The following is a 144179-nucleotide window of genomic DNA, read 5'->3' as shown; positions in this document are numbered from 1 at the left end:
CCCTCACAGTGGCGTGTGCTTTCCTAGGTCATGTTGACAATGGTTTGTCTTGTGTTTCTGGGTGGAGAACAAGGTCACTTAGGAGCTGCCAGGTGCCTAAAAGGTGCGAGAGTGCAAGGTGCAGTGCCAGGAACAGGAGATGTGTAAATAAGTCGTACAATTTTTATTTTGAGAGGAGTATATGATCCAGTGGCGAAGGCATGCACAAATGTGACTAACTAGAGTAAATGATAAAGGTGTGTACACAGGGTACAGCAGCAATATGGTTGCAGGAGTGATGATTTCTGCTCAAGGGATCAGAAAAAGCTATTAAGAGGAAGTGGCCTATGAACCGAGTCTTGTGGATTAGGCAAACCCAGCACAATACAAAGCTCAGGAAAAAAGTCCTGATGAGAGGCAGCATGAATCCACCACAATTCTATAGGTTAAAAGGACTGACAAGAACATGATTTCAAAATACATAAATCAAAATCGAATCGAATCAAAAGGAGAACTAGGCGATGCCATAGTTATTGCTGGAGATTTCAAGGCTCCCTTCTTACCGATTTCTGCCCTGGAGAAATCACTCAACCTTTTTGTGGGCTTAGTTTGTTCATCTGTGAAGTGGGGATAATGCTATTCTATGCTGACTTTTCGAGTTCCAGGAACTGTATACATGTAAGATACTGTATCACTTTCTTCCTGTTTGAAATAAAATGTTTTGTTCATCATCACATCACAAACAAGTCAATAAATTCTTGAATATTTACACTCTGTCAGGCACTAGGTTAGATGCTGAGCTCTAGAGAGAGCTCGGGCAACATTAATATCCTCAAGTAGCTCACAGCCTGGTAGACAAGGCAGATACTGGGAACCGTATGTCATAAATGTATTCATTATATGTACATATAATGCCATGTAATATATGTGTTATATGTTAATATCTATGTTTATACATGATAAGGAATAATTTCATAGAAAGACACAAAGGGCACCAGGCATCACCATCACCTAGCATTTCTTCCTTCATTCACTTATTCAACAAACCTGGGGCCACTGGGTGCCAGGCCCATTCCAGGCTGTGTACATGGTGAGCGAGGCTGGCAAGGGGCTCACGTTCTCGGGGACTGAGCGGGAAGAGTGAAGGTGGTGCTCAGATAACGAACAAGTAAGCAAGTAAGTAAACAAGACTGCGTGGGACAATGACAAGGGCTTGAAAGGAAGTAGACGGGGCAGTTCAGCAGCCCCTGGGATGCTCCGCCTCTGCAGAGTGTGGCTGGAGGGGGCCCCTCTGATAGATGCCCGCAGCGTGAATGGTGGGGAGCACGTGTGTGCAGAGAACAGGGGGGAGAACACCGGACACGGGGGACAGAACTTTGGTTATATTTATTCTTTTCTGTCCATTGGTGGTGGGTGACTGTCTTGCACAAAGCACACCGTGGACAGAGGAAAGCTGTCTCTGCAGACTTCTTAGAGGGACCCCAGAGGGCAGGGCGTTCTCTCAGTGGCCCAGGTGCACGGCCACCCTACAAAGGGGCTCGGGGGCTGACACCCTGCCTGTAGGTATCCACTGATCCCTGTGCTGAGGACTGGGAGTGGTTTTGGAAAGGGAAAGGGCTATGACCCCTCTGCTCTTCCTGAGCCTCCATCTGCTCCTTGTCTGCTCCCCCAGAACTGTGTGTGTGTGTGTGTGTGTGTCTGTGATTTTTCCATGAGGTACTTGCATTTAAGCCAAGAATTCTGGAATATTGGAAACCCTGAAAACCCCAAAGGAATTAAACTCCAATGCAGGAAAGACATTTAGGCACCCTTTGAAGTGGTGATCATGTTTTCTTTGGGGGCAGGACAGCCATGAACGCCCACGGTGCCAGCCTCAGAGCAGACTGGGAGCTCTGAAGATGGGGTCCCATCCTCCCTACAGCTCAGGGATTCAGAGGTCTCTGTTGTTCTTCCAGATTGTGGGGTGAGGAGGAAATGGGGGAGGAAATGGCTTTCGCCTTCATTCATTCCTACTGATTACAGTGGGGCTGGAGTGAGTTAGGGGTGTGTGGGGGAGGGGTGTGAGTGCTTGTGTGTAGCTCTGTGTATGGGATTCCAGTTTGGGGAATGTTTTACATAAAGTGATGTCTAGCCAAGTCCATTTCCTCTTCTGTCTACCCCTTTCTCAGAAATGCAGTGTCCATTCCCCGAGCTGGCCGGTTGCCCACCGCACCCCTCCTGGGTGGGAAGAGGGTGCGGGGAGCTGGGCAGGGAGCCGGCCTGCGGGGAGCCTTGGGGCACCCCTGGGTTTAGATGCCTTGCAGATGAGGTCACATCCTCTCCCTCCCGGCTCCTCCGTGGGTGAAATGCGAGAGGAGACTGAAATATATGCAGAGCTGGAAGGGCCAGGCTGGGCCGAGCCAGGCTGGAGTGACACCATAGTGACGTGGGGCCCGGGCCACCTTCAGCTCTCGCCTGGCAGAGAGCTAGATGACTGTCCCTCCAGGAGCCCTAAATGGGGATGCAAGGGCCAGGAGGCAGCTCAGCTGGAGGGAGGAGGGGATCCCTGGAGGGTAGGAAGGGTGGGAAGAGTGGGGAGAGCGCCCAGGGTGAGGGCCGGCTCCCTGCTCCCAGCTCCAGCGTGTGCCCTGCAAAAAAGCAGCTTCAGTCTTTAGTATCTGCCGAGGGAAATGCTGACCAAGGAGATGGCTGTGACGTGGCAGGTGAAAGCCTTCTCTAGAAAAGGGTGTGAAAGAGTTAGGAGATGGGGAAGAGAGAAACGGAGGTGAATGGGGACACTGTTCTGTCTCACACTCTGGGGACTAATGTGCGACTCAGGCCAGGCTCAGCTCAGCCACACAGAACAAAGCCCTGGGGCGGCACTGCCTGCCGGACCCAGCGTGGCCTTTGCATCCCCCACTAAGATAATTTGGAACATAATTTTGAAAATGACCCCATTAAGCGTCTTGAAGTCTCATCATGAGTTTAAAATAGTTGTAAATAGTGTAACTTTTGCCATATTGACATTTTGTTGACATTTAAAAATATACCCAGTTATATCACTTAAAGTGTATCAAATAGAATCTGGCTGCTTGACCCAGATGATCACTCATTTAAAAAATACATTTATAAGCTCTTAAGCTTTGGAAGTTTTACATGGTTCCCTTTTCACCTTGAATCCCAGAGTTTTATCTGGTCATGATTATTTCTGTGGGTGAAAATGTATTGACCACTCCCTTATGTTTCTCTGCCACAAAAGTATGTATATAAGTTGAACTGAGATTTTCTTCTTTGACTTTACACAATATTTATATTTTCATAATTATTAAATAAAGGGCAAAATTTTATTGGAAATTCATCCCCTTTTAGCCCATGTATTTTTGGATGAACATTACTTACGTGATACAACATCAATTCCATTCTGATTTTCTTATTTTTATGGACATTTTGTTCACATTAAAAGTAGATGACAAGGGACAAGTTATATTATGGCATTATTACTCAATTCTTTTAACTACATCCAAGTTATTTGCTCAAATATCACATAGTGATGTATCGTCAAAACTATTGTCGGCTGATGATTCATCAACTGATAACTTTTGTCTTCCTTCAATTTGTTGAAAAGAAAGAATTAAAACCATTTGACTTACGAGTGGATTTGTTACTCAGATAATAGTGTCATTCCTTTCAAATTCTGGGAATTCAACTAAGAAGGCTTTACCCAGCCGTATTCTATGACTATTAATTATACTTTTACTCTTTCTCTTAAAGGCAGCTTGTTAAACCAGATGGACTCAGAAAGCCTCAGGAAATAGAAATATTTGTTAATTTCAATACATCTTTGCCAAAGATCTCCGTATTAAAGTGCTTTTGTTCGGTCACTTGCTTTAAATCTCTTTTCATCAGCACCTCGGTGGCACCGATTTATCTCATTTGATGTGTGGGAGATATTTACTGGGTAACCAACCAGCCAAATTAGACGGCTTCTGTCAGAAAGAGCTTGCTTTCCTTTTTCACTTCAGAGAAGTGTGTGAATAGACATGCTCTGAACAACTCTGTCACTTCGGAATTCTAATTTTTAGTTAGACAGAGATAGGAAAAGATGAGGAGACTTGCCACGAGTTTGTCACCTGGGTGAAATATGCAGGCGGCGCAGCACCTTTCACAGTGCTGAGGCTCCCTCAGCTTCTCTCCCACAAAACTGCCCCTCAGAAGCTGGGCAGCCTTTGGCGACAGTGGGATGAAAGAGGTCATTCATTGAAAATTGCTACCATTCCAGTTCCATTCTACAATACGTCTGAATTGAGAACATCCCATCATTGGCTGAAATACCACATTTTGTAAGGCCAAGTTTTGCACATGACAAAGATATGTATAAAACGGGAAGGGGGGCCCCATCCCGGTGCCTTGATTAAAGATTTCCCTGACGCTGATTTTCAAACTGTCCTCTTCTCCTGCCCTTGAGGTTTTCAGGCACCGGGCGGCACATCACCATGAGAGTGCAGGACGGGAGAGGCAGGCCTTTGCTTGTGAAATGGGAGAAGGGCAAGGGGGAAGGAGAGGCAGGGAAAGGGACCCAGCCTGACCCTTTGATTGATGGCGCCACCATCCTCAAGGGATCCGTTTTAGAGAAGCTCACATGAGGAAGCTGAAGACCTAGAGACGGTTCCTTCCAAGTCACCCATGTGCACACACCCTGTGGAAAGCCTGTGTGGACCTTCAAGGCCCGAGGGGCTGCAGTGGTTGAATTGCACGCTGACCGCTCACCGCCTGGGCCCTGAGAGCGCGCTTGCCCTTTGCTTTCTGTGCCTGGTGCTCCTCCTGAGGAGGGGTGCGTGGGAGGCAACAGGCGGTGCTGGTCTCTCCCTGTCCCCACCCTGTTAGTCACGGAGGCCTGCTTGTTTATCTCCTCCGTGTCTCAAACCCTTCCCCTCCTCTCCATCGCCATCACCTTTGCTTTAGCCCAGAGCCTCACTACCTCTCGAGTGGGCCACGTCACAACTGTCCAGCCGAGCTCACGCCCCAGCACCCCCCCCGCCCCCACGCTTTGCTGTGGAGCTGTTTGGCTAAAAAGTATGTGACCAGGTTGTTCTCTTGGAAACAGGCCTTCATGGCCGCCTATCGCTCGTAGGATACAGCTTATATCTCATGACGGTGTGCTGGGACTTGGCGTGTCCCTCTGCTTTCCAGCCTGTGTCCCTGCGGTGGAAAGTGGGACTTCCCAGGTGACCTCCGCATCTTACAGCGAGGTCTGCACTGCTAGCCCCGGCTGGTGACATGGCAGTGTCGGTGTTCACCACACGACATTATTGGAGGGATAGGAGAAGATCCTTCTGCTCATTCTAGCTGGCTTAGACTAGCTAGACATTAAACTTTCATTCCTTTCATCTCAGGCCTTACTATCATCAGTTGCCTTCTTCTAAAATGTGCTATCCCTGAGGAAGATGCTATGTTTGTCACTAACACTCGTCTCTCAGAGGGGATTAGTTGAAATGTTGCTCAGACACATTTGGCTCAGACAATTAGCTTAGAGAAGTGGGATGCAGAAAATAGAGGAAAAAACTGTTTTCAAATATGGTGTGCTGTCTAGGATGAGTGGTCTGGGGCCCCGGGGGACATACCTGGCAGCAAGGACATGATAGATTCCCAGGAGGGGCTTTACCTGCTGTTTGTCACATCTGCTTTCTGAGTCTGGTTACTTTGATAATATTAGAAGTTGGAATTGTCACAGGTAAGCCTCCAAGACAGAAAGCTATTTCCAGCCTGTTCTCTGTCCTACAGATTGATGGTTAGATTGAATAGCCTTGAAGAGAGTATCTCTACTGGTTTCCACAGCAGAGCAAGATTGAGGGCAGGGCAGGCAAGCAGCTGGGAGGGATAACATTCTGTTAGGGGCGTTAAAACATGGATGACATATAACAAAACAGAATATTTTTTTTAGCAATAACACCTCTTACGAATAGCAATATGTATGGTTAGAATACTTTGATAGGCCACTTGTTGAATATTTGTACAGGTGAAACCCCAAGAGGCATACTCAAGTAACAACTAATAGCCCTAATACGCCGTCAAGAGGGGTGACGTTTTGAACTACTCAGCTCTTCCTTACCGGGGGTGTGCAAGTGTGGGGCCAGAGCTGAATTGCTCAGGGTGATATACAGCATACTCTCCCCCACCACCCACCCCCGCTTTATTGAGATATAATTGACACATAAATTGTGTAAGTTTCAGGTGTAAATCATGTTGATCTGATACACTTAGTTACTGCAAAATAATTACCACCATAGCATTAGTTAACATTTCTATCATGTCACGTAATTACCATTTCTGAGAACATTTAAGATTTACTCTCTTAGCAACTTTCAAGTATATAATACAGTATACATTAGATTCCCAGAACCTATTTATTCATCTTATAACTGGAAGTTTGTGTCCTTTAACCAACATCTTCCCATGTCCCCACCCACCAGTTCTTGGTAACCACCACTCTACTCTCTATTTCTATGAGTCTGGCTTTTTTAGATTCCACATATTAGTGACATCATACAGTATTTGTCTTTCTCTGACACACAGTCTTTCTGCATTCCCCCAGAAACACTTAGCATCTCTAAGCAAATGCTGCACATCTTTTGGATAAAATGTGACCTTACCTGTTCCTGGCCAAGCAGTAAGCATTTTTGAGCAGATTCTAGCCCCTGTTAAGAAGGTCTATAGGGTAAATTCAATTCTTGGGCAGTTATTAGTAGGCTAATTTGGCATGATTTAAATCAAGTCATCTGATCAACTTTTGTCAGCAATCAAGGCAGAGTTCTAATATCCAGAGTCTGATATTGATCTTTTAGTTTAGAAAAGGGAGTGCTATATATTTGGCCCCTGGGCTGTCATAACAAATTACCAAAACCTGGTTGGCTTAAAACAACAGAAATGTATTCTTTCCCAGTTCTGGAGGTCAGAGTCTGAAATCAAAGTGTTGGCAGGGCGACACTCCCTCTGGAGGCTCTAGGGGAGAATCCTCCCTCGCTTCTTCAGTTTCTCCTGGTGGCTCCTGTGTTCTTAGGTTTGTGGCAGCATCCCTCCAGCCTCTGCCGTCCTCTCCACATGGCCTTCCCTGTGTCTCTTCCCTGTGTCTGTCTCAAATCTCCCTTTCCTTTTTCTTATAAGGACACTAGTCATTGGATTTAGGGCATACTGTATATCTAGGATAATTTCATCTTGAGATCCTTAACTTAATTACATCTATGATGACTCTATTTCCAAATAAGATCACATTTATAGATTTTGGGAGTTAAGATTTAGACATATCAACTAGGGGACATTAACCCACTGTACTCCCCAAACCCTAACATCTCATTCAAGGAGCAAAGAACATTTAAAAATGGATATTGACTGTCATTAGTGGAGCACATGACATATGGGCGGAAGCTTGGGGCACGGCCGGGAGGCAGGGTGTGTCTTAAACTTTTGCAGTTGGGACACTCGGGTCTTTGACTCTGGCACTTGGCAGTGGTGCTTACACAATGTCATGTAGCTGGTTTTGACAGCTGTGCAGTTGTCTCTTTTAAAAAATTAACTTTTTATTCAAGTACACATACCGTGGCTGGACAGTTTGACTGACTTTTATAAACCGAACACTCTTTTGTAACCAGAGCTCAAATCAAGAAATAGAGCAAAACCCTGCCTGCCAGTCACTGCCTGCCAACTGCCGTCCCGATCCCCAGCATACGACGATTGTTTTGTGTGCTTTCGTACTTTATGTGATACAATCATACAAGAGGAACTTCTCTATTGTGCCTTCTTTCACTCAGCATTATAGTTATGAGACCATCCATATTATCACTTGTTGCTACCTATGATTCCTTTTCATTGATTTATAACACAATTGGCTTTTAACAGGTGTGGTCTCGGCAGGTGGCCTTAGGCTTTAATAAGCAGGAATCATGTGGGACTCTGACCTCGGTGGGTGGCTGCAGTTAAAGGCTACTTTGTCCACAAGCAAGTAGCTCTTTTACACCCGTATAAAGGCAGGCTGAACCCTAGCAAGTGGGGTGGCTTTCAGATGGACTCAGGAGGCAGGAGAAGCAAGGATTCAATTAAGAGGAGGCATTACGGGGGATTAAAAAGGAGGCAAGAATTTGATGAAAGGGAAATGAGAGCGTTTCATGAGGGCTTTCAGGTGTTAGGGACCAGGGCAATTTTACTGTGTCCCTCAGAAGGTCGTTAAGCCAGAAGGTCGGGGCTTTACACTGGGATTCTGCATATTTTGCACAATGGCAGTGAGAGTTTTGAGTTTTAGAAGGTTAGTGGCAAGGATCTTTAGGCAGTGTAAGAGAAACTACCCCAGAATTCTGTTCTTTTTTAAAATTATTATTATTACTTTAAATTGTCTTCGGGACCAAGAGAGGGAACGACAGAGCTACTAACTTTTTTTTTTTAAGATTTTAAAAATTGATTTTTAGAGAGAGAGGAGGGAGAGTGACAAACATTGATGTGAGAGTGAAACGTCAACTGGCCACCTCCTGCACCCACCCGACCGGGGCCCGAGCCTGCGGCCTGGGCACGCGCCCTGAGCCGCGCCTGGAGGACACTCAGGCAGAGTCCAGGACAGAAGCTGTGCCGCTGCTCTGCGTGTGCCTCTGAGGACACTCTCCGCAGATTTTGCAAAATGTTTAGCCCTTTGAGCATCGTTTCTTTCTGTCACACGGAGCTGGGCAGTGGTGTGACGCTGTGCCCGCGCTTGCTTTCTCTTCACTGTCCCCGCTTCTTTCAGGAATGCTCACTTGGTACCATTTAACCTGTTTTTTAAGCTGGCCCCTTTTTAAAACCAGCCCTTTCATTTGTTTCTCAATACTTGTTTTCTGAATGTCATTTTCCAATGTTTTTTCTTTTGTGATTTCCCATAATGAGAGATATAAAATTATTAATTCTGGTCCTGTTCAGGTAAATCTCGCCCACCTCCACCTTCCTGGGTTGGAAAATCCCACCCAGAGGTCTTCTCCCATCAGTCCAGCCGTCGCTCCACCTGGACTTCTGTGTTTGTCCTGCCTGGCTGCACGTTACTGTGTCTCGTCATTCCCGAACTTTCCTTTAGAGACCAGATGCCATGAATTTCCCAGGTGTGCTGTTAGGCACAGGGGTGTGGTGATAAAGTTCATGTAATGATTTTGGAGTATTTTACGCTGATCTTTCTGGCCTCTTATTGTGGGTCTGTCTGAATCTGTGTAACCACTTGGCTATCTGTTCCTTTCTCCAAGGGGCAGTTGCCAATTGTTCTGACAATGCACTCCCACTCCGCAGCCCTGCTCCCGGCGGGGCTGAGGACAGACACTTCTCAAATTTTCCTGGATCCTGGCTGCCCCGGCAAATGTCATTCCAGTCTGCTTTTTGTAAAACTGTGCTTCACATCTTCGGCTGGACTTCACTGGAATCCAAACACGGTTTCTGTTCTAAAGTATGTCTATCTTTTCCATTTCCCCCTTTAAGATCAACTAACTGTGGGTTTTCAATAATATCGATTTCTCTACCACAAACTTGGAAGGCAGCATTCTCTTTATGATAAGCATCTTGTTCTTTTTCATTTGTTTTCTTAATAAAATTTATCTTTGTAGGGAAAGCCACACTATGGGTTTCTGACGTTTAGCACCATAGTCAGGGTTTATATAAATAACAAATCTGAAACCATTTTGAAATCACAGGATGGGGGTTTCTCTTGAACTTGTGGGCAAGCCCTGGCTGGTGTGGCTCAGTGGACTGGGCATCATCCTGTGCACCAAAAGGTGCCTGTCCTCAGACCTGCGGAGAGAGGGCCGCGGAGCGGGAGTGCGCTGTACGAATAATCAGCGGCTGCCCCTTGGAGAGAGGAATAGATAGCCAAGCGGTTCCGAATGGGGATTGAAAAGAAAATCTCCCCAGGAAGCAAGTTTCACAGGTCCCAGCAACTCCACAGCAGGTGGCAACGGACACTGCTGCTGTGGGGTGCCACCGAGTGTCCACCCACGAGAGGCCGGGGAGGTGTTCATGCTCAAGGAGGCACTGGAGCCCAAAAAGTAACGGACATTAAGAGGTTTAGACTATCTAGTTGGGAAAGGAAGGTTCTTCAAGTAAGAAGACCTGGTGACTGGAGCTTCCATTATTGCAATTGCTAAACTTAGCATGGAGGCAATGAATCTCAAATGCGCCATCTCACCCCACAGGGCAAAAAGGGCCTCTCAAGGGGAGATTTGACATTATTGAGTTTAAGTGGACTGCAGACCTCAGTCTAACACTGCCTGCCTGGCATCTTAGCAGAGTGGAAATGATGTACTTGGTCCAGGTCTTCCTTCCCTCATACCCTCTGGGTCTCTCCCCTGGGCTTTGCAGCACCACCTACAGGGCCCAGGGGCTATACTTTAGCTTGTGGTGACTGCTAAGAGCCAGGGATTTGTTGAGTTTACACAGCATTAATCTATTGAGTTTAACATGTTAGCTCTTTGGATGCTTTAAAGATGAGACTTGGTCACCATCATTTCTGAGGTGCTGAAGGAACCACACTCATTCCCACTAAAGACAGCCCAGGCTGTGGCCGCTGAAGGGACCCAGCTCCACCCAGACACCCGGAACGCCTGCAGCCAAGACTGAACAGGATCAGAAATTGGGAGGGACTTCAATTTACTGGAATTTCAGTTTAACTTTAAAATTTCAGATTTTGGACTTTATTTGATTTTAGATTTTAGTGTCTTAGAACTTTCCTTATAAAAGGATTTAAATGTGGAGTTTAATGTGTCCCAGAGAAATTCACGCTGAAAATTAAATTTGGGGTGTCTCTGTGTTGGCATTGTAATGTTGGATTAGTCTTATATTGTCATTTACTCTCTTAGAAACTCTGATAAACTATATTGTGCTACATGGCTGTTCATAATTTGAGATGGCAGGTGGAATAGGGAGTTCATTTTTCAGCTTAGGCACCGAGTGGCCTTGGGGGAAATTTAACTGCCTTGTTCTGTTTTGTTTCTGACCTTCTGGCAACCAAACCTACTTTGCCCAGCTGTGGCTCTAGGAGGACACCCAAAAGAGCAGTGGCTGGTATGGCATAAATTCCTACTGATGGTGGGAGCAAGACTCCTCAGACCCGGGGGGGTGGGGGGGGGAGTGCATCCATATCTCTAACAGCCATAAATTCAATGGGTAAGTTCAGTGAGTTCAAGAAGCAGAGAGTTAGGAATGTCATCTGGAAACCCGTTTCCCCAACTCTTTGTATTTCCTTTTGGAGGGACCTGCAGAATGTAACACTCTTGTCTTTATCCATCCCTCACCCACACTCGTGAGGGACTTGGCTGGCCAGTGAAGGCACTGAGCACGGTGCTCTGCCCTCTCCTCTCTTCGGTCCTCACTTGCCTGCAGAGAATATGTATCCTGCTCTGCTGCTCCTGCTCACCTGAGCAGACCCTGCAGGGGGTGGGGGGAAAACTGAAACACTCAGTGACTGCGTATGGACAACTCAGCCAATTGAGGGGGATGTTAGCCCACTTGTACCAAGCATCTAAAGCCAGTTCTCCAAGAGCTTTACTAGGTACATGGATCTTCTGCCTGTCTTACTATTGGCACTGAACTGGGGATGAGGGGCTATAATTTATTGGGGTTCCTTAATTCCTCCTTAAGGCAATATTGATAAATAGTTTTTGAAATTGTGTAAATTGGGTGTGTGTGTCTGCGTGTGATTTTTTTTCTCCCCCAGCAAGCTGTGAAATGGGTCAGAATAGTTCTTTTTTTAAGAATTTTTTTTTTAATTGATTGATTTTAGAGAGAGGAAGGGGAAGGGAGATAAAGAGAATCATTAATTTGTTGTTTCACTTATTTATGCATTCATTGGTTGATTCTTGTATGTGCCTTGACTGAGGATTGAACCCTCAAACTTGGTGTATCAGGACGATGCTCTAACCAACTGAGGATAGAATAGTTCTCAATTCTATACCTGGCCAGGATAGAATAGTTCTTTAATTAAATTAATCCCAAAGCCATTCTGTATTAGAGGCAGAAAATCATTCTCATTTCCTTTCCCATTCTAAACTGCATTTGGAAAGTAATATATCTACCTATAGTATTGCAAAAATTCAATGTAAAATATAGGTATCCCCTGCTATTTGAAAGTTTGCATTAGGCCACTTGACTTTTATGAAGGACCTACAGTAGTACAGTAGGTCATCACTTAACCATGTGGATAGGTTCTCAGAAACTGCGACTTTAAGGGAACCTTCTAATGAAACCAATCTCACTGTTGGCTAATTGTTATGAGCAGGAGTTAAGTTCCTACATAAATTTCTGGTCACAAAACATTACCAAACTTCTAAATAAAAACCCAGAACACGTCTAATATGAAACATAAGTGTGAGCTATACAGGCATTTAAGAAAGATTAACAAAAACAAGTAAGAGAATTATTTTCCAACCTGCTTATTCCAGTTTAGGATGGTGGGTGCAGGAGCCTTTCCTGCAGCTCAGGGCACAGAGGGGACACCCCCCCCCCCGGCAGGGGCACACTTGCTCACCCACACTCATGCAACAGGGACAGTGAGACACCCAGTTCACCTCACATGCACATCTTCCAACGTGGGGGGAAACCGGGGTCCCCCGCAGAAAACCCACACAGACATGGGGAGAACACGCAAACTCCACGCAGACAGTGGCCCCAGCCGGGAACTGATTACCTTCCCATCATTGTGATGACAAACAACATTCTACAGAGTGGCATCATCCAGGGACCTGCTGTACCTGCTTTCCCTAACCAAAAGAAACCCGAGGAGGATTTTTGCTTTTCTGAGAAAAGGCAAAAGCAGAGTTCATGTGTTTTGCAGTCATTATAGAGACTGCGGTGCCCGAGCAGTGAGAAGGGCTCTGCTTTTACCGCATGTAATGTTACTTTCGGTTTTATGGGCTATTTGGTATGCTTTGGTAGATTATTTTTTGGGCCTGGGAATGCTCAAATTCTTTTCATTAATTAATTTCCATGAATTAATGGCAATTGCTTCTTTGCCTTACACCAGTTTGGCTTGCCAGTTTTCACAGCACCGGCCACCTCCGGCTAGCAGCGGAGACCTGCACTTTGTGACCGCTGTCTCGGCTCGTGGGAGAAACACGTAAACACACACGCCGATGGCGGCACCCAGTACACGGCCTTCTGCACTTGGCTCCCTTTTCCCGGACAGTTAGAACTTGGCTATGGGTTTTCCTCGGTACACGTGGAGCCACCACACACTTTCCGTGAACCGGATCATGGTTTACTACGTGAGTACATCACAGTTCATCTCACCAGTTCCTCTGGATAGACATTCAGTTTCTAACCTTTCATTTTTACTAACAACACTGCGGTGGACTATGCAAATGTTAATCTTTATATGTGTGAGTATATTTGCAGTTCACATTTCTGGAAGCTTCCCTGCTGGTCACAGAGTATCGAGCAAGTATTTGAAAGCGCTGGTTGGAGGGGCACTGCGTTGTCAGGGTTGTTAGGTGGGGCCTGCTGTCTTGGCCTGGCCGGGTCTCGGTTGAAGTCAGCCTGGAGGGAACTCCCACAGAGTGCGGCAGGTGGCATGGAGGGGACGAAGGATGCTGAGTGGGTCCCTGGGACGGGAGGGTCCTCCAAGGAAGTGACAGTTAAGGACGCAACTGAAGGCTGATCGAGAATTGTACATCCAAAAAAGGGTGGAGAAAGAATGTTCCAGGCAGAAAACTAAGCACGTGCAAAAGGCCACAGGTGAGAGAGGGCAGAGAATTTGGGAAACTGCACGTCTGACAGCAGGGTCCAGGTGAGGAGAGGGATGGAAAGAAATGAAGCTGAGCAGGCCTCAGGGCCGGGTCACAGAGGCCCCGGTGTGACAGGGTGGAAACGTGGCACTGGCAGCGGGTCACCCGGTGAGCTCTCTGCTGCAGAAGGGGCGCCCTGGCTGCGTGCAGAGGACCGGGCGCAGCGTGGAGGCGACCAGTTGGGATCCCGTTTAAGGTGCTGGATATGCATAGTGAGGAGGAAAAAATAAAGAACACAGTTCCTAAACTTCTGGCTTAGGCAGCTAGAGGAGGAATGTGGTTTCGGAGGGGAGAGAAGGTGAAATGGCGACGGGACGGCTAGCAGTCCACTCTTCGTGTCGTGTCAGCAACTACATTACGAGCAAGTGTCTCGCACCTGATTTTAGTCACCATGTCTCTACACTCAAGCTTTCATTCGTGTGCCTGGGGTCGGAGGCAGAATGGGATTACAGTCAGGGGTCGGTGGTACTAATAAGGCTACCTAGATGTTTCCCCTCCGTGTGGGGGTGGATGCTCCCCAGGCGTCTGTGGGGCATCTATAAGGATGTCCAGGAGGGAGCCGGGTGGCCCCGTGTGATGCTCAGGGGAGAGACATGCGCCCTTGATATTTATATTTGGGAATCTTCTGCAAGTGGGCAAGTGAAGCCAGGGAAGCTGCTGGCATCACCTAGCCCAGGGTGTGAGGAGGGAAGAGGAGGGAAGTGATGGAGCAGGAGCGGAGAGCCCCAGCAATGGGAGCACTTGCGGGGTGGGAAGCAGCACAGGTAACTGGGAAGAGGGGCCAAAGGGGCAGGGAAAAGGGAGGGAATCCAGCCTCAGTCTGCCTGGGAAGCGGGCGTTTTAAGAAGATGGGAGGCAGCAGTGGTGCTGAAGACGCTGGAAGCGGTGGAACAAGGGCAGGATAGGGGAGTCGTGTGGGACAGAAGGGGGCCACAGCTTCCGACGTGATGGGATGGAAGGAAGGAGCCGGTGAGGCTGCAGGGGGGTGGGGGAAGCTTGCCACCTGCGGAGGACGTGTGGGGAGGTGGGGAGATGGGTTAGAGGAGGTTTAGCAAAAGTTTGCAAAAGCTGTTGTGGAGAAAGGGGTAAAGAAAACCGAGAAATGAAAAATGATTTACCGGCAGCCACGAAGGGCCAAGCTGAGGTTGGAGACCGTGAATCTGAAATAGCACCGTTTCTGTGCCGTTGGTTTCCTTCAGCGTCGTCCAGCTGCCCGGGTGAGGGGCAGAGAAGGCTGGCAGGGCCTTGGTTCTGGGATGAGTTTGGCTGGGTGGGTGTGGGTGCAGCTGGCCTATCAATGGACCACCCAAGAGGCCTCTCAGTCTCTGCAGCTCCTACACATTAGGACAGTCACACAAACTGTCCCTTTGTGTGAAATATCTTTCTCCTCCCTTCTCTCCTGTGGTTGAGAGAATGCTCCTGTTTGCTCTTCAGGGCTTAGTTCAGCTGCCTTCTCCTCTATAAAAACTATTCTTCATCAAAGCTCCTCTGCATGGTCTATGAACTTAGCTTATAGCACTTATGCTACGACTTGCGTCCTGACTTGTGGAGTGCCTGTGACTTGTGTATCTCCAACCAGCCGGGTTGCCTGGGTCTGCCGTTTCAGCACTGAGCAGCCCTGGTGCCAGGAAGCCCGCGAGGCCTGGGCATTCTCTCCAGCATCCACTACAGCACTAGGATCCCAGGAGCTACTCAAACAATGTTTGTTAAAACACCTGAGTGTGTGTGTGTGGAGACAGATCTGCATTGTGATACTAATGCCTTTGGGGACTGAGAGTAGAGGTGGGGAAGAGGGTGGGGGAATAGGTTTATTTGCCTTTCTGGCTTCTCTCCCCCAGGGACAATTAGCGTCACCTTCTTAAACTCTCATTTCATAGATAAGGAAACTGAAATTAAGGTCTAGAAAGCTTAAGCATTACCCAGCTTCATACAACTCCGTTTCTTTTTTAATTAATAGACTGTTTTTGAGCAATTCTAGGTGTACAGAAAAATTCAGAGGGAAGTACATAATGTCCCCATATATCCCTCACCCTTGCCTCCGTGTCCCGTATTATTAACATCTTGTGGTATATTTCTTGTAATTGATAAGCCAGTATTGATACATTATTAACTAAATTCATAGTTTACATTAGGGTTCATTCTTTCTGTTGTTCATTCTGTGGGTGTTGACAAATGTATAATGGGCTGTATCTGCCGTTACAGTACCACACAGAGCAGTTTCCTGGCCCTCAGATCCCCTGAGCTCCACCTGTTCATCCCTCTCTGCCTCCCCGCTGTAGTCACTGGAAACCACTGATCTTTTAACTGTCTCCATAGTTTTGTCTTTTCCAGAATGCTATCTAGTTAGAACCATACAGATTGGCTTCCTTCACTTAGTGATATGCCTTTAAGGTTTCGCTATGTCTTTTCATGGCTTGAAAACTCATTTCTCTTTATCACTGAATAATATTCTATTTTCCAGATGTATCACAGCTTCTTGAACCCATTCACCCATTGAAGGACATCTTGGTTGCTTCCAAGTTTTGGCAATCATGAATAAATGCTATAACATTTGTGTGCAGTTTTTTTGTGGAAATAAGTTTTTAACTCCTTTGGGTAAATATCAAGGAGTGGGACTGCTGGATTGTAAGGCATGAGTATTAAGTTTGTTAGATACTGCCCACCTGTCTTCCAAAGAGGCTGCCTCGTTCTGCATTCCCAGCAGCAATAAATGAGAACTCCTGTCGCTCCACATCCTCACCAGCGTCTGACGTCGTCAGCGCTTTGGCTCTTGGCCATTCCAATAGGCGTGCGGTGGTATCTCACTGTTGTTTGAATACGCAATTCCCTGGTGACATATGATGCGAGCATCTCTTCATATGCTTATTTGTATATCTTCAGGTTCATACAAAGATATACAGATTTGTATATCTTTTTTGGTGAAGTGTCTGTCTAGATCCTTTGCCCAATTTTTAATTAAGTCGTTGGCTTATCATTGAGTTTTGAGAGTTCTTTATATATTTCTAAATAAATACCAGTCCTTTATCAGATATGTGTTTTGCAAAGATTTTCCCCCCAGATTGTGGCTTGTCTTTCCATTCTCTTAATATAACTACTTTTTGTGGATGTATAATGTATACAGAATAGTGTCCAAATCATAAGCATAGAATTTTAAATATAAATGTCCTTATAAGTATACTTAATACGTCTACATTAATATAAGTGTAGAATAAGTATACAGTTCATAAATGTGCTTAATTTTTACAAAGTGCACACCTCCAGGTAACCAGCACCCAGATCAAGGCAGAATATTGCCAGCGACCCACTAAAGTCACTTTTGGGCCCCCTTCCAATTGCTATTGGAGGCGCTAGTGACAACTAGCCATGAGGCAAATGCAGCAACATCTACCCCCAAACATCTCAATGTTTAATGGGCTCCCCGCCAGAGGTGGGGCACAAATTACTCAGTGTCTTGTCTAATGTCTCTCCTCCAGAATCCATTCGCCCCCCCAAGCTTCCTCACCTGCAGCACTGCCTTCTGTCTGCAGCTATCCTGCTCCAGACCCCCAGAAACTCTTTTGAAAGACAATCACCCTAAAAGTGCTCCAAGCTTCTCCTCCAGCCCTGCTCTGCCTGCCCAGCCTTCATTCACTTCTGTACCTCTCTTCCTCAGTAAGCTCATGTCACCCCAGTGTCTCTCTGTTCTCCCAAACCACCCCTTCCCCACAGAGCCTTCCCCTCCTCTGGCCTCAGTGACCTTCTGCTTCTTACTTGACCTGAAGGGCTGATGGCTGTGCCCAGCTAGGAGCTGGGAGGTCCTCCACCTTGGGTGATGGTGCATCTTGGCCCTCTGTGGCTGACATTTTCCCCCCAAGCCTTGACCTTTTCCCACCTCTTGCAGACTTGGCAGGAGGACAAGTCTGCAGGTGTGTGTCACAGAAGGAGAGTTCAGCCTCGACTTGGAGCCTGGAAGATCGAATCCTGTGCCCTAGGACTTTGCAGGCCCTGGCTATGCTGAGTGTACATGTGTGTGTCTGAGTGTGTGTGTGTGTGTATGTGTGTATTGTGTATGCACATGTGTGTATGCACATGTGTGTGTGTAAGTTCAAGGAGATTTCCTTTCCCCTACTGAGTGCTTTGTTTGATTATTTACAGTTGAATTAACATTATATTCCTTTTTTTCACCATTTATTACTCAACAAGGCTCCTGACACCTAGGAGATTAAGCCTAGATCTTAGGGGTACACATGAAGAACATATTTGGGAGGATAGGAAGAAACAATGTGAGTCCAGAGTAGGCATAACATAATTATCAGAACACCCCTGGCTCTTGGCAAGGATGAGGCCATGGGTGCTCCTCATCAAATAGAGTGGATGAAGGCAGAGGGTTGTGATCATTTCTTCACTTACACATTTCTTTAAGGCGATTATGAAGTGCCTACTACATGTCCAGCCTGGGGATAAAGCCTGCAGATGGGAAACAAATACGACTTTGTCTTCCAAGTACATCAAGTGTTAAAACTGAAGTTCACAGGGTGAGCTAGGGAGGGCCAAGAATAGAAACACCTGAATCAAGCTAGGGAGCCCTGATATGCTTCCTGGAGGAGGTGACATCTGAGCTGCACCTGGAAGGAAATGAGCCACTGGAATGAGCGCTTATATTTTCACCATACTTTATGGTTTACAAATTCCTTTCACAGTCATTATCTTTTATTGTTTTCTCTACAACCTTTTGAAGTTGCCCAGAGATGAAATATTATCCCAATTTTACATGTGGGAGGGGGCCCAACAGTGCCCAGGTTTAAGTGGATGGCCCAAAGTCACACACACACTCCTAGGTGGCTGGCCTTCTGTTTTCTGATTCTGGGCTCTTTCAGCTCATTACCAGGTGGCCTCCCCCCACCCCCTTGTTTTGTTGAATGCAGCTGAAGACAAGATAGCAATTTTCTAATAATCCCAGGCAGGCTTCCTGGAATCAGGTGTGGGGAACTGGGGGACAACTCAGAATAGCCCCGGGGCCTTGCCCAGGACTCCACCCCCAGGAAATCCCCCGGGGTGGCCCCTCTGAAAGACAGTTTGACCATCTGCACTGATGCTGTGATCCAGGGCCTGCGCAGGGCTACCTCCTGGGTCGGGTCTCTCAGCATGCATGCTGGATTCGAGGCAGTGGGTGGGAGTGGGGTGAAAAGTCCACTAATTGCTATGGCATTTGCTTCTGGGGAATTCCACCCTCACCCCCATGGCCCTTTACAGCCATCAAAATTACTTTCTTTAAAATTAGGAAGTAATTGACATATACCGCTCAGAGTAATCAGGGCTCTGTTCCCCTCAAGTCTTCATTTCCCCCCCTTCTCCTCCCCTCTTAAAAGCCAGGAGCCATAATGAAAATATTTCATTAAAGATTCTGTTAGTTCCCATCTCTGGATGAACAGGGAGTACTGCAATTAGTTTTATGTTTTAATTAACTGTTAAGTACACAAGCAACGCAAAAATAATTCTCCCTGTAAAATCTGACCAGGACAGATAAACTTCTATAGAACCAGACAGAGCCTGTTCTCTTTCCTGGCGCTCAGGCCTGCCTCCAACATTTGTGGGCAGGACAGGACTACCTGTGGGGGCCACTTGCTCTCCTCTTCCCAACCCTGGCTCCCTTGGGCTTAAGGGTGGACACCAAAGCAGCAAGTGTAGGGAGAATGGATTCCGAAAAGGTTCCATACAGGTCTGGAAGTGGGTTCAGGATTCTTACGAAGAGCATCCCGGGGTCCCAAGTTTCTGACTGTGGTCTAGAGGGGGAAATGGTACAACTGAGGACTCCCTGGCTGGAGGGAAGGGTCCAAAAGGGCCCCACTGGCCCGCATGTAAGGGTGATGTCGCTAGTGTGTTCCTTCCCTCTTCCTGAGACAAATGCAGTTACCAGATTTTCCTTTATCTTATCAGCATGGAATATATGTGGTTATAGGAAATAAAAAGGTGTTGTGTTGAAGGCTATCCTCCCCACCCCCATGAATAATATCACACCGTATACATGTGTCTGCAACTTGCTCTTTTTCACTTACTCCACAGTAAGATTTTCCACAGAGCTGCACGTTTTCAATTTTAACAGCCACTTAGTATCCTGTTGGGTATGGTTATGCTCTTACCATAGTTTAGTTAAAGATGAGTAGTATTTGTTCAGCACAGGTTTTGGTGCTGTCCAACGATATGGGCATTCCTGAAAAAACCTTGCATTCTGAAAAATGACACACTAAGCCCAACAGGCTAAACCCAAGAGGGCTGCGTAGACCTTCAAAATGTATGCAACTTGGTAATGGGACCCGACCAAAAGCAGAAATTGATGGCTCCAGAGAAAACCTGGGTGGTCCAGGCATGGACCTCTACATTTCGAGGTGGCCTCCAGGGATGTTAAAAGCCACACAAAACTACAGCCGAGTCGGCTGCCTGCAGGTGGGCGCGGACTCGGGGCCAGGTGGGCACAGGAGGAAGTGCAACCTGCTTCCTGGGATCAGTCTCTCTGGGGACCAGCCCAGGTGCAGGCACCCCTTACAGTCTTGCTTAAAATAGAGCTGTAAGGGCTCTTGCCTCATCAGAGGCCAAATTGAAGGCTTCCCCCTTTCTTGGTGAAGGTTATCATTCTACTCCCAGTCTTCCAGCTCTCCGTGCTGCGTAAAAATTTACATACACCAAGCCAGCTTTCGCTTTATAACCACGTAATTGCCCTCCTTATCAGGTGGGGATGAGCTCATTATAAAAACATGTGCTGTTGGCATAAAGGTGACTAGAATGTAGTACATGCTCAGTAATTTTGTAAAGGATGAGAGGAAGGGAAAGAAGGAAGGGAGGAAGGGAGGGAAAGGAAGAGAGTAAAGGAAATAACAAGAATAATGTAAGGAAACAGACAGTAAACACCATTGGCTGAGTGCCCACTTAACATGATCAGGTTCCTTAACTCCTAAATAAGGGTCTGTGATAGGCCTATGAAGGTCCTTGAAGAAGTTTTTATTTGGTCTGAGGGAAAATAAAGACTATATATGTGAGTATAAAATATATATATATCTTTATTGATTTCAGGGAGAGGAAGGGAGAGGGAGAGAGAGAGATAGAAACATCAGTGATGAGAGAGTCATTGATCGGCTGCAGCTTGCAACCCGGGCATGTGCCCTCACCAGAAATCGAACCCCAATCTCCTGGATCCCAGGTCGATGCTCAACCACTGAGCCACGCCTGGCTGGGTGAAAATATTTTTTAAAGGAGGGTCTTTATTCTGATTTTATCTTACTTTTTGTTATTAAAATATTCTTTCTTTGTGAAACAATAGTCAGAGCAAATGGTATTCCTGCATGTATATCTATATATTCTTATTTGGAAAAATACAAAGTCATCAGCTTTATATTGGTCCTCAATGTTTTGGGGGAAAGTTTTGCTCATCTATCAAGTGTGAAAGTCTGGGAACCATTGAAATTTCATCCATCCCTGACCTTTGAGTAAAATGGTTTCTAAACTATTCCTGCAGAAATGGTAGCCAGTCTTTTCCTCAAACTCTAGTCTCCTTCCAGGGTCCTAAAGGTGAATCTTGTCCATCAACCTATAAAATGTATATAATGGAGTCCCCCTAAATGTAATTCTTTCTACTCCAGGAACAAGGGTTACTTTATCTTGTTTGAATTTCATGCTCTGGAAGTTCCCTTTAAGCTTAACTTCTTATTTCTCACAATGTAAATGGGGGAAATTTGGGGCCTGGAGCCAGAACATGAAGTGAGCCCCTAGAATGCTCAGAGATCCCCTTGGTCACCCAAGGGATGACTCTCTGGACTCTCTTCTTCTCTCCAGGGACTGCATTATGGTCCCTTTACCTGCATGGAGTCAAATCCAGGGTAGAGGGAAGGGCTGGAACAGAGGCTCAGAGAACCAGTGTTTCTGAGCTTAAAATGCAGCCCCTTTGCCTAGCACCAAGGGCAGGGGACAGAGGTAGGAGGGAGACTTTTCATTACATAAACTTGTGTCGCACAAATTTTGACCTAATTAAATATTCTAAATGAACTTACAGGAACATCCTGGCTCAGTTACTAACTACTGGCTTCCGGCAAGTGATCTAAATTCCAGTTTTAGTTCCTCATCTAGAAAATGAAATAATCGTCCCGTAATGCTATGGGTGAGAATTAAATGAGAAAATGCTATATAAAAAGCCAAGCCCAATGTCTGGCATGAAATAAGGCTTGACCTAGTAGTAACTGATTACCCATCGGACATGTAGGATTTCAGCTCACATCTCGAAGGAACTCACAAAAAATTGAAACAACAATCTCGGCAAGGAGCAGTTAGCCTCTGTGCAGGGCAGGAGAGTTTACGGGGGTACCCTCCATCTCACCAGTGGGGGGCTAGGTGGTGCTGGAAACTGCAGCTGACTGGAAGGTCACATCTCGGATGGCAGGGCAGGATCTAGAACTCAGATCTTGCAACCTTCTTTCCTGACTCCTTTGGATCATGTTTCCTTTGAGTGAAGGCCATTCTGTACTGATTTGTGCAGTCAGGTTAGGAGAGAGACCTAGGATGTTCTGCTCCCCCAGTCCTGTCCCTGCACCAAGGCAGAACTTGTTGGCAGATGTCTGATTGAAGGCTGGTGGACAGAAGCCCAGGATGGGGTAGAGGAGCAGCTCTGTGAGACTCACTACTTGAAAACAACTCAGGGATGCCCTCTCTAACTTCTGGCCCACTACCATCATTTGCAATTTCTTTATTTGCCCCTCCTACCTCCTGTTTCCACTCTGGGTGGAACCATCTCTGGGAGCTATGTGGGTAGTTTTCTCAACTTTAAAGGAAGAGTGTTGAATTAGTAAGAGTGTTTGAATCCTAAGATGTTAGGCTGCAAGGATATGAAAGGTCACCTAACCATTGGTCCCCAATACCACAGAGAAGGAAATGAAGGTCTAGAGGAATGAGAGGGGTGTTATGAGGGTCATATACCACTTATTACAATGCTGAGACTCTAACCCAGGTCTTCTGATTCTCAGACAAGTGGTAATATAGATTCTCAAGCTTTTTATCTGCAGAAAATAACACCAGAATGTTTTGCGAGGACTCATTTGTGTCTCTGCATGGGTACAGTGGGGCTGGGATGAACGAACATGTGCTGGTACTAACTTGCCAGGCAAGGTGCTAAGTACAAGTCATTAAACCCCTAAGATTCATAGAGGTGAACATCACTATCCTCATCGTATAGATGAGAAAACAGGTTCAGAGAGCTTAAGCCAACTTCCCAGGACCTCACAGCTAATAAAATGTGGTCTGGGGTTCCTGGATGGATGAAAAGTGAAACGAAGAACTGGTTCTCAGAACTGAATGGAGCCAATGTGATGGATGATGCCTTAAGGACCGCTACATACTTGTCATGGCAGCTCCTTCACGGTGGCCACGCCCTGCTCTGTGAGTTCTGCTCCTCTGGTCACAGAAGACTGGCCAGCGGATTTGTGCCCAAGCCAGAGGTCTGGCTCCTTGGCCAAAGACTCTGTCCCATAGGGTCTTCTGTGTGGGATGGTGACCCAATTCGATCCTTTCTCTTGGAAAGTGTGAGTACAAGAAGTGAGGAGTGGCTGTGAGCTGTGCCCTGAGCAATGATGAGCCATGCTGTGGGTTGCCAGGAGGCCTGGGCTGCAAAGGACTATGCCCCAGAGGAACCTCTCAGCACAGTTGCTGGGTTTCTTCTATGGATTCAACTTCCTCGTAAGTCCTCACGGAACCCGAGTCCCCACATTCTTCAGCCTGTAAGAAGCACTCTTTTGCTTTTGCGTTCCAATCATACTGGCTGGTGTCTCCAATTCCCTGTGGCTGTAGGGGGTCCCAGTGTTTCTGAGAAGCATGAAGGAACATTTACACATTCCAGGCAGGTGATCTCTGACACCTCAGCCAACTGCCTTATGCTTCTCAGCTCATATCTTGCTGTGAGAAGGCAAGAGAGGGACGAGGAATTGAAGACGTATACAGGGAGTGATCATAATGATTAGCCATGGAATTTAAGATTGGCAAGGTAAGAGCAATGGTGGGAGAATCTGATGGGGTCCAGGATTATTGGAACTGAGGTTATAGAGGGAGTAAACTGGAAATATAGGAGTTAGAATTAAAGAGTGGAATGCAAAAAATTGATACTCTGGTGAGACTGAAATTGAAAATAACAGGGTCTAATGTATGAGCATGAGAGGAGGTGGCTAGGGTAGGGTAGACGACAAAATCCTTGGGAAGAGGTATTCAAGGAACCTCGTTTACTGCATACCAAAATGTCCAAGGGTAAAGAGATAGGAATAATGACTGGAGAGAGTGACAGTGAGCTAGGAGCTAAAATCATGGAGAAATGATGAAGCATGAACCATTCAGACTGGTAGGTGTAAGTACATGTCCCCAGGACAATCATCTCTTTTCTGAATTATGATTTTAAGATAGATGGTTAGAAAAGACGTGGAGTTGCTATGAGTTTAACTCCTCGGTGATACAGGTACACTCTCTTTAATTGTTCACACTGATACTCCCACCCCACTCCTCCAGCTGGGAAAGGAGAGGTGAGGCTGCTAAATAAAAATTGTCATCATCTGTGCCCCTGCTTTATAATATATCTGAATTTAATATATCCCATGACAGACCAAAGTATCCCATTTCTAACATGGAGCTTCAATCTTACAATAAACGTGTTAGACAAGAACCTGAGTAAGACACCTTCTCCTGATGCCAAGGCTTAGTTTCTTTTTTGGTGCCCCAGGGTGTTTATACCTGGGACTTAGTAAGATGCAGGATGGGGGACAGGGGCACCTTTCTTTTGTAAAGTGGGAGAAGGGCAACTGTGAAATGAGACGGCAGGCAGATCCAGATGGCAGTGAGCATCACGGGGCTGAGGATCAGGAAACTGATCCCTTTAAACGTTCCAAGCTCACATATCTCTTGGGAAATCTTCCTGAACCACAGTTAGAATGCCACTGGTCTATTTCACTCTGGTCTTCTGGGTCTCATTGTCCATATCTATAAAATTAGGAGGTGTCACTCAGTGAGCTGGAAACTAACTGGAGCTTCTTCATGGAGAAAGGATGGAGCACGAACATTCGGACTGGTAGGTGTAAGTACATGTCTCCGGGACAATCATGGTGGTCCCTAAATTCCATTCCAGTTTTAAATATTTAATTCCAACCATCAGGTCAGGTTACTGGATAGCTTGGGCACTTGCTGGTGCCGCTTCTGTCTCCTAGAGAAGTGTTAAATAGACTGGGCAATCCCCCCCACTCCAAAGTGAGCTGAAACCCAGCTGGACCACCTCCCACTCCCATAGCAGGTTGTCTCTCTCTCTCTCTCCACATCACCAAATGGCCAAATGGCTCTGCCATCCCTCCCAGCTGAATGATCTTGGACCACTACAGTCAACCCCTGGGAGGTAACAGTGTGCATTCAATAGCAATCTTGCTGCACGCAGTAACTATAATATAGCATTAAAAATTCCGGAACTCTTAAACCAGGTGGTTTTGGAGGGTGGGATTATAGGTACTGTGATGTTTGAGTTTTTGCTATGAAGAAGTATATTGCTTTTGCATACATGTTAATACATGCATTAGAATGTATCTTTATTTTTGCATTTTTAAATGTTATGTTTTCCATAATTTTGGCTTGAGTGGTACCAACTCAGTGCTGAAACAGCATAATGAGCAGTTTAGAAGCTTTGGCCATATGTATCTCTGATGAGCTTTTCAAATGGAAGAATTAGTTCTTATTTAGTAAATGATGGAGTTGAAGTATAAAAAAGAGGCAGGGTTGATAAAAAGGCTGGCTGTCACACTGCATGAAAGGGGCATCTTCTCCACCACACCCCTGCCCCTGGCTTCTGCGTGGGCAGTGGGGGAGGGGGGAACAGCCCTTGGGGCAGCACGGGCGGGAGTGTCATGGTGGAGGTACAGCGCTCAGTAGGTTCAGGGTTTGGGCCAGGAAAGAAGCAGCAGGAGCAGGCCCCGAGGACAGGAGTGACTTAGCTGAACTCAGCACTTGCTGGGGGAAGTGGGTGGTTTGAGTTTTACTTTGTTTTCACTCAAAGTCATTTTAGGATGAAACCCATTCAACGGTCAGATCTCTTGGCCAGATTTCTCAGTAAACCTGTTCTCCACCCCAGGCCAGGTTGTTTAACTTGAGCTGGAGGGCGGGCTGGGCAGGTGAGGATCAGGAGTAAGGCTTCCTACGGGGCGGTGCCGGGCTTCGAGAAGTCAGTGCCTCTGCATATCAGCAAATTCTCGTGGCTGGGGCCCTGGGTACTGGTGGCAGGTCCTTCTACCTCTCTACTCCACAAATGGGTGGTCTAGACAGGATCCCTAGGCCACCATTTACACACCTAGTGTGTACCAGGCTGGCACTGTGTCCTCCAAGAAGCTCACAGGATAGAGGGAGAGGAAGAAGGAAAGGAAAAGGTACGACGAGAGCAGCCATTTATGGTTGCCCATTCTGTGTCATGTTCTTTATCCATATTATTTTCATAGTTCTTACTATGACTGAAAGGTAATGCTTTTTAAAAGTTGAGCCATGGACCACCTATCAGAATGCAGATTACCAGGCCACCCCACCACTAGATCAGAATTTACAAGAGTTTGGTTGGGTGTCTATATTTTTGACAAACATCATGAATAACTCTCATGTACTTCAAAGACTGAGATCCCCCACCCTAAGGGTGTAGATATTTTGCCTTGTAGGTTTTACCAATAAGAAACCAAAGCTCAAAATAATTAAATTGCTCAGGGCCAGCCAAGGTACAGGTTGTAGAGATTTGATTTTTCAACCGATGGTCATTGAGACCAATTCAAAGCCAACAGGAACCCCCGATTTGGGGTGTGGCAAAGAAGGAAACTTTATTCAGTGTAAACAGCTCAGCTGTGATACAGCAGGGCTGTGGACCAGCTCCACAGTGCTACAGTTCAATTACAAACCAGCATGGCTGTGGTCTAGCACAGCTGTGAGGCAAGGCCTCTCTCCTGCTAGACAGCTCTGCTCGGCTTTGCTCTGCTCTTATCTCTTCCACTCAGGCTGGGATATCTGTCAGTGTTTCACCTTCAGCTGGGGAACGCTCTTCCCTCTTCAGTGAGAAGAGAAACTGCACATCTCCAGCTAGAAGGGAGGTTGACTTATATAGAGAGAAGGCCCCCTCCAATCCTTGATTGGTCTGTCCTCATGCAAATGAGGACTCCAAGTCTTCACAATTTAATTGGTCCAAAAAGTACTATTCTGATTGGTCAGGATTGAACCTTTCTGATTGGTGAATATGTTAATGAGGCTATATCGCTACAGGGCTCCAACTGGATGAGGAAAGTCTCAGTCTTATTGGTTGAAATACAATCCCAGGAGCTCCTTTATAAGGGTTGGCTCAGCTGGCAGGAACATAGTGCAGGCAGGCAGTTCTGTGTGGGAGGCAGGCAGCTTGGTGAAGGCTTCTCCCTGAAACACAACTTGCATGAGAGGCCCCTGTTTAGAAAAGACTGCTAGGCCATTTTAAATTTGAGCCCAGTTAGCCACAGGAGCCCTTTTTGGTAGGTATCTTCTTTCTCAGAGTTGACAGATTCAAGCCCAGAATTAGGTTGATCAGTCTCCCACTTTGCCTGGGAAAGTTCTTGTTGTCCCACATAATTAACAGCATCCCCTTTCACTCTGAAAAGCATCCTGGATTGGATAATAAATTACACGGCTACCCTACTGGGGGCCTTTAGCCATTACTGTGCATCATGCTACGGCCCCTTCAAGAAGGTCAGCTAATGTGGTTATGGGAACACACAAAATATGGAGGGGGGAGCAACCTGGCCCGAGAGGCAGAGTGAAGGTAAAGTAGGAGGCAGGTCAGGGGGACATCCCAGCTGTGATACCCAAATCCCCTCTCTGCTTTTTGAATGGCAGTATAGATAATGGATATTCTAAAGAAGGAAATCGATAAACAGCTGATTTCTATCTCCACTGAAAGCTGCAGCCATAGCAGCAATTGTAATAACATCTAACACATAGTGCTGTGTGTCCTACACTGTTCTAACCACTTTGCATATATCACGTAGAGGACAATGGAGGCTGGAGCAAGCAGGGAGAGGTGAGGCTGAGCAGCAAGAACTTTCATGCCTGGGAAACTGGAATGGCAATGCACTATTCACCAAGGGCCGGGAGTCCAGACATCCAGCTTAGTCACAGAACAATTTCTCAGGCAGCCTTTGTAAATTGTGACCTTTCTGGAAGATGTAGAAAAAGTCACCACCAAGATCCTGAGCCTAATAGTTGATGAAAAGGAGCTCATTTTTCCTTCTCCAGGGATCTTTAAGAACAGAGTTGCCTGCACATCTTGACTAGTTTAGATACAGCCCTACCCGGAAGCAAGAAGATGGAGGAGATGACCTCTGAGGTCCCTTGGAGCCTAAAGGGCCTGTGATCATTACAACCACATGTCAAGACCCGGAGACATTCTCGTTTCCTGCTCCCCCACCAGGGACCCAGGACTGCAGGGCCCCTTTGCCCATGTATTTAGTAGGTCATGCCCTTTTCCCTGGGTCTCTGGCCTCCTCTCTAGCCTTCACTACCCCCCACCAACAGGCCCCTCAGCTCTTACATTTCCTCGGATCTCCTTTGCACTCTATCCATAGAAGGAGCCTGGCTGTGGGTGCAGGACATGGGTCCTCCCTCTTTCACTCGACTTCATTTCCAACACACATCTGGATTTCCCAAACCCAGCCTGGGTCATTACTGGAACCACACTCTTTGATCGACATGGAGCAGGAGGCCCTCTCTAAAACCTACCCTTGCTAAATTGCACCCTCTCTGGGCAGCGGAACCAGTGGCCACGGTGGCTGAGGCTGTGGACAGACGTGCTCAAACTGGCCAGATGTACTGCCTCAGCCAAATGCAGATAAATCTCTGAGTGAACTTTTTAACCCAGAAGAGCAGTAAAGGGCATCCCCGGAAGACTCTAGACCAACATGTGCATTTCTTGTTTAGATCATTCAGTCCTCCTGAATCGTACAACCAGAGGGAAGGGGTCGGCCCAAGGCCCAGACAGAGGTTCTTTGGGGTCAGCTGCTTGGCTGGAGCAAGACTGACAGCTCAATAGACAGAAAGAAAGCCTACTTGGGGCTGAGGTGAGAGAGAGAAGTGGGGAGAGGCAAGGAAGGGAGGGAGAAAAGAGGAGAGGAGTGTGGAGACGATTAAGGTGGGAAAGAAAAGGGAGTGGGAGACGAGAGTGGAGCATGGGGAGCAGGAGAAAGGGGTATGTGTTGCCACCTCATCAGCTTGCAGAAACAAAGAGATTTTAGGGTAGAGGTTTGATCTGGGACCTGGGAGATTGAAAGGTTGGGGGCAGAGGTAGGGGTGGGGAGGAAGGGAGCAGTGAACTATGCTTAGGCATATTTGACTCTCACAGTAGAATCTCAACACCTCACAAACTCAGCTCTTGGGGAGACTCTAGACACAGTCTCTATGTGGGGTGAGGGGTTGCAGAAAGTGTCAGAATAACTCACAAGTGCAGCGCACTCAATTCTGCTCACACATTTTAGGCACCTATTTTTTTTTTTTTTAAATATCTTTATTGATTTCAGGGAGAGGAAAGGAGAGGGAGAGAGAGACAGACAGAAACATCAATGATGAGAGAGTCATTGGGGATCAAGCCCGCAGCCCGGGCATGTTCTCTGGCAGGGAATCGAACCTCGATCTCCTGCATTCTAGGTTGATGCTCAACCGCTGAGTCACGACCGGCTGGGCTAGGCACCTATATTTTATAGGCCAAGCTCTCTGCTAAAGCCCTGGGCTTGAGGAGTGAGTGAGATGCAACCTCTGGCAGCACTCTGGGGGAGACCTGCGGTGAGCTCAGGAAGCAGGTATAGATGCATGTGTGTGGTGGGCTGGGCATACTTCTTTCTAAAAGGAGAGGAAAATATGCATTGATTTTTATGTGTGAGCGAGGGGATCTGAGAGCTGGGAAGACCCTTGTAAATTCAGCCCCTAAAACCACCAAGACAAAGGATTCCTTTTATGCCGGCAGTTCCCTAGAAGAGCAGTGCTCTCACTGGTCCCAGGGACTGAACAGGAGAGCGGATGCTGGCTCTGCAGGTCAGACAGGGAATCCAAATAACACTGAGTTAAATAAAGGTGTTTCCCCCCGTTTTGGGGAGGGTTTTTGTCTTATTTGGGGTGCTTTGTTTGATTTTGGTTTTGCCCGTGGGATATCTGAGAGCCTTTAATATGTAAATTTCCAAGACTTGGACACTGGGAATGTTTTGAGGCTGCAGTGTATCCTGTGACTTACTTAGAGTGTTAAGAACTTTCCAATACTGAACTGGAAAGAAAGGCTGCGGATGAGGGCCCTCCTGGGAGGTCTGGGCCTCTAGTCTGCCATTCCACCTGTCCCCAAAAGCTCTTTGAAAACCCTTCAACTGGATTAAAGATTTGATTAACTCGCCTTTGTTCTCAGTGATTTGACCTTGTGTGAACTGCCCCAAGTCTTTATGGCCCTTCCATTTTCCCCTCACTGAATTCAGATAATAGGCCTCAAATCATTCCAGGGGCTATCTGTCCCCAAATCACTCTGTGTTGTACTATTAGCACCTACTTCCCTGAATTCTTCTGCGTTATTTCCTCCACAGGTTCTTTCCCACAGAAGTTCTAGGTCTCCCCAACAGTGCGACGAGATGGCATAGCCTGAGACCTCAAGTCAAGGGCCTGGATTTGCTTTCCCACTCTGCCACTTGCTCCCAGAAGCTCATCTCCTTCTTCTATTAAAAAAAAAAAAAAAAAGGGTTAACTAAACTAAGAGAAAGTGATTTATAAACTAAGTTTCCACAGACTCCTAGTTACTTTTATTAATTATTTATCCCCCATGCTGTGTTTGAGGCAATGCACAAGATGGTGAGAATCAGCGATGAGCCTTTGGTTCGCCTGTCTCATCTCATCCAGGGTGTATGTTGATAAACATGATGACCATGGCAATTCAGGCTTATAAAGCTTAGGAAAACCTCAGCATTCTGAAATGCAGGAATAATGGGTGATATTCCAAAAGCTCTGGTCCCCAAACCATCCCTTCTCCTTAGGGGCAACCATGATCTATAATAAACAGCAAGCAGCCAGGACACATTGCTTTTTATTCTAAAAGGATTTAGAAAGTGCTTTTGCACTCAGGTAAACTGGAGGCTGGGGCTGCTGGGGGGAAGGGGGACCAAGGAGGAGGGGCAAGCGCGGGATGAATGGAGGTGGGAGAGCTGGCGGCAGGGTAGACACACCCCCAACACAGACGTCCTAGGAAACAAGGGAAGGTTGTGAAGCTGTGAGCCCCTCGGCTCCATCCTGGCCCCCTTAAGGACCACCCTGGGAAGTCCTCTAGAAAACCCATCCATCATGGACAACAGTCTGCTTTCTTTCCTCCCTGGTTCAATATCCATAGCACAAAAATGTGCTTCACTAATGGAAACCTTGTGCTGGCCCCTCCGAGGACTGTGGCATGAGCGGCAGAAGAGGAAGCGGGTGTGTGGGAAAGAACACACAGAAAGAGGCCGGAGCTCCAGGTCTGCGAACACGGGCACAAGCACACTCACGCTGTGTGCACACAAGGGAGGGTCTGGAAAAGCCTCGCTGGCTCGGGTACTGTGACAGTGACAGCAAGGAGGCAGAGCTGGTGAAGGACTTGCTCTCCAGTTCCCCAAATCACCACCTTTGTCTGCATTTCTCAGTTATTCAGAGGCTGCTCAGTGTGTCTGCCTGGGGTTTTCATTGGCTCTTTCATACCCTGTTGGAGGAAGAAAAAAGAAAGAAAAGATAAAATTTCAGTTCCCCTCAATTGCCCAATTTGTGCAACCGTCGTGAGACTGTTGCCGTGAGACTGCCTCCGTCCTCTAGGGGGCCTGCACGTGGCTCAGGGTCTGCACCTAGCCCAGAGCAAATAGCAGCTCCTTTTTCCTATGGTGAAAGATTGCCCACCCATCAAATTCTTTTTTCTATCAACCTAACCTCTGGTTTAACCCATAGGGCTGTCTGAAGAAAGAGACTCAATAAATGCTTACATGTGTGTGAGTAAAAACCAGGCATGGGTACGAAATGAGCCTTGATCCGAGTTTTAGGAGACCCGAGTTCTAGTCATGGATCTGTAGTAACTGGCTGTGTGACCTTAGGTCATTGAACCTCTCTGATCCTTACAGCAACCTGTTGAAAACTGAACAGGGCAGATAGTCTGTGAGGCTCTCTGTTTCTGCCCTTCCATGGGAATCTTGTCCAGTGGTGGTTATCTGCTTGGATGAAGAGTTGCAGAGCCATGGATAATATAAAACAGTGGTGAGCTGACTTTAATTTTTTTCTATTTTACTTTCTGTTTGCCTCTGGAATGCAACTGGAGCACACATTCAGACGCAAACTTCCTCCCCATCCCTGCCCCCTCTCTTTGCTCCTCTGTTTAGCCCTCCTGGCTAGGATGGGGGTGGAAGAATGTGAGGCGGCCTGGGGTGGGGGTGGGGGTAGGATGTTGGAAGGAAGGTTTCTGGGTGGGGGAGGGCAATGATGGGGGAGGAGGGCTCCAGGCACTGGAGAATTGATCAACTCTAATGTCATTCGAATCCCTTCCCCTATCCAAAAAGGTAGAAGATTGTGAATAGAACATTCCTCACGTGAAATACCATATATACTTGCCTTGGAGAAGCAACGGTGGTGTGCGCTTAAAGGATGAATCTCAAGGAAAATAACCAGAGAGGTCCTTGTTCTCTGTGTGAGCTATATACTTTAGCCTTAGTTTCTTGCCAAGATGGGGCCCCTGCAAAACTGGGATTGCTAGGGCAATAGTTATGGAAGTGGAGACTGGAAAGCGAGATAGGACCTTACTGGGGTAATAAATGTGCTGTTGCTGCCATTTTTACTACCTCATGGCTTGGCAAATAGGACACATTTCTTTTGCATCAGAATCTTCTATGTGAGCAAATACGGTAATCTAGGCATTCCAGAGTCCAGCTGCTGGCCAATCAGGAGTTGGGACCTTTCTACGTTTTTTCTTTAAGAAAAAATTTTGGGTCCTCTAAGGAGCAGCAAATCAACTGCAGTCTACAGAGTTGTCACCCCCTCCCCCAATCTTCCACCCGCTGTCCTATTGGTGCGTGTGTGGGGGGTGGGGTGTTTGTTAAATCGATCTTGGTCCCCATCCTGGGGAGCACCCCATGGGAACACTTAGTCCCAGGTGTTGGGAATGTAGGTGCTGAGGGGTGGAGAGAGAAGCTGGCTCAGGTGGAGGTGGCTGACCGTCTGGAGCCACTGTTGGGGGTGACAGCAGCGGGAGGGGGAAAGGAGAGAATTCTGTAAATATGTGCAGCTATAGATGCTTATGTGTGTTTATGTGCATTTCACCCCCTGATGGCCTCCCTATGGGACTGAGCGAGTGGCAGGGCGGCGGGAAGTACATTCAGGAAGAGAAATGCTGCAGCTGTTTCCCCACAGGAGTCAAGGAGCAGCTTCAAGCTGGGAAGGCCCCGACGACAACAGGACTGACAGCTGCAGGGATGCACAAGGAGAGGCACACTGGGTGCCCAGTCTAACTGGGCTGTGGAGGTCAAGCTCGGAGCTGGCCAGCCTCAGACTTCCCTCTGGGTCCCCAGTCTCCTACCCCCTCTTCCTTCCTAGGCTTGACCCAGCTCGCCACTTCTGCCTGGGCCAGCTCTGTGGTTATGACCTCTGCTCAGCTTCAGGCTTGGTTCTCTATTCTCCCTCCCAGGCTGCTAATGCCAGTTTCCTACCACTTCCAGTGACGCTCCCATTTCTTCTTCACTTAGTTCTTCTTTTATTCAAGGCTGGGTAGGCCCAGAAGGAGATGGGACAATTGACTGGCAGTTTGGAAACAGGGCATCAGCCCTCTGGGCACATTTCTTGGCATTTGAAATACTTGGCTCCCTTAAGTCTTCCCTTAATACTTCCTTTAAGTGGTACACTCCTATCCAGAGGAGGAAACTGAGATTAAGGGAGGTCGAATAGGCAGCTCTGAGCTCAGGAACTGGCCAAACATTCACAGCACCTGCTGCCCACTGGGATCTGGAACTGCGAAGACAAGGGCGCTCCTGCCCTAATCGGAGCTACAGCCTGGACTCGTGCACTGCGTGTGGTCCTCCGACCAGCAGCAGTGGCAGCATTACTTAGGAACTTCTTAGAAATGCACATTTTCAGGTGCCATCCCAGATCTGCTAAATCAGCAACTCTGAGGCCTGCCCAGAGGTCTGTCCCCAGTCTCCCCCGGACAGGGTGAGCTCATGCTCACTAATATTTGAGAAATACTGCCCTAGATAACCGTCTTGCTGGATGTTCCCTTCCTGAGGACAGGGTCTGGGCCACAGAAACACTTGAGGTCAATTTTTCGGCTCCAAGGTTCCTCTTTCAATGATTTTACCACGGAAGGAAGTTGAGTATTTATCCACAGCAGGCCCGGGTGTAATCCCCATTTTTAGATGCAGTGGCCTCAGCCCTTTTGACCTTCTGCCTGGCCTTTTGAGAGTGAGACTGGTCAGGGACAGCTCGTTTTATCCCCTGTTCCTTCTTTCCCCCCATGATTTTAAGCTTTTCCTTTGATGAAAGTTTTCAGAGGTTTTTCAGAAGTGGAGGTTTTAAGGATTTCAAGTCTAGGAGGGTATATTTCATGGAAAAGTGTGTTTGTAAGACAGAATAACAGGAAATACAGCAGGAGAGATTTGGGTTAATCAGCTTAGAACCGTGGAGGTATTGATTTGGAATTTTTTTTTTTTTGATAGTCTCAATTTTAAACTCAACACTCTAAAATTTACATAGATACAGCTGTACCATGAGATGACATTTACATTTTTAAAAATTTTGATTATTAGGAAAGTTCTTACTGTATGGTTAGAAGACAAATTAATGCATAATGGAAGGAATATATCTTTAAGAACTAAGGAAGATGCACCAAGGAGATCTTGGCTGGTCTGACACCCTTTGTAATGTGGAAGCACAGACAATGTGGTGATGGGTCTCTTCGGACAAAGAGTCTAAGTATGGGACTGGAGGCTTAGGTGACTTGATGTTTTAGTTCTGATTCTTCTCACTAAGGGTAAAATGTAAGCAAGTTCCTTAATTTTTCTGTGATTCAATTTATTATTTTTAACATAGAGGTAAAAACACCTTTCCTAGGACTTCCATTTTGTTTTCTTTAGATTTTTAAAATCTCTTTATTTTGAAATTGCTAGGAGATAATTTTCCATTGGTTTCTCATGTTTCTGCACATTTTATGAAGAGACGTATGGAGAGCCTTTTGTTCTGGACTATATCTTTAAGAATATTTGCATAGGAACATCCTTGGATAATAGAGAGAATGTCTGCCTTTGAAGAAGAGGGTTAGTTCATTCGGCCACATAATGACGACGTTGTCTCTGTGCAGGGCAAAGTTTGGGTAGGTTTATATACAACCTCTTAGAAGAGATAGGATTTCTTAAGCCATGTGATACAAACTCATTGCCTGTGTAGCATGTTTCTGGCTCACCTATGTCAGCTACATAGGACTTGGGGAGACATGTGGCACCAGTGTGACCATGAAGCTCATGCTTTTCCGTGTGCCATGAATAATAAAGTCCTTTGTCCCTGACCCAAAAGAATCATGTGTTCTGCCAGCATCAATAAAACTGTAGTAAGTTAAGATGTTAGCTTACAAGCAAGGTAAAATCTTAGATCCTTCATAATTCTTGACAAATAACTTCAGACTTGCAAAAACAATACAACAGATTCCCATTTATCCTTCACTCAGCTTCCCTATGTGTTAACTTAACGACGGATCCATTATCAAAGCCAGGAGATTAACACCATATTCAATCATATTATTAACAAATATTATTAATTAATCTATAGATCTTATTTAAATTTTATCAGATGAGCTACTAATGCCCCCTTACTGGACCAGGATCCAATCCTGAATGACACAATGCATTTTGTGTGTTCTATTATCTTTTTTTAAAATATGTTTTTATTGATTTCAGAGAGGAAGGGAGAGAGAGAGATAGAAACATCAATGATGAGAGAGAGTCAATGATTGATCAGTTGCCTCCTGCACGCCCCCTACTGGGGACAGACCCCGAAACCTGGGCAAGTGCCGTTACGAGGAATGGAACCATGACCCCCTGGTTCATAGGTCAATGCTCAACCACTGAGCCATGCCGGCTGGGCAATTATCTTTTAAAATAGTTTGGTCCTTCAGTCTTTCTTTGTATTTCATGACCCTGATACTTTGAAGAGTATTGGCTATTTTTTTTGCAGAAAGACCCTCAATTTAGGTTTGACCGATATTTCCACATATTAATACATTTTGGCAGGGGGAGTGGGGAGGAGATCACAGCAGTGACATTGTGCTTTTCTCAGTGCATCACATTTAGAGGCCCATGATGTCGATATTTTCCATCAGTGGTGATGTTGACTTTGATCATGTGATTAAGGTGATGTCTTCCAGGAGTCATCTCTATAAGGTTACTAAATTTTTCTTTGTAGTGAATAAATATCTTACAGCGAGATTCTCTAAGACTATGCAAATATCATGTTTCTCATCATACTTCTGCCTACTAATTTTGGAGACAATAGTTTTAAAATGCTTTTAAAATGTACTACTTAACAGGTGGGACAACAAGGGACGACCTCAGAGACCAGATATGAGAATAACCTAGAATCCAGAAGAATGAGCAAGTATCAATACTTTTGTTTGCCATCACTGGTGATCTAGGACAGCTTTTAACTGAGAATGGCAGACAAAGCCTAGGGTCCACCAAGGTGAGAGGTCTACATCGGAGATCCACTCAGGAAGCTGGAATACTCTTTTTTTTTTTTTTTTTTAATATATCTTTATTGATTTCAGAGAGAGGAAGGGAGAGGGAGAGAGAAAGATAGAAACATCAGTGATGAGAGAGTCATTGATTGGCTGCCTCCTGTGGGCCCCCGACTGGGGATCGAGCCGGCAACCCGGGCATGTGCCCTGACCTGGAATCAAACCCAATCGCCTGGATCCTAGGTCGACGCTCAACGGCTGAGCCACGCCTGGCTGTGCTGGAATACTCTTAAAGGCTCACTTTCTGTAGACAAACCAAGAAAAAAATACTTCTCTAGAAGGAAATAGTAAGATGTCTGCCCTGGTACTGCATAAAAAAGAATAAAGGAAAAGTCTCCCCTGGTAATCTGTAATTACACGTTCATTCCCACATGAGTTTTGACCTGACATTCAAAAGTATTTCAGCTAAAATTTTTGTTGAAAGTGACTTCAGTATAACAGCTCCCTTTAGCACCCGTCAAACGCCAACAGAAACACTCTGAAGAAATAGGCTTTAAGACCTAGCCTCAAATAATTCCCTCCAAAGAATGAATATGACCTCACAATTAAAAAGGTGTTTTTAACAAAACAAGGAAATTAGAAATCCATGAACTGAAAACAAATGGCAGATTCAGATACATAAAGACTATAGATATTTTAATGATCAGATACACATGAAATATGTTACTTTGCATGCTTACAAAAATGAAGAGGATGTTTCAAATATGATTGAGAAATAATTGTCTATCAGCAATGACCAGACACATTTAAAAAAAGAACCAAATAGAAATTGTAGAAAAATGAAAAAATTATTGAAGTTAAAATTCAATGGATTGATTAAATAGTAGGTTGGACCTAACTAAAGAGAGAGTTAGTAAATTAGAAGATATATCTAAAGAAACTATATAGAATATAATAAAGAGAGACAAAGATGGAAAATATGAAGAAGGTAAAGAGACGTGAAGGCAGAGTGAAATGTTTTAATATGGTTTAATTAGAGCTATGGGTAGGAAGAAATGAAAGAGAACAAGGGGCAAAAGGTATCAGAAGAGATAATAACTGAGAGTTTTTCTAAACTGATGAATGACATGGCTCTTCAGAATTAGGAAGCCCCATAAATCCCAAGCAGGATAAGTCTTGACATATGCAGAGTAAAACTACAAAACACCAAAGACAAAGAGAAGATCTTAATAGCTAAAGAAAAAAGACTGTTTATAGACAAGAATGAGTTTTTTAGAGGCAACAAAGGAAGCTAAGAAAGCTCCTATGGACTGAGAGAAAATTGTTCTCAATCTGTCTACCCATCTGTCTGTCTATACACACCCAGCAAAACAACCTTTCAAAAATGGGCATAAAATAAAGATATTTTAAACAAAAACTATCTGAGTTTACTACAAACAGATACTCTCTAAATGAATTTATGGACTAGGAAATTTTTTAGGAAGAAGGAATAATTCCAGGAGAAAGAATTGAGTTGCAAGAAAAAATGGTCACTGAAGAAAAAGACAAAAACATGGGTAAATCTAAACATTGAACAAAGCAATAATAATAATAATGAGTAATTTGTGGAGTTTAAAAAGCAAATAGAACTAAAATAGGCCAAGAAGAACAAAAGTTGGAGCAAAGTATAACTAGAGTTAAACATGCTAAGGTCCTTGTATTGCTCAGGAGATGGGTAAAAATATTAACTTTAATTTTAAACTAAATATTTAACCACATAAATAATAGAAACTGAAGAGTGTAACTTTGAAACTAGGAAAAGAAGAGTAGAGTAAAAAATTTTTAAACAAAGAAGGCAAAAAAGAGGGAAAGAAACAAAGAACAATGTGGTAGAAATAAATCCAACTATGTCAGTAACCGCTATAAATGTTAAATGTACTAAACTCTCCCATTTAATAAGATAAAATAGTTATTAGACTAAACTCTTCCATGGAAGGAAAAATGTGGTTAGACTGGATTTATAATCCAATTTATGCTGTGTTCAAGAGACACAATTCAAACCTAGAGATACTAAAGGGGTGAAAGTAAAGCATGGGAAAATATATACTTGACAAAAAGTAATAAAAGGGGAAGCTGAATAGTTATATTAATATCAGAAAAATTACTATAAAGCAAAAAGCTTTATTAGACATAAAGGGGGACATTACATAATGATAAAAAGTTCAATTCACAAGAAAGATATAACAATCTTAAACTTGTATGCAACCAATAACATAGCTCCAAAATATATAAAACAAAAGAACCACAAAGAGAAATTGACAAATTTACATCATAATAGGAAGCTTTAATATTTTCTCTCAATGTTTGATAGCTCAAACAACAGAAAAACAAAAGAATATAAAGATTTGGGCAATGCAATTAATAAGCTTGATCTAATGGCTATATATAGAATTCTATACCTAAGAAATAGAAAAGAGTTTGTCTTTCAAGCATAGTTGGAACATTTAAAAATATTGTCTGCATGCTATGTCATAAACCAAGTCTCAAAAAGTTTCAGTATCTCATAGATTACATACTATGACTACAAAGGAATTAAGAAATTAAAAACAAAAAATGACTAAAAAAATAATCCTATGTTTGCAGATTTAAGGACATACTTCTAAATAACTCCAGAATCAAAGAAAAAAATCAGAATGAAAATTAGAAAATATTCAATATTGATTGATAAGTCTAATATTGCATATTAAAATGTAGGGAATAAGTTAAAACAGTAGTTAGAGGTAGTTAAAGATGGTTAGAGGAAAATATGTAACTTAGATGTCTATATATTAAGAAAGAAGAAAGACTGAATAGTAGAAAAGTAAATGTCCAAACTAAGAAATTAGAATAAAAGGATAATCTTTTAAAAAGTAGTAGGGATATATTAGTAAAGAGCAGAATTAATAAAACAGGAATATGAGATAAAATAGAGAGGATTAACGAAGCTGAAAGATGTTTCTTTAAAAAGGTTTCTTTAAAAAGGGCGCGGCTCTGCAGTTGAGCGCCAACCTAGGATCCAGGCGATCGGGGTTTGATTCCCAGTTAGGGCACATGCCCGGTTTGCAGGCTCAATCGGTGACTCTCTCATCATTGATGTTTCTATCCCTCTCTCTCCCTCTCCTTTCCTCTCTCTGAACTCAATAAAGATATATTTAAAAAAAAAAAAAAAAGGTTGATGAAATTGAGAACTGCCAGCAAGAACAACATTAGAAATAAGAAAGAGGATTTAACTATTTGTTATGGATTGAATTGTGTCTTCACCAAAAGATATGCTTAACCTCCAATACCTGTGAATGTAACCTCATTAGGAAGTAGGATCTTTGCAGCGTACTCACCTTACCACGGGCCATTCAGGTGGCTCTAATCCACTATGACTGCTGTCCTCATAGAAGGGAAGAGACCCAGACATAGACACGTGGAGAACAGGATGGAGAGATGAAGGTAGCGATTGGAGTGATGTGTCTACAAGCCAAGAAATGCCAAAGATTGCCAATAATCATCAGAAGCTAGGACAGAGCCCTGGGCAGTTTCTCCCTCAGAGCCTTCAGTAGGAACCAACTACCTTGACACCTTGATTTTAGATTTCTACTCTCAAGTACTGTGAGACAATAAATTTCTGTTGTTTTAAGGCACCTGGTTTCTGGTACTATTATAGCAGCCCTTGAAAGCTAATATTCTACTGATGCAGCAAGAATGAATATATGAGAGAATATTATGTCATTTATTGCCAATAAATGTGAAGACTTAAATGAAAAGGACACTAATTGCCAGCAAAATATTAATTGCCAAAATGGACTCAAAAGGAAATGGAAAACCATTAAATTTGGGTGATGAGCAGTTAACAATCTTCCTACATAAAAAATATCAATCCCAGATGATTTTAGAGGTGAGCATGCCAAACATTAAAGGAAAAGATAATTTTAATATTATTTTAATTCTTCTACAGAGTTGAAGAAAAAGAACATTTCTTAAGACATTCTATGAGGCCAATATAACCTTGATACCAAAATCAGACATAGCTGTCAGAGAGAAAAATCAGAACCATCTCACTAATGAACATAGATGCAAAAATCCTAAACACAACATTAACATATTGACACTAGCCACAGAGAAAAAAGATAATAAATTATGGCCAAGTTAAAGTCATTCCATAAATGCAAAGTTGGTTCAGCATTAGAAAATTTCTAAATGTAATTCACTACATAACATTTCATTAAAAGAAGGAAAACCATATGATTATCTCAATGGAGACAGAAAACATCTGATAGCATTCAATATTTGTTTTATGACAAAAATCCCCAGATCCTGATCAATTAGGAATGAGAAGTGACTTCCTTAACCTGATGAGGGTTTTTAGCACAGTCTTGAATTGCGTGAGCTCGGGTGCGTGCACACACAAGCACAGTTATAATAACCACATATCCCATTGTAAAATATTTAAAATTGTCTTTGGAATCAGAAACAAGCTAAGGCTGTATGTGCTCACTGTTTTTGTTCAGTGTTACTGGGAGGTCTAGCCAGTCCAGGCACACCTCCTTTCAGTGGGCTTCACTTGACTGCGCTTCACAGATACTGCACTTATTTTTTTAAATATATCTTTATTGATTTCAGAGAGAGGAGCAGGAAGAGAGTGGGGGGGAGAGAGAGAGAGAAACATCAAAGATGAGAGAGTGACTGATCAGCTGCCCCCTGTACGCCTCCGACTAGGGATGGAGCCCACAACCTGGGCATGTGCCCTGACTGGGAGTTGAACCTCGATCTCCTGGATTATACATAGGTCGATGCTCAACTGCTGAACCATGCTGGCTGGGCTGCACTTTTATTTTTAATTAAAAATTTTTTTCAATTTATTTTAGAGAGATGGGTGGGAGGGGGAGAGAGAGAGAGAGAGATCCATTTGTTGTTCCTCTTACGCATTCATTGACTGATTTTTGTATATGCCCTGACCAGGGATCGAGCCCACAACCTTGGCATATTGGGACGATGCTCTAACCAACTGAGTGATACTGTGCTTTTTTACAAATTCAAGGTCTGTGGCAATCCTGTATCCAGCAAGTCTATCGGCACCATTTTTCCAACAACGTATGTTCACATTGTGTCTTTGTGTCACATTTTGGTAATTCTCGCAATATTTCAAACTTTTTCATTGTTATATTTGTTATGGTGATCTGTGATGTCACTATTGTAATTGTTTTGGGGAAACATGCACCACTTCCATATAAGATGGTGAACTTAATAAATAAATGTGTGTGTTCTTATTGCCTCACCAACTGGCTGTTCTGGTCTCTCTCCTTCTCTTTGGGCCTCCCTCCCTATTTCCAGAGACACAACAATATTGAAATTAGGCCAGTTACTAACCCTACAATGGCCTCTAAGTGTTCAAATGAAAGGAAGAGACAATCCATATGTCAAACTTCATTGCTGTTTTATTTTAAGATATTGCCATAGCCACCCCAACTTTAGCAAACCCAACCTTGATCAGCAGCAGCCATCCACATCAAGGCAAGACCCTCCAAAAAGGTCACAACTCTCCGAAGGCTCAGATGATGATTACATTTTTTAGTAATAAAGTATTTTTAATTTAGGTGTTGTTTTTGTTAGACATAATGCTATTTCACACTTGATAGACTACATAGTAGTTTAAACATGACTTTTTTTTCAATCTTCACCTGAGGATATGTTTTTATTGATTTTTTGAGAGAGAAAGTGGGAGAGAGAGAGAGAAATATGAGAGAGAAATGTGAAAGAGAAACATCAATCGGTTGCCTTCAGTAAGTGCCCCGACCCAGGATCAAATGCAAAACCTGGGTATGTGCCCTAACCGGGAATCGAACCCTCAACCTTTGGTGTATGAAATGACACTCCAACCAACTGAGCCACCTGGCCAGGGCTAAACAGGACTTTTATATGTATTGGGAAATAAAAAAGTGCATGTGACTCACTTTATTGTGAGGCTCGATTTGTTGCAGTGATCTGGAGCCAAACCAGCAATATCTCCAAGTTTTGCCTGTACATTATCCAAGAAAAAGAAACTCAAGTTATAAAGAAAAGAAAGGAAAGAAATAAAACTATCATATTTGTAGTTCATATGATTGTTTACATAGATAATGTAAGCTGTTCTTTAGACAAATTACTAGGATAAATACCAAAGTTTATCAAAGTTGTCAGATGAAATATCACTATACAAAAGTCAATTTATGCACCATTAAAGCCAAGATAATTTAATTTTAAAAAGATAACACAAGGGCAACAAAAAATAAGATACCCAGGGATATATTTAATAGATGTGCAAAACTTTTATGAGGAAAAATATAAAATGTTATCAAACTTCCTGTGTACCTCAGTGAAATGAAGAGAGGAGCCATGAGTCTGGATAGGAAGACATAAGAGTGTAACAGTATAGATTCTCCTCAATTTGATTTGTTTTATATTCCATGAAATTACAATAAAAATCCCAACAGGTAGAACTTTTTTCTTCTTGGTCAGCTACAGTAACCTGATTCAGAAGTTTACCTGAGGCACAAAAGACCAAGAGTAGTTGAGAAACTCCTGAAGAAGTAAAAGTAAGGAGCTTACCCTGCTAGACAGCAAGACTTAGAAAAATCGATGCTCATCAGATAATTGGTGCTGACAAAGGGGCAAACAAATAGATCCAAGATAAAGTCTTGGAACAAGATGAAGTACGGAAACTATGTCATAAATTTTTAGAAACTTGCCATATGACAGAACTGCCATTGAAAATCAGTGGGGAAAGTACAGATGAGCCAATAAATGGTGTTGGGGTCATTGGTTATCCACATGAAATTGTATCTGCACCTGACACCATATACACACCTGCATTTCAGATAACTTAAAATATGAAAGTCAAAATGTTAAATCTTTTAAGAAAATATTAGCAAATGTCTTAATGGATGGGTAATTTTGGCTATGATAAAATAAAAATTTCTGGTAATCAAAAATCACTATTAAGAGAGAAAAAGGTGCATATACAGTGTGGGGAATGACACCCATACAACCAAAAAGGATTAGGATTCAGAAAACATAAAGAATTCATTGAATTATTAAGAAAAACACAACTTAATAGAAAAATGAGTGGACGACACAAACAGTATTTTCTTAGAAAGGAAAGCTGAATAGCCAAAGAGCATAAGAAGGTCCAACTTCTCTAATACTCAGGGATGTGCAAAATAAAACTATAAGTACAATTTTAAGTTAAAAAGTTTGACATTCCCATGTGTTGTAGGTAATGTGAAACAATTCTCTAGTACACTGCTGCTGAGGGTGACAATTGATCCCATCACTTAAGACCTTATTTAGTAAAAATGAGGATTCATATGCCCAGGGACTCAGCAATTCCATATATAGGTTCAAATCCTGGAGAAACTCTTACACAGGTACATGATTAAACATGTACAGGAATATTCATAGCAACAGACTTTTGAGGTAGTTGAAACCTATAAACAATCTATGTGTTAATCAAGAGTGGAATGAGCCCGGCCGGGTGTCCCTCAGCGGCTGAGTGTCAACCTAGGATCCAGGCGATCGGGGTTCGATTCCTGGTCAGGGCAAATGCGAGGGTTGCGGGCTAGATCAATGACTCTCTCATCATTGATGTTTCTATCTCTCTCTCTCTCTCCCTCTCCTTTCCTCTCTCTGAGATCAATAAAGATAGATATAGATATATAAAAAGAGTGGAATGATAAAAAGCTGTGGTATAGACATACAAAGGATATACATACTATACACACATACTACACAGTAGTGAAAATGAAGGGGCTAGAGGTATATACATCAATATCAATGGAGCCAAAATTATTGTAGTAAAACAAGTAAATGAAGAATACATACAGTACGAATCCATTTATAGAAATATGAAAAAAGAAACAATACCCTAATTTCAATGCTTATCATAAAGTTACAACACTCAAGACATTGTGGTTTTGGCCTAGGACAGAATATAGAGACATGGCTCTATGAAGTGGAATACGAAATCCAGAAATAAACCCACATATTATGTGGTCAATTCATTATTGACAAAAGTACCAAGGCAAGTCAGTGAGAAATATAGACTTTTCAATAAATGATGTAGGAACATTTGGGTGTGGTTATGAAAAAAGAACAAACCTTGATTCATACCCTACACCATAAATAGAAACTATCTTGAAATGGATCACCAACCTACACATAAAACCTAAAACTTTTAGAAGAAAAGAGAAAATCTTTGTGATTTTAGGTTAGACAAATATTTTTCTAAGACACAAAAAGCATTAACCATAAAAGAAAAAATTGACAAAATGGACTTTATAAAAACTAAAAACTTATTTTCTTTGAAAGATACCGTTAGGAGAGTAAAAAGATAAGCCACAAACTGAGAGAAAATATTTGTGAAATGTTTATTTGATAAAGTATTGGTATCCAAAATAGAGAAAAATGCTCACAAGACAATAATAAGAAAACAAACAACCTAACAAAAAGTTGGCACAAAAGCCCTGGCCGGGTGGGTGGTTCACTTGGTTGGAGCTTTGTCCCGTACACCAAAAGGTGTACCTGACTGGGTTCGATTCCCAGCCAGGGCACATACCTAGGTTGCAGGTTCAGTCCCTAGTTGGGGCGAGGACAGGAGGCAAACAATCCATGTTTCTCTCTCACATCGATGTCTCTCTCTAAAATCAATATAAGCATATCCTCGGGTGACGATAAAAATATATATTAAGTTGGCACAAAAGAATCCAACAAATGCTTCCCCAAAGAAGAGATAGAAATTGCAAAAGAAGCACATGAAAAGATCAGTAGTCATTAGGAATATGCAAATTCAACCACAAGATGCCCTACATACCTATTAGAGTGGTTAAAATAAAGACCGACAATAGGAAATGTTGGAAAGGACACAGAGCAACTAGAACTCTTACACGTTGTCGGTAGGAATGCAAAGTGGGTACAGCAATTTTAGGAAATAGTTTGGCCATTTCTTACAAAATTAAACATATATTTGCAGTCTGACCCAGCAATCCCACCCAAGAGAAATGAAAAGATATGTTCACACAAAAACTTGTGCACAGGTGTCATAGTAGCTTTACTTATAATTTTCAAAAATTGGAAACAACCCAATGATCATTGGTGAATGGATAAACAAACTGATACACTGGAGTAGGACTCAACAATAAAAAGGAATGAACTATTGATAGGCATAGCGACAGGAATGAATTTCAAAAGCATTATGTTATGCCCAGCAAAAGAAGTCAGGCTGAAAGGCTGCATCCAGTATGATTCTATTTCTCTGACATTCTGGAAAAGGCAACATTATAGGGCTGGGAAACAAATCAGCAGTTTCCAAGACCTAGGTGGTGGGGAGGGAACTACCCACAAAAGGGCACAGGAACTTCTGGGGTGAGGAAAAGGTTTTGCGTCTGGACTGTGCTGGTGGACACACAATCGGGTTTGTAAAAATTCGTAGACACTAAACTAGAAAGGCTGACTTTTACTGCATATAAATTCTACCTCATCTATTCTGATTTTTAAAGAAAAGAATGCTCTATTACTTAGAGACACATCCGTGAATGGCAAAGCTGTTTTTGAAAACCAGTTACTTTTGAGAGTGAGCGAGTTGAGGATTTGGGAAAGGCACGTAGGTGGGCTGCAAGGTTGGTGGGGGTTCTGCGTCTTACGGTGGAAATGGAATGGAAAGGAATTTTTGAAACAAGATTATATTGTTTGGGATGAGAGGATGAAAAGCTTGCCCTGATCTCTTGGCTGGGAGTCATTCACCCAGCCCGAGGGACCAAAGGTGTGGAATTGTGAGCATAAAAGGGGCTGACTTTGTTCACTGTCTTCCAAGCACCAGTCTCGTCGTCCTTGCCGAGCAGTTGCAGAAGCAGCTGGAGATGTACACGCCCCTCAGCGCCTTCCCCACCCTGCCCCTGGCCGTCAGGGAGGAAACAAGCCGCAGGGGGAGCCTCAGGCAGGTGACCATTCTGATCTCTCCCCACCTCACCCACCAAACACAATTTCTTACCTAAGTGAGTGCTAGAGAGGAAAGTCCTTGGAGGCAGGCATGACATGAAGTGATGGAAAGGACATGAACTTTGGAGTCCGAACAAGTTTGGAGCCCGGGCTGGTTTACCGAGGGGAGCGCCCTTGGGCAAGTGAATGCACCCTTTGGAGCCTCTGTTTCCTTGCTTATAAACATGGGCATATAATCATACCTACCCAACGGGCAGGGCATTGATGTATTCTGATGTGTTTGAAACAGAGAAGTAGAGTTTGAAAACCCAGAGTGAAGGAGAGGGAAGGGGGCGCTTCCTGGGAAGACCAGCTGATGGTGACGTGATGCTGGTCAGAACCTGGGCCTCCGCCCTGCTGCTCCAACGCGGGGGCTCGGCGGGGTCCCAGGGTGGACAGGGCTGAGTCGCTCTAACGGAGGCGGCTGTGGACATCGGAATGGAACTGCTTGGGGGCTAATATCCATTTTCTCTTTGAGGATAGAGAATCAGGGAAATCGGGGTACAGTCATGTGGCTGTGCGGCTGGAACAGAATGAAAAGCCAGAAGATAGTTACAAAATGAAAATGTGTCATGTTACCATGTGATGATAATTCGATGTGTCCATCTCCACACGAAAGGCACGGCTGCCTTTAGGATGCAGCCTCTCCAAGCCAGGGCTCTTGGCTTTCTCTAGGACTGCTTATTCTGCGTTTCAGTGGCTGACCTATCTCCTCCCTGTGACTGACCACCTTTTCTGTAGATGCCCTTTAAATAAGTTCCATTGGAGGCTGGATGCCTCGAAAATCATTCTTTCTTTAAGGTAACTGCAAGTTCTGCTCTCACACATTGTGGGTTTATTTCATGGTCTTACTCTCCGAGAGAAGTTTAATTTTCCTCATTTCCACATTCCTGGGAGCAAAATAGATGGGAAAAGGGTACAACTCAATGTTCAACGTATTTTACCATGTACCCATAGTATGTTCTTGATAAATGCTCTTTGCATATGTGAGGGATTCATTCATTCCTCGCGTAAGTTATTTATTGAGGCTCTCTGTGTTGGTCTGTGTGACCAGCATTCTGCAGGGTCTTAGCACAATGCTGGTTATCGATTATGCTGCTGGAGGGTTTGCCGTTGGTGGAAAAAAAAACACCTTATGTTCAATATTGCTGAACATGGAGACATTTTCCCAGGAGTTCTTTTAATGGAGAGAGAGCATTTAAGGACACCATCACCTTTTCACACTTTCTCACTAAATAATAAACTGGGACAGCCACCCATATACCAGACAGAAGGGAACAAATAGTTGGCAATCTGAGGGTGTTTGCTTATACCAGGCACTGTGAAATTTTTCACACACGTATTTCATTGATTCTATGACAACACCGTGGGGTAGGTATTACTGTGCTCATGTTATAGATGAGAGCCAAGGCTCAGAGGGGCTAAAAAACCCTGCTTTAGGCTCATACTGTTAGTAGCAGTGAATGTGGGGTTCAAACTCAGGTCGGCCCAACCCCGAAGCCTTCCTCACTGCTCTCCATCCCACCTGAAACAGTGGCACCAGCAGCCTCAGGAATGCTGTAGCCACAAGACAGCCCCTAAGCACACTCCCCGTCCACTTTTTCAAATATGACCTCATGACATTCAGTGTGAATCGTGACCTCTCATGGCCTACAGCAGTAAGGCTCTCTGTCACCAGCCACTCAGGGCCTTCCCCAACGAGGCCCCAACATCCCTTGGTAATCGCCTCTCTGCCTGTAAACCACAGCTTCTGTTGCTCATGGTCTGCCTTTCTCAGTGTCTCAGATTTACTGTCCCCTTAACTGGCACCAAATACTTGCTCCTATTTTTCTTTTGGCACAAGATGGTCACCAGCCACCATTCAAGGGCCTGCCAGAGTCCCATACTACAGGGCCACACCTCAGCAAGCAGCCCCTGGGACCTGGTCTTTCTCTGAACAGTCACCATGTCATACCACTCCCCCTGGTTCTTACTATTTATTTTTCAAAGCCAGAGAAAAAGAACTGGGAGGCAGAGAGGTGAGAATAGCCTGAGCGGACCAGATGCTCTTTCCTTCTCTAAGTTCTGGCAACACTGACTCTGTGCCACTCCACTAATCATGCTTCCTAATGACCACATACCTGTCGGATGTTTGGAATGGTGTTTAAAGTATTTTGTTCTTCCTCGGTAGCTCTGTGTCATCTGTACCACTTGGAGGAGGTTGTTGGTGGTGGGGTCCTTGCTGACCACATGGTGGATATTGAGTCTGAGAATGAGTGAATGATTGAAATGAACAAAGAATTCCTGACAGAGGACAGCTGATTAATGCCAGTTGTTATAAAATAGTGGTTGGTGCCTGAATGGCGGGTCTAGTGAGAGAAAAAAAGAGGACTCAGAGTTTGGTGAAGGTGCTAAAAACAACTTTTGGAGTCTGATAGGGTTTAAATCTGAGCTCTGCTTCTTTATAGTTGTGTGACCTTGGTCAAGTTACTTAACCTCTCTGTGCTTTTACTCTATTATCTGTAAGAAGGGGGTGAATACCTGCCTTAAAGGGACATTATGATGATTAGATAAAACAGTTTGTGTAAGTGCCTGCTCAAGTGAGTATTCCATAAAAGACATTTTATTATGATTAGAGGAGAGGGAAAGGAAGAGGTTTGGAGAAGAGACCACATTTAGGAAGCTTAGAAATGTGTCTAGTGCCATCCTACCCTGGCCTGTGACAATCAGTATTTTCATTGTCTTGGCAGAGACATCCTGGAGCCCCAACTTTGGTCATGGATCCCTTTAGTTTCTGGAAGTGGCAGCAACAGCTGTCTGCTAAGTGGTGGCAGGGGTGGAGGTTGGTGGTGGTTGGGGGGCTCTTCCTGGGAGGGCGGATAATATTCAAGTCCGGGGAGGAAAGGATAGTGGGTGGTGGAGAATTGCAGCCGAACCGTTGGTTTATTTCAAGGTTGCAAGACCTCCAACCATCTCTTCCTATAAACCCCCCTGACACCAAGAGCAGAGGAGCTGAACCCCGACCAGATGTTTCCTCTCTTTCACTATCAATGGATGGCCTGGGGACACGGGGGGAAGTGATGAAGGCAGTGGGAGACATGCCTTGGTGGGGGCCCGCATTCTTCTTTGCCTGGGGTCTGCAGGCTTGGAGTATATGCTCCCTAAAGCTCTGGGAAGCCCCAGTGAATGTCACCTGCATGGCCAAACCTTGGGTCAAATCAAACCCAGGGCAGGGGGCGGGTGGCCCATTTCCTGGGGGAGCCCCTTGGGAGGGAACTTGGAGGGTGGTTAGAAGCGTCTGCCTAACTCAGTGAAGAATGACGGGAAGGGGAGGACAATGTCTCCTTAATCTTCATATATATTATCATAGCCCTTTGTGTCATTTGTACCACTTGGAGAAATAACCTAAGGGGCACAAATAGCAGCTTGGAGAATTCCAGCAGCTTCAAACTCCACCAGATCTCTCTGGGCATCCGTTTTTCATCTGTAAAGTGTGGAGAATACTAGTACTTGTCCAGATGACTTGCTCCCTCCCTGGGAGGACTTCATCAATAACTGTAATGAAGGTGCTTTACACGCGTGCAGGATCAGCGTGAGACTTCGCGGGGCGTCGGCGGGCCCGGTGACGCTGTGTACAGGTGGGAAAGTACCTAAGTGCTCTCCCACCTGCTGTACCCTCGGAGGGGCCTCAGCTGTGGGGACAGGTGCGCCTCCTCCCAGAGTACTCCGAAATCATTGTGGGTGCCCAGTAAGCACTTCTGGGCTAGAGTCTGAGAGCAACAACCGAAAGCTGTTTTGGGCTTAAAATCTCCTGCACCAATGAATCATTTCGGAGACTTTGGTTTAATCCCCTTCCCTGAGATACATCTTTTTTTCTCACGCAAGTGGCTATGAGGCCCCAGTGGATCAGAGTGGGTCAAGCTGTGCTGGGCTCATATTTTTTTCTTGGTAGTCATCCAGTTTCTATTTATGAAGGCAAAGGAGGTGCCTTCATCCCTCCTGAGACTCAAGAAGCCCAGCAGAATGGATGGTGTCTTCACAGTGCTGCAGAAAAGGGGACAGATTGCCTCCAGATATAGTGAGTTCCCTGTCTCCGAGGTGTTCAACAGCAAAACTTTGTGCTAAGTGAGCCCTTTGTATACGTTATCTTAATCTTTGCAACCGCCCTCCGAGAAGGGGACTCTTATTATCACCCCTACTTTACAGATAAGAAGACTGAGGCTACGGGAGGTTAAGTGGCCTCCGGTTTCCCAGCTAAATAGCTTCTAAAAGCTTGGGAGTAATGCCACTGGTGACAGGCATGGGCCGTAAGAGGTGAAGCCTAACTGAACAGCAGCGAATTTTCCGCCAAAGAGAAAGCCTTGAGCTAAATCTCAGAGAAGCTCCCCTTGGGTCAGCCTTGACCGTCCTTCCCCACCGACAGCCGAGCTCATCTCCCCTTCGGGGCTGACTGTGCCCTCTCAAGCCAGAGGGATTCAGGGAGAGGACAGCTGGGGGGGGGGGGGGGGGTGCAGCGTGACCTGGGAGCCAGAGGGAAGACTGGAAATCATACTTTTATCTTTTCATAATTGAAATACTGAATGCTCTGTGTGTGTGTGTGTGTGTGTGAGAGAGAGAGAGAGAGAGAGAGAAGGAGAGGGGGGGAAGAATTTTCAGGGAGGTAGAGTACTGCCTTTGTATGAATTTTTTTTTTTCTTCCTTTTTTCAGCAAACCACAGACTAGCTACACATTCTTTGGCTGTTTCCTGACTTTAGATTTTGTGGAGAGAGGGGAGAAAAAAAAGAAAGAAAAGAGTAAGGGTTGGGGAAGAAGTGAGACAGAAAGCAAAACACACACACACACACACACACACACACACACACACACACACACACACCCCTCCACACAGGACTCCTGGCAATAAGGAAGTGAGACAGATCTTTTTCATGAATGGGCTTAACTCAGCCTTGCTGAACTTCCGCTCTCCATTCACCAGCATTCAAATTTCACCTTCTGACCATCCAAGGCAGCTGGCTGCTGGCCCAGGAACTAGCAGTTTGAGATCATCCCCCTGACCACAGGCAACTGTGTGCTTACAAGAATCTTCTTTTCTGAGCTGGTAAATCCAAAATAATCAGGGTGTTTACAAGATCCCAGGTTTGAGGAGCACGAACCCTTGGACCCCACCCTTTGCAGCTCCTCCCAGGGCTATTGCTGGGGGGGGGGGTTCGGGGGGGGCGGGGGGGGACACACGGACTCAGAAATTATGCAGGCAGTTCGTGCAGAGGAAATCCTCCCACGTGGGAGCTGCACTCTGGGAAGCACAGTGCCTGCCTTAAGATTAGAGGACACTTTAGAGCTCTTCCTGTGAGGGCTCCATTGTTTCATTCTGGATGGAGGAACAGGGAGCAATGGAAGCTGCTGTCCCTAGAATATTAGCCCGGAAGTCCCCGAGGGCTTGTCCAGGCAGTGGGAGGACTGGCTGCAGGGTCTTGAACAAGTCCTGTAATTTTGCTGTGTCTCAGTCTCCTCTTTGGGGTAACAACACCTCTCAGCACGGTGGTGGGGACAACTAAATGAGCTAAGGCAAAAGATGGTCCCAGGACAGGGCACCTGGTCCCAAGGGGCTCTCAGGAAATGCCTGCTGCCACAAGTCGGAGAGAACAAGGAATAGCTGCAGCTCTGAGCCCCCAGACATGGTGGCTGCCACAGACTCTGGGTTAGTGGCTTAGAGGAAGAGAGACACTAGGATAGCCTGGCCTGGACACCGAAGGAGGAGAGAATGGTGGGGTGGGGTGCTGAGCTGTTCTCTCTCTATTCCCCCCCTCCTCCTGCAGCCCCTTCTAGTGGAAGATCAAAAAGATAAAGGGACATCATTTTCCTGTTCCCACCCTGGCTCCCCTGGTCCCCACACTTGGGTGGGTTATAAGGGGCCCTCAAACACCCATGTCTTAAAATATTTGGGCCCAGAAGCAGGGGCATGGTGAGATGACCTTCAGAGGGCCTCCCCACTCTGGGCCTTGATTCTTTCCCGAAGGCTCAATCGAGGACACAGTGCTGGGAGCTGCACTCCATTCCTTGCAGCTGCTGTGCTGCTGGACCCAGCTCTGGGCACTGGGAATGGACGCGGAAATACCAGTGGGCTTTGTCGGGGCTGATTACTCACAGCAAAGGAATGACATCCATTTCACTGGACTTTCTAGGAACTCGCTTGCAGCTGGAGTGTCCGTGTCCTAGGTCCCTCTCCAGCACAGAAAGCGCGCTGAGCAGAGGCCTTGTGCCAAAGAGGAAAAGGGCAGCATCTGGGGAACGAGGCCAGGGGACCCCAGGAAGGCTCAGTGTGCTTCTCCTTTTATTAAGTTGGGCCCTGGGTCCTCCTCTCCTGTGATCACCGGAGGCAGCTTCCTCTAGCAGTTTTCCATGCTCTTCTCTCCCTCCTCTGCTTGCCCACCTCTCACAGGAAAGGAGGGCAAAATCCCAGATAACGGCACAACCAGAGGAATGTGACTTAGGGCGGGAGCTGCGGCGGTGATGGAGAAAATGCCACTGACTGCGGGGTAATAAAGGAGGCTCCTGGTCTTCACGGCCCGCCCCGCACCCAGGTGCTACCATGGTGCCCTTTTTACAGACGAGATGAGGAGCCCTAGTGAGATAAAGAAGTTCTTCCCAGATCACACAGCAGATAGAAGAGCTAGGAATGAAGTCCATTCTGCTCATTTACAGAGCATGTGGCTTTAGCTACTAGACTCTTTCATGTGTTCTTTACTGGCCCAACTTTTACGTGAATGAGATATTAAGCGCTCCCCGAGGGAAAGGCCATGTTTTATTTTTTTTTTCTACTTATCTCTACAAGATACCTGGAACTTGTTTAAAAAATCAGCTGCCAGAAATGTGCTAAGATCGTGGGGCCACAGCCACCTGTGGAGGGTCTGGAGGCCACAGCGCTGAAGGGACTAGCGCAACCCTGGGACTTGTCGCTTCTCTAGGGGCCCCTCCTCCGTGTCTGCGGACTCGCCTCTCTAGCTGCTGCTCACTGCTGCTTGGCTTCCTTCCTTTCCCATCTTCCTCACGGTCTCTGTATTTGTTGCTTTTCCTGCCTTGTGGTCTTGATTACTGCTTTCTCTCTGTGAAGGCCTCTGTAACCCTTGAACTATGTATCTTTAGTGCTGCTACCAGATGACCAATATTCGTCCCTCTCTTCCCGCCTGTGCCACGGTGTTTCTGTGTATGAATGGCTCCTGTGGCTCCTTCTCTCTGCCTCTAAGCTCTGGATGCTCGCGCTCTGTCCTCTCAAAGTACCTCATATATTCAAATGCCCTGCTGGAGGCTCCGATGGGTTAGTCACTACTTAATCAGGAGGTTCCCGTGGCCATTCTCACCAGGCTAACTTTCAGGTGGCTGGCATTCTACAGAGGATCGCATGGGCCATGTTGGGCCCAAGTTATTGTGGCCAGGGTGGCAGAGTAACACGACACACAGCATATAGATTAGTTGTGTTAACCCCGACTTAAAGATAAGGAACCATAAATTCATAGAGGTTAAGCAACTTGCCTGCGGTCACACATTTAGAAGACAGTGGAATCTAGAATCTAGATTAGAACACAAGCAGTATGTTTCCAAAGCCTAAGGATTTTCTACTGAATGCACTACCTCCCAAGAAAAACTTAACCGTGTGTAATTTGTCTTTTTGTGCTGAGAGTAATAAATTACATCTTAAATCATAGAAAAATTTTAATTTCTACTCTCAGTAGATATTCCTTTCAACCTGGAACTTCCATCATTCTGAATAAATAAAAACATTATTATAAGAGTGTTAATGTGAAATAAAACCCTTAGCCCTAAGCCTGACATAGAATTGTTTGATGGATGATAATATCATTCATAACAGTACTGTTAATTAATAACATACTACTTACTGCTGTTTTTAAAAAGATGAAAACAATAGAACTGTTAATAATAATGCAGCAAACACCTGTTTAGAACAAAAGTGATACAAGTGCACTGGCCATGCGGTTAAGAGACTCTAGCCACCATCAGCTAGCTGTGTGGCCTAGGGCAAGACGCTCAGTGTCCCTCTGGGCTCCATCAAATAAAGGGCTCATCCCTTGAATGAGGGGCTCGATCTAACTAATCTCTATGGTTCTTTTCAGCTCCAATACTTATAAATCTAGGAATTGGGCTTTGTAGCCTCGAAAGGGGCTGAGGAAAGTGAGGGAAATGGGGGCTATGGTGAAGCCATGACAAGAGACAACCTTCAGCCCAGCATTTGGCATGGCCCTCATTGTACCTGGCTGTGGGGACAGCCCAGAGAGGCTCTTGCTACAATACTTGGAAGGCTTCCCATCTAGCTGGTTGCACTTTGGGGATTAAAAAACTTCCTCCATGGTAGGGCTGACACACACAGGTCATACCAGTGGCCACGTTCACTCCCTCTGATCTCATCTGCTCGACTCTACAGGCAGCAGGATTTCTATCTGCTCAAACAGCTGCTGGTAGCTGCAGGTCTGGGGTGGTCTCCGTTAACTCACCAGCTGCTTAAACAGCTTCCTCTGGCTTCCTCTGGCCGGCAGCTGTTTGGAGCATCCCTGGAACAATGGTTGACTTCCATGACAAGTATGTGTCAAAACTGATTTTTTTTTAATGCAGAAAATTATTTCAGGTTGAACTACAAGCTAGTTCAAATATATTCTCTGGAATATAAAACACGGTCATAAAGTGCCAATAATAATGCCTCACATTAGCCAGAACTCAGTAAATATTAGCTCATTATTATTAATATCAGATCTCATGGAATAAGGAGATTAAAATAATGGTGATAGCCAAACTCTACTAATCCTCCCAAGACCAGCTCAGAATTCCTCCAGGAATTCTTCCCGAACTTGTCAGACTATATTCATCTCATCTCATTCATTCATTCATTCATTCATTCATTCATTCATTCATTCAGCAAATGCTTTTCCGGTGCTTGGGGTTCTAGGTGTTGAGGATGTCCTGGTGAAAGAGTCCAGGTAGCTGCCTGTATGGATTCTGCAGTTTGGTGGGTGGAGACAGATTATAGACAGTTTACAAATTACACCTACTAGGTGCCAGACACAGTTTTAGGTACTGGAGATTACACTGTTGAAAACGACAAACTCAGTCTCTCAGCTTAAAGAGCTTTCCTTTTTAGTGGAGAGACAGACAGTGAACAAATGGGTAAAAAAGTTTAGACGTGGTAAGTGTCTAAAGAAAATGAAATGGGCATGTGCTCATGGCTAAGGTGAACTGGAGAGGGTGCTGTTTTAACCAAGGGGGTCAGGTTTCAATAATTTCTAGAGAATGCAAATTGCAAGCCGGGCCGGATGTGGCTTGGTGGTTGAGCATCGACCTAGGATCCAGGAGATCTTGGTTCGATTCCCGGCCAGGCCTATGCCCTGGTTGCGGGCTCGATCCCCCGTCGGGGGCTTGCAGGAGGCAGCTGATCAATGACTCTCATCTATATTTCTATCTCTCTCTCCCTCTCCTTTCCTCTCTCTGAAATCAATAAAGATGTATTTTTTAAAAGTTGCAAAAAAATCTTCTGCATTCACTGTCCTCATTCATTTTCCTATTTTTTTGGTAATGACTTCGCCTGTTTAAACATGGCTCAAAGGCTGGCTTAAATATAGAAGCCACCCCCTGTGTTTGAGGGACTTATTAACTGACTTGAGCAGAGAATGGGGAAAACTACTTTTGAACTTGATTGAAGATGCTTCTGCAGTGTCTCCATTACAAAGGTCTTAGGAATCTGGGGCTGTGGGAGCAGGGGCGGGTGAGGGATGAGTGGCGGAAAAGTGTTTGGGGGGGAAACTGCTGGGTGACACTCTGACTTGCTAGAACTCGAAGGCTGATTTCCAACGAGAAGCACCACATGACGTTATGGACAGCTGCAGGCAAAGCCTGGCTCCTTCTCAACCCTGCCATCAGATAATCAGTCCTCACAATACCACTGTCTCACTTCTGTATCAAGCTTTTAACTGCCAGAACACTTTTCTTTTGAGATTGAAGTTTACAGCATCCTTGCAAGATAAAAGTGACAAGTACGATTATCTTGCTGGAGAGCGAGGAAGCAGGGAGAAAGGTCAAAAGTCTTATCCAAGGCCACCCAGTAAGCTGGGGGAGAAACCGGGAACAGGCGAGCTCTCCTTCAGTCCTTTGTTCTTTCCACCACGTGGCTCACCGGTACCATAATTTGCCAGATCTACATGAAATTTGCATCCATTCTTAACTCTTTTGTGCATTCAGAATAATTATCTGACAGGAGTTTTCTTCGAAGAATGATCTTTCCTTCTCCGACTCCCTAGCTGCTGCCTAGCATTCCCCGTCTTCAGCTCTGGCTTCCCACACCTTCCTCTTGGGTGGCGGGGCAGGAACCAATAGCGCGGCCGTGCGGGAGGTGGGCGCTTGGGCTGCGGCTCAGCACAGCTGTCCTTGATTAGGGAGCGGTGCGTGAGGCCCGAGCACACCCTGCTCCACGCTGTGTCTGAGCTGCTGCATGTGGAGTTGAAAAGCTCAGCAAGTGTTGACAAGAAAGGACAGCCACTGGTGGGCCAGGCGGGTGGAGACATGCCCCAGGTCCCAAGCCTACCTTCTGCCTTCCCCTCCTGGGTTCCCTTCCCTTCAGGAAGGTGCACATGAGTCAGGGTGGGTGGGCGGCGCCTTGTGAACCTTTTGGAAAGAGGGCCATTTCCGATTCCTCTACCACACTGGCCTCCTGGCATCTACTCTGTATAGAGCAAGGGCCGAATAGACTTTTTGGACACCTTTTGACCAATATGGAGTCACTGCCAGCCACGACAGTTATGTCCAATAGCATGAAGCCCAGAGCGCCCAAACCACAAGTCTGGACACTCAGATAAGGACTCCATCTGGACACTGATATGAGTGGGACTGCCACCCGCTGCGGACTATAGGAACTCAGCTCAGGCCGCTCGATGCTTGAGCCTGGCTGTACCACGGGGTGATGCCCCATGAGGCTTCCACTCTACCGGGTGCCTCCTGCCACTGCAGCCACTTGGCTCGACACCGACGCCAACCTCTCCACCTGCGGACTCTGCCAGTGACCGAGACTTTGCACGGGATGCTTGCTCTGCTTGCTTTTGTCGTGTAAGCTTCCCCTCTCTGTGTGTAACCTGTGTGTGACTCTATTGGATTATCGGAGAGGTCTGGCATTGTGGAAAGACACCCACGTGTGTGTGACTCCTTTCTGGGATGCTCCCTTGCTCACAACATACTCTTAATCCCCTTAATGCCCATGTTCATTCAGCAATCGCAGTAGTTTGAGAAAACAGGACTCCCCTGCTTGAAAGCCTTCAAACACCCCTTCTTTTTCAGAGGATAAAGTTGCCACATGGCCTGTAACTGCCTGCGTGATATGGCCCCCCCGCTTACCTGGCCAGCATCACTTCGGACCAGCCCGTTCCCCACTGACTGCAGCCACCGTGGCTGCCTCGGGGGTTCGTACACTGCTGTTCCCTGGCCTGGGACTCTCCTCTCCTTCCCCTACTGCTTTGCTTGAGTACCTCTTACTCTGCTTTCAGGTCTCAGTTTAAGTGTCACTTCCCTTGGTTCCTCAAATTACATCATAGGGGCCCCCTTATATATTTTTGTAGCACTTTTTCACTTCTTTAAGATAGTACCTATCACAATTCAGTAATTCTTTCCCCGCTCTTCCTGTTGGTAACATGACCTCTCTTGGTCCCTAGAACACTGCCGGGCACTCCATGCAAATCTGTGAAATGACTGCAAGTAACCACATGCCCCAGGGACTGGGAGGACAGTTCAGATCATTAACTCCTACCAGTCTTCCTTAGTTACAGCATTCCTGCCCCATGTCCCTACCTTCGCTTCAATGCTTCTGTGCAGGGGGACTTGGTGACCCTCTGAGCAGCCCTTTCAGTCTAAGGTGGCAGCCCCACCCCTGTGAGATGCTCGGGCTCTCCCCGAGCATGTTATTCTAGCCCTCCGTCTCTTCATCTGTAAACCGCGAGAATAATGCCCTCTTCACGCAATGCCATAATTACTAAATGAGACCAGGCACATGAAACCCTCTGCCTGACAAGTGACGGTTCAATAAGTGTGAACTGTTATTACCATAATCACGATCACAGAAGGTGAGGTTTTCCTTACGTCGCATTATGATCGACTTCTCTGTAAGTCTGGTTCTACTTTTGGGCTTGCACAGAATGTCTGACGCAGTCCACGTGACAGCCATTAGAGTCTGAAGACAGTCTCCTGTTGAACATGAGTCTTCTCATCTCCAGTTTGACAGACACTGTCCCAGTTTCAAGCTTCTCACCATCTAGGCCCCTCTCTGAATAATTCTTTTGTCTATGTCCCCTCACTTCTTAGGCCATCATAGAGATGAAGGTAGTAATCCAAACAGAACAGGGATCATGGGATTATTCCCAAGGAATTATCCAGTCTCTGGCCCCGGCCAAAGGAGTAAGGAGCTTTCTGGGCTATTCAGCAAACCTTCGGGAAAGTCCTCCAACCTGAGATGAGAGCAGAAGGAAACAATGTGAGCAGGACAGGTCTGACCTCAGGCAAAATTGATTTGTTCTCATATACCACTTCTTTCTTTTTACCCCCCTTTTTAAAATAAAGGCTATAACTCAGGTGCCCAGTGCCTACATGGTACTCCAGCTTACACATAGAATGTCCTACCTAAGCAACCACCAAAGATGTGCAGATCCTGTTTTTAGAACCTAGCAGTCTTTGGTTACATTTTTTTCAAGTTCCTTTCTCTCCTGAGTTAATATACCAAATTAGTTCTTGCTAAAGTGTTAATGGCTAACCTTAATTCCCCTTGCTGCTTGCTCTCCACACCACCACCACCACCACCACCACCCACACACAAAGGACTGAATTTGAATTTTAGACATAAATGGAAGGATCTATGAGGGAGTTAATTTTGAGCAGGTGGAGGTCTCACCTAGGGCTCTTCAATTCACACTGTACAGGTAGCTTCCTATTCTGCCTGTGTATTAAGGTAACCAACCCTACAAATAATATCTGGTAGAAAGGAGGCTGTTCCATGAGTAGTAACTATAAAGCCCGCCATCTACTGGCAGATGGTATCTATTGGCCCTATTGGTGTTCTCAATAAGTTATTGCTACTGCATGGAGTTTCCTGATTGGATTGCTTGAGTGAGGAGAACGAGTTTTCTCCTCCATTCCTTTTCTCTAATCTTCCTTTACTATTATTTTTATCTTACTTTGAGTCTTTAATGTTCACAACATTTGACAAAGCCTTAGAGCTGAAAAGGATACTTGGAGGGTAGAGCTGTTGTAAGCCATTGACACTTTAGTATAAATTAACCCATTTGACTACCACCAGTCCTGAAATTGAACTGAAATTGCAGAGATGACAAACCAGCTGTCTTTTTGCCTTGCTTCTTCCCTCCCTTCCCTTCCCTTCTATCCTTTTTGTTTTGATTTGGGTTGAAAAATAAAGACTAGGTAGGTTTTTGTTTTCAGGACAGAGAATATATCTACTCTGGATGATTCATTTTACAATTATGACGGCCTTCAATGAATAGGTTAAATTATAGATGTTATTCATAAATTAAATATATTTAATCTGTAGCTTTATAAAGTTTGATACCAATAAAAACAAAGCATATGATAATATAAAATAATTTATAACCAAGTTTTGGTGAATGTGTATTGAAATAAATGATATTTCATTTTATCTAATTCTTTCTAAGTATATTAAATTAAAAGACAATTCTAAGAAAAAGAATAGCAAGGGTAATTAACAATCATTTGATAAGTCTTGGTAAAGCATTTTAGGTGACTTCTCAGAAATAGAGAAAGTTAATGACTGGATACTAGATATTTGTAAGTCAGATGCGTTCCAATTCTCTGCTTTCAATGATATCAGAGGAGGACCTAATCGAGTTGTCAGCTGATAGATTATTAAAAATAATTCTTGGTGATAGAGCAGTATGTTATTTTTGGCATAGATCTTGGAAAGAGTTCAGAGAGTTAAATCATATTGCTATAATAAAACTCCTTCTCAACTTATTTATGTGAACAAAGTTTCCCAGCATTACTTCTATAAAAATGAAAAGCAGGATTAGAACGGATACTGCTCCCTACGTAATTCTAATAACAAGTAATATCATGCATGGGTACGTAAAGCAAAAATAAAAACCTTATGTGTTTCATTAAAAGATAATTTTCAATAAAAACTTTTAATTGAACTTTTTGAGAAAATAGATTTGCATGCAGTTGTAAGAAATAATGCACAGATATCCTGTGTCCCCTTTACCCAGGGGTAACAACTTGCAATTCTATATAGTACAATATCATAGCCAGGACATGGACACTGACACAGTCAAGAAGAATGTATCCATCGCCATGAGGACCCTTCCTGTTGCCCTAAAGTAATCGCACCTACTTCCTTTCCCTCCTGTTCCTCCTTAACCACAGTATCTTCTCCATTTCTATAATTTTGTCATTGTAAGAATGTTATAGAGCCCGGCAGTGTGGCTCGGTTGGCTGAGAGTCGTCCTATGCACCAGGAAGTAGGTGGTTCGAGTCCCAGGCCGGGCACATGCAGGAGGCGGCCGACTGATGTTCTGCTCTCACATCTATGTTTCTCTCTTTCTCTCTCTGACATCAACAAAAATGTATTTGAAAAACTATATTTAAATATAGAATGTTATAGAATAGAATAGTACACTATATAACCCTTTGCAGCTTTTTTCACAAAGCAATATTCTATGGAGAGTCATGCAGGTGTTATAAGTATCAATAGCTCGCTCCTTTTTGTTGCCGAGTGATGTTCCATGGGATGGGATGTTTCATGGTATTTCACCATTCACATAACAGAGGATACGTGGGTTGCTTACACTTGAGAACTATTACAGATTAAGCCACTCTAAACATTCCCACACAGGTTTTTGTGTGAATGTAATTTCTCATTTTTCCAGGGAAAAAGCCGAGGAGTGCAATTGCTGGGTCATTTAGTAGTTACATGTTTAATTTAAAAAATAACCTGCCAAACTGTCTTCCAAAGCGGCTGTACCATTTTACATTCCCCCCAGCAATGTAGGAGGGATCCTGTTTCTCTGCATCTTCACCAGCATTGGGTGAAATCACCTTTTTTTACACATTTTGTTAGACACTTTCAATTTTAGAATAGGTTTAGATAGAAAAGTTGCAAGAAGAGTGTAGAGAATTCTAAGAAAGAAATCAAGAAATGCCTGAGAAACTGCGTTCCTCACTCCATTGCCCCCGGCGCTAACACCTTAGTACCTTTGTCACAACTGAGGACCAGCACTGACATCGCTTTTAGCTAAACCCCGGGTTACTCAGTCTCAGCAGCTGGTCTCTGTGCGAGGAGCTCACCCAGGGCACTGTGCTGCCTTTATTTGTCTGGTCTTCTCGGCCTCTTCTGGCCTGGAACAGTGTCTCAGGCTCCTCTTGTTGCTGCTGACAGTAGAGTTTTGAGGCATGCTGGCCAGGTATTTGTAGACTGTCCTTGCATTTGGGTTTGTTTTGATGTTCTCATGGTCAGACCAGGGTAATGGAGCTTGGGAGGATTACCACTCAGGGGAAGTGCCATTCCCATCCCATCAGGTCGAGGGCGCACGCAGTCAGCATGCCCGATGCTGCTCACCCTGGTCAGCGGGCGAGCGGACTGGGCAGGTTTCTCCACTGTCACGTTACCCTTTGTCCCCCCTCCTCCTCACCTTCCTCTTCAGAAGCGAGTTACCAAGGGCAGACCACCCTCAAGCTCCACCTCCTAGAGGGAGGAGTACCTACATAAAATGTTTAAATTGTTTATGGTTTCAAGTCCAAGAACTCTTAGTCCTAGATCCTGATGACTTTTTCAAAAAGAAATTTATAGTTTTATAATTTACATTTAAGTCTGTGATCCATTTTGGGTTAATTTTTGTATAAAGCCTTAGACTTAAGTTGAGTGAGGCATTTGTTAGTTAGTTTAAAATCCAGCTGCTCCAGCACCATTTCTATTGCTTTTTGTACCTTTTTCAAAAAGAAATCTGACATATTTGTGAGGGTCTATGTCTGTTTTTTAACCAATAACAGTCTTGATTATTGATTTATTGTAGTTATAGCTCTTGAAATCAGGTATACTGATTTTTTGCAATTTATTTTTCTTTCTCAAAATTGTTCTGACTGTCCTTGGTCTTTTCATATAAATTCTAGGATAATTTTGAGAATATTTACCAAAATCTTGCTGGGTTTTGATAAGTATGTTTTACATGTATATCAATTTGGGAAGAATAGACATATTTACTGTGTTGAGTCTTTCAATACATAAAAACATAGCACGTCTTTCCATTTAGATCTTACAGATTTCATCAGTGTTTTATAATTTTAGGTGTATAAATCCTATACATGTTTTGCTAGATTTGTATGTCTTTCGGTTTTCTGAACAATTGTAATATGGCTTTATATTTTTAATTTTGGTGTGTGCTTGTTTATTGCCAGTATATGGGAATAAAAATGACTGATTTTTGTATGTTTTTCTCATATTCTCTGACCCTGCCAAACTCACTTATTAGTTCTAGCATTCTATTGTAAATTCCTTGGGGTTTTCTTCATAGACAATCATGTCATCTGTAAATAGGGTTAGTTATACTTCTTTTTGCTGATCTATATGCTTTTAATTTCCTTTTCTTGCCTTGTTGCCCTGGCAAAGACTTCCAGCAGTATATTGAATTAGAGCAGTGCAGGCAGGCAGCATTGTCTTATTCTCAGTCGCAGGGGGAAAGCATCTTTAAATATAACGTCAGCTGCAGGTGTTTTGTAGGTGTTCATCAAGTTGAGGGATTTCCTCTCTATTTCCGTCCTTCCCTCTCCCCGGGAGTTTTTATCATGAATGGATGTTGAATTTTGTCAAATGCTTTTTCTTCATTGATTAATATGACAATATACATTTCCTGCTTTAACTTGTTAATATGGTTGATTGATGGATTTTAAAATACTGAACCAGTCTTGCATCTCTGGAATTAATCCCACTTGGTCATGATGCATAAATCTTATATATTTGTGAATTGTTTGCTAATATTTTATTAAGAATTTTTTGTCTATATTTATGAGATTTATTTGTCTATTGTTTCCTTCCTTCCTTCCTTCCTTCCTTCCTTCCTTCCTTCCTTCCTTCCTTCCTTCCTTCCTTCCTTCCTTCCTTCCTTCCTTCCTTCCTCTTTCTTTTTCCTGTCTTTGTTCAATTTTGGTATCATAAAACAAACTGGATTATGTTTCCTCCTCTTCTGTTTTCTGGAAGAGATTGTGTAGAATTAGTGTTAATTCGTTTTTAAATGTTTGGTAAAATTCTTCAGTGAAAACATCTGGGTCTGGAGATTTTCGGGGGAGAGTTATAAAATTACAAATTCAATGTTTTAATGGTTATAAGGTTGTTCAGATTATCTATTCATATTAGGGACATTGCAAATTTTTGTAAGTTTGTTTTGGTTCATTTCATCTAAGTTGTGGAGTTTATGAGAGTAGGTGGTAGAATTCCTTTATTATCATTTGGTGTCTTTAGGCTCTGTAGTGATAGCTCCAGTTTCAGTCCTAATATTGGTCATTTGTGTCTTTTCGCTCTCTCTTTTTTTCCTTTGTCAGTCTTTCTGGAGGTCTGTCCATTTTATTGATCTTTCCAAAGAACCAGCTCTTTGTTTCACAGATTTTTCTCTATTGTTTTTGGTTTTAAAAATTTCATTGATTTTTGCTCTTATCTTTATTATTTCCTTCCTTCTGCTTGCCCTTGGTTTCATTTGCTCTTCAGTTTCTAGGTTCTTGAGGTGGGAGATTTGGTTAATGATATGACTTTTTTCTTTTTTAATGTAGGCGTTTAGTGCTACATATTTTCCTCTCCATACTACTTAGCTGGCTTCAGAACTTTTGATATGTTGTATTTTCATTTTCTATCAGTTCAATGTATTTTTGGATTTCCTTTGAGACTTCCTCTCTTCCCATGGATTATGTAGAAGTGTTTTGACATTTCCTGTTATCTTTATGTTATTAATTTCTAGTTTGATTCCACTGTGGTTGGAGCACAGTTTTTATTGTTTTAATTCTTTTAAATTTGTTGAGGTTTATGACCCAGGGTATCATCTATATTGGTGTTTTATGTTTAAAATTTTCTTATAGAAATGTATACTTTATATTGTGTTGATCAATTGTGTAATAATAATAACCTAATACAGAATAGAATAATAATTTTTAAAATTAGAACACAGTTATAGGAACTTTGAAAAATTATGTTTCCAAACATATTTTTGTTGAAGAAAATTCCAAAAGGTGAACTGAAGTAGAAATATAATATCAAAGAGAAATGGAAACAATATAAATTTCCAACCATACACAAGAATTTGTTCATAAATTTTTAAATGAATGATTTGGAGTATCGAATAATTATGGTAACTATTTTCCGTTGGATACATGTAAAAGTCTGATTTAAGAATTTTAGTTTAGCTCTTGTCGGTGTGGCTCAGTTGGCTGAGTGTTGTCCCATGTACCAAGGGCTTAGCAGTTCTATTCCTGGTCAGGGCACACGCCCAGGTTGTGGATTCAGTCCCCGGTCAGGGTACCTGCGGGGCAACTGATCGATATTTCTCTCTCACATAGATGCTTCTCCCTTTCTCTCCCTCTCCCTTCCTCTCTCTAAAAATCAATAAAAACACATTTTAAAAAAGAGTTTTATTTTAAAATGCCAATATTTATAACACTCTGGAAATTACATCCATTGTAACTACATATTTAAAATTTTGATGTAAACTTTTGGATGTTAAATTACAAAAGAAAGAGAGAACACATAATTTTTAAAATTTTGTGTGTGTTGGAGGGGGGTCGAGTAAGCAAACACCATCTGAGGTTCTGTTCTGGGACACAGTGCTGAGTTCAGTGAGAAGCCATAGATTAAGATATAAATATGTGGTTAATATGGTGTACCTCTTAAGATGGGTATTTTATTCATTCATTCATCTAGCCATATTTATTAAATATCGTTTATTATTATGTGCTTCTTCCTCTGCTAAGTGCTAGGAAATAAAAGGTGACTGGTTAAGGTCCCAGCCCTCAAGTAGAGCGTCGCTTAGCAGGAAACAAGCAGCAGCACCACCATTCGCTGGAGTGCCCGGGTCTATCCCAGTCCTCCAGCCTTAACTGCTGAAATGGGACAAAGGATGAGGGTGTGCGTGGGCATCATTTTTAAAACCTAGACCAGGGAACTACGTAGCCCACCCCGACCTTCTATAGTTACTCTCATCCATAGCACCTCATCATCTGTACTAATTAGTTCACACAGTGCGAGAAATAACAGAGCACAGCCACATGGACTTAAGCAAATTATAGGCATACGGCTTAGTCACAGAAGCCCTGCTTGAGTTGGTTGACCACAAATGAAGCCTGGCTTCACAGTTCAGACACCCCCACCTCAGGCCAGCCCGGCTTCTGCCTGTTCCCACCACCGCTCCTTGAGGAGAGAGCGCCATGCGGTAGGGTGGGGAGGGCTTGGTGAGAACAAGGGCCTAGGTCCTTGTCCCAACTACAACCTAAGGTGTCCCTCTGTCCCCTTAAATAGGTGGCCCTCTTTTCTGAGAGGTTGGACTGGATGATTTAAGGGCCCTTGCGTCTGAGGACTCTGTGATTCCGAGTCTCTCCTGGCCAGGTCCACCTACAACCCCACGTTCCAACACGCGTCTCGTGATTTGCTAGAGTTCCCTGCTCTGAATTAAGTTCCTTGCACAGAGTCTTTTTAGTTCACTTCTTCCTTAGACCAAGCTCTGCCAGCTCGCTGTCTCCTCCAGCAGTGCTTCTGCAGGTTCTCTCTTATCCGGCCGCTTCCTCAAGCTGCCTCCCTGCCTGGCTCTTACTTGACTTGGCTCACAATTCCTGTCTCTGGGACGCCACGCTGGTGCCAGAGCCAGCCAGGCACCTTCCAGTTCCTGGATTGTTAGCTCATGAATGTGGACCGCACCCACAGGATAGCATTCAAGGGAAAAGGTGCCTGCACCTGTCATGGGCGAGAACTGTGCCACCACGCCTTAGGAATGCCACCGCTTTGTTCCTATGCAAAGGAGGCTTTGTGGCCCCAGAGGCCACAGCCAAAAAAAAAAAAAACTCCTGTGGTTTTCCCTGGTAATTAGATTAGTTTTCAAACATAGCATTCAAGAGAATATAGCAGATAGGCCAGATAATCTAAAACAATGTGGAATTTAGCCCTGGACAAGTGGGTGAGTTGGTTGGAGCATCATCCCGTACACCAAAAGGTTGTAGGTTCGATTCCTGATAAGGGCACATGCCTAAGTTGAGGGTTCGACCTGGGCGTGTATGGGAGGCAACAGATTAATTTTTCTCTCTCCCATCGATGTCTCTCTCTCTCTCTCTGACCCCATCTTTCTCTAAAATTAAACATATCCTCAGGTAAGGATTAAATAAACAAATAAATAAATAAACAAACCAATGTGGAATTTAATTGTTCTGCCTTTTGTCTCTATAAGCCATCAAAATATCTGGGAATCATCCAAGCGCATTAGTGTTTCTCAGCACTGAGACTGGGACAAACAGAGGCTCTGCTCCTGGGGTGGTGCAGTGGGCAGTGTACCGTCCATGTGCTCTTGTCGCTCGGAATGAACCTCATCGGGCCTTTACATCTATAGCATAAAGGCGACACAGGGGAATCCACTGGCAAACCCAGAGTGTGACACATTCTGCAGGACAATGGACACAGTCCCTTTAACAATCAACGACACAGAAAAGAAAAAAGAGAAGATTCTAAGTGAAGAGACTCAGGAGACATAAAACCAAATGCAGATGTGGATCCTGTTTGGATCCTTATTTAAATAAGCCGAATGGATAAAAGGCGTTTTTTGAAACATGAGAAATTAGAGTTGAGCTGGTGTTACTAGGTGGTATTAAACATTTTTTATCTGTGTTAGGTGTTTGGTTTTGTGATTCTGTAGGAAATGCCTCCTTCCATTCTCCTTCTCCCTTTTCAGAGAGAGAGAGAGCTACATGTGGAAGTATTTAGGGGCAAAATGACAAAATGTCAGGAATTTTCTTTAAAGTGCTATAGAAGGAAAAAAAAAAAGGAAGAAAGAAGGAATGGCCAGATGAAGTAAGTGTGGCAAAGTGTTGTAATTGTTGAACCTGGGGGAAGGGAATTCATTTCCTATACTGTGTCTCTTCTGTATGATTAAACATTTTCAATATAAAAAAGAACATAAAAATAAAAAGATCTGGGAACTGCCAGTGTTTTGGTGTCAAAATGATATGTGAGTCTTTGCAAAGCCCATAATTACATCTAGGAGTTTAGTGTTGTGGTGAAGCTGTGGAGTCAGGCAGGACAAGGCTGGATTCCTCGCTGTGCCGCATACTAGCTGGATGATCTTTGACAACTCACTCGAAGTCTGAGCCTCACTTCCTGGTGTTGGCCGTGAGAGGAAATAAAATAATACAGAACAGTGCTCAGCAAAATTAACATTTAGTAAACACTTTAAATAGAAGTTATTAATATTGTTAATCTTTAACCCAAAAGCATCAGAGAAATCCTTTGTCAGGCCATGTGTCCTAGGTGGGTTCAGAAAACAGAAATTCAGAGAAGTTAGAATCAGGAAGAAATGTGGACCAAGTGGCCCACACTCTCAGGGTGCACAAGACTCTGGGCTCCCAAGGATAAAGCTATGACTGTGTAGAGGCCTCATTAACCTCAAACGCCCATGCCAGGCAGGGAGGGGGCAGGCATGAGTAGATAACTGAGCCAATTAAGAGCCATGGGGGTGGGGGACAGGGGTCCAAGAAGAGGACTCAGGTTTGCCTCCCAGTTTGTGCTGCACCCACTAGGATCCTTAGTTGCTAGGGAGAATCTAAATATATAGTGTGTTGTTGCTGAAATGTTCCCTCTGACAGCCCGCTGGGCATTTTCTCTCATGGAGCTCATATTCCCCACTGGAAAGTGAAATCGTTTACAGACTCCCAAGGGAAGCTAGAGCCCCGGATTCATTTTTCCCTGGAGAAAGCATGTTTGCTGGAAATTAGAGAAGGTAATTGGAGAGGCCTAGGGAAGAAAGGGACCTGCAGGGGTCATTTAGTCCATCCTCCAGCCTCCAGGCAGGAGTGAAACTAACCCATTCCAGATGGCGATTGTCCCTGTCTGCTGAGACCACCAGGAGAGACTCTCCAAGCTTGACTCAGCAGCTCATTCCAGAGGAGGCTGAGTGCACACACTTTTTGGTCTAACCTCAGCCCCGTCACAACTCACCGTGGGTCTTGAATGAGTCATTCATCTTAGACCCCTGTTTTCTGATCTATAAAATAAGGGAGGTGGGTACTGCCTTGCTGCTCTGAGATTAGATCCCAGTGCAAAATGGAAAACAGCTTTATGACTAGGAAGGGGCCGGTTTGTAAAAGGCCTGCCAGCATTCCACTGTCAGCTCTTTAAAGAGGTTTAAAGAATCCTTTAGAGATGATCGAAATAGTAGCTTATCCTCACTGTTCCCTCTTTCCTTATAGAATAAAAAGGGAAGTGACAATATTGCCTCAGAGAAAACATCCCCAGTGGTTCCACAAAATAATGTATTGGTATCACGTGCCCAGAACAAGTGGAGTCCTCTGGCAGCGACGAAATCCACCGAGGCATTGTTATTAGGGCAACAATTTTAGAGAGCTCAGCAGCCACACCAGGGTTACCGGTTGCACTGTATCTTCGGAGCTGAGGAAGTCAACTCACTGAAGAGCTGACGCCTCGACAGAGGCCCAAAGAAGGTGAAAAAGCACAGCAATTAAGGCATGGAAGTTGCTAAAATCAGAGCTATTCTCATTTCGTGAGTCCCTGCTCTGTACTAGACACTGTGGTGGTAGCTGGTGGAAAGATGGTCCAGCGCTCACGAAACTCAGAGGCTAGTGGGGAAGACAGAGGGCCAACAGCCAGTGAGGGCTGGGGAGGAGCACAGGGCCTGTGAAGCACCAGGGACGGCAAGACAGCCCACCAGTCCCTCCAGCGTCTCAGTCGCAGGGAAGCTGGATATTAAAGCAAAGACAGTGTGGCACTTACAACCTGTACCTTGCACTTGGCCCTCGGCCCTCATCATGCCTGGGCTCCCGTCATCTCTTCTATGGTATTCAACTCTGACATCCTTAAAATTCCCTTTTTGTAACTGATGTGAAATTCACATAATACAAATGTAACCATTTTATTTATTTATTTATTTTTATTTTTAAAAATATATCCTTATTGATTTCAGAGAGAGGAAAGGAGAGGGAGAGAGAGAGACAGAAACACCAATGATGACCGAGTCATTGATCGAGCCCGCAACCCGGGCATGTGCCCTGAGTGGGAATGGAACCCCTGCATCCTAGGTCCATGCTCAACCGCTGAGCCACACCGGCCGGGCAAATGTAACCATTTTAAAGTGAACAACTGAGTGACATTTAGTACATTGATAATGTTGTACAACCACCACTTCTATGAAGTTCCCAAACATTTTCTTGCCTTTTTAAAAAATTCTCACCCAAGAATATGTTTTTCATTGATTTTTAGAGCGAGGAAGAGAGAGAGAGAGAAAGAGAAACATTGATCGGTGGCCTCCTGTACTCACCCTTACTGGGGATTGAGCCACAACCCAGGTGTGCGCCCTGACCAGAAATCGAACCCACAACCTTTCGGTGTATGGGATGACACTCCCACCAACTGAGCCACCCTGCCAGGGTCCCAAACATTTTCATCACCCCCAAATAAAACCCCAAACCATCAAGCAGTTACTCCCCACCCCACCCCCGGCAACCACCAATCTGCTTTCTGTTTCTGTAGAGCGGCCTATCCTGGGTACTCCATACACAGGGAGTCATACAAAATGAGACTTTGTGGCTTCTTTCACTTACCATAATGTTTGTGAGGTTCATGCATGTCAGAACATGTGTCAATACTTCATTCCTTTTTATAGCTGTATGATACCTCTGGTATTTTTATAAAGGTTAACAAATGGGTGTTCTAGAAAGAGCACTGGGCTCAGTAAAGAGAAAACTGGCTCTAAAGAACACACATCCATTATTCTGAACCTGTTTTCTCATCTATAGATTAAACATTAACAATACTAACCCAAATCACTTTGCAGAATACCTGGGAGATACAAGCAGATATAATTATAAATAATAATACATTTCCCAAATATAACTATTTGAAACTACTAATAGTAACTATTAACCAATGTTTCATGGGTATCCTTTCTCTTCAACTACATTTTAAGTTCCTTGGAGATAACAACTATGTTATACTCATTTCTATCCTCACAACTCTTAGAATTATGCCTATCACTTATTAGCTGTCAAATAAATGTCTCTTGGGTAGATAACCACTTGAATAAATGAATGGATTACATGCTACCTGACTTGTGGGGAAAACTACTTCCAGGTCACTCAATCAACATTGAATGAATGAATGATTGAATGAATGAAGTGGTGGAGAGAGGGCATCACCATCTAGCCTGGAATTATAAGACTCTGCCTTCCTTCTCTCTACCTGTGTATCACTAGTCTAGCCTGGCTTAATGGCCCAAAGGGGATGACTACTGAAAATAGCAATGGTACCAACGGAACACAGACTTTCAGTGTGGAAATAATGTCCTAGGCAAAGAAAAGGAGGGGTTCTGAGAACACGTACTCCTGGACAGAATCTACACCAACTGCTCAGGTGCCGAAGATTACCAAGGATGGACCAGTACTGTAGATGCAAGCTTAGGTGCATCTTAATAAATAATCCACCTCAACGGAACCTCCCTGGGGTTGGCTAGGAATAAGGAGGGTTGTGGAGGAACAGCCTTTGTCATTGAAAAATTCCTTTTCTCCACCCTTGAGTTATGAGATAAACCAGAAAAAAAGTCATCCCAACACAAAAATACTTAGTACTGAACTGATTTCTTTTAAAGCATTCTTTTTTACTACAAGTGTATCTTCACAAAATAAAATTACAAGCCTTGCAAAAGCTACTGACCAGGTTGACTACAGGGATGTTGGAGAACTACTCAAGTCACAGGGAGAGCCACTGCCTGGAGAGGACCTGGCTGAATTAGCCAGTGAACAGGCATGGAGGGTGCTGGGCTTCCAACAAGAAAAGTTTTAGTATCAAAGAATTAAGGAAGAGCCCTTGAGATAAGTGATGAAAGGACTCCATACACACTGCACTTTGAAAAGGAAAAATTAATTAAAAGATGTCTTATGGTGTCATCATAAAATTGTGTAAGACAAATTATGCCCCAACAAATTCATATTTATTTATTCTAAGATTTTACATATAGCAGCAACTATAACCCACATTTTATTTTCCTCAGTGCATATTTTCATAATCTGTAGTATAATTTTTCATGTTTTTTTACTATTTACTATAAAATCCCAGAATTTTATTTTTTTATAAATTTTTAATTGATTTTTTAGAGAGAGAGAGAGAGAAGAGTTAGAGAGAGAGAAATATTGATGTGAGAAGGAAACATCGATACTCTGCCTCCTGCACGCCTCCTACCGGGGATTGAGCCTGCAACCCAGGCATGTGCCCTGACTGGGAATTCAACCAGCAACCTTCGGTGCACGGGATGACGCCCAACCAACTGAGCCACACCGGCCTGGGTCCAGGATTTATTTTTAGTGGCCCTTTTCCTGTTCTATTTATGCTTTGTGACAGGAAGCTCCAGTATTTATTTAGAGATAGGATTGTTACAATTCTGAGTTCACTGTACTTTATGCATGGGGCCCTGAATCAGGGGTTAGGAGGCCTGATTGTATTCCAGTTCCACTTTCAGTTTACTGTGTGACTTTGGCAAAGCTATTTAACGTCTTTGCACGTCAGTATCCAAGTCTGCAAAAATTAGGACAACAACCCTGCCTTCCTTCTACTCCATGGGGGTCTTGGTGGGACAATACTATGATCCTTAGGAAAGTAAGTGGTGGTCTTCAGGGAGAGGAAGATGCCACTACCTATCAATTCCCAATTCCTATGATGCAGGAAAGGAAACCCCCAAACAAGAGATGATCTAAACACGGTTTCTATTAGTTTGGGTATCATTATAGTACAGGAACTTTAAGGTTTCCTTTGGCATTGAAATTCTATGATACATGTCTTCACAGAGTTTATTTTCCTAGCTCTGGTTCACACTCAGGGTAACTTTATAACCCATCTCCTAAGCACACCCCACTGACAGAGTGGAGAAGAAGCTGGGAGCCCGTCAGACTGGGGCTGCTATGAATGATTTACATGCTGACTCTCAAGGGTTCACAGGAAATTTAAGGAAGTGTTGCCATTACCCTATCACTCACTTTGGCCCATAACATGCTGTGAGGTCAGAGACGCTGGACTCTTTGCCCTGTTTGACAGATAAGGAAACTGAGGCAGTCACAGAGTCTGGAACCAGTGAAACCATTCACTCACCCCGGGCTTCCATCTGCAGTCTCTCTATTCCCAGTGTTTCCCATCTAGCTCCACTTCTTCCTTTGCAAGATTGCAGGAAAGAAACTGAAACTAGCCAGGACCTGACCGGTGACCCACAGCATTTTGGCACTGTGCTGGGCAGCAGAGAGGCACCGGCATCCGGGGCACAGGGGCACGGGGGCACGGGGGCAGAGGGAGGAGGTCGCCCAGGGCCTCGGGCAGCTCCCCCAGAGCTCGGAGCTGAACTCCACCCCAACCCCGTGGTGCCAAGCCCTTTCCTCTTAATTGTTGTAGCTTTATGAGCTTTGGGAGGAAAATGTCATCCAGCTGGTCTGGATTTCTCAGCACTTGAGGGATCCGGAGAGTGTTTTGTAAGCTCTCTTGGATGACCATTCTGCTGTTAGGAATCAACTGAGGCCCTTTTCCTTAACTGAAGGAAGTGACATGTTACCAGCTGTCCCAGTCCTGAGGTGGAAGGCAGTGCCTGGAGGAAGTGGGAAGAGGCAAAGAGAAGGCTGAGCTCTGTCACAGAGCCAGGACGGGGCTCTTCAGAATTCCCTCTGCTGGCTGGGCATTCTTCTCAAAGCAAGATTTACAGACCAAGGAGTCATTCTTATCCTTGCATCTCCTATTCAGCAGGAGGGCCACCCCAGATTTGGGAAACTGAGGCATAACAAGGGAGCCACTGCAGGTGGGGCATGCCTCAGGAGCACTGTGGAACAGCGCTCACTGCGGGTGGATGGGCGGCTGCAGGGTTGTTTCCCAAGAGGCCTCCATCAACGGCGTGGGTTCAGATCTCGGTTCTGGGTGATGTCGGGAAATTCCTAAACTATCATGAAACTTAACTTTGCTCACCTGTGAAGTGGGGATAATAATATCTTCTTGGAATGTTGGGAATATTCCAATAAAAACGTATGTACAAAATACCCAGCGCATTGCCAGGCAAATGGTAGTTTATTGAATTAAGACAAACAGGGTGTCCCAAAAATGTATACACACACTTTGAATAATTATAAAGGCAGTGTTGATTAAAATACATTTCATTTTCAAAATTGAGCGACCAGCTGTTAAAGTGTGTATACATTTCTTTGGGACACCCTGTATATCAACGAGTGAACCTCCCAAGGCCAGGTTGGCGAAACCTTGTGCTGGGCACTGCGGAGGACGCCGAGAGGGCCGCGGTCCCTGTGCAGTTGTAAGGACGAGGGGAGCGGGCGTGGGAGGACTTGATGGCACGACGCAGGCGGGAGACCTTCACTAGCCCAACAGAGCAGCTTGGGTGTGAGCCACACTGTCAGTGAGCATTCCAGATTTAAAGAGGAGCGTTCACTATACACTGAGCAGATCAAGGAGCCCCTTTTGGAAGAAACAGAAATGGACTCTCTTGTCTTATTTGCCACAGAAAGCTCAAGTTGGCTATTTAGTGACGCAGCTAAGCAGGCATAGCGTTGAACTCTCCTAGAAACCGATTGATTGTCTTCTGACACTTGCACTCCTCTCTGGGGCAGGAAGGGGCAGGACATGTGGAACTTCTGCTGGAATCCTGGGCTCTGGGCAGCCTGGGGGTGAGCTCCTTCTAGCAAGGCAGGAGGGGGTCGAACGCACCAAATTGGCTGCCATTGACACTGCTGGCAACTAGGCCAGAAATCAAGGGTTTTTATCAAGTTCTCAAGCAACAAGATCACTATTACCAAGAAGCCTCCAAAGCAAGCTTATCTCAAGATATGTCCTTTCCTGGAAATCCTTGCAAGTAAGGTTTGGGACTTTTGTCCATTGGAGGAACAGCAGGGCCTGGGATACAGAACCAAGAAGGTAAGCAAGACAGTGTCCCCAGAGAGAAGGGCTTTCCAGAAAACAAATCCCCTTGAAGGGAGTTGGCTTTACAGCAAGCTGTCCTCAAATGCATGCGTGTGCAAGAGGGGGGCAGAGAGGGGAAAAGCAAGCAGCAACACCGCGCACCACACTGGAGAGTTTGTTTTCCACACGGCCCCTTTATCTGGTGTCAAATATATCTCCTGGGAAAAGAAAACAGTTCTCAGGGCGATCCCTCGGGAACATTTCCTCCTCCTTCATGTGATTTACGCTGAGGCCGCTGGGGCATCCTGCAGGGCCACCAGGAGTGTAAGGGGCTCAGGGCTTCAAGGGAGGAGGCGGGAGGGGAACACGCGCCCCCCAGACTGTGCTCATTGCCGGTGCGAACATGGGAGAAAGTGCCTCCTAGTGAGGGTCACCCGCCTTTCTGGGGAGTCATACCCAAATAAAGGGCATTGTTGTGGGGGTTCCAGCCCTAGTCCCCTGTGTATAACTGTTACCTCTCAATTTCCACAGCTATGGAATGGCAATGAGAGGAACCTTCTGGCTCCTCCACAAGGCACCAAATAAGACTATAGAGACAAATGTGCGCTTTTTACATCAGAAAACATACATGGATAGAAGGTGTCATTAGATAGATAGTGTAAAGGAAGGAGCTTGGGGCTTGCAGCCAGAAGACCTAGAGCCCCAGCCCTACCACAGTGCGGTCATGGCCAGTCATTTTAAATCTGAGTCTTATCTTCTTGACCTGCAAGGTCAAGATGACACCATTCATCTCATCTCACTGGGATGTGGGGACGAGTAAATGGGGTCATGGCCATGTAAGTGCTTTGTAATGAAACTGCTATATAAAGCATATGAGTTAATACCATTAGAAATTAGGTTTATGTGAACCAGCTCAGAGGACAAATGGGAACTTGGGAAGAAGCATCAATACTTTCTGTCCTTTAATTCAGCCACTTGAATCCCTGGACTTTCCCAGTGGCCTGACAACTTGAGAACATTCTCTCTCTCTTTTTTAAAAAATCCTCACCCAGGGACATGCTTTTATTGATTTTAGAGAGGCGATAGGTACGGGGAGAGGGAGAGAGAGAGAGATTGATCGGTTGCCTCCTGTATGACGCCCCGATGGGGGATGGAACCCGCAACCTGAGGATGTGCCCTGACCAGGAAACAGACCCTCGCCCTTTGGCTGCATAGGATGACGCTCCAACCAACTGAGCCACGCTGGCCAGGGCTGAGAACATTCTTGCTTTGAATGAAATAATTGATGGTGGATATGGACACTTACTTTCAAAGTTGTGACTATTTGAAATCCTTAGTTATAGCAAAAAAGGCATCAGTTAATTTGTAGCATTTTTGTTGCAGAGGCTGTAAGGGTCTACCAAATATCCATGTCCCCTTCTTTTTTACGAACAGCCCTGTTTGAGTGTAGGGGTGGCAATGTGTTCAGGTAAAACAAATGCCATTTCCCACCCTCACCTGAATATAGGGAACCAAGGGGTTAACTTTGGGCCAGTGAGGTATAAGCAGAAGTTCTTTGTGGGGCTTAAGGAGAGTTCCTACAAAATAGGGACTGATTGAGCTGGTATATGCCTTTGTTCTTCTCTTCACTTTCTTATTAGCTGGAATGTAGAAGTGATGGCTGGAGTTCCAACAGCCACTTAGCAAGCAGAAGCTGCCTTGAGAATGACGAAGGAGTCTGGCTTATTATTGGCGTTCGTGAACCGCCATTCTAGCTGTACACTGTCTACCTCTGCCCTTCTTTCATGTAAGGAAAAATAATCCTATTTATTTAAGCTGCTTTTTTTTCAAGGTCTCTGTTATAACTAAATGCAATTCCTAGCTGGATTACAATCTTATCCTATACTATTATCTTTCTATGGTAAGCCCACATGATTATCCTCTTATGAGCTAAATACATGTTACCAATAATGTCTCTCTTATTCCTGCAAGACAGTTCTTAAAGTGTAAGACTTACAGAAAGGTGAGCTGAGACCTAAGGAGTAGCATTAGCTGAGGGAAGTCAGGAGAAAGCATGGCTTTCATTTCTGGGTCAGCCGTATCTTCCTCCACTGAAGTGACCATCTTTGTCAATCTTGCTAGGACTGTTTTTTGACTGGAGGAAGGCTTCAGGAATTACACTTACCATTTTACAGGTTGAAACAGTTTCTAGATTAAAATCTTGCCACTTTTACAATGAGGAACATGTCCAGAAAAAGCCTAATAGTCTGAAGGTCATCAAAATCTCTACCTTTTCATGAAGAGCAGAGAGAGGAAGATTGCAGGGGAGGTAGCCGAAACACAAGAATGGAAGCAAGGGGCCCCAAGGAGCCCAGCTGCCAAGTGCACGCCCATGTTATGCCCACAGTGCTCATAGCCTTTATCCCTCGAGGTTATGTGAGACTGAGGCCTTATTTAACACAATGCCAACACACCTGAGTAGAAATGGACAAATCTGGACCTCCGCATGTCCAGAGCAGATCAAAATATCCCTTTGGCAAATCCTGGAAGACTGGTGAATTTTCTCTCCTAAAATAGATGTCTTTATACATCTGGAATTAGGCATTGTATCCTTAGAGCTTTGGTCCACGTGGGGCTTGGACTGTGTCATACACCGTTTATGCATATGACTTACTGGGATACTAATCTCTGAACAAACTACTCAGTAAGTTCCTAGAATTGAGTGTAGTGGTGATATCATGGAAATGAACCCTCTCTATGCAAATAAAAAGAATGAAATAAGGCATATAATTATTGGTTAATTTTCAAACCTCCAAGGGTTGAAGCAAGAGTCCTCATTTGATTATCTAAACAAAACATTTTACACACAGATGTTTGTCCTGTCCTTGTTCTGTCCCCTTTCGTTTTTGAATCTTACTGTCCTGATATTCTGACACTTCACAGATTAGCTCTAAATTAAATTTGCCCTACATTGATCCCTAGTTCACATGTGTTAACTGTGTTCCCTCAACTTAACTGTAAACTTCCTAAATGTAACAGAGCCTACGAAACATCACTTGGGGGCTTAAAAGAGAAAAGCCCTGATTTCCATCTCCAGAAATGTGGAAGAGATGTATTTTCCCCACCAAGTATAATGAAAAGCCCTGGATGTTATATATAAAACAAACATAAGAAGACTCTGAAAGGTGGAAAGAAGAAGGCAGATCTACGAGGGACCACAGCCCCAGGAAACAACACAGTGGTGAGCGCCTTGGTTGTTATTAGCCTCAGAGATCCCAGACTCAGGACCAAAGAAGCTGGCAACCTGGAAACATGAAGGGACACAGACAAGCCTCAACAGAACCTACTGTCTCTAGCAAAAGGACCAAGAAAAAGGCAGTCTAACAATGCAGCAATAACTGTTCTACTCTAGCCAAAGCCACAGAAAAAAGCTGTGGCCCTACCTCTACCCAGCCAGCAAAGGCTGTGTCTGAAGACAAAACATCCATTCTCGCCAGACGGCACAGAGGCAGGGGGAATGAAGCCCGGATACTCCCACAGGTCCTACAAACATCAAAAGGATAAAGTGGGAACACTAAAAACAACTCTACACATGCACATTTGAAAATTTAGATGGAATGAACAACTTCCTTGAAAATACAAACCACCACAACTCACTCAATATGAAATTCAAATTTTAAATAGCCCTATAACTAAGATAGTTAATTTCATAATTTTAAAACTCCCGAAAAAGATATCCCAGAACCAGATGGTTTCACTGGAGAATTCTACAAAACATTTAAAGAAGGAGTAACACTAATTCTATGCAATCTTTTTTAGAAAATAAAAGAGAAAGAAACACTTCCCAATTCATTTTATGAAGCTAGTATTGCTCTGATCAGAAAACCAGACACACACACACACACACACACACACACACACACACAACTAAAGACCAATATCCCAACTCATAATCCTTAACAAAACTTTAGCAAAAAGGATCCAACAATATATAAAAAGTAATATACACCATGACCAAGTGGGCTTTATTCTAGAGATGCAATGCTGGCTTAATATTTGAAAAATCAATCTGCCATATAAACAGGCAAAAGAAGAAAAAAAAAAATCACATAATCATCCAAAGTAGAAAAACATTTGACAAAATGCAATACCCATTCATGTTTAAAAAAAGTCTCAGAAAAAAGAACGAAACTTCCTCAACTTGATAAAAAGCATCTTTAAACTTACAGCTAGCATTATAATCAACAATGAAAAATTAAATTATTTCCCCTAAGCTCAGAAACAAGGCAAGGATGTTCACTGTCAGCACTGTTTTCAACATAGTGCTGGAAGTTCTAGCTAGTGCAATGAGGCAAAAAAGGAAATAAAGGGCATTGAATTACAAAGAAAGAAATAAAACTGCCTCTATTTGCAGATGACATGATTGTCTCTCTAAAACAGGAGTGGGAAAGGTCTGGCCCTGCCAAGGCACCCGCAGGCGGGATTTGAAATTTAATAAATCTAGGGCCTTTTATCAGAGTTAATTTTTAAGTTAGTAGATGTGTATGGCCCAAGAATGATGTTATAAATATCCAAAAGACCCTTGGCAGAAAAAAGGTTCCCCACCCCTGCTACTGAGAGAATCCCAGGTAATTTACAAAAAAATTTTCAAAACTAACAAGTTCAACAAAGTTGGAGGATACAAGATAAACACATGGAACTTAATTGTATTTTTATGAATAGCAATGAACATGTGGACAAATTAAATATTTAAGTATAAGTCTCACAAAACATGTACAAAATTATGTGTTGAAAATTTAAAAAGCTAAGGAAAGAAATCAAAGATGTAAATAAATAGAGAGAAATACTATGTGTATGGATTAGAAGATTCCACACAGTAAAGGTGTCAATTCTTCTCAAATTGGTGTACATATTTAACAGAATTTCTCTCAAAATTTCAGCAAGGTTTTTGGTGGATATACACAGTATTATTCTAAAACTTAAGTAGGAAGGCAAAAAAACTAAGATAGCCAAAACAATTTGAAACATGAGAATAAAGTGGGAGTAACCAGTCTACCCAATTTTAAGACTTATTATATAGCTAGAGTAATCAAAACTATGTGTTATTGCAAAAAGATAGACACAGAGATCAATGGAACAGAATGGCGAACCACAACATAGAACCACAAAAGTATGTCCTACTTCTTTTTGATAAAGGTGCAAAAGCAATTCAATTGAAGAAAAGATGGCCCCTTTAACAAAAGTTGCTGAAGCAGTTGGATGGATACCGATAGACATAAAAATAAATCTCAACTTAAATCTCACAGCTTATACAAGAAATTAATGCAAAATGGAGCATAAACTTAAATGTAAGTCTTTTACAAAATGTTTAGATAAAAACAGGAGAAAAATCTTTACAATTTAGGACATGGAAGAGTTCTTAGACTTCACATCAAATATGATTCACAACAGAGAAAATAGATAAATTAGACTTCATCAAAATTAAAACCTTTTGCTCTGTTAAGAGGAGGAAAAGACAAGCTACAGAGTAGGAGGAACTATTTGCAAACTTCATATCTGAAAATAGACTAGTATCTAAAATGTATAAAAACAACCTCTCTGGGCTGGAGATTCAAGGTGATGGGGGATGGAGTGGAAGCTACACTGACACTCTCCCAGGGCCAAACTGGAATTACAACTAAAATATAGGAAAACCACCCTGAATACTCAACTGCAACCAAAGACTAGTTGGGAAGCACCCTCATAACCAAGGACCTAAAGCGGAGACCACATGGAGACTGGTAGTTAGTGCAGAGGCACGAGAGGGCTGGCTGGGCTCCCACAGGCAGCACCTGAAGGTCTGGAGGGATATCTCACTTGTGGGGGGTTCCCACTGAGAACTCAGGGGCCTAAAACCCAGGCTGAGCTTCCCAACCAAGAGCACCAGAACTGAAAAAGGTGCCTACATAACATCTGGCTGTGAAAAGCAGCCAGGTTTCTGTCTGCCAGGGAGAGATGATTGGAAATGCAGGTGCCCTCTTAAAGAGCCAAAGTGCAGTTTCATGTGCAGCCACTCACTTTGGGCTCTGGCAGAGTGGACTGGAGCTGTGTGAGGAGAATCCAAGGTGCTGGCTGGGGGAATAGATCTCAGAGGGCACCCTTCTGAATTCCTGTGGCGAGTCACTCCCCCATACTGCAGAAGCAGACATTTACTTTCCAAGCAGCTTTTGCCTGAGGGAGAAGCAATTGCTCCACCCTGCTAAAAAACCTCTTGCCCTATCCTGTGGAGTTTCTACAGCCTGAGGCTCATTAAGAGACTGAAAAACAGCTTCTGGGTGCTTTGAGTCTTTGCTTGACTTGCTTCTGGACCCAGGGCTTGGAAAAGCAGACCTTGGTGCACATCTTGGTCATGTCCAAACACACCCAGCCCCAGCAGAGGAAATCAGAAGCTATGGAGTGTGGAAAACTTCAAACAAGGTACTAAAGGCCAGTCACAAACAGTGTCTGACATTGGCTTGCACCAGAAAACATCCAAAAGACTGGGAGTCCTAGCAGATCTACCTAATACATAGAAACAGGCAGCCAAAATTGGGAGACAAAAAACAAGCCTCAAATGAAAGAACAAAAGAATTCTCCAGAAGAAGAGTTAAATAAAATGGAGATAAGCAATCTCTCAGATATGGAGTGCAGAAGACTTATCATAAAGATGCTCAATAGCATGAAAAAAGATATGGAAACTATGAAGGAAATTAAGAATGACATAGTAGAAATTTAAAAAAACACACAAAACACATTGGAAGGAATGAACAGCAGATTAGAGGAAGCTAAGGATCAGATCAGCAAATTAGAAGACAAGGTAGAAAAAAATCACTCAATCAGAGAACCAAAAAGAAAAAACAATTAAAAGACAGGAGGAAAGTTTAAGGGAGCTATGGGACAACATGAAACATAACAATATTCACATCATAAGAGTGCCAGAAGAGGTTGAAAATAAGCAAGGGTTAGAGAATCTGTTTGAAGAAATAATGGCAGAAAACTTCTCTAACCTGGTGAAGGAAAAAGTCACACAAGTTCAGGAGGCACAGAGACAGGTACAGGGTGGAGGGAATCAATGGGGGGGGGGAGGGAAGAGGGACATTTGTAATACTTTCAACAATAAAAATAAATTAAAAAAACCAAAACAACCTCTCTGAACTCAACAGTAAGAAAAAAATCCAATTAGAGAATTGTCAATAGACATTTCACAGAAGAGGATTATAGATGGTAACTCAGCAAGTGCAAAGATGTGCAATATCATTAATCATTAGGGAAACGCAAACTAAAACCATAATGAAATATCTTTACATACCTATCAGAAAGGCTAAAATTTAAAAAACCTGAAAATTCTAAATAATTTTTGTAGATATTCTTCCTCAAAGACATAGAGCTTAACTTCCCACCCTGTGGGTGTGGGCTGTGCTAAGGTCTGCCCTTGGTAACTCACTTCTGAAGAGGAAGGTGAGGAGGAGGGGGGACAAAGGGTAACGTGACAGTGGAGAAACCTGCCCAGTCCGCTCGCCCGCTGACCAGGGTGAGCAGCATCGGGCATGCTGACTGCGTGCGCCCTTGACCTGATGGGATGGGAATGGCACTTCCCCTGAGTGGTAATCCTTCCAAGTTCCATTACCCCAGTCTGACCATGAAAACATCAAAACAAACCCAAATGCAAGGACAGTCTACAAATACCTGGCCAGCATGCCTCAAAACTCTACTGTCAGCAACATCAAGAAAAGCCTGAGACACTGTTCCAGGCCAGAAAAGGCCGAGAAGACCAGACAAATAAAGGCAGCACAGTGCCCTGGGTGAGCTCCTCGCACAGAGACCAGCTACTGAGACTGAATAACCCGGGGTTTAGCTAAAAGCGATGTGTCAGTGCTGGTCCTCAGTTGTGACAAAGGTACTAAGGTGTTAGCGCCGGGGGCAATGGAGTGAGGAACTCAGTTTCTCAGGCATTTCTTGATTTCTTTCTTAGAATTCTCTACACTCTTCTTGCAACTTTTCTATCTAAACCTATTCTAAAGTTTAAAGTGTCTAACAAAATGTGTAAAAAAAGGTGATTTCACCCAATGCTGGTGAAGATGCAGAGAAACAAGATCCCTCCTACATTGCTGGGGGGAATGTAAAATGGTACAGCAGCTTTGGAAGACAGTTTGGCAGTTTATTTTTACTTTTTTTTACTTTTTTAAAGTATGTTTTTATTACTTTTTTAGAGAGAGAGGAAGGGGCTGGCAGTTTATTTTTTAAGTTAAATATGTAACTACTATATGACCCAGTAATTGAAATCCTGGGCATTTATCCCAGAGGAATGAAAACTTATGTTCACACAAAAACCTGCATAAGAATGTTTATAGCGGCTTTATCTGTAATAGCACCCAACTGGAAACAACCCAGACGTCCTCCATTGTGTGGATGTTTAAACACTGTGATACATCCATACTATGGAATATTACTCAGCAATAAAAAGGAGCAGATTACTGTGTATGTAACAACCCGGATCAATCTCCAGAGATTATGTTGAATGAAAAAACAAAACAAAACAAAAAACAATCCCAAAGGGTTACATACTGTATGATTCAATTTATAATAACATTTTTGAAATGATAAAATTATAGACATTAAGAACAGATTAGTGGTTGCCAGGAGTCAACAAGTGGTTGAAGGAGAGAAATGGTTGTGGCTATAAAAGAGCAACCTGAAAAATCCTTATGACAGTGGAAATGGTCTGTATCTTTACTGTATTGTTGTCAGTATCTTGGTTATGATATTGTTCAGTGAGTTCTCAGTTAATGTCGTCCACAGATTCTGCAACTTTAAGTGAAATCGAAACCAGTTTTACCATAGGCTAATTGACACAAACAACAGTTAAGTTCCTAAAGCACCTCTTCAATGTAATAATAAAGCAACATTGAACTAAATGACATTTGAGGACCTGCTGTTCTATAATGTTAAAAGATGTCACCACAAGGGATAACTAGGTAAAAGGTAGGATTTCTCTGTATTAATTCTTACAACTATATGTGGATGTACATTATCTCAAAAAGTTCAAAAAAAGTGAGAAGTTCCAAACCAAAGCACTTTCAAAATCATGCCCCAGACTACACAGGTTTCTTCGCAGGAGTCACAGAGGTCTAAATATCTATAGCCGCTCAAACCCTCCCCCTGCAAACATGGCAAAAAAATATTGGATTAGAAACACCTGGAAATACTCACAGGACAAAAACTGATGGCAATAGGAAGGAATAGGAAGGAGAAGAGGGTATGAATGAAATAAGGCAGCGACACTGAGAAACACTTGTTCTCGGCCTCTTTGAGGCAGTTGCCCTGGGAACCTGGTCGCTTATCTAGGAGCTGCCATTATTAAAAACAGTTTTGAAATCTTGCCCAAACACACCTTAGAATCCACAGTGAGTAAAAAGCTATACTTCATAAGTCTTCTGCCACCTAAAGCGGATTCTGTTTTTCTGAAACCAGTAAAAATGATGAGAAGTGTTACTGTACACTGCGGTGAGCACAGCCAGGGGTGGGTGCAGTAAGAACCAGGCCTAAGTGCACTTTCCGCCACTTGGTGACTATGTGGCCTTAGGCATGTAACTTATTCTTTATTAATGTCAGTTTCATAATCTGTAGAATAGAGCTAATTATGCACATCTCCCAGGATTTGTGTAAGATTAAATGTGATGATGGATGTGAAGCACCTAGTCCTGTGCCTGGCCCAGAATCAAGGCTCTTATTTAAACAGCTTTTAGAGATGGTTGAAGGATACAACTGGATTTTCTTGTTAGACTCCTAAGTGGAATCTGAGGGCCATCCAGAAAAGAGTTCAAAAATGTACTGAGCTGCGTCAGCCACTTTGGAACACGTTGATAGTCTCTTAAGTTGTGTGAACAAGTCACATTATGTTTAAGAAGTTCTGGTGTGTTTGTTATAAAACCAGTTTTATTTCCTTAGAGTCATATCCCACCGTGATGTGGCATCATTTATTAAAGAGGTGGTCACCATTGTCTTTCTCCCTCATCCCAAAGGGGATCACGAATATTTATAAGATGACATTCATGATTTATTAAAAAATATCTAAACTGTGGCTTCAATGGATTTTGTTTAAAGCTGCAGGATGCCTTTCTGACATATTCCCATACAAACTGGTTTAAATATGTGTTCTTTTTTAAAAAAGGCTTTGTCTTAAAGATAGCACAATTTGAACATTAAAAAGAATAATGACTGTGATGGGTTGAACCACATCAAATCTATAAAAACCTATGAGTTCAGAGAACATATTTGCAAGCCATCAATCAATCAGATAAAGAACTCATATCCAGAATATACAATACTAATAATAAGACATATAGTGTAATAAAAAAATGAGCAAAAGATTTGAAGAAGCTCTTCGCAGAAGATGTATAAATGGCCAATAAGTCTATAAAATGATTGTGAAAACTTCATTTGTCATTAGACAGAGATGAGATAAAAACCTCAATAAGACAGACAAAACCCCCTAGACAGACAAAACCAAGTGTTGACAAAGATGTGATTATTTGTTAAGATATATATGAAGGATTTTGGGGAGAAATTACATATCTGGAATTTGTTGTAAAATTCTCTTGTAAAAAAAATCAGCAACCAATATTAGAAAATTTAAAAATAATTTAAGCCCGGCCAAGCGTGGCTTAGTGGTTGAGTGTCGACCTAGGATCCAGGCGATCGCGGTTCGATTCTTGGTCAGGGCACATGTCTTGGTTGTGGGCTCGATCCCTAGTTGGGAGCATGCAGGAGGCAGCTGATCAATGATGACTCTCTCATCATCAATGTTTCTATCTCTCTCTCTCCCTCTCCCTTCCTCTCTCTGAAATCAATACAGATATATTAAAAAAAAAAGTAAAAAAAATAATTTAATACTAAATGATGGGTACATGGGGATTCTCTATATTGTTTTCTTTACTTTTATACACATTCAAATATTTTGATAATAAAAAGTGAAGGAAAAAGTATGGCTAGCAGAGAAAAACTGCAGTTATCTGGGAAATCAACTTAATTACTTAATAATGCCAAACAAAATAGACATCCCCAAGTTATTTCTTTTTTCAGTCTAATTTTATTCTAGTCAAGGGCATATGTGTGCATGGTTTAAAAATCAGACAGTACTATAAAACTTATTTAAGGTTATTTAAAACTTATAATTTAACTGCTTTTGCTTGATTTTTCACTTTTCAACGTTGGTTACTAATCCCCCAATGTCAGTGCCTGTGGGTCTTTATCTTGGGCCAGTTAATTTCCCAAGAGAGAGCTCTTCCTCTCTGACCCTCTGCTAGAGTGGAGCTAAAGGTGGGAAAGTAGCAGTTACCTGGTTGCCAGGGTGGGGAAAGGATTCTCATATAATCTGTTAACAAACCCCTGATTTATGGCCCCCACTATAGAAATGCTTGGTGCCTCCAACTCCCTGGTTTTACTGGACAGGCTTTTTTGTTAGTCTTTCTCTGATAGGCACCTATGGATTTCTCTGCTCTGCTAAGTCATTTTCCATTCAAGCATCAACTCTCCATTAACTGCATCCATAGTTTATTCATTTGACAAATAATTTATTGAGTACCTGCAGTGTGGTAAATACTTTTCTTGGTGCTTGGAATATATCAGTGAACAAAACAAGCAGCAGATGTAGTAAATATGTTATGTGTGATATTAGAGCAGGAAAAGGTAATCAAGAAGGGGAGGAGAATGTTGGGTTGTAATTTAAATAGGGTGAAAGGGTGGGCTGCGTTTAAAAGGTGACGTTTGAGCAAAGACCTGAAGGAGGGAGGGAGTTAGCCATGTGGATCTATCTAGGGACAACCCCATTTAGTTGATTACTTTTGTCTGTGTAGATTCCTCTTTGTCCATGTAGGCTACATCTTTTGATTTAGTTCTGTCATGTTAGTGGGGGGTTCAGGAAGAGAACAAACATAAATGTTGATGTGCTCAACCCAGCACATTTAATAAGTGACTCCTACTAACCCCACCCTTCACATCCTAGTATGTTTCCTGTGCTTCTTAAATTTACTAGCACCAGAAGTCAATGATTAATGTTTGCTTATTGTTACATTAAGTTAATAAATAATTAAAAATAAATCATTAACAAGTTATTAAAGTTGGAGACTTCAGCAACCCTCTATCAGAAATGGGCAGATCCAGAAGACAGAAAATCAGCAAGAACATAGTTGAACTCAACAACACCATCAAACACCTAGATATAATGGACATCTATAAACTACTTCATTTAACAAAAACTAAGTACACATTCTTCTCAAGCCCACATGGAGCATTCACCAAGATAGACCACATTCTTGCCTATAAAACACACTTTAAACAAGTGTAAAAGAATAAAAATCATGCAATGTCTATTTTCAGAACACAATAGAATTAAACTAGAAATTGACAGCAGAAAGATAAGTGCAAAATCCCCAAATACATGGAGATTAAACAATACATTTTAAAATAATGCATGGGTCACAGAAAAAATAAGAGAAAATTACAAGTATTTTGAACTAAATGAAAATGAAAACACAACTTATCAAAATTTGTGGGATGCAGAGATGACAGTGCTTAGAAGAAAATTTATAGCACTGATGCATATATTAGAAAAGACGGAAAATATAAAATTAATAATCTAAACTTCCACCTTAGGAAACTAGAAAAAGAAAATTAAATCCAAAGTGGGCAGAAGAAAAGAAATAACAAAAATTAGAACAGAAACTAAGGATACTGAAAACAAGGAATCAATAGAGAAAATCAACAAAACCAAAAGCTGGTTCTTTGAAAAGATCAATAAAATTGATTAAATTGGCTTACTAAAAAAAAATAGCAAGAGGACTCAAATTACTAATATCAGAAATGAAAAAGGAGGCATCACTACAGATTCCATGAACATTAAAAGTATAATAAGGAAATATAAACAATTCTGTGCTCAGAAATTTGATAACCTAGATAAAATGTACCAATTCCTTGAAAGACACAACCTACCAAAACTCACACCAAGGAAAGAGCACTCTGAATAGGTTTATGTCTATTAAAGAAATTGAATCAATAATTAATAACCTTTTAAAATTGAAAGTATTAGGCCCAGATGGATTCACTGGTGAATTGTACCAAACATTTAAGGAAGAAATTATACCAATTCTCTATAATGTCTTTCAGAAGATAGAATCATAGGGCATACTTCTGAACTCACTCTATGAGGACAGCATTATCCTAATATCAAATTCAGACAAAGGTATTACAAAAAAAGAGAACTAGAGACCAACATTTCTTATAAGCACAAGTGCAAAAGTCCTCAATAAAATATCAGCAAATCAAATCTAACAATGTATAAAATTATACACTTTGACTAAGTGGGATTTATCCCAGATGTGCAAGGCTGGTTTAAAATTCGATAATCAGCCTGGCCGGGCATGGCTTAGCGGTTGAACATTGACCTAGGATCCTGGATATAGAGGTTCGATTCCCGGTCAGGGCACATGCCCGGGTTGAGGGCTTGATCCCCAGTGTGGGGAGTGCAGGAGGCAGCAGATCAATGACAACTCTCTTCTCATTGATGCTTCTATCTCTTTCTCTTCCTCTCCCTCCCTATCTCTAAAGTCAATAAAGATATATTTAAAAAAATAATAAAAATAAAATAAATTTCAATAATCAGTAATGCGATCAATCATATCAACAGGCTAAAGAAGAACATTCACATGATCGTATTATATCAATAGATACAGAAACATATGTGACAGAATCTAACACTGATTTGTGATAAATAAAAAACCACAGAACTCTCAGTAAACTAGAAATAGAGAAAATGTTCCTTAACTTGAAAGAGTATCTACCAAAAAAACCCCTACAGCTAACATTGTACTTAGTGGTGAGAAACTCAAAGCCTTTCCACAAAGATTGGGAACAAGGCAAGGATGTCCCCTCTCCTCAGTGCTTTTCAATATCAAACTAGAAGCCCCAGATGATGCAATAAAACAAGAAAAGGAAATACAAGGTATGTAGACTGGGGAGGAAGAAAACTATCCTTGTAGCAGATAACATGATCATTTATGTAGAAAATGTAGAAAAGAATCTATTTTTAAAAATCTTAGAACCAATAAGTGATTATAACAAGGTTACAGGTTAATGTACAAAAGTCAGTCACTTTTCCTATATAGCAATAATGAACAAGTAGAATTTGAAATTAAAAACAATATACCATTTACATTTAGCACCCCTAAATCAAGATGAATCAAGATGACCATAGAGAATCAAAATGACCATAGGGCCCGGCCAGGCGTGGCTGAGCTGTTGAGTATCAACCTAGGATTCAGAAGATGGTGGTTCGATCAGGGCCATGCAGGAGGCAGCCGATCAATGATAACTCTCTCATCATTGATGTTTCTATCTCTCTCTCTCCCTCTCCCTTTTTCTCTCTGAGATCATCTCTCGTTGATGTTTCTCTCTCTCTCCCTTTTTCTCTCTGAGATCAATAAAGATATATTAAAAAAAAAAGATTACCATGGGTCTGGTGATTACATTTTAGATACATCACAGGTATGATCCACAAAAGAAATAATTGATAAGGTGGACTTCATTAAAATGAAAAATATTGTGAGACACTTTTAAAAGAATGAAAAGTCAAGCCACAGACTGGAAAAAAATACTTGCAAAAGACATATGTCATAAAGGACTATTTAAAATATACAAAGAACTCTTAAAATTCAACAATAAGAAAACAAGCAAGCAAATTAAAATATGGATGAAAGACCTTAAGGGACACCTCAGCAAAGAGGGATTCAGATGGCAAATAAGTGCATGAAAAGATGCACATCATTTGTCATCGGGGTAATCCATATTCGAACAAGTAGGAGATACTACTACACACCTATTAGAATGTGGCCAAAATCTTGAATCTTGACAGCACTAAATGTAGATGAGACGACAGAGCAATTAGAACTCTCATTCACTGCTGGTGGGAATGCAAAATGGCACAGCTACTTTGGAAGACAGCTTGGCATTCTTACAAAACTAAATATACTCTACGGTATGATCCAGCAATCACACTATTTGGCACTTTCCAAAGGAGTTGAAAACTTATATTCACTCAAAATTCTGCTCACAGATGTTTCTAGCAGCTTTATTCCTAATTGCCAAAACTTGGAAACAACCAATATGTCCTTCAGTAGGTGAATGGATGAATAAACCATGGTCCATTCAAGCACTGGAATATTATTCAGCACTAAGAAGAAATGAGTTATCAAGCTATGAAGAGACATGAAGGAAATAGCCAATCTGAAAAGGCTACATATTGTCTGATTCCAACAATATGACATTCTGGAAAAGGTAAAATGATGGGGGCAGAAAAAAGATCAGTGGTTTCTGGGGCTGGGGGCAGAGCAAGGAAAGATGAACAGACAAAACATAGAGAGTTTTTAGGGCAGTGAAAATACTTTGTATGTGATACTCTAACAGTAGTTATATGCCATTTATATTTATCCAAATCCATAAAATGCAAAACACCAAAAATGAACCCTAATGTAAACTATGGACTTTGGATGATCATGATGTGTCAGTGTCATTTTATCTATTGTAACAAATGCACCACTCTGGTGAGGTATGCTGATAAAGGGGAGGCTGTGCCTGCGGTGTGTGTGTGTGGGGTATATTGAAAATTTCTCTCCCGGCTGGGCGTGGCTCAGCGGTTGAGCGTCAACCTAGGATCCAGGCGATCGGGGTTCGATTCCCGGTCAGGGCACATGCCCGGGTTGCAGGCTCGATCAATGACTCTCTCATCATTGATGTTTCTGTCTCTCTCTCTCCCCCTCCTTTCCTCTCTCTGAAATCAATAAAGATATATTTAAAAAAAAAAAAAAAAATTCTCTATCTTCTGCTCAATTTTTCTGTGGACCTAAAATTGCTCTAAAAAATAAAATCAATTAAAAAAAAAAATCAACCAGAATGTTGGGGGATCCTAGAATGGAATGCAGACTCTGACAAGTGAATCTAACTGTGTTGCAAATGTACGACATAACCTCACTAAAAGGGAGTGGGGAAAATAGGAGCTGACCTAAGTAACTTTGGGAAATGGTGTTTTATCTGGAAACTGTAAGGCTAAAGACAGACAAAAAGAACTGTACAAAACACTGTATTCTTGTTTGAAAATTTGTTTCTCTCAGAGGTACAGGTTAGCAGTTCTGAAACCATGTTTATGCTGGGGCTGAACAAACAAGTAAATAAATTTTGGATAATGGGAGCCAAACTTCTCACTGTCAGAGAAAGAAGTGAGAATTCAGCTGGAGCAAATGCTCGAGTCCAGGGTGTTACATTAGAGTTGGAGATAACAGTAAGAACTCGTTTATTTTAACATTATACAAATCTATAGATACAGAAATACATATGGAATATGTGTGTAAACATGGCTTAGCACACATACGTACATTGCCTAACTCTTTCTGAAGGGAGGGCCCAGAAACAGCAACACCCTAGTAGCGGCAAACACATTCAGCACTTGGATCCTTATTTCTAAAGGACATTCTCCGATAAAAGGATTCAGGGCTCTGTGGAGACATGGCTCATTCTAGAGCTGGAACAAGGAAAATACGAGATGAGCTTGAAGCATCTTTTAGCGTCGGGAAGCAAGGCAATACTAAGCAGAGAGACAGAGACAGACAGAGACACAGAGCTGACCCAAGTAACTCTGGGAAATGGTGTTTTAAGTGGAGACAGAGACCGAGAAAAAGGAGTAAAAGAAAAGAGATGATGGGGACGTGTCAAAAGGATACAGATGCTAAACGGAAAGAGCTCCCAATGGCCAAAGCTGGAACGATTTGAGGGAATAAACAGACAAGCAAAAAATAAATCGATTCTAATCCAAAGAATAAAATAAATATTCATGCATCCATACAGATTGTATTGGGTTGAACTGTGCCCCCTCAAAATTCACGTCCACGGGAATGTTACAATGTGACCTTATTTGGAAATAGGATCTTTACAGATGCCCTTAGTTAAGACACTTGACATGAAATGGTCCTGGATTTAAGGTGGGCTCTAAGTCTAATGGCTGGTGTTTTATAAGAAGAGAAAAAGACAAAGAGACACACAGAGGGAAGAAAGTGGTGACATGAGGGTGGAGGCAGAGATCAAAGGGATGCCAGGGAACACCGAGCATTGCCGGCAACCAGCAGGGCTGAGGAGAGAGACGTGGAGTGGCCCTCCCTCAGAGCCAGTAGGGCCAGCAGCCCTGTCAACACCTGGATTTCAGGCTCTGCCCTCCTGAATCGTGAAAGAACATATTTCTATTATTTTAAGCAACCCAGTGTGTGGTCATTGGTTATGGCAGCCTTCATAAGCTGATACACTAGTGTAAGTAACTCGCCGAATACATAAAGGAAGGAGAAGGGACAAATCTCCCCAAGCAAAGAATTTTAAATAATATTTGAAGAAGTGGAGCTTAATTCCTCTCCCCTTGAGTGTGGGCTGGGTTTAGTGACTTGTTTCCAAAGAACAGAATATGAAAGAAAGAAAGAAAGAAAGAAAGAAAGAAAGAAAGAAAGAAAGAAAGAAAGAAAGAAAGAAAGAAAGAAAGAAAGAAAGAAAGGAAGGAAGGAAGGAAGGAAGGAAGGAAGGAAGGAAGGAAGGAAGGAAGGAAGGAAGGAAGGAAGGAAGAAAGGAAGGAAGGAAGGAAGAAAGAAAGACCCTACAGAAACATAGTAACTCTACAGGAAGACACCCCCTTAATCTAGGGATCATGGTTGGTATCACCAGTGACAAGTCCTGCCGATGGTGCGTATCGCCAGATGTGATGCAGCGAGAAGGGCATTTCACTCTCTTGTTCTTCTTTCCCTAAACCCATCACCTCAGTCTAATCTCGAGAAAACCTCAGATAAGCCCAAATTGACCAACAGTCTACATAATACCTGACCACCCTCCTTTAAAACTGTCAAGGTCATAAGAAAAGAAAAGACTGAGAAACTGACACAGATCAAAGGAGACTACGGAGACACCCTGACTGAATGCAAGGTGGTGCCTCAGATTGAGTCCTGGGACAGAAAAAGGACAGTAGTGGGGAAACTGATGACCTTGAATAAACTGTGCAGTTTAGTTAACAGTATTGTGCCAATGTCAATTTCTTACTTTTTGACAAATGTACCATGGTGGAGTAAGACGCTAACATTAGAGGAAGCTGGGTGAAAGATAGACGGGAAGCCTCAGCTATCTCTGCAACATTTTGGTAAATCTAAAATTATTCCAAAATAAAAAGGGTTTTCAAAAATACAACTGTGAGTAAAAGATCTAGAAGCCAGTCAGCACTTTCTCTGCCTCTACTTTCCACCTGTGGTTTTACTTCCTCTCTGAGATGCAAGAGGATCTTTACTGCTTGCCTCCTCGCCTCCCCCTCCCCCAGCCTCTTTCCCAAACTAATAAATACATTTTTAAAATAAGAAAGTGAATGAATAAAATGAACAAACAAGTAAACAGATAACTTACAGAAGAAGGAGGGCCTCCAGCAGTTTGGTGGGAACAATTAGGAAGTGTAAATATTTAGCCTTCACAGCTTGTCCACCACAATAGCAAGTCACACCAGCACAGTGTTTTAAAAAGAAAAGTCCAATATTTATTCTGGCTTCCTGGGCCATCCTCCACCAGGGCTCCTTGCACAGCTGGCTTTCGAACGCAGCCAAGGTTTGTTCTATTGGCCTCCTGATTTCCCACTCCACATGTGTTACAGGTAAACAATCCACGGGCTTCCACTCCATCTGATTGGCACCCAAGGAAGAAAAGCATGGTCTGAAGACAGGGAGCATGTCTAACCCCTGCTCGGACACCCTCAGGAGGTGGCTGCGCTGATAGATGCGCTCGATAAGGTATGTGAGTACCCTCCGCGAACCTGTAGACACTGCAGCACTGAAAGGCGCTGTCGTTGCTGTTACTCACCCTGTGCCTCGGTTCTCTCGGGACTGGGCTGCTCTCCTTGCCACCTGCTCAGCATGCTTCCAGATGAACTTCACAGACATCTAGCGCACAGCAAGTTGGCCTGGTTTGATTTCTCAGCCCCTGCAGCCCTGGGCTCTGTGGCTTGAGTCCCTTGATACTTAGGACTTTGAGCTCAGTCCTATTTTCTTTTTTTTAAAAAAATATATCTTTATTGATTTCAGAGAGAGGAAGGGAGAGGGAGAGAGAGATAGAAACATCAATGATGAGAGAGTCATTGATCAGCTGCAGCCCTCAACCTGGGCATGTGCCCTGACCTGGAATCAATCCCTGATCGCCTGGATCCTAGGTCAATGCTCAACTGCTGAGCCACGCCCGGCTGGGCTCAGTCCTATTTTCATCCATTCATTTAAAATATTAATTCAAGTACATGGCAGCTCTGGGTTAGGTATAGGAACACAGAGATAAATGAGACACAATCTCTAACTTGGAAGAGAACATACTCCTCTTGGCTGCTCATTTGCTTTAGTTCTGACCCTACTTGGGTATCCTACTTTAGCTTTTCCTCTTCTCCAACATCAGGCTTGGCTTTCTCCCTGGCTTGTTCTGTCCATACTGCTTGGCAGGTGATCTGATTCTCTGGTTTGGCTTTGGAATCCCCACCCACTGAGCCCTCTTTAGCATGGAGGAGAGAAGACATAGTCTGGTATCCATGCCCCTTGCTGATAGAGATTCAGGAGTCTGGCAGTGCCGGCTGTCCACCGTCTGCCTAGACATCAAGTTTCTGGGGTTGCTTGCTGCCTTTCTTCCTAACTCGTTCGTACATTCTGTCCACCTACTATTTTCACAGGCACTTTCTCTAACTTCTTCCTGGACCCCAGTGGATTTTTGGATGCGCCCCTGAGAACTAATTTGCCCTTTAGATGGAAACTGCAAGCAGCAGTGCTGGGACCTTGCCTCCATCCCATCTTGCTCCCACTAAAGTATGTAATCTACTTCCAGACCACAGTTCCTCCATGGCTTCCAAAGGGCTCCAGCAGAAAAGGGCTGGACATGCCACATTGGCAAGAGGAGGGCCCCACCCCAACTAGGAAAAGCAACACTGCTCAGCACCTTTAGGATTTTCATCTTTTCTATGGACTGTGACAAGAGACACATTCTTGCTCAAGTCTGAGCCAGTTCTCTGTGTCCTACCAAGCAATCAAAGCCTAGATTTGAAGCCAAAATGTCTCATTTTTGGCTTTAACATCAGTATCTCTTTTTTCTTTTTTTTAAATATATCTTTATTGACTTCAGAGAGAGGAAAGGAGAGGGAGAAAGAGAGATAGAAACATCAATGATGAGAGAGTCATTGATTGAGCCCGCAACCCGGGCATGTGCCCTGACCGAGAATCGAACCCCGATCGCCTGGATCCCAGGTCGACGACGCTCAACCGCTGAGCCACGCCCGGCCGGGCTAACATCAGTATCTCTTAAATTTTTCTTCTGTTTTTAAAAAAAAGTGGGGACAACCTAACTGAGAACAGTTCTGCTGGTTGGAAGAGATTAGGGGCATTTGCTGGCAGCAGAGTTCTGTGGAACAGCTTTCCCTCTGGTGTGCAGCTCAGTCCCACCTGCAGATATCGATCCTCTCAGTAGCCACCTCTATAAGACAGCAGATACCAGGTAGCTTCATTCACTCTGTGAATATTGTCATTTTTCTTATGTGTTCCATGACGTAAAGAAGGTTGGAGGCTCTTGTGTAGGACCAGACAACTGCTACCTTCCTCATTGCTGTGGCTGAAACAATGCCTTAGTATTCTGGGGTTTGGCTGGTTGGGGCAAAGGGGGGCAGGCTAGGCCAGCTGTAGAGAGGTCCAGGAGCCAAATGTCCCTCATTTAATGCTCTCAGAGATGCTGAAGCCAAGAAAATGCAGAACCAACTGGGCCATAAGACCAAGGAGTCCAGATCTATCACTAAATCATGGGTTCTGGGATGGATGCTGAGGCTGAGTTTCTAATCGAGATGTGAAGGTCCATGAAGTGAAAGCAGGGAAGCTGATGAGAAGACAGGTGAATGGAGTCTGAAAAATGTTGCTGTCCCTCTTGGACTTCACCTGGCACCAGGGAGAACTGGATGTAATTCAAGGGTGGTGCAGGTCAAAGGTGTGTGTGGGGGAGGGGCTGGTCAGAGAACTCCATCACTTCAAGTCCTATGTTACTAGTGCCTGGAGTTGGAAGTGTCTTTTCCCTCCCCTCCACCTCTTCAAATCGTAATCATTTGAGATCCAGCTCAAGACTGACCTCCCTGTGTACCTCACCCTTTCCTCTAAACTACCTGCATTTTAATCCCCACCGTGCACCTTGGCATGTAATTACTGATGTGCTGCTTCATAAAGGTCCATGTGCTGCCTTAGTCTTGTTTCTGTCCTGGAAGCAAGGCACCTTGCCTTAGGTCCTTTCATAACCCTCATTGTATCCAGCATTCTGCAAGGCTTAGTAGATCTCATGAAATGAACAGTAATCAAGTTATATTGACATTCTCAATGGCCCAGATGGTTCACCAAACCTGGGTGTTGCCTATCTGGCTCTATGCAAATAAACACATGTCTGTGAGTGGGAAGAGTTCCCTAACATGTGCCAACTGGTAGGGGCCAAACTTACTACCAGTAGGACAGACACACCATGGGGCTTTCCATAATTAGCAAATTATGCCAGATTAGTAGTTCACAACCTTGAATTCCCACTGGAATCATCTGGGAGCTTTCAAATGTTCCATTCTGATTCAACTGATCCAGGATGGAATCTGAACACTGGTGTGTTTTAAAAGCTCTTCAGCCCAGCTGGGTGTGGCTCAGTGGTTGAGCATCGACCTAGGATCCAGATGATCGGGGTTCAACTCCCCGTCAGGGCACATGCCCGGGTTGCGGGCTCCATCCCCAGTCGGGGGTGTGCAGGAGGCAACCGATCAATGACTCTCTCATCATTGATGTTTCTATCTCCTCCCTTCTCCTTTCCTCTCTCTGAAATCAATAAAGATATATTTAAAAGTAAAACAATAAAAAAATAAAGCTCTTCATACCCCAGTGCCCAATCCCATCTGATCCAGTTCCAAATGTTTAAACAGTGTTTTCTATCCTTTTTCTATAATTTGGTTTATTTATCAAGTATTTAGGCAGCTCATTGTACACCAGGCAGCAACAAAGAGAAACACAGTACTTACTTACCCTCAAGAAACCCACTGTTAAGTGAGGGACACTTTTATGGAAATAAATAAAAGTGCAAATAAACCTTGCTACGTAAACTTGTAAACTTAATTGACTCAGACAAACTTTTGGGTAATACCATGCTATCTGGATTCTTACTACTTGCTACCTGAAATGCAGAAACCAAATAGATTAAGATATGCGGGACTCCACTCTATGCACATTTCCCATCCAACCTCTTGCTATAGCTCAACAACCAGATAGACTAGGATAGCACACAATTTTAAGTGCTGTGTAGAATGAGCTGAACAGGAAGAAATGGCCATCTAGGGAGGTAGGGGTTCCTGGCCTTGGTATCTTACAACTCCCAACAGTCAGGCTAGGTAAAAAGGAAGCTTTGCAGGTTTGGTTCCCCATCAGGGCACATACCTAGCTTGTAGGTTCGATCCCCGGTCAGGATGCATGCGGGAGGCAACCAATCGATGCTTCTCTCTCACAACGTTTCTCTCTCTCTCTCTCTCTCTCTCTCTCTCCCTCTTCCTCTCTCCCTTCCCTCTTTTTTGCCTCTCTCTCTCTTCCTCTTCCTCTCTCTCTTTAAAAAAAAAAAATCAATAAACATATCCTCGAGTTAGGATTTTTTTAAAAAAGAAGCACTCCTGGGTAAAAGTGTGGTCATACACCAGTGCTCAGTCTCTGCTGGAGGTGTTTTCTTTTCCCACGTTTGAGACTTCTGTGTCTCCAAAGAAGACTGAGAATCTCCCTTGTCTGGTTCAGTGGAGGTGAGCAGATTGCCTGTAAACAGAGGAATACATGTGGGGCATTTCTTCTGATCAGAAAAACTGGGGGTGTTTGGGAGGAGAACTAGGTATGGAGGAGAGGGAAACAAAGGGGCAGTGCTTAGCCATCCGAAGAGAAAGCGCGAATCGAAAAGCCCACATGGGCCCTCATGACTCCAGAAGCACGCTCTCCCGGTGCCACGTTCCACTCTCAGTTTATTGCCATGCTCCTTCCTGGGTACTTGGATGGCTTCTAAACTGTTCATCTGCACCCCATTCCCTGGTCATACCCTTGACTTTCATATAGCTTCAGATATATCTAGGGCTTTCTGTAACCCGAACTTGCCCATTTCTCACTCATCTCGTGGTCTTAAGATAAACATGATATAGGGAGAGGCTTCAAAAGTATCTCTTTGTGTCCTACCTTTACACAATACCCAAAATTGATCAATGGGAAGGCTGGCCCTTCTTCTGGGAGATCCTGGGGGTAGAGATCCCCTCGTCTCTACCAAGGGCTGATGTCTCTTCCCATCTCCTCCTCTGATGCTATCACTGGAGCTCGGCCCTCTTTCCTGGACTGTCAATATGCCTGCGTTTTCTGAGGCAATGGGTGACTCTTCCCATTCCTGTCCTTTGTCTTCTTTTCCCTCTGGCCTCCCCCTTGCTGCAAGTTTAAGAATGCTCTCACTGACTTATGTTGCTCAAAATTATTTCCCAGGCCCTTCATCTGTTGGCCCACAAAGGAAGATCGATAAGAGAGTTCAAGAAAGCCGAAAGCCAGGAGCATTCCCCAGGCCGGACTGAGGAAAGGTTGAAGCAGACCAGGCACAAACCCTTCAGCTCCTTGTCAGCAGCCTTTGATCTGCATGGCAGCTAACACAAAAGTAGAATTTGGCCCTCCAACTGTACAGGACGAGACTTGACAAGGAAATCAGTTTCTCTGACAATTTCAAAAGCCCCGACACTTTCGTCACTTGGCACTTGGCCATGGGGAATGGTGCTGTGGACACATAGGCACCCCACCAGAGAAGCCATTTTCCCAGGAAGGACTGAGAGTTCAAGTGCAGGCAAGTCCATGAGGCATGAAGGACAGGCTCTTCCCTGCCCTCCGTTGAGGACAGGTGTTGCAGGAACCAGGAGGAGTTTGATTGGGTGGCTGAAGGAACTGCCTACCCGTCTGGGTTGTAAGGAACTAGGAGGGACTGCCAGGGAGTGTGAGGAAGCTCTTTTGTTATGTCTAAAGAATAAGCATGCTTGCTGCTGGTCTTGCACAGTTTAAGCAGAAGAAGATGCTGCAACTGGCCTTTGGAGAATCCTTCCACAGTTACAAGGCCACGCAGGACTCAGATGTTCATTTTCAGCTTCCTAGCTTGTTCTCAGATATGCAAATCAAAATACATTACAATAGCCTTTGATTATAATTCCATTTTACCATTCCTGAGTGTTCTTATCAGTTGACTTAACCTCTGTAGGCTTGTTTGGGATTAATAACAGATAGCTAAGGTGCTGGGCTTGTAGCTGGTTCAGGATCAGCACTTAGCAGTGAGACTAGATGACATCTTGAGCATTCTTGATTAAAATGTCAACTGAAGTGCAACTCTTTCAGAGATGCTGAGGAGGGCTCCTGTCAGAGTGAGAAATAGGTTATATGCTCTCAGAGCTCTATGACATTTTCCTATGGTGAAGGGCTCAGCGGAAGCCAGGCTTGACAGGAAGCACTAATTATTCCCCCAAAGAAGAATGAGTCTAAAACTGAGTATGTCAGGAAGATACAATGAGAAAATGATACCCAAAGGAAGGTCCTGGCTGGTGTTTGAACAGCGTGCATGTGTGTATCTAATAAGACTCAGGTGAAAGCAAAGTGAGTGTGGGGAGCTGCAGACATGACGTCAGAGTGGCCCACAGAGCAAATGAGCAAGAGTGGATCCTGAACACCATCTGGCACTGGATGTGTAGCAAGGGTGTTACAAGCCAACAGAGTCACCCAAGGTGACCCCAAGGAGGACCAACTGTTGCAGGTCCAGTTTCCTAGGAAGCAGATTCTGAAGTGCAGAATAGTGTGAAGGAAATTTTTTGGAAAGTGCTCTTGGTATGAACACCTATGGAGTGAGGGAAGGAAACAGAAAGGCAGAGAGTGAAGCTGGGCTGCAATGCAGTCGCCAGGCCTTGGCCAGCCCATCTATCACAGCTGACTCTGTAGAGTTAGTTGTCCCAACTTGAGTCATGGCCAAGTCTTTAAATCCTTGCAAGCCCAGTCATTGGTACAGGCCGCCTCTGGGAGAGCAGCGTGTCCATGGGTGAGGTACTTTCTCTTCAGCAAGGGATATTCCAGATAGGGCTGACAGCTGAGTGCTGTGAGCCAGAGGCATTCCCAGCAGGTGAGGGGATAAACCCTTCCATCCTAAAGGGAGGTCTGGGCCGTGCCACGCAGCATCAGCTACACCTATCGATCAACACTTCAGAGCTCAGCCGGATCCTACTCTCAGGGCTGGCCTTGGGAAAACTGGGAAAGTTGCAGAATTTTCCCATAGTGCCCCACACATTCCTTCCCTGCGAACTTTATATACCTTCTCCTGTAAGCATCCTGGAGCTTCAGTTCCTCAGTATGAATACGTATTAAGAGTTCAGAACTCACTATGATACCATCTCCTAAATGTCAGGGAGTATTTTAAGGGTAGTCCTCAGGGACATCATGTATAAAGCAAAAGAAAGGGCTGTTCGTGGTGTAGTTTCCCTATCAGTGTTACAAGGAGTCTTGGCCCAGGCTATTAAAATCCAGGCTGTTAAAGAGAAATCAAAACCAGAATCTTTCTCCTCAAAGGTATGTAGTTAGGGGATTTTATTTCCCCCGGAAGACATGTTCCCTGAACTTGGGGAGGAATCCAAAGTTGGTAAAAGTTTCCCCTCCTGGGTAAGTTCCCAAGAAGGGTAATGACAGGCTTTAGATGGTTGGCAGACAAGAAGATTCAGCTGCCTGAGGGCATATGTTGGTGCTTCTGAACTCCCTTCAACACCACATAAAAAAATCACTCTCCACCACCGTAGCATGACCCTCACAGCCACAGCATGACCATCACAACCCCCAAAGCCACACCAGGACCACCACCACCACAGCATGACCACGACAACCACAGCATGACCATCACAACCACACCACAACCACCACCACCACAGCATGACCATCACAATCACACCACCACCAGCAAAAACACCAGCACTACCACAACATTAACACCACAACCACAGCATTACATCACAATCACAGCATTACATCACAACCACAGCATTATATCACAATAAAAGCATTATCACTACAACCACACCACCACCACAGCATAACCACAACCACAGCACGACCATGACAGCCACAGCATGACCATCACAGCCATCACAACAACACCATGACCACCACCACCACAGCATGACCATCACAACCACACCACCACCAAAAACACACCACCACTACCACAACATTAACACCACAACCACAGCATTACATCACAACCACAGCATTACATCATAAGAAAAGCATTATCACTACAACCACAGCATGACCACCACAACCACACCACAACCACAATAACCACACCACGACCATCACAACCACAGCATTAGCCAAGTGAAGGCTTCCTTAATTAAAACAACTATGCTGCCAAACCATCAGTGCAATCAGAATTAAATGAACACAGGCAACTTCTTTTAAAGCTTTGAATTATAGCCGATCTCAATGCTCATGTGCTAGGGCGGGGGGCCCATCAATCAGGAAAAGTGGAGAGAATACAGGAATGAAAGAGATAGGGCTGTCCTACGCTAGAGAGAATATCCAGGAGAGATCATGGTTGCTCAAAAACGAAAGGTGACTACTTCCTTTTAAGGAGTCTAAAAAAATGGGCAAAATTCTCCTTGTCCTAGCAGGGGGCAGGGGAGGCATACTAGTCAACTTGTCAATTATCAAGCACTTATGAAACACCATTTGGACCAGGCCCCAGTTAGGTCCACGCAGGACTTGACAGGAAGGGAAATACAAAGATGAACAAGGTACAGGTCGATGTTGATTTCAAGGAGCTCACATCTACTTCCAACTACACTTCAGGCATGCACACTAAAATGACACTGACAAGGCAAAAAAATCAATGATGATATAAAGAAAGTGTCAGAAGCTCCAAGAAGCCTGCTGTTTTGGAGGATGCAGAACCCCAAGAGGTGGAGAGGAAGTGGAGAGCCTTCCAACAGAGGGAAACAGCATAACGTAGGCAAGAAATGAACCTGGCCTGTTCCCACAACAGTATTTATAAGTAGTAAACAAATGGGCCAGGCACGGTTTGGGAAATTTAAGTCATTAAATGCTCACAACCATACAAAGTTGGTCTCATTATCTCAGCTTTCCAGATGGGGAATTTGAAACGCCAAAGATTTAATTAACTTGCCTAAGGTTGCACAGAGAGGACGTGGCAGAGCTGAAATTCAAATGCAGGTGGTTTTGCTCTAGGCCAGTGCTCATTGAAATATAACGTGAGCTACAAATGTTAGCCACATATGTAATTTTAAATGTTCTAGTAGCCACATTAAAAATAAAAAATTCTAAGAGGTGAAATTTATTTTAATATTTTATTTAACCCATATTTCCAAAAGATGACCATTTCAATATATAATCAACATAAAAAGTATTAATGTGGTGTTTGACTTTTTTATATGTACTAGGATTTCAAAATCTGGTGTGTGCTTTATATCCGCAGCACATTCTCAATTAAGACAAGGCAGGTCTCAAGTGTTTGATAGTCACACATGACCAGTGGATATTGTATTGGCCAATACAGTGCCAGACCATAGACTGTACCTTTAACCACTCAGCAATGCTGCTTCCACAGTAGGTGGTTGACCATGGATGTCTGAGGGTGCAGAGATTGGAAAGGTCAACTCTGGGGGTGGGGGACAGGTGAGGTTCAAAGGGCAGGGAAAGGAGTAAATGGCTTCTAGAGATCCCTTTGACCTAACATAACAAAGCAGTGCCTTATACTTGAGGCAAGCCTGCACCCCTCTTGTGTGATCCACATGTTGGCACAAAGCAATGACTGTGATCTGCACTTTATGAGAGGTAACTGGTAGGACAGAGAAAAGCCTTGATGTTGGAGCCCAGCAGACTAGGGCGTGGACCCTGCCTGCACCACCTACCACTTCTGTGATCTTGGGCAAGTTACTTAATCTCTTTAAGCCTCCAATTCTGTATCTACAGCTATAAAATGGGAATGATCGTGCCCACGTCATAGTGCTATTGTGAGGATTAACCCAGATAATAGATTAAAGCTCTTAGTACCGTGCTTGACATGTCGTAAATGCTCAAGAAATGAGAGCAATTACTATTATCAGGAGCCCCAAGTTACACAATTACAAAGTTCCAAGTCACTCAGTGAGCCTGTCTATAGACTGTCACCCAAGTCCCTGCACACTGCCATTCAATGTGGCCCCTTCTCCATGGTGCCAAGCAAGTCAGACTGGGGAGTGAACTAGTATAATCCACATGCCGACCTAGGAAGGGTGTGGTGGGAAGACACGAGGGCTCTCTCAAGAGCCTGTCTGCTTGAGAAAATCACCCAAGAGATGAAATGGAAAGGAAGGATGAGTAATGATGCCTGAACAGGGATTCTTGTTCAGTCAAGAAACGGTGTTTAAGATCCCTGAACATTAGAGCTGGAAAGAGACTTAGGAGTCACTTAGGGTAGATCATCTCTCCTTGTTTTACAAATGCAGGGACTGAAATCCAATGAGATGAAGTAATTGCTGGAACCAGGCAGCTAGTTAGGGGCAGAGGCAGAGACAGAAGCAAGGAATCTCAATTCCTTGTCCAGTGGTTGACACTTAATGAATCTTGCTTGTGACTGTCCTGCTCTCAAATCAGCCTTGGCTTTGTGTCAGAATTATCCGGAAAGTTTTAAAAATCTACAGCCATTGGGTTCTTCCACAGTAGATTCAGGTAGATGTGCTGCTTGACACTGGCCACCCCTGGCCCCTCCCTACTGCCATTTTCCACCTCCATCTCCAAAACCCAGTTCTTTACATGGTTCTTCTGTGAGGCTTTTTCAGTTAACTATGATCATAACAATAGCAATAATTAATAATAGTAATAGCTAGCATTGTGAGGGCTCATGATATGCCAGCCACTCTACTGAGCACCTTCATGGATCATCTTATTTAATCCTCACAAGAACTATTTCATTTTATTTTATTTTATTTTAATTTATTTATTTATTATTATTTTTTAATATATCTTTATTGATTTCAGAGAGAGGAAAGGAGAGGGAGAGAGAGTGAGAGATAGAAACATCAATGATGAGAGAGTCATTGATCAGCTGCAGCCCGCAACCCGGGCATGTGCCCTGACGGGGAATCGAACCCTGATCCCTTGGATCCTAGGTCGACGCTCAACTGCTGAGCCACGCCCAGCAGGGCTTTTATTTTATTTTTAAATATATCTTTATTGATCTCAAAGAGAGGAAGGGAGAGGGAGAGAGAGAGAAATATTGATCAGCTAGCCTGCAACCCAAGCATGTGCCCTGACTGGGAATCGTACCCTGATCGCCTGGATCCTGGGTCGATGCTCAACTGCTGAGCCACGCCCGGCCGGGCAAACTATTTCATTTTAAAAAGCCTGGTTATATCAAAGGGGAAACCAAGACTCGGTCAAAGGTAAAGGAATTTGCCCAAAGCCAAGCTGGTGTAAGTGATGGAGCTACAATCTGAACCCATCACCAGGTCTGACTCCAATTCTATATAATCACATTAATCGGAACTTAATGGGATGTACTTTGTAGGTCAGTTTTGTGTGTGTGTGTGTGTGGTACATCTACCTATCCTTTGTCTTCAGCTACAGAGGCCACCAAGTGCAGGAGCATTTTCTTCTTTCTGGGATTCTCTGCTCTTTGTCTAAGTCAGTGGCAGCTCAGTGAGTTTGTGGGCGAAGAGGAGGTGGGCAGAGGTCACCAAGCAACAGGCCTTCTAAAGGTATCCTGGGAACAGCTCTGGAAACTCAACTCTATTTACTAGGCATTTTTGAAAGAGAAAACGCATAAGAATAGAGAGTTTACATAATCATAGAGTTGAAATGGACAATAGAGGTCTGGTTTGACCCCTATTCGATAAATAGGAAAACTGAGGCCTTTGAAAATTAGGTAACTTATTCAAGGTCACATACATAGTTGATGGCAGGAGTCTAGGTGATAAAAGAATTATCACCATGGATTATCTACCTAACATGGATTATACTTTTTATACAAATTATCTAATTTAGTTCACATAATGAGGGAGATATTTTACCCTCTTTTTATGGATGAGGAGACTGAGGTACTGACATGTTAATGAACTTGTCCTGGCTCCCACAGCTAGGAAGTAACAGAGCCAGTTTTTGAACTCATGTATTTCAACATCGGATCTCCTGTCTCCTGGCCCATTGCATAATAGTTCTAGGATTTATTGAGGACTTATTATGTGGTAGGTACTTTATATGCATTTTAACAACCATCCCAGAAATACTCTGTAGCAAAGAATGTATATCTGTTTTTAAAATGAAGCAACTTAGAAAAGGCAGTAACTTGCTCATGTTTGCTTAGCAAGGCAGTGGTGGAGCTGAAATTCTAATCCTGGTCTTTTTGACTCAAGGTCTTAAACTCTTCACTGCTCACACACTGTGCTGGAAGACCTGAACCCCAAGAGAGAACAAGGCTTAGGACGGCTGTGAAATCCCACAGATACACCTAATTTGCTTTGGCTCGTGATAATGACCAGGGAGCATGGGCCTGCCATCACTCCAAGTGGACTTCCGAATGTGGACTTCTGTACTGACACTTCCCAATGAAGTACACACCCCCTTGCATGTCTTACAAGTTTGAAAATAGACGATAGGAGGTCACATTTTCCAAGAACAACCTCCTTGGGGCTCAGAGCCAGCTGGAGATATGTCAGTTCCAATTAGGTAATTTTGAGGGGTAAGTTATAAGCCTATAAAAATGAGCAGTCACGGCAATGTTTTACATGCAATCTTTATAAAGGATCCCAAGAATCATCATTAGGAACATTGTTTCGCCCTTTCCCTGGTGCCCTTGAGCTCTAAGTTCTTCTGAAAAAAAAAATTCATGAGGTCTTCCAACATCCAATAATGTTAAAGGGAAGGAGACAGTGACTTAGCAGAAGGCAGTATGCTTAAGGTCAAGGAGGAAACTTAGGAAAAGAATCTAGATCCAGTCCCAAAGCAAGGACGGTTAGATCAACCCTAACTCTACCGCGTAAGCCACCGAAGGCAAGAAGCCACATTCCTTCTGTGGCTTCCAGACAATTTCATTTCCCTCTGTTAGAAAAAAATATATTAAAAGAAGCATTAGTAAAAAGAAAAACCAGGGAAAGGAAATAAGGAAATTTCCACCTCTACTTTGTCTTCTATGAAAACACCAGCCTTTTCTATCCTATTCATTGTTCTGAAAATTTTCTTTTGAATTTTTCTTCATGTGCTTAAAAAAAAATTTTGGCCATTTATTTCTCAGTGTAGGTAGTTCTAGTCAACTTTCTCCCTTTTTACCACTTAATTCAGTTTCCTGTTTCTTTGGAATCTTTTTGTCTACTCCCTTCAAATGCCTCATCCCATCTCTTCTCTATCTTTTTAATTGGAGTAGTTTCTTCAAGCTCTAAGAAAACTCACCCCTGTGTTTTTTCTTCACGTTTTCCCTTTCAGCTGCTTTCCTGAATTGCTATTGCACTAATTCTGTTTTACTGACTACAATTGGTGCAGCTGGGATGGAGAAGTAGCAACTGAAAAGGAAATGCTAATCAGACCTTTTTATAGAGTACAGTAAACACACACACACAAATAAGAGCTCTGATTGAAAGAGAAAAATTACTTTTCTCAGTGTTCCCCACTACGAGGATGGTTGATTTTCTGAAATTCCCCCAAAATATGCTTCCTGCAGAGGAGGTCAGGGGTGAGCACAGGGCTTGTCTCCTCCACATTCCCCTCTTTAACGGAGCAGTTTTAGACTGAGCTCAAACATTCAGAGGGGAAAAGTGCACAGACTGGAAGACACATTTACCAGGTCAATGTCTGGTAGAGATTGCCGCTGGAAGTAGAAATGGTTGTGGGGAGGAGGCCCTAGAGGTAGGAATGGGGCAGTGAGGTTCCTGTATTTCAGTTAGAGCAAGAAGAACACAGAGAAAGCTGTCAGACCTTTGCCCTGAGAGCAGAGGCAACCACATCTTGTACAGGGTATTTTGGTTGCTGTTGGGTTTTGTTTTGCTTTGTTTTTTGGCCTGGGAGACAGGAAGGACGAGGAGCAAGGCCACCACTGATACTCCAGTCCCATGTGGCTTAATATCAAAGGTGCTTCACTGGATTCCTTTGAGGGTGTTCTCCAACCCCTAGCTAGGGAATACAGCCAAGGAGGGAGGAAAACTGACAGAGAAAGTGAGCAAACTGGAGGAAGCTTGTTGGAAAAGAAAAAGCCCCAGACTTGCAAACAAGGTCCAGTCGTTCTTGCAGGGAGGGGCAGGTTGTTTGTGCTCTGGGCTTTGGTGTCCCCATCTGTAAAAACAGGTCTAAATTGATTAATCTCAAAGTACCTTTCCAGCTCTAATATTCATACTATTGAATATTAGAAATAAAATAATAGTAGAAATAAAGTAATTCCCCTTTTTCTACTTTGTTATGGGATGATAGAAACTAGTTACGAAGTGTGACTTAATTTATTTCAGTCACTGTCTCCACCGAGCCAAAAAGAACTATCTTTGAGAAAGAGGAAAAGTCCTGTTCATTTAAAATCTGACTCAACATCAAAGCAATTTCTCATTGCCAGCCCGAGCTTACTCTGCTACAGAGCCCCGAGCAAGGCCCCTTTAAGGTTGGGGGTGTGTGTGCAAGAAACAGGCAAATTCACGTGTGAGCCCTGCTCTCTCCCTCCCCATCTGACATGGCAAGTGATGACGATGGGGGCCGGGCAAGGGGAGAGGAGAGGTGGAGATGGGAATTTTCTAACGATCTTCTTTAGTTAATAGGCACAAGTTGTTAGCTTGATCTGAGAAGGCCTCTTTCCTCCTGTGCCAATTCCACCCCCTCCTTTTTGTAATGGGTTTAGTTCCCACAGCTAATGTACTGCGTAATGAGGCCGGAGGGAAGCAGAATGCTCTGGAGGAATGATACGGAGCTTCCCGGGCCCTCACAAAGGACAGAGAGAGCCTGGCTGGAAGGTCTCAATGATGGGGTCCAGGCTCATTTCAGCCCCAGCGAGTCGAAGCCTCCTGCCAGGGCTTGTGCTCAGCAGAGTGTCACAGTCAAGGCCCTGGTGTAAACCCCCAAGAGGACAAATCCTGGCCAGGCCAAGCTCATTTCTTTTTCTAAGCTCTGATCCAGCCTTCCTTCCCCTCCCTCCTGGTCTTCCAGCCACTGGTTCAGAGGCCTCCTCCTCTCAGGATGGGGCACACTTTTCTCATATGACCTATTCCCCACAGGGTAAGAAAGCTCCTTTGCCCCATTCCATCACATATACCAGGCTGCAGGTAAGGACAGAAGAGCCACACTTTGTGCAGGCAAATGCCCGGTATGTGAAGTAGCTGCATTGAGAAGGTGACCCTAATCCTTGTGGTCGTTTTGGTCGCTCACCCATGTTCCACGGCACTTCGTTAGTGGAATGTCTTTCTTTTATGAATGGTACCGCCATCGTGTGTGCATCTATTACTCCCACTTGCCCTGTGCCGCTTGACTGCTCCTTAGTCACCTTTCAGTCCCTGTGTCTCCGGTTATAGGACACAGTACACACAGGAGCCCAGTCCATGTGCACTGAGCTGAAATTATTTGAATGATAGGAAAATGGGTTCCAAATATTATGACTTCAAAAAAAACCTGGTGATCATTATAGATTACTCCCTAAAGCCATCAACCCAATGGGCTCTAGAGTAACCCAAAGGGCAAGACAGAAGACAAGTAAAGATAAGATGTCACAACCAATGGGAAAAATAGTTAGTATTTGGACAAATCCAACGTTCACTTGTCCATAGAAAAACAAACTCAAGACTACACAGCTGGTAGAGTTCAGCAAGAGACAATGAGAATGATCAGCAAGAGACAATGGTGGTGGGAGACGGCTGCTGCTATGACTACACCCTCAGCTTACACTTTAGGGTTTACAAAGTGTGTATAAGATTAACTTGGTCTTCCTAGCATTATTGACAGTGCCCTATAAAATGCAGGAATGTTGTCTGGCACTTCCAGATGAGGAGCTTGAGTTCCTAGAGATTAGGTCACAAGGTTGCATTTGTAGCTAGTAAATGTTAGAAACATGCCCCACCCAGCCCAGGGCTCTTCTTGCTACGCCACAGATCCATTATAATTCAGCGTGTTAGAAGGAAGGCTGCAAATGAAGACAAGTAAAGTTGGAAATCACACAGGACCAGAACCAGTAAAAGGGGCTTGCTCACTGCCTCCACCAACCTATAAACTGCCATAACCCTGGAAGTTTGAATGAGATAAAATGTGGGACAAGTAAAAAGGCAGGGCTTTTAATGAGGCGAACAGTAAACTTGTGGTATTTATTGAACAGCAAATAGCAGGACTCATCCAGTCTGATTAGGTGTCAAGCTCTGTGCTTGTTTCCCATGGGAATCCTATGAATTAGACAGGTTCCTTGCCCTTATCGGTCTACTTGAAGAGACAACACTATTGAGAAATATAAATATCTTTAGAGGCAACTGGGAAAATTTGTATCTGATGATCTCAAATAGGTTAGTGTGGAAAGTAAGGAGCTGGGGCAAGTTTCCCAGTTCTCTGAGGCTGATATTGGGCTTACTCCCCATCAAATATGGCATTCCCCCCATCAAACAGGCCTGGGGCACCCATCAGTAATGGAGTCTTGGACTGGTCCAGAGCCGCAGGGCTCTATGTTCTATTTAATTCAAGGCACCATTCCTCATGCTTTCATTGCCAAGTAAGAAGTTGTCTTCAGGGACTCTTCTCATGTCTTTGGAGGTTCTAAGATTCATGGCTCCTCTGAACTGCTTCTTCACTGTTGGCCTTATCCTGAGTGGGCTGCAGCAGGCCTGTTTCAAAGTCCTCCAGAGAATTGACTCTATACAGTGAGTCCTCCATTTTTTGCATTCAACCAGAAATAGAATATATACCTTTCAGCTAGGGACCAATACATTCCAGACACATGGCCTCCTTGTTGGTCTACCTTAGGGCTTTTCCTTCTACCCGGAATCCACCTCCCACCCCCACCCTTACCCCCACCCCTATGGTTTCACATGACCACTTCTCCCCATTCAGATCTCTCCTCAAGTGTCAGCTCCTCAGAGAGACATTTCCTCATCTAGAATATTCTCTCTCTAATCATTCTTTTTCCTCTTGCCCTGATTTACTTTTTTCATAATTCTTATCACTACCTAAAAATATGTCTGTTTCCTTGTTTGTTTATTGCCTCCACTGGAATGAAATCAAGAATATTGCTTTTGTCACCCGGCCGGGCGTGGCTCAGCGGTTGAGTGTCGACCTAGGATCCAGGTGATCAGGGTTCAATTCCTGGTGAGGGCACATGTCCAGGTTGTGGGCTCAATCAATGACTCTCTCATCATTGATGTTTCTACCTCTCTCTACCCTTTTCTTTCCTCTGTCTGAAATCAATAAAGATATATTAAGAAAAAAAAAAGAATATTGCTTTTGTTGACCAATATGTCTCCAGTTTCTAGGAAAGTGGCTGGCACATTGTAGGCCCTCAATAACTGTCCAATGAATAAATGATCACAGAGAGTTCCTATTCCTCAGATCACTTGCAATAAAAAACCAAAGCCAAAGCCAACTAAAAGGCTAGGACCCAGAAGAACTCTTCCTTTTACCTTGCCTCATTTCATCTATTAAGTCTGAGTAGTTACTGTCATCACTGCCATTACCACCACTGTTATTATTTATTAATTAGAATAACAATTAATATTTTACAGTGATTCATTAGACTAATATGATCTTAATAACTAAGTGCCTTATATAGCAGGAGTGTGCCTGGCATATGGCAACAACTTGATGAAAGTTTGCTCACTCACCTGCACAACAGTACAGACTATTAACCAAGTGCCTCATAATCACAGTGAAGGAGACACAACTGCTCATCAGTCCTTGTTAGGCACCATGCATGTTTTCACGTACATTCTCTTATTTACTTCTCTCAGGAGCCCCAAGGAGGTATTCTTATACTTCAAAGTCACAGTTAGTAACTGGGGTACTGGCATTCCACCTCGAGGCTGCTTGAGTTTAAATCCTGTGCTTTTCCCCCCAAGCTCTACTGCTGTGCTAAGAATGTCCTATACTAGAAAAAGTCTTACTTACTCAGTTATTCCTGGAATAAGTAAGCCCTGGTTTAGTCACTTGTAATATGAAAGGACTGGCCCAAGAGGCTTTAAGATACTTGCAGTTCTAAGTTCCATGATTTTATGTCCTCCATGTTGGTGTGAGGCGAATCGAATCATCCCATGTTCACATCATGAGCCTGACCACCTGCCTCTATCTCTGCAAGATCTCATTTCTTTGACAGACCCCCAGATAACCTGTCTCCTCACTTTATACCCCTTTGTACTTGTCAGAGCATTTCCCTTCTCCGAGCATCCCCCTTCATGAAAAGGCCTCCCCCCAAAGCCCTGCTCCTCCGACATGCACCCCCTCATTAGAAACCAGTGACGTCCTCTTTCAATTGGCCTCATCATGTTCTTCTTGGTTTCGCCCAGAGCTGCTGCCAAGACTCCCCACCTCGACTGTCTGGCAAACATAACTCCTCTATGCTAGGGCTCGTTATCAGAAATAAAATGAGGCACATTTCCATTGACAACCCCTAAATCAGTCAAGCCCAGGAGGTTGGGCCAGCTTCTTTATCAGTTACCTGAGTAAGGGAATTAGGACCCAAGCCAGACTCCTCGAACCACCTATTTACCCAAAACACTAGCAGAGTGATGCTCCCACTTGGTTTGAAGAAATGTTTCTGGCATTGTAAGCTGTAAGCACTAACACAGTGGAGAACAGAGGGGGCTTATGATCCATTGAAAATATTTGTGTAAGGAAAGCAGGGATTCACCACCTGTTTTCCCTTCCATTGATATTTATGACAGCTGAGGAATCTTACCCTCCACAAAAGCCTCGGCTCTGTGCCCAAACTTTCTAGCCTATTCTTTCCATTTACAGGAACATTTTCATAGAAAAGCATAAATCTCGCCTTGTCGTCAGAAAGGAGTTCTCCCAGCTCCTACTGGGGTGAGGAGAGGAGCATTTTCCTATGGCTCTTGATAGCCCAGCTCCAACCTCCAGTTTGGGGCCTGAGACTGATGTGCTGCTCTCTGTTCTCCTCCAGGTCCGGGGCCATGAGGGCTTTCAGCAGTTCCTTGTGAATGGAGGTGAAGATCGGAGTGCAACAGCCGGCATGCCAACAAGAGGTGGCACTGGAAGGAAAACCGATCCCTCCTGTCTCTTTTCAGTGCCTCTTACTCCTAAAGTACCATTAGCTTTCTCTCAGAAAGTGGCCATGATGAATCTATCAACAGATACTTGTGTCCTTGCTCACCACCCCCGTCCCCACCTTCAAGGGCCAGAGTCTGGCTGGGCACTCTGGGAACACTGCAGACCAGACTTTCCCCTGCCCCTGAGGAGCTTACAGTCTTTTTGAAGGAGGCACCATTGTGATAGCAGGAAATTTCAGAGCTGGAGATGCCCTTCAAGGTTATCTGATCCAAAACTCCTGCTTGAATAAACGTGAAAACAGAGGCCTGGAGAAGCAAAGTGAGGCACTGATGGCAGGCAAGGACTCAACTAGAGCGTCTATCATCTGATCTAGTGTGCTTTCCATTATGTCATCAGGATCACTATAAAAAATAATTTATTTAGCACCTGTCTTTGGAATGAACTGCTAAATAAAACATATTTAATAGACATGGTCTAGGCTCTTTGCCCAAAACTTAGTGTGAGAACAGAGAACTGACCACATCAATGAAGACAGCTCTATTAAAAAGGACACCATGGTAAGTGCACCTAAGTTAAACCAAGGGAGAAATTAAATAAACCATATACTGGCTTTATTGTAGGGGATATTGGTGGAATGACATAGTTATAGTGAATCCTGTATGTTATGTCAAAAACTGAAAGCTGGAAGAGTATCTGTGGATTGGTGGGAGGAGACTGAAGGGCCAGGAGACAGTCTACTGAGAAAAACTGGATTAAGATGACAGACTTAGCACACACTCCAACATCGTCCTTTCATTCCAAACCCCCGGACATGATGTACTGTAAAAATTTATAAAATTTTGGGAAACAAGAAACCTAAGGAGATTCTAGGAAGATTGGCTTGGGAAGGACATCCCCAGAGGCCAGCTCATCCATCCTTGAAATAGGGTTTCACTCATTTGCACCTGCAGGCTTCCAGAAAGACTTATCTACGCTTACTTAAAATCTAGAGAGAAGAGAATTCTGCAGCCTCCCAGGTGACACTTTCCAATGCTACCCTAGCCCTCCTAGTTAGGAGCCTAAGTTTATCGTGCTTCATCCAATGGCCACTCCCTTTTGCTGGAGAGGCAGTGGAAGTTGGGGGGGCAGGGAAAGTTGAAACCTAGCTGCATTTTGTTACAAGCGCACAATCTCTCCATTGGTTTGGACTATATTGTCTATACCTTGTGTAACCCTCTCCTCCCTCTCTAATGCTGATTATAGAAACAGTTTTCCAAGCTTGAAGATCCTCCCAACAGCCCTCCTCTTGCTTCACCTTCTCTAACAAGCCCAGAAACACTGTTTCTAAGCTCAGTCCTCCTGCCCTCTTGCAGCACACTCTGGGTCCTGTGGAGAGCTTTCCTGATTGTCTCTGGAGTGAGGGTAATCATAAACCTATTTCACTGATAGCCTTATGATTAAGCCAATAATTGTTATATTATAATAAATATCATAATATAATAAAGTCACTAGCTCGTTTTATAGGAGTCCAATGTGCTTTCTAAGGGTTATACTGCCCCATCACCCTTCTGCACTAAAAGCCAGAGTGATTGTGCCTAAATCTTAGCCAAAATTTCTGCCTCATCCTATCTTAGTTTTCTTTCCCCTTATGAGATTCATTGAAGTCGATAGTGAAGCCACCACTATAGCTCTAGAGCGATGGTCAATTCTCAGTCATCCACGTGTGGAACAGCTATTTTATGAGAACTTACTTGCTGTCGGCTGTGGTGTAGCGTGGACTTACAGAAGACAGACCATTCCATGAAAACTATGATGAGGAAAGCAGGCTTCTACACAATTGAGAGCCGTACACAGAAACTTAGAATGGCGGGACTCCGGACACTTGGCCAAACCCAGGGACCAGGTAATGAGTGGTGAGCATCGTGTGCCTAAGGGAGAGGAAGCTCGTCTGCTCTTCTAAGAAAGCTTAGTTCTGGGTGATGATCGGCATCCCCTGCATGCTTAGCAGGATGCTGTAAATGCTTGTTGATGAACAGGCATCATTAGTTAATCCATCTGCAGGCTCTAAACACCCACAAGGGATTTGAATTCCGCACTACTGAAGCAGCGGCAGAAGCAGCAGCTGTCACTCAGCACCTGCCACAGGGGAACCGGCCAGATTTCAGAAAGGGTCCTCTGAGGCCAAAAACTGTAAGGAGGAGAGATTCCAGGGGAATCAGGGTGACAGCTGGGGTTGGAGGGGAAGGTGCAAAGAGGAGCTCAAGGAGGAAAAAAGGGAGGATGTGTGAAAAGCAAGTAACACTCCATGAAAATAGGGAGAAAGAGGAGAAATGGCAGGATGAAGCGGCAATCACTCAGGGAGGTTCTGGCAGGAAATCTTAAACTGCCTTTCCCAAGGACAACTTCCTGGCCACCAGAGGGCTCCTCTATTCCAAAAATATTATGGAAAAGTGACAAATGTCTCCAATATTTTCAACTCCAAGCATACACCTGTGAAATTTGTAATTTCTGTTTATGTGTACAAAAAATCGTCTTTGAGAGTTGGAGATTCTGGTTTGGATACTGTGTCCCTGAGTCAATGTGGAAAGAAATCATCAACGTCTGCTGTTTCTCTAGCTGCAAAAATGGAGAGGCGGCCCATATCTTAGATAAAGTCTAAGTCAGAATCAGGTGGAGGGGGAGCAGAGGGAGAAAAGGGCCTCAGCAAGTCAGACTTGAGATTGCAGAGATACAGATCACCTCTTCGCAATGTTCATATTTAGTTAAGGATGAAAAAGCCTCTATCTTGGGTGTTGTGTACCATCCTTGCCCTGGTGGAACTCATATATCAAAGAAAAAAAAAAGCACATGTGTTTGGTAAAAGGCTCAGGTTAATGGGCCAGTTCTGTCAATTTCTAACTATATGACCTTGGCCTAAACACCTGACCTTATAAACTATGGTTTTCTCCTCTATACAATGGAAAGTGTTCTTATCTCAGAGGCTGGACACAGAATTGAATTGAGATAATGCCTTTGAAGAGAGTTGGCAGCCCAGCCAGTGTGGCTCAGAGGTTGAGCATTGACCTGTGATCCAGGAGATCACAGTTAGATTCCCAGTTGGGGAACATGCCCGGGTTGCGGGTTCGATCCTCAGCAGGGGGTTTGCAGGAGACAGCCAATCAATGACTCTCACATCATTGATGTTTCTCTCTCCCTCTCCCTTCCTCTCTCTGAAATCAATAAAAATATATTATTTAAAAAAAGAGTTGGCAGACAGTAAAAGCTCATATCCACTTACACAAGTCTGCCCTACACGAGACTGACATCACCAAGAATACCAGCACAGTTGCGAAACTGGCACAAATCAAGCATGCTCTGTCTGAGGAAGAGAGGGTTTAGAATGGCATATATGCCTCCAAATATTTGAAGGACTATCACATGGAAGAGAGAGTAGAACTTCTGTCACCTCAAGGAATAGAAATAGGACACGTATTGGGAAATCAGATCAAGCTTGCTAGAGAATATGAATTACCTAATGTAAAAACGGAGTGAGCAGTCCATGTAAAATAGCAGGTTAGCTCATATCTGGGGGGTGTCCAAGGAGAAAGTGGGTGAGCAATGTAAAGGAAGTTGTAGTACAGATTCCCACATCAGGTGGGAAGGGCTGGATTATGTGGCCCACAGGAGCCTTTCCAACTCAGGGAATACTATGATTCTTTGTTCCACGCAAAGGGGAAAAAAGGGAAAGCATTGTTATGTCAGGCTGGTCAAAAGGATGGTCTGTTTTCCAACTTGGCGGTTGCGAACATGTACACTTCCCCCATGTTATATGCTCCCTGTGCAGCCGGCCAGCACTGACCTTATCCCTGGTCATAGTGTGGCTGGTTCCCAAGCCTTGGATAGTGACTTCATGCCAAGAGTAGTGTCATTCACATCAAAGATGGTTGATATAGATCCACTCCAGTATTTGTGGAATGACTGCTGTTTATGACAGCAGTGGGTGTCCAACAGAAGGGAGGGATGGAGGGCAGAGCTGGGAATAAGAAATGAAGAAGTGCTGAAGAAAGGGGTATAGGGTGGGTACGTGGGGCACTGAGTTGGCTTATAGTTCAAGCCTCTTTAGATCAAGCACTGAGTAACTGGGGTGCTTTTCTTCCCTTTCTTCCCCTGACAGAGAACAACCCTTTTTCTCACAGCCAAGGAACTCTGTCAAGAGGCAGGAGTCTGGAGATACGACTTTTGGAAACAGTTCTTCTATATGAGTCCCACTGCAAAACTAAATTTCATTTAGATCTTCTTTCTAAAGGGGTTAAGTGGGTTTTCATGGAGTTTCTAAGATAGAATGAGACGAAAGAGAAAGGTATTCCTAGCTCATGTGGAAGAGGGTTTGAAGGCAATCGGGGGAAGCAGTGTATCTCAGGGATTGAAGCATGGGGTTACAATCGAGAGAAACTTGGTTCTTAATCACAACCTGACCAATAACTAGATGTGAAGATTTCAAACAGTATTCAAGTCTCACTTTCTTTATCTATAAAGGAGAGATAATAATATCTCTTGGAATTTTACTGAAAATATCAAGTGCCCAGTATAGGACTTGGCACACAGTGGCTGGTGTTCAGATCATGATAGGTTGCTCTTTCTATTTATTATGGATCTGGTATCAGTCAGGAAGAAGGGACAAAGGAATTGGAAAAACCCCAGCTCAGATAGGAAGGATATACAAATTTAGAGAGTCTGAAGAGGGGTGTGGGTATGTTTGCCCTGAAGGTGTAACCAAGAGGCTGAATCTGGAGTTATGGAAATGAACTGGTATCTACACCACTGCATATGGTTTGGTTTGGGTAAGGAGAGGAGGACATGGGTGTGCACAATATGTAGGGCAGTGTCGGTTACCTTAAAAAGAAATAGATTGGATGATGTTGTATTATATTAAGGGAACAACATTCTCCCTGTGGCTACACTCTAGAAAGTAAATGGGCCGCTGTTCCATGTAAGGCTGCCTGTGGCAGGGCAATCATGGGCAAACTCTTCATGAACCAGTCTTGAAGTAATGGGTCTGTCGTAGGGCAGATGGTAGCCAGTAGCTCTGATGCCAGCAGAAGGGGAGATGCGCTTCAGTTGGGAAGTACATTATCCCTAAAGGGCTTCGCTATACTCAGGTCTGTTAAGACACTGGTATTACTGACCATGGGATATTATGAAAGTCATCTTAGGTGGTTTAAATATAAGGCCATTGCTCATGTGTGGGGGATGATGTCTCCCACCTTCACTGAACTGATACCTGGATACTTGACATATCATATCAGGTAACTGTACACATCTGCTGGCCCCAAATACAGGTGATAGTAAGTGTACAATATTTCATTGGCAGAACAGAAAAATACCATGATTTGTACAGGGCCATGTGGGTCTGTGGCAGAGAGGGAAAAGAACCAAATTCCAACTCTTAGCCCTGTTAGGCAAAGTGTCCGGCTAATGAACAGGGTACCAAATACTACAATAATCTCCCCTCCCCCTATTACTCTGCAGGGCAAATATAGTCACCTTTCCTCTGTAGACAAGGCCTTGGAAGAGATCAGTTAACTCTCTTCAAAACTTAAGCAATTTCCTTCTCAAGAACTCAAAGTAGGAGGGAATGCAAGTTACCTGTTCAGTTTGAAACAACATCCAGTCTCTCCTCCCCAACTCCCCACTCTCCACCCACCAGCCCACCAGCCCTGATGCAGCCTGAAGGGTCTGTAAATACAATGAATTTCAGATTTATTAAACCAGCACCCGTAGTAACAAGTAAGTACATTTTATACCATGACCCAGAACACACACACAAATACATATATTTCATGAAACAATACTTACTGCACGCATGGACTTTGATAGTTTTTATTCCATTGTATACTCATCCATTCAATGTTGTTAATGACCTGAATTTCACTGTATAATCTGAAGCTTAAACAATGTCCTTCACCACTGATCTCTCCTACCCACTTAAAAGTCTGCAATTGCTCTCCATTTCCTGGCAAATAAAGTCGAATTCCTTAACAAGACAGATAAGACCATTTATAATGGTCTTTATCTTCCATCTTCACCCAGGCACCCTTTGCCCCCCAAACCCCTAGGCACCTTGGGTCCTAGGAGACCCAAGCCCACTATGCACTCTCCCATCAATCTGCATTATTCATGCCGTATCCTCAGCCTAGACACACTTCCACTGCAAGAAAAATTTCTCTCCATCCTTAAGAAGTTTCCCAGGTATCACCTCCTCTGAAGACTACGCTGGCATGCCCAAGCAGAACCAAATTCTCCACTAGGCTCCCACAGTCTTTAGGAATTCTCTTTTTGCATAGCATATATGATCATCACATCCTCCTTATCATAGCTTAGATGTCCTCTATTTTTGAATTGATATAAATAATTTGAAAACAAAAACCAAACTTGTGTCTTTTCCTTGCCTTTATGATTGGCCATGGCCTTCTTCAACCTATCTCTACCCCCACCCCTCTATCTCCTTAAAGCTCAGAACCCCAAGGAGAATGGGCAGATCAGATTAAGAAAAAGGGGCACAGTCAAAATTAGTGAGGGCAAATCAACCTGGTTCTAGTTTCTCTTCCTCCAGACTGGCAGTTCTGTTTCAAGGGGATGCAAGCTTGGCAGAGGCACAACACAATTCGCCTGAATCACAGGAGGCTGAAAAATGCAAGGTGAGGTGGAGAAATCAAGGCAGAGTGATAATTTGAGGCTGGCTCATTTTGCAAAACCAGGAGCTGACAATAGGAACAGAATAAAAAAAAAATACTACTTCACAGGCCACAGGGAAACCCTGTTGCCAAACAAATGCCCTGCTGCAGTCTCAGACTGTAGGCAGTGGATGACCTGATTTACAACCAGTCACAGAGCTTAATGAACTCCCAGGTCACCTTTATCCACACAAAAATAACAACAAAAAGACCCCCAGGGCTCTGTAGTTTTCAAAGCAATTGGGGACACATTATTGCATTTAATTATGGAGTGTCAGAGCTGGAGGGGACTTTAAGAGGTCAATTAATCTAATCCCTCATCCTGCAGCAAATGAAAAGGAGGCTGTGAACAGGCGAGTGACTTGCCCAGGGTCATACTCCTGAGTTAGCAACAGAGTGCAGTGTTCTTTTTACAAACCATGCTTTTCCCACACAAAAGCTTCTAGTGCTTCCATGTTCTCCTTGAGTCAGACTGGATTTCAAAGCCTCTCAAATGAAGCAGTGTGGTGCCTACCTTATCTTTAAAAGATTCCCAGGCAGAGACTCTGCAGCCTCTCTCTGTCAACCCTTCCTATAATTTGCTGCCACATGAGCTAATCTTATCCCTATTACCAAGAGTGCCTAAGCCATTAACTCATCATTAACAGGTGCCAAATTGCCTCTTCTTTTGCACAAGATGTTCATTTAAAATCAAATTGCACATAAATCCCTCCAGTCTCTGCTCATTTCCCTCAGCCGCTGGCCTATTTTGGTCTAATTTGCTCCCAATCCCGTCTGCTCGAGAGTCTCCGAGATGACATGTGGGGAGAGAAAGCTGGGCGGAGCAGGGGAGCACCTACGGAGCTGTGCTGCGGCAGCTGGGGACGAGGGGCCACTGGGATGGCCTGCTGGAACTGAACTCATAGAACTGGAAGGTCTCTTAAGGACTCTTCTAGAACAACGCCCTCATCTGACACATGTGGAAGCTGAGGCTGGGAGTGCGAAGAAACTTGCTCCAGCAATGAAGGAAACCAAGCTACAACACCCCAAGTTTCCACACTCCCACACTTCTACCATCTGCCTTTGTTTGACTTTGCCAATGAGGAAACTGAAGCTTAAAGACAATTCTCTAAGATTATACAGCTACAAGGGCTGGATCCAAGGCTGGAATCACAGCGGCAGAGAGGCAGCGAAGGGAAGAAGGGGAAGCAACCCACCGAGCATTTCCCGAGTCAAGGCAGGGATGCCGCACAACTCCAGGGGGCACTATTCCTCCTGCGTGCTGTGCGCCCCCTGGCACTTGTGTGGCCCGCTGAAGATGGGGATGGGGGCACAGGGAAGAAAGGGCAGCTGCCCTGACCCTCCTGAAACCAGCTCCGAGGGGCCTGCCACCTCCGGGGCGCCCGCCCCAGAGTTGAGGTGCCTGGCCCCCAAGCACTGCCCGCGGCCCCTTCTCTGGGGAGCCAGGGACAAGGTCCGAATGCCTTCCCCCATTCAGTGGGATAATCCCTTTTGAATTGTTTAAAAAAAAAAAAAGAAAAAGAAAAAAAGAGCTGCAGCCAGCGAACCCTGCCTGACAACACCGAGGAATTTTTCCCAGGGATCGGCCGAAAGCTGACTCACATTTAAAGACTTGCCCAAAGTGGTCATGCCCCTCTGAGCAAATACCACAGGCATGTAAAACCTCGCTCCCCACGGCCTCCCGGCGGCGTGGACTCCCGGGCGGCGGCCGGCCCGGCCCCTGATTGGGCGAGCGCAGCGCCGCTGAGCCGGGGCGCAGCCAATCGGGGCGCCGCGGAGCCGCGTTGCTAGCCTGGCCGCTCCGGGGTCCGCAAGGGAGGCGCGGGCGGGGAGCTGTCACTGCTTGTTTCCTGTCCTGGGGGCGGGGGTGAAACGGGGTGGGAGGCTCGAGCTGTTTGTTTAGGCAGGTAAAGCCTGGGAGGGAAGTAAAAAGAAAGGCCTGAGCCGCCACCTACACTGCGGGCTGCCTCGGGGCCTCGGAGCGCCAAGTTTTCATTCCAGAATGTGAGCTGCTGCTGGCTGCCCGCGACAGAGGCTCCCCCGCCCCCCGACCTCGCAGAGCGCTCTGGTCTCGCTGGGCCCGGCTCAGGGGCGCGTTCCCGCGAGCCCCAGGACAGCATGTTCTCAGGCTGCCTCGGAACTCCAGTACCCACGAGTCATTTTGGGGGTACCCCCAATTGCAGAAGGCAAAAAGAGCCACACGGCCATAAACAGAGCAAGAGGTGTCGAAGGAGGTAGCAAGATCAGAGTTCTCATCCTGTTCACAGCTCAGTTAACGTGTGACCCTGGCTAAGTCTCTTCACAACTGTAGTTCTTGTTTTTCCTCATCTTAAAAATGAGCGATTTGGGCCCGATCATATTTAAAGTCCTTGGCTCTAAGATTCTGCAACACTGAGGAACACCGAGATCTGGTTCTTGTTCCTCAGTCCCAAACAGTTTCCCACCCAGCAGCCCCAGCCCTTTTCTTAACACAAGAATGGAATCCTATCATTTACCTCCTTGAGAGCAGCATCTGCCTCTCTCCCCGCCCCTTCTCCAGCTATTTCCAACCTCAGGTCTTTTTGCATGTGCTGTTCCTTTACCTGCAACCTCGCTTTCTCCCTTGGCTAACTCCTAACTCATCCTTCAGGCCTCAGCATAAATGCCACCTTCTTAGGCCCTCCCTGCACCCCGATCTGAATTAGGTCCCACTGCTAATTTCTCTTATGACACCCTGTGGTTTTCAATCATATCACATATCCAAAACTGTAATTTTATAAGTTTGTATTTACGTGCTTAATGTCTTCTCCACTGGAAAAGACAGAAGCCACTTCTGTTCGGTTTTGTACCACATCCCCAGTGCCTAGAACAGTGCTGAACACTCAATAAATATTAGGTTGAATTTACTCAAAAACTATCTTCAGGAGAGTAAACAATCATTGTACCCATTTAACAGAAGAGGCTGTGGGCGCTCAGACAGGTTAGGTAACTTACCTACATTTAAATAGCCTACAGGTGTTCAAATCTGTCTCTGGTCTTCTGTTTCTGTTAGGCAATTATATAAAATAATAGGCCATCCAAGAGGGAGCAAATGAATGCGAGACCAGATGGTGTTGGGTGTTGTGGTTTTGCTTCTGCCACCCAGGGCTCTTTCTAGCCCAAGGAAAATTCCATTCACTATTCAGTCAACAGGTATTTATGGATCACCTATTATGAGCCCAGCAGCGTAATGGTAAACAGGAGAGTTCCCTTCCAGAGCTTAATGGTTAGTATGAACCTAGAGACCACAAACTGCAACCTTACCTAGCAATGAGCACTGTGTCCATTTAGTAAAAAAATTTGGTCAGGTATTCTGATATTTTGTTGATTTCTCTTATGATATGTGGTAGGCTTAGCCTATATATATAAAATATATCTTTATTGATTTCAGAGAGAGGAAGGGAGAGGGGAAGAGAGAGAGAGAGAAACATCAATGACAAGAAGAGTTGTCACTGATCGGCTGCCTCCTGCATGCCCCTGACTGGGAATCGACCCTGAAACCTGGGCATGTGCCCTGACCCAGAATCAAACTGATCTCCTGGCTCCTAGGTCCATGATCAACCACTGAGCCACGCCTGGCTGGGCTTAGCCTGTATTTTTTATTGAACTAAAAAACGCATTCCCACACCTGGTAGAACTTTTTTTTTTAAATTTAGACTGCTGTTTTTTTTGGATTAGCAATGGGGTCTGGGAGGCAACCATGGTACTTCTAAAGGAGAAAGATGTTGAAGCAGGGAAGCATTACACATGGCAAGAGGCTTCTCTGGGCACCATTCCCTTAGCTGTGATCTAGAAGCTGGCCCTGCCATCAGCTCTACCACACACAAAACACCACCATCACCACTACCAGGTGACTGAGTCAAAATGACATAAAGGGGAGGGGACTCAGGATCAAGCCCCAGCTCTCCCTGATAGCTAAGTCATGTGATCTCTGGCAAATCACTGCCGTTCCAAGCTCCAGACTCCTCATCTGGCCCAAATGGCTTTCTAGCGATGAAGCATCTCTGAAATGAAGAACTGTCTCCATTACTTTATTTCATCACTTATTGAGCAAGCATTTATTAATCATCTGCTATGCACCAGGCACTCTGTTCAGCATTGGGACACAACAGGGTGCAAAACTATCTGATCTCTTTCCTTAGGAGCTTATAGTCCAAGGGGAGAAAGTCTGATATAACCGTCAAACAATCCAATTAAACAATCACCCACCAATCCCCTTACACATATAATTACACACTGAAATGAGTGCTAAAGGGTGATCACATCAGTGTGCAAAAACCCTGCTGCAGAAAGGCTCCTGTACATTCAAGGAACCAGAGAAAGGAAGCATGGCTGGAGGAGAGAGAAAGGAGGGGAGGAGGGCCAAGATCCTTCAGGGCCTTGTAGAACAAGTTAGAGATTTCAGCCTTAATCCTAAAAGCAATGGGGAGCCACTGGAGGGTTTTAAGATGAGGATTATATGTTCCAGTTTTTACTTGTAAAATATTACCAGCTGAGGCATGGGGCATGAGTTAACTGAGTAGGGAGGAGGGGAGGCCAAGTGGTGGTAAGAAGCCATGTTAGGAGGTGAGAGATGATGAGAACTTGGGTTATGATGATGGTGGTGCAGGAGAGAGAGGTTGTCAGACTGTAGAGAATCCATCAACAATGATCTATTTCCAAAGCCCAGTTTTCTCATGCCCCATGCCCTCATTTTATCCCAGTACAAAGTGCGTGTCAGATTGTAAAACCCAGCCCTTTTCAAACCTACTAAGGCTCCACCATCCTTCCTCTATATTTGCTTGTACTCATTCTCATTCGCTCTGGAAGATGGACATACCACGTGGATGGATCCTAAGGCAGTAAGTCTTCTAAACGTATCTGTCTCTTTTCTCCCTTCCATCCTCCTATGTCCTCACATCCACGGGCCATCTTTTGGAGGGTGCCTTGGCCTTTCCATTGAACCGCATTGCAGGGCAGGGACTGCGCCTGGTCCTTGGAATTCCCTTGTGGTTAGCACTGGAGGTTCAGAGCCTGCAGTGGACTCTTTGAGGGCAAAGCCGCTGGGGAAGGGCGTGGTGAACAGGCCATTTTCCATTTCTATACAAGGCCCCTTCGTGTACAGACCCATTTTATTTGAGTCCTGCCAGTCTTGCCACCTCCTGCTTATTGTTCTCGTGAGCCCTAGAAATGCCCCTGGCCTGTTTCACTTTTGGTTTCCTGGTACTCACACCCTGCCTCAGGCTGCGGTGTTTCCACTGAAGAAGGAATGCATCACCTGCTCCTGTGGTTACTCCATATGAAATGAGCCTTGTCTACATGAGAAAATGTGTGTGTTCAGCATTTTAATTGAACCCTTCCACTGACCTCTAACGGGAGGTGTCTCTACCTGAAAAAGGTACAGTTTTGTGCGGATAGCTCTGAGCCACGGAACTTCTTTGGCTGGCTCACCCCATAGGAACCTCAGTGATTCCTCAGTGTGCTGCCTCAGAAACCAGTTAGCTTCACACCAGAGAAGCCCCAGCTCCCCATCCTCTGTCTCCCACAGTCCCTGGCAGTTTTTGGTCCCAAGAGTCTAGGTGAGAGAATGAATAACTCTGGGAACCCAGTCATTGCTCTGGGAACCTCTCCTCTTGGAGTGTGTGTAGCAGGGCAGTGAGCCGTCTGCTCTATAAAAGACAGCACTTGTTCAGAGCTCTGAGCTCCCTGGACAGCAGCCCCCTACCAACACTCAATGTGGGCAGAACTCAGGCCTGGTGCCAGAGAGAAAGCAGGGTATCTGATGGGTCTATCTCTGTGCTATCTACCAGTTCATAAAGCAATTAGCAGAATGGCCTGGCCCTTTGCAGTTTCCATTCATCCTTTCTTTTCTTTATTCATTCACCAGACTAAGAAGAGTTAAGCAAGGGCAGGGATCATATAGTATTCATCAGCATATTCCCACCTCTTAGCACACAGCCTCTTCAGTGAATGAACCCATTCAACAACCATTCACCAAGTACTTGCTGTGCAAGGCCCTGAAGGATACAAACAGGCATGGGACACAACTCCTAGCTTTCCAGTAACTTATACCCTAGTGGGGACACAGTTGTGCCACAGTGATTAATTGAGCTTTAACTGTGGGCCAGGGCTGGAGTGAGGCACTGCTGAGAAATGAGAAACAGGCCCCCAAACCAAAAATAAGGACTCCACCCCTCCAAGATCTGCCCCAACTCCTAGCATTGATTTTTTTTTTTTTTTCCTCCCACCAGCAGTCAAGGGCTGGGCCCTTTGTGCCAGCTCTGGGCTTCATAGCTTGGACCACTCCTCCACCTCTCTGGGATCCCATGGCCCACCCCTGGTGCCTGTTTTCAGCACAAGAAGAGAGGCAGGCTGTGTGGTTTAGTACACTGGTACAGTCTGACAGGTTCGAGGTGGAATCCAGATTTCATCACCCCCTTGCTGTCTAAAGTTGCATGTGTTATTAAGGCTTGCTGAGCCTCAGTTTCTTAATCTACAAAGATGACAGCAAACATCCATGAGGCTTTTACACTGTGCCAGGCTTTCTAACTTATTCAGTCCTCCCATCATCAGTGATCTCCGTTTTACAGATAAGAAAGAAAATGAGGCACAGGGAGAAAGCAACTGGTCTGCAGCGCGGAGAGCAGAATTTAGGCCCATGAAAGTCGCTCTCAGGGTAGCCCCCAAACCCAAGCCAGGCTTTGGCCCATCACCCCCCTCTTTTCAAGCCTTCTCATTCTCTGCCTCACATGCCAGTTGCACCCAAGCAGAGAACGTCTCCTGGCATCACCGCCCTTTACTGAAACACGGATCCTTCTGTCTGTTTCTCCAGACCTTGACCTCAAGTCCAAGCCCAGACTTCAGACACGTCCTGATGCTCCACCCCACCCCCCACCCTGCACCCCCACCCCGGCCTGCCACTCAAAGAAATTTCCCTGAACTCACCCTCCTCTTCCCTGGGCACACAGCCTCAGGTCAGCGGTCAGCGGTCAGGTCCTCTGACCCGGCTCCTCCAGCACTCCCCTTTTCCCGGCCTGCCCCAGCAGGCTTTCAGCCTCAATTGACTCCTGCTGTTTTCGCCTCTCCAGGCTCTTGCACACTGCTTCCTTTACCCCTTTCATCCCTGCCCCCCACTCGGCTCCCACATCCTGCCCTGGGGCCCTCTCCCTGGCCCCAAGAAGTCTGTCTCAGTATTGTTCTCAGCTTCCAACATTAGCATTCTCAAAACCCACATTTGCATTTTGATGGCTCCTGTCCCAGCTAGACAGGGGTACACTTTGATGCATATATATTTTGGAGAGGAGAGCTTCCCCCTGCACAGTGTCTAATTTTCCACTTTGATTCAAGTGCATTCTTTGGTTCTGGCCTGATTTACTCTGGGCCAAGACAGACTTTAGCCAGCACCTTTAGGCTATGCTGAGGCCTATAAGATAACGGAAAGGCTTTGCCTTGTGGGAGCTCGAGGGAACAGAAGTCTCACTTCCCACGCCTCCCAATCCTGCTCGGAACATCAAAGCTTCTTGCAAGCTTGCATCTGCAACTAGCGGTCTCCCCTCCCAGGCTCAAGGGCCTTGGCATTTCCTAACACAACTGCAGGGACACCCACCTGAGATATGAACAATCTCAGGCCTTGAATCTAGGAAGAGCCCCCAGAAGTAGGCAAGGAGGATGGGCTACAGAAGCCACTCCAGAGAGCCTAGCTATCCTGTATTTCCCTATTTATAACCTGAAGTCCATAGGGTTTCAATGAAGGGATAAAGTGACATGGGACCAAGACTGTATTCTCATCTACAGCATGAGTGTTGGGGCTGTTAGTTTTTATATGCCTCTGAGTTGCTGGGGTTCAGCCAGAATTAGAACAGCCAAGTGCCAAGCAACAGAGAGAAAGGAATCTCCTGCCAGGTCTCCAGGGGTTTCAGGGCTACTTTTTACAGAGGTTTAGGGAACTGTGGTTTGTATGGCAGGGTTTCCTAGGGTTTTATCCCCACTTCAGAGTGATTTATGATTCCTATTCCATTGAGAAGCTCTCAACATTCATTTCCACCTACAGCTGAGTTCTTTCACGCAAGGACCCTAAATAACATATGTGTGGCGTGGGGGTGAATATTGAGGCACTTTGGGGTCGGGAAACAGAGACAGACATCAGAAAGGGCTGGGGTTGTCATCTTGGAGGCTTCTGACTCCAGGGTGGCAGGAAGCTCAGCCGGACAGGGCAGCAGCAAAGGAAAGAAGAGGAAATCTTGATTCCTCCAGTTTAGCCAAGATTCACCTAACTTTGCTTGGAAGAGTTCTATATTCCTGGCTCTGCGCTGGTGACTAATGTTGATAAAAAAACACATAGAAGTTGGTTAGCCTAAATTTCAAGAAATTTATGTTCTAGTGGGAAATAAATAGATGTATCATAATATTAATTACTTCCTATGTGGGGTATTTTTACATGTATTATTTCTAACTTTCACAGCAAGGTTATACTCTGCTGCTCATTTTACAGATGGGAGGAAAAAAGTTCATATTAAAGGGTCAAAGGTCACATTGCCAGGAAGTTACTGAGCCAGAATTCACACTCTTTGAACTTCATGACCCAAGCTCCTTCCCCAGCACCAAAGTGCAAGGCAAAGACAAACCCAAATACCCAAAGATCTGAAATAACCAAGTGCTATGGGGCTTCAAGGAGGGAGGGCCCACATCTATCTGTGAGAGTCCAATCCAGCTCCATATAAGACACCTACTCTAGCTGTAGCTTGAAGGGAGGTAGTGATGCAGGCATCCTTGGGGTCTGGGGGCCCAAGGGTCTGCAACCCACTGTGGATTCTTGGCTTCACACAGGAAATAATTCAGATTTGAACCAGCATAGAGTTTAAAGTGAAAGAGAGCTTATCAGTGAAGCAGTGAGACAGAGAATGGGCTACTCCACAGACAGAGCAGCCCCCCTTATAGAATTTACTTCCTTTATTAAGGTTCATTTAATTGGGGGGGGGGGGATAGCTCATTCAATGAGTGGGAGGAATATTCAGGATCTCCCCGGGAAAGGGGTGGACATTTCTCAGAGGAACTCTGTTGGCCATTTTGTGTTTGTTTATGGGCTCTCTGTTTCCTATCATGAGGCTTGGGACTTGGGTTATGTCATATAGCATGCTAATGTATTATAATGCGCGTATAATGAGGCTAGGGGTTACCGTTAGGTGAAATTAGTCCTCATGTTGGATGGAGCTGGTCTCTGTGGTTTTAAACCATAAATCCGGGGGGGGGGGGTGTCTTCCTTCTTCTTTACAACTCCTGTATCTTTTATCGATTACAGCTGTTCGGCCACATACCCTCTATCTCAGTAGGAGTCTATAGGGAGAGATGTCCAGGGGGGCACAGGGAGCAGAATCACTGAGATGTATTGGGAAAATAGCTTATCATCCTGGGGCACAGGGTCTGAGAAGAAAAAGGTAGAAGAAGAGGTTGGCACCAGGACACAGAGAGCTCTGTAGGCGTCCAGACATATTCTATAAGGACCATGGCAGATTTTTTTGAGTAAGACAGTGATGTGAGAAAAGAAATATTTAGCAAAAAAACACCACAAAACCTCAAGAAGACATAACTAATGAGTCCTGGAACAGGAAAGGATAAAATGACAGGAGATTCAGGCCATTGAAATCCAAGCGAGGGAAAAAGAGACCCTTACAAAGCAGCCTGAGAATGGCAGGTGGTATTAAGTATCTGAAACGGTTTGGAGATAGAACAGGGATCAGGAGCATGAATGAGGTGTGGGCTGAAGCTACAGAGTTGGAAACTGCAAGTAAAAAGGTGGTGATTGAAACTCCAGGAATGGATTTGAGCAACAAGGGGTAACAGAAGACAAGAGAAGTAGGGGTCAAATCTAGACTCAAAGGTCATAGGGGGGAAAGGTGAAAAGCAAAGAAGACAGAAAAGAGAGTGGTGGGGCTGGGGTAAGAAGAGAAGCAACTTAGGACACCACGTGAAGAGAAAATTAAATTCTGAGGTGGCTAATGGTATCAAATATGTGTTCTCCTTTGTGCCTAAATCACACCTAGCAGACTGGGGCGTGATCCCAGCCCTGCCGCCTAGCCTTACCCTCTTTGAGCATCAGTGTCCTCTTTTGTAAAAGGGGAATGAGAGTGGGAGCCTACACCATTGCTGTGAGAAAGAGCACGTTGCAGGTGCTCAGTCAATGGAAGCTCTCATTGTTATAACTGTCATTTATTTAGGTTATTCTTTTCCAAGTTTAGGAACTTGAGATAAGGGAGCAGGTCTTTGTATTTACCCCACTCATCTGCATAACGCCTCACACGTTATAGCCGCTCTTGAGATGGTTGCTGACTGCTGGGGAAGTGGGACAGAGGAAGATCCTCTGTTGCGGCCTTTGTTGCTGCCCCGACCATTAGCCTTTGTTGACAGTTTATTACCGTCAGCTATTAGTCAAGAAGGCGCTTGAGAGTCAAGAACAAGGACTTTTAGAGATTCTAAACACCAGCCCTCTCCTACTCTCTGCTTCAGTTTCTCTATGTGGAATATCAACCTCCAATTTCCATTTAGATGCTGCGGACAGAGACCCACGAGGGCAAGACAGCAGCCCAGTGATGTGATTGGTTCCAGGACTGGGTTCAGAGTGGGGTCGTGGGGACCAATGGTCGCCAACTGCATTCTCCCAGACAACGCTGTGGGAAGGACATACTGCTTTCTGGACTTCCACGATCTCAGTTGGTGAGGGATGGGTGGGAGGAGCCTGGAGGAGCAAAGGTAGGCAAGGTCAGGTTGGCAGCTACCCACAGCCCCTTAGTGAGGTGAGGGGTGGGAAAGCAGAGTTTGGGCAAGACCAAGCTCAGGATGGCTTGGCTGCACCTTGAACCTGAATCCAAGGTGCCTTTCTCTCAGCCTTGAGGTAAGGGTAGAGTAGTCCATTCCAAGGGTCTGGTCAAAGGACTTTGAGAAGGAATTCTTCCCTCTCACCAGCACATCTTGGTGTGTTCTTACTGAGGCCGGCTCAGAGTCTGCCCTGGGAACCATCTGCTAAAATGGCCTCTCCACTAATGATGACATTTTTGCTTGTGTATTTTGGGTGAGGGGAGGGAAGTGAGGAAGGGTTATAAGGGCCCAGAAGTGTTTGAAAGCCTGTCCTCCCCCATTGTCTTGGCTGTCCCAGGCTTTGATAATGCCAGAGGCTGAGATAGCTACTGAACTATCAGACCAGCTTTCACGGAGCTGGCGGCTCGACTTTCATCTCTGTTTGTGGCCAAGGACAGGGACATGGGGGCCAGCACCCAGGCTGGCTAATGAGTAATTGGGAGCCTTGTCTGGGCGCAATCCTGGGACATGCACTCTCATGACCTTGAGGTTGCTGGAGCAGGCCTCATTCATCTTGAAGCCTGGGCCAAGGCCAGGAGGCCATTTCCTCTTTGTCACCTCTGCTACTACCTTCGAGTGGAGTCAGGGTTGTATCCCACCAACCCCACCCCCAACTCCACCTTCACTTAAATGCCCTGGTTTGGGTTACTTATGAAAGTTATTCCAAAGGCTTTTCCTTCTTCATTCTCCTTTGGTTACAAAGAAAACTAAGGTGCAACTCTCGCTTCCATGTCAGCCACCAACTGTACTCCCTCTAGTTACCTCCTTTCTCTACTAACTGAGGATTTGTACAATTTCCCCTCCAGGACTGGTGAAAAAAGCCATTGAGAGGTCAGAAACACACCTTTGTGAGTGGATATGTCACCTTGATCTTCCTTCCTCGGGTCAGATAATTTCCCTTTTAGACAAGGACCTTGAATGGCTGTCCAAACACGAGACCGTCGTGCTCTTGCGGACGCATCCGACAGAGTTGCCACCCAGATGCCTTTGCTTCCTCCCCCTCTTCCTCAGCATACTCTTCATACCCCTGCTTTGTGTGGGAATTCCTTCTAATGTGTCTGTCATTTGCTTGCAGCTATGGGGCAGTTACCTAAACTCTTCTTTTCCCCTCTGTACAAAGGTGCTTACAATCACCCCTCAAAGGGCTCCAGGGGAACTGCAGCAAAATGGGAGGTGTCAAGCGCCAGACAATGAAAATACAGTAATTCTCTGCATTGGAGCGCACGTCTGTCCTATTCCCTATCAGCAACTGCTTTCCCAGCCAGAGAGAATGCAGTAGCACGAAATACTTGAAAATCTTTTCCAAATGAATGAATGAATAAATGCATTGCTAATGGAAGCAAATATATGTGGGCATCTGTTCTCTGAGAATAAATCGGTTCAGCGATTATGGAATGTCACAGTGTGGTGAGGAGTTGAACCAGGCACATGCAAACCATGCCCCAAGACAATTGAATGGGGCCTGAAAAGTATCAAGACTTTCCTGTTTTCTTTGGGCTTAGTTTTTAGGGAAATTAGTACTTGAGAAAGAGCTTTAGCCACTGACAAAACTTAATTTGATTGTAGCATTTGTATTATGCTAGGTGTTTGATAAATTTCTATGGAATGAAGAAATGGATGAATGATTGAGAAAAATTAGCCATCAGCAATGGGAACAATGTCATCTGAGCTGTTGGCTGCTTGGGCGTTTTTCAGGGATCTGAGTACCAGCTTGCTGTGTGGTCTTTGCTGTGCCTCTTACCTTTGGTGCCTCCATCCCCCCTCTCTGAGCCACAAGGCCACATGATCCCCAATCTCTGCATCTCCTTACAGGAGTGCTAGAAGGCAAATACCACTAGGGACACAGGCCTTCAGGTAACCTCCTAGGCCAATCTCATGAGAACATGACCATATATCTTTCTGGGCTTTTAGAGCAAGCAGAGTTGAGGGAGGGGATAGGAGAGGAGGGAGGGGGAAAATGAACTGGACAAGTCACTCCAGGGCAGTGAAGCCCAAGAAAGCGCCTTTATCTTCATTCCTGCTATGCTTCATTGACTTCATTATTGTCCTGTCTCCAGGACAGGGTCCATTCTCCCTCACTGCACAGCTAGGCGGTCTCCCAGGGGCTGGGCCTGGCAACACAGAGGAAAGGCAGGCAAAATATGGGTGGATTAACTTGCAAAGCTATTCCTCTCCCCCCGCCACCCCCATCCCTGCTTTAAAGCAGCTGTTCCTTCAGGAAATTCTGACAGGCCCCTCAGAATTGCGGCTGGGGACTATGGCTGGCAGGGCTCTGGGCTGGTTCGGCCCAAGGCTGGGAGTCAGAACTCTGAGACTGATCCTGTAAGGAGGTCCAGGAGGGTTCAGTGACACCTATGGAGCTCAGAACAGCTGCTTGGTCATGACAGAAGCTCAAATTCTACCTCCTCCAGTAAGCCTTCTGAGCTTACCCCAGCTGGATGCTCCCTTCCCAAGTCCTATAGAGTTGTCTTGTTCCTTTTGGGAGACTTAATACCCTGTCTTTTGTATTCCCGTTATTGCATAGTTGGTTCCTTTCTCACTAGTCTAGGAGCTGCTGATGGGAAGAATCTTGGTCTAATTTACTTTGGTCATATGAGTACTTAGTTGGCCAGTCCTGCGGGAGGCACTTACAAAATATTTAATGACTCAGTGAAGAGGTAAGCGCCCATGGCGCACCTACTGGCCTACTCACTTCTTCAAGTTATTTCTTTCATTCCTCCTGTTTGTACTTTCTGTGCTAGAAAGGACACCAGGAGAATGGAGATGAAGGTTGAAGCACCTCAAATACCTGTCCTGGCCACGTGTGTGAGAAATCTCAAGGAGGAGGAGAGGGCAGTGTCCTGGTGGAATGAAGTCCCAGAAGTAAAATAATCAGAGGACCATTTAGCCGAGTGGAGTATACATGGTGCTAACCCTGGGCCCCCATTTCTGGTTTGGGAGCCTGTCCTGTTTGTAAGGTTACAGCCTTGCTCTGTGAAATACTAGCTTGAGCAAACCTGCTTTTTACAGCTCCATTTTGAGCTTCGAAGAATGAGACCCCATTGCCTTCAAAGAGGCAGTCTAGTAAGGTGGATAGGATAACAGGGTCTAGAACCAGACTTCTGATACTTAGCCCTGTCACCACTAAGTAAATGTGGAAATTTAAGCAAGTTGCTTAATCTCTCTGTGCATATGCAAGTGAGGAAAAAGATAGAAGCTACTTCAGAGAACATTGAGGATTACAGGACTGAACACACATAGGGCTCTTAGAACAGTGCCCGGCATTGCTCGCTGTTTCATGATTGAGTTCAGAACTATAATCTTATGATCCTAAGTAACTGAGGTATTGGCTCCCAAAGGCCCATAATGATATGTCTGTTAATTGAGTAACTTTTTCTGGCTCTTCACTAAATGCAAAATGCACTGGAAATCCACCCCTTCCACTATTCCCAACCTCTGACCTTTATCTCCAGTGACCTCTGACCCTGACTGGGTCAAAATGTGTAGTCTCAGCCCAGGGAAAAGACTGGCTGTATTCAGCCCAGGTATGCCTGACCCTGTGTCAACCTAGACAAACAGCTGCCTTCCGGTGAGGAAATGTGATAACATTCCTGAGGCTTGAGTGGGCTACACTGTGTGTTGGCTGCAATCCATTGTGCTCACTGCCGAAAGCCATTCATCAGCCGACCAAAGTCATTCCAGCAAACTTCCCACAGCCCCTACCTTGGTTAGAAGAGCTTCAGGGGCCTTAGTGTGCAAACTCTCACACATGTAGTTAAATCACCTACCTGCTGTGCTAAATGCCAAGGTCTGGCTCTGATATTTTGCTGCCAGAGAATGGTTGAGGCAAAAGGAGCTCAAAGCCTGGGGTAGGGTGAGTCAGTGGTCAGTGCCGTAAACTTTTCTTTAAGAGGACTTAGTTTAGGAGCCTATGTGCAGGACTATTTCCAAAGGAAATCCAGTGAATCTATTGACAAAGACCTGGGTGGGAAACAAAACATCAAACATCAGATAGGAAGAAAGTCAGCATTTATTTCATTCAAGGCACGCTTTAGGTCCTGTGCATAATATTTACCACAGCCCTATGAGGTGTATTTGGAAACCTGAGTCTCAAAGATGTGGGGTGACGTGGTTAGTGCCATCACATAACTTGTACGTAGAAGAGTTTTGAACCCAAGTCTTCTGACTTCTGGCTGAGTGCTTAGTTGACTGTTCACATCTGTTCATTCTAGAAAGGGCCTTGGAAACTGATCTTGCCCAGCCTCAATCACATGAGTTTTGTAGAAAATTAACCTCATGAGATGCCTCCCGATAAAGGGTTCTGTACACCCCCCTGGTGGATATTCATGATGCACATTGAAGGCTCTGAGATGGTCTGCGGGTCCGCCTAGAGACCCATTTAACCTAGTGTTTCCGAAATGCATTAACTACAGAGTGCCTTTGTTCTTGTAACAATCATTAACCACCTGAGGAACTGTTCTCTGGAACATGCCTTGGGAAATACATGTATTCACATATTGATGGGGAAATTGAAGCACAAAGCGAGGAAGTGACTTGCCTGAGGGCAGCCAGTGAAGCTGGTAGAGCTGGGATTGGAACCCGGTATTTCTGACTCTCAGCCAGAGGTTTTCTGACTGACAATGTTCATTGAGTTGTTATAGACCCAGTGGGGATCCAGAGTGATGACAAGACATAGAATTTACCTGTGGAGAGGCCCTGAAAGTGTCTGAAGACCATTATAGCCAACATTATCGGCAAAAGGCATAGGATATACAGCTGCTGAAGAGAGATAAGATCAAAAGAAGGGTTACAAGTAGGGCTGAAGGGGTGGGTCTAGGAAGGATTTCTGAAAGAGGTAAGTGTGGGGAAAGATTTTGAGAAGCCAAGTCACTTTTAAAAGAAAAATAATTAAATGTAAAAATGTGAAAATCTTACTTTATTCATTTAGGAAAGTGATTTCAATCCACCTTCTGATGTTGTCATACGGAATGTTGAACAGTTATGGCTCCTACACACTTGGAAAAGATTAGCTAACCCTCCAAAATTTTTTTACTCTTGCCCCCAGATGTGCTAACTGAGTATCTTACTTGGACCTCCATAAACCACCATGACATCCTTTGCTCTAGTGTGAGGCATGAAGAATTCAGGGATGAGAGCAATGCGTTTGGAATGAGAAAAATTCATGTTTGAATCCTGGCTCTGTGATTTGGGTCCTTCCATTTGTCTTTTCTGGGTCTTAGTTTTCTCAGTTGAAAAAAAGGAGTAGATCCAAATGTGGGCCACAGACAGTCAGCATCAGAATCACTTGGGTTAATGAAAAAGACAGACTCCTGGGCCCTGCCCAAGACTAGTCATGCGGAATCTCCAGCTCCCTGGGACTTTAACAAGGGCACCAAGTCTCTGCTGTGGAACGAGGGTTAGGAACCATTGGACTAGATTATTTCTGAGCCCCTTGCAATTCTCAAATGAGTTGTTTAAGCTTACTGAATGCTTCTCCTAAAGGGAAATACTAATATTCACTTCCAAGTAGTATATTATATCAACATATTGAGGACTTTGTAAACTCTAAAACTGCCTACAAACATGTAATATCAATATTCTGATTGAGAAACAACTTTGATGTAAAAAAACTTACTTCATAAGGAAGCTTGCACCCAAATGTGGAATTTTTCTATATAGTACCGCATGAAACTTTAAAATTGAGCTGGTCTCAAGCACAACAATGAAATATATAAAGCTTTTTGTTTGTCTGTTAATGCTCACCTGAAGATTTTTTTCCCATTGATTTTTAGAGAGAGTAGAAGGGACGGAGGGAGAAAAAGAAAGAGAGAGAGAGAAAGGAGAGACATCGAGGTGAGAGAGACACATAGACTGGTTGCCTCCCCCACATGCCCTGACAGCGGCCAGGATTGAACCTGCAACTCAAGTATGTGCCTTTGACTGGGAATTGAACCCAAGACCCTTCAGTGCACCGGCAGAATTTCTCCCACCACTGAGCCACATGGTCCAGGTCTAAATGAAGCTTTTACTTGGTAATATTTTTAACCTTTGGGACTTCTTCAGCTCCCTTAATCTTCCCTCACTTTTCCAGGTTACCCAGAGGAAACACTGCTAAAACGGTTTACACAAAGTCAGTATTTCCCAAAATGTGTCCTGTTGGAATACTAACAGGCGTTAGGGGTAAAAATGGGGGAGGTTCCTGGATCTGCTGCTTCTTGGGAAATGCTGTGCGAACCAGATTTTCTTAAGCATTCTGAGAGACTTTACTGTGCTAATGTGAACTGTGACTCTGCAAGCAGGCAAAAGGTATGACTGGCACAGCTAAGCATATGTGATCAGGAAACCCTTTTACTGAGGGCCATCTCTCAGAACTAGGACACTTTTGCATTAAGATTTCAGTCATTCTATGACTTCTTCCTCCTGTGTTCCTCCTTTTCAAATTACAACAGCTGGGATGGTGAGGCTCAGTTCTAACACCTGGCTGTGCATCACCTGGGATGCTTTTCATACATGAGTCCCTGGGTCCCACCCAGGCGCACTGACTAGGTATGCAATCAGCCCCAGATCATCTTTGGGCTGGTTATTGGGAATCCGCCAAAGAATGAGTCACTGCAGGCATCTAAGTGGGAGGAATTCTTTTGGCTGAAGAGGGTAAGAGAGGGAGAAAGGGTGGTCCTCCAGCATTCTTCAAATTGCATCAGGCTGTCAGGGCGGAAGCTCTCTCTTGCGTGGCTGGACCCTTTTCAAAGGATGGGAGGCTCAAACAACCTCAAACATACCTGAAATATAGAGACTTAGGTTGTGCTTCAGATTTTACCATAGCCTCTCGTGTGTCCATGGACCAGCGAGCTGAGCAAATTGGTAGTGCTTATTTATGTCTGCTTTGGGCCCTTTGTGGAGACACGAGGCAAATGAAACAACAGACAGAGCTATGTTTCTGACTTCTCCAAAGACCACTGCTAGTGAAGTTATTGTGATTATTGTTCCAGGTGTTACTTCTACTTAAAACCAGCATTTGAGGTAGTGACTAAGAAACACAACTGTCCTATTTTCTTTAAAGAATCTTCAAGCTACCTTTATCCATCGAGTCTGCAATATATAGTGAATCAATATTTCATTTGTAAAAAGATATTAACTAAAGAATCTGTGAAACAACTAGGTCTGCAGTGGGCAAGATGAGGCAGAGACCTGAGACAACTGTCCTGGTCAATCAGACCAGGCGTTACCCGATTCGGGGTGGGGATTATCTGGAAAATTGCCTCAGCTGTCCATTTCATTTTCAGTGCTTACTCAATGAACCATTGTTATAAACATTTTTCAAAACCTTCTAGCCTGCCACTAATATTGAAGGTTATGATGGGCCACAGACTCGGAAGTGTGGAAAGAATTCTAATTTCTTTTAAATGCATGAAGTCCACTGGATTAAACTAATTGGGGTAAGAAAATGCCTCTCTCTTTCAAAAAAGGAAATAGGTTCTGAAACCACTATTTACCAAATACTCATCATGTGCCAGCTATTAACCTAGCTCCTTTCATAAGTGTTATCTCATTTAATCCTCAGAACCACTGTGTAAGGTCAACTTAATTACTTTAAAGTAGAAAGGTAAGAAACTGACCTAGAGTTGTATGATTTTTAAGATATACTTTGGATATTAACTCCTTATTGGGTATATGATTTGCAAATATCTTCTCCCATTCAGTAGATTTATTTTCCATTTTGTTGATGGCTTCCTTCGCTATGCAGAAACTTTTGATTGTGATGTAGTCCCATTTGTTTATTTTTGTTTTTGTTGACTGGAAAGTTCTTAATGAAGGTCTAACTGAGCAAGAAGAGCAGGACCCAGTAGCCCTAATGTCAACCATTAATGGTCTTTCTATCGTATCTTGTTTTCCTAAAACCAAAAGAGAGACTCAGTCGTGCCATGATCCCTAGCAGGCTGTTTTTCTGTGGAGCCCTGGGAAGGTCCTGACTGGTCTTTGGGCAGAGCTGCTTCTCTCTGTCTGAGTTTGCCCGTCTGGAAAGAAGGGTCATGCAGCCATCTTCCAGCCTGCGGCAATGTTTCCCTGCTCCCTGGATATTATTTTGCAGGAGCTCAGGCCCCTGTGGTCCTGACCATACCCTGGAAAAGGCCCCTCCACGGCCGCTGGGCGAATGGCCACCTACTCTCCTTGCTGGGGCCTCTCCCTGGCCTGCTCGGTCTGGGGTGTGAAGGAGCCTGTGTGAGAGAGAACTCAGTTACAGAACAGCGGGTAAAGGTTGCAGTGAACCTGTTCTTGCAGGGTTCTTTCAGGAGAGAAAGGAGAAGAAAAAACTGTATCTGGTGCAAAGTGGGTGCCCTCAAACCCGTCTCTTTCTCCAGGCCCGTCACTTTGTAGGGAAAAGAAGATGCTACGTGCACTGGGGGCCAGGGGGACGTGCCCCAGGCTGGCTGCGCTGTTTTCTTTGGGGAGGAGAGAGAGGAGCGGGACGTGGGCAGGGGATCGGAGGAGGCTTTTGGCTTAAAGGTGAAGATTTCCTTTCTCAGAAAGGACATTTTCATGAAGAGAAGGGCACAAAGGAGGAGAAGGAGAGGGAAGAGAAAGAAAACCCTGTTTGATAATACAAAACCTTAGCTTACCTGGTCTTAAGAGTTAATTCTCCAACCCTGGGCTTTCTAAAAAAAAAGGAGAATCCAGCATTGCAGATCCAGCACTAGGGCTGGACTCACAGAGTGGCGCCAGCCACCCCTTTGAAGAGATGTATGACCTGTACAAGAACATATGACTGAACGGCCAGTTCCACCCCATGCTCATGGTTGGGCCCCAGCGGTCTCATCTGTGAAAGGGAAATAAGAATAACTTACTGTCTAAAGACAGGAGCTAGTCGCCCCAGCCGTGGGAGGGAGAATACATTTCTGAAGGATGGGTACCTAAGAGCTTCCGTTTGCCCCATTTGAACAGGCGCCACCCTGTTCCCCCCGAAAGGCACCTCAGTCAGGACAGTTTCTTTCTTCCCTTGTAGATCACTTCACTCGGAATAGAACCCAGGCACCCTTCTAGCCCCAAACAGTCCCATCCTTGACACGTCACAGTCTCCCCAGGATACCACAACCCTGTGTGTACAAGATGTTTCAAAGCCGGAGCCGTCACCCCCCACTCTGTGGGATGTTCAGAGGACCCGGCACCTGGGGAGAGGACCAGGCAAACTGCCAGCTCAAATACCTTTCCCGAGGCCTGTGGAGGAGACAACATCAGTGGGAGGGCAGGTCCCACTCAGGTAGGCAGCATCAAAGCTGGAGGGCCTGGGCCAGATGCGGGACGATAACAGGAAAGCATGCACGTAGCCACCAGCCCAGGCAGGGATTCATCTGCCTGGAAACTCAGGGCCCCCACAGATGGGTGCAGCCATGTGGTTTGCCTCTCGTGGTCCCAACTACCCTCCAAGTGGTAGGAGACTGCACGCCTCCTGAGGGGGATTGGCTGGTTGAGGTGCTGCAGTTCTTGCCCTGAGAGGAGGGTTGTGCACTAGGGCAAGATGGCACCGGCGAGGCCTGCTGCAGTCCATGTGCTGTTCCTGGAATGAGCACACTGGAACCCAGTGCCACAGGGCACAGATTTCTTATCAACAGCTTCCTGAGGTTGCTCTTGGCCAGGGCTCCCATGCCTCTCTTGATCCTGGCATTCGTCAGCACTTATTGCTTTATGCAGTGACAGCCTCTGCTCCTGACTCAGACTCGGCCAAGCTTCCTAAAGAGGTGATTCTTGTGGAACTGGGGGGTCAGGACCACTGTGTGTCCCTCCTGTCTTGGCTTCATTGGCTGTATGTTTTGAGAAAGTCACCTGACCTGCTATACCTTGAATTCTCCCAGCCCCATTTAACCTCCTTGTTTATGAAGAACAAAGGCGGACCTAGAGATTCTGCCAATCCCGACCACTGAGAAATGAGAAAAGTGGACTCTCAAAAATGGAAAATTAATTGTTCAGGATGGAAAGGGAAGCTGAGTCTGCTAGATGTACCCAGTAGCTATTATTACCTTCTTCCTTAGTAACAGAATCCTAAATTTTAGGATTTCTAACCTAAGCAGAAGAAAGGGGACACTTATCCACCACCCTGTGGTCAATGAGATTGAAAGGGAGTATCCTGGGAAAGTTCCAGGAACTGTCTTTAAAGGGAAGAAGTGTATTCTTCCTCACTGCTTCCTTGTTTCTGCTGGTGGACTGTGGGTATGACAGCTGGAGCTTAGCAGTCATCTTGAGCCATGAGGTAGGAGCCAGGTTCTGAGAACAGCAGACCAGAAGGAAGGATCCTGGGACCCTAATGACTTTATGAAGCTCTCTTATCACCCCTTCACTATCTCTTCCAGACTTCTATGAGGTGGAAAAAATATTTCCATCTTATCTAAGCCAATAATATTTTGGGTTTCTGTCATTTGCAGCCAAAGCTAAAACTAATTGTTATAAGAAGACAGTATATGGTGTATTTAGAAGGAACAGCCAATTCTAGAAATGTGCTGGATTAGGATAGATTTTAATTTGTATAGAAGAAAGGAGCAAGTAATCTTGGAAGAGGAGGTCTCTTGCCTGAAGCTTCAAGGATAAATGCTAGAACCCTAAGCAAAGATCTCAAAAAGCAATCTCTAATTTTATTGTGATTTTAGTGTGATTGGAAAAATAAAAGAAATGTCATTTAGGGAAAGTCACTGCTTAGGTAAGACTTGCTTAGGTAGCATGAACCTTCATGTACCACTTAGAAGGCAACAGGAAAAGAGGAAGACCAAATATGAGACAGATTAACTCCATAAAAGAAGCTATAAGAATGAGTCTACAGGAGCTGAGCAGGGCTATTGAGGACAGAACACTGGAGACCTCACTCATTCATAGAGTCACCAAGAATTGGAGTTGACTCAACTGCATGCAACAGAGTCACCAAGAATTGGAGTTGACTCAACTGCATGCAACACACACAGACACTTCTAAATTGGGAAGGTGGGGAGGGATGCCTTACAGCACATAAATCAGCAGCTGGGTCTGACCAGCTCCTCTATGTGCTAGGCAGGGATGAGAGCCTGCTAAGAACTGGAAGGAGAAAGTGGATGGAAATAGTCCAGATATCGAAGTCACATCTATCCCATTGCATGATAGTCATTTACTCGAGTTTATTAAGCAGTTATGATATTCAAGGCAAAAGAGGATACAATGATCAGACATAGACTCTGTCCTCATGTAGCTTATAAAGTCTAGCAGGGAAGGGAAGAAGTATCTGACCTCCAAACGTGATATAAAGTGATACGTACCTGGAGAAAGTTTCAGAAAAGGTGTTATAGGTCTACAAAGGGAGAAGAGGCCCTTGCCAGGTGTGTTTCAAGGAAGCTTTGTGGAGGAAGGGACATTTGTCTGTGGTCTTACAGGATGGGGAAGATTGGGACATGCAAGACTGGTGGGGACAGAGAATGCAGGTGGGTCCCTCTTTCTCCAAATCACTGGTAAGGTGTCCCCTTCCTTGCAGTGTGATGACTAACCACCTCCCTCCCAAGAATATAAATGCTATAGTTGTTTGTTGTAAGTAAGAGTGTATTTTGTTTGAAATGCAGGTGTTTGGGGAACTGCTCTTATGGTCGGAAACTGAAGGATGAAAGACAGAGGAAGCCCTTGGTGTCTGAGTCAGACAAACTAAGATTTGTATCTTAGCTCAATTCCTTGAGCTCCTCAGGATTAACTGCTTAGAAGGCCCATTGAGAATGGCCAGCTGACTGTGGCCATGCCTTAGAAGCAGGACTTAGAAGTCATAGGCAGGTGGCTGAAAAAGGGGCTGGGAGAGGGCTTGGACTGGCACACACCTTCTGGTCACCTCTATTTCCTTTGAACTCCATCTTCCATGTTTAATGCTCTAGAACAATGTCATGGTATAGGAGGTGGCTCTAAGCTTAGTGACATGGGAAACACCAGAAGCAGATAAAAGTGCCTGGGGGATAGGTTGTAAGAAGGCCTGATCAATTGGCAGCCCGGTGGTTGTAGGAAACTAATGGTCAGGCTGTTGGGGATGCTGGAGCCAAACTATGAGAGGACCCTTAGCACTCTGGGCTTCTTGGTAAACGGATGCATTGACTGGTGGAGATGTGGCTTTCCAGAGTACTAGTTTTTCTCCTTTTGTCTTTCTTTGAGAATGCTCCAGTATAGATTCAGTATAGACCTACGATTATACATCATCACCATGACCAAACCCCACATTTAAATACCTAGGAGCCATGCTCAGTCATGACCATGCCAAGGGGTGCCAGAGTTCCTTCTCTGTCTAAATTTATGAGTAAATTAGAGGCAGAAAGATGTATCTGTGTGGTGATAGTAAGGAAAATTGAAATACTTTTGCCTCTCTTTGCAAGAAAACGGAAAGAAAAAATTAGATCTCAATTTGTAAGATATTTGTCGCTCTAGAGAAGAGCGTGTCTGGGGGGCAGAGGGCTGAGGGAACATTTTACTGTTCTTCTTTTAGACCTTTGCCTGGAAACAGGAAGTTTGTTTGGCCCACTTTACCTGCTGGGGCCACTTGCTATCTACCTAGGGGCACAATCTGCTGTTTGTAATATCACAGTCAGTTGCCGTGGAGACTGTGACGTGAACACATCAACCTTCTGGCTGTAAGAAGGGAACGGTCTGCTGAGATGGGCTCCATGCACAAATAAATACATTCCAAAGCAACAGGTGAGCCTCAGAGAAGCCAGGTCTCTGGTTTCTACTGAAATGTTTCTACAATTAAACAAACATTGGAGGAAACACAAACATCTGTCTAGAAGCAAAGCCTGGAGGTCATGAATTCCAGGGCCATGCCAGGGCCCCTGCATCTGATTTCCTGTGTGGGCTGAGACAATTGGCTTCACCTCTCTGTGTCTTAGGTGAACTGGCTCTCTTTCCATCCTGGCTTCCACCTTCAACCCTGACTCTTGATGGGATTAGGAGGGCAGATGCAATGGAAAGTAGAAGGAAGTGTCTCATTCCACAGTGAAACTGGGCAGAAGTGGGCAGGAGAGATGTTTACTTTGCCAGAGCTCATAAAACCACTTCTATCTCTAGTCACTTTGCTACACGAAGGCAGGAGAAAGTTCAGAGACAAGGTATCTTTTAGTATGATCAGTGTCTTAAGGGCAAATTCAGCTTTTGTTGGGAAATTTGGCATGTGAGATAGTTCATTGAGCCTATGCACTTGGTTTCACTATGTTTTATGTGCCCCTAGATATATGGTTTAGCTATTGTACAAGATATACTCTGTACGCTTACTAATATCTAGCATTAAGGGGGAACTCAGCGTTTCCTGCTTGCTCAAGTCACTGGTAACCTAGCCTAAATTTCCAACCCTCTTTTTGGTGCACACAGACTGATATACCAACATATATTGTTTGGTTTACATTGAAAGTCAAATGTGCATCTGGTTTATGCTCCCTTTTAAACCGTCAATGAGCACTGCCATTGCTTTGCATATGATAGGCATTCAATAACCACTTAATGACTTAATTAGCATTACATTAATAATCTGGGTGCAGTGCTCTGTATGTGTGTGCATGTATGTGGACACAGATGAATATATATTTTTAAAAATATATCTTTATTGATTTCAGATAGAGGAAAGGAGAGGAAGAGAGAGAGACAGAAACATCAATGATGAGAGAGTCATTGATCGAGCCCACAACCTGGGCATGTGCCCCGACCGGGAATCGAACCCCGATCGCCTGGATCCTAGGTCGATGCTCAACCGCTGAGCCATGCCCAGCCGGGCACAGATGAGTATTTAATCTTAACATTTTAGAGCTAGAAGGGACATTAGAATCATTTGCTCCAATACTGTATTCTACACAAGCGAATCTGAGAGATGAAGTGACTGGCCCCAGGTGACAGCTGAAAGCATAGTCAGGCCTGGACTCCAAGACCATGGATTCCCAGTCCACAGCTTTTCCTCTAATTTTCCTCTGCACTCCTTTACTGTCCCCCCTCCATTCCTTCCCTCTTCCTCATGCTCCAGTGCAGAGAGGACAAGCAAGCTTTTTGAAGTCACAGGGAGCCTCTGTCTGTTTCCCGGCCTGCACACAGATACCTTGGTATTGCCCTTATCTGGAACAGAACCCAGCGGCCCGCAAAAAGGTCTGGGAGGTCCCTGCTGCTGATCCGTCTCTTCCTCCTCCCAACATTACTCATCCTAAAAAGAAAACTGAGTCTGACAGAATCAAAAGTCCAGCTGCATAACCTTGACCAAATCACTTCAATGCTCTGGGCCTCAGTTTCCTCATCTGCCAAAGAACAGTAATGATTCTTGCCTTGTATGTGTTTCAGGTTTGGGGCATCAAGTGAGATATAATATGTGTAAGAAAACTCTTAGCTATGAAGTATGATCTCAAGGCATGATAATATAATAATATTATCATTTTCAGGAATTTCTTACCTGAGAGTTGGGAAACCCAGTCAACTATGTTCTAAAGTGTTTCTAAAACACCTTTAGGACAGAGATAGGCACCAGCTACCCACAAACATGTGGACTCCACTCACTGCCACACCTCCCCTTCCAGCTCCCAGGTCACCATAAGCCTATAGGCTCCCAATAATGACTGTTGGTGAAAGCAATGTAATGCCAGGGAGAGGAGGGACATTCTTCATTATTGGGAGGTAGGGGAGCAGTAGATGATACTGGCTTTCTACCCTGTCCCCCT

The 144179-nt window shown here is 44.4% G+C and overlaps 1 long non-coding RNA gene across 1 annotated transcript; it reads right to left on the bottom strand.

The window, feature by feature from the left end:
- Positions 1-31166: 31166 nt before the first annotated feature.
- LOC107538879 (uncharacterized) lies at positions 31167-118606 on the bottom strand. Its single transcript, XR_001603350.2, has 3 exons — positions 118535-118606; positions 58547-58947; positions 31167-31464 (listed from the first exon to the last, which is right to left on the bottom strand). It is a non-coding gene; the product is annotated as an uncharacterized LOC107538879 (long non-coding RNA).
- Between the last annotated feature and the right edge of the window lie 25573 nt (positions 118607-144179).

The sequence above is a fragment of the Miniopterus natalensis genome, chromosome 2, assembly GCF_054644295.1.
Source record: "Miniopterus natalensis isolate mMinNat1 chromosome 2, mMinNat1.hap1, whole genome shotgun sequence".
NCBI classification, from domain to species: Eukaryota; Metazoa; Chordata; class Mammalia; order Chiroptera; family Miniopteridae; genus Miniopterus; species Miniopterus natalensis.
Note: the sequence above shows the minus strand (reverse complement) of the source record. Positions and strands in the feature narration are given on the sequence as shown.